The 144,179-nt window shown below is 36.2% G+C and overlaps 5 protein-coding genes across 11 annotated transcripts in view; 4 read left to right on the top strand and 1 right to left on the bottom strand.

Moving 5' to 3' along the window:
• Positions 1–1,293, top strand: part of LOC136060881 (B1 bradykinin receptor-like) — a 3,243-nt gene extending 1,950 nt beyond the window's left edge. The window contains exon 2 of the mRNA XM_065755682.1: positions 1–1,293. This exon is cut by the window's left edge and continues 544 nt beyond it. Coding sequence (XP_065611754.1) covers positions 1–554 — 554 coding nt within the window. The 3' untranslated portion in view covers positions 555–1,293.
• Positions 1,294–25,014: 23,721 nt separating this feature from the next.
• ATG2B (autophagy related 2B) lies at positions 25,015–66,320 on the bottom strand. Of its 2 annotated transcripts, XM_065750544.1 has the most exons (42): positions 66,129–66,320; positions 62,571–62,733; positions 61,680–61,832; positions 61,257–61,359; positions 60,168–60,330; positions 59,524–59,703; positions 57,585–57,685; positions 56,396–56,574; positions 55,659–55,813; positions 53,747–53,858; positions 53,341–53,602; positions 52,370–52,520; positions 51,774–51,866; positions 51,424–51,612; positions 50,580–50,853; positions 49,740–49,842; positions 48,555–48,747; positions 48,259–48,401; positions 46,990–47,147; positions 46,556–46,728; positions 46,084–46,234; positions 45,321–45,520; positions 44,381–44,461; positions 42,386–42,492; positions 41,963–42,055; positions 41,016–41,086; positions 40,180–40,256; positions 39,762–39,932; positions 39,116–39,254; positions 38,076–38,278; positions 37,062–37,288; positions 36,400–36,508; positions 34,800–34,994; positions 34,209–34,310; positions 32,576–32,654; positions 31,479–31,683; positions 30,506–30,575; positions 29,553–29,635; positions 28,942–29,063; positions 28,602–28,756; positions 27,518–27,667; positions 25,015–26,756 (listed from the first exon to the last, which is right to left on the bottom strand). In XM_065750544.1, the coding sequence occupies exons 1-42, from the start codon at positions 66,288–66,290 to the stop codon at positions 26,526–26,528; spliced, it is 6,231 nt and encodes a 2,076-aa protein (XP_065606616.1). In that variant the 5' UTR covers positions 66,291–66,320; the 3' UTR covers positions 25,015–26,525. The 2 variants fall into 2 exon arrangements, with proteins under 2 accessions (XP_065606616.1, XP_065606606.1); XM_065750534.1 differs by lacking the exons at positions 56,396–56,574; positions 57,585–57,685; positions 59,524–59,703; ... (3 more) ...; positions 62,571–62,733; positions 66,129–66,320 and having other exon boundaries at positions 36,400–36,505; positions 55,659–55,816.
• Positions 66,321–66,737: 417 nt separating this feature from the next.
• GSKIP (GSK3B interacting protein) lies at positions 66,738–70,295 on the top strand. 2 transcript variants are annotated; one of them, XM_065750615.1, is made up of 3 exons: positions 66,738–66,822; positions 67,512–67,770; positions 68,384–70,295. In XM_065750615.1, the coding sequence occupies exons 2-3, from the start codon at positions 67,513–67,515 to the stop codon at positions 68,543–68,545; spliced, it is 420 nt and encodes a 139-aa protein (XP_065606687.1). In that variant the 5' UTR covers positions 66,738–66,822; position 67,512; the 3' UTR covers positions 68,546–70,295. The 2 variants fall into 2 exon arrangements, with proteins under 2 accessions (XP_065606687.1, XP_065606695.1); XM_065750623.1 differs by having other exon boundaries at positions 66,746–66,818.
• A 961-nt stretch (positions 70,296–71,256) lies between these two features.
• On the top strand, positions 71,257–91,243 carry AK7 (adenylate kinase 7). Its single transcript, XM_065755680.1, has 18 exons — positions 71,257–71,340; positions 71,430–71,609; positions 72,430–72,538; positions 73,920–74,014; positions 74,455–74,565; positions 76,642–76,725; positions 77,281–77,369; positions 77,875–77,965; positions 78,627–78,704; positions 79,415–79,564; positions 80,740–80,868; positions 81,265–81,403; positions 82,319–82,447; positions 83,414–83,470; positions 84,905–85,102; positions 87,745–87,965; positions 89,348–89,506; positions 90,949–91,243. Exons 1-18 carry the CDS (start codon positions 71,263–71,265, stop codon positions 90,985–90,987), a joined length of 2,136 nt encoding a protein of 711 aa, XP_065611752.1. The 5' UTR covers positions 71,257–71,262; the 3' UTR covers positions 90,988–91,243.
• Positions 91,244–91,865: 622 nt separating this feature from the next.
• Positions 91,866–131,439, top strand: PAPOLA (poly(A) polymerase alpha). Of its 5 annotated transcripts, none has more exons than XM_065750580.1 (22): positions 91,867–92,153; positions 101,028–101,198; positions 101,795–101,861; positions 102,821–102,902; positions 103,389–103,498; positions 104,719–104,772; positions 107,557–107,668; positions 108,631–108,720; positions 108,817–108,955; positions 110,691–110,763; positions 112,166–112,286; positions 113,154–113,238; positions 118,007–118,060; positions 118,794–118,913; positions 120,353–120,462; positions 121,698–121,819; positions 122,593–122,735; positions 123,580–123,677; positions 124,571–124,791; positions 125,164–125,217; positions 127,751–127,822; positions 129,260–131,439. In XM_065750580.1, the coding sequence occupies exons 1-22, from the start codon at positions 92,146–92,148 to the stop codon at positions 129,353–129,355; spliced, it is 2,202 nt and encodes a 733-aa protein (XP_065606652.1). In that variant the 5' UTR covers positions 91,867–92,145; the 3' UTR covers positions 129,356–131,439. The 5 variants fall into 5 exon arrangements, with proteins under 5 accessions (XP_065606660.1, XP_065606652.1, XP_065606635.1 ...); XM_065750563.1 differs by having other exon boundaries at positions 125,161–125,217; XM_065750571.1 differs by having other exon boundaries at positions 123,577–123,677.
• The last annotated feature ends 12,740 nt before the right edge of the window (positions 131,440–144,179 follow it).

Here is a 144,179-nt window from a genome sequence, read left to right as displayed (position 1 = left end):
TGCCTGAGTGGAATATCTCTGCATGTGTTTTAGAATTCCCTACCCCATCGTGGCAAACAGGTATTCGTCTGGTATTCAACACAGTGGGGTTTTTATTGCCATCTACAGCAATCATCTTCCTCAATTTGTGTACCATTCGCTCCCTGCAAGAACACACAAGAGAACAAAGAGTATTTAGGACAAAGAGTTGCAAGGATCACAAAGACACAAAGGCCACAAGACTGATCTCCTTAGTGATACTGATTTTTCTTTTGTGCTGGACTCCTTATCATCTTGTTGTATTCCTTGATATATTATTCCGGATGGAAGTGATCAAAGGCTGTTTCTGGGAGAATTTTCTCAACTTTGGTGAACAGTTTAGTTCTACTCTGGCTATCACCAACAGTTGCATTAACCCAATAGTTTATGTCTTTGCTGGGAAATATTTCAGGCAAAAGGCTGTAGAAGTTTTTTCACAGTTTTTCTGCCGTGCGGATTTTTTGAGCCAGACATCATTCCAAGAAAAGACTTCATATTTCAACTTATTTCCAGTCAGGAGTAGTTCAACATCATAATTCTTAGTTCTATTTTGATATTACAGCTTATTTTTAATCACATTAAAAATGAAAAGCAATTGCACTGTTCTAGCATTCTCAGATTGTGTTAATTATTTATTAAATTAAGTAATTTTGCTACTTATTTGTCAATTGATTTGTTTTTTCTTTTCTGCATTAACATTCGAACATACAATATACGATATCAGAATTTTATACCAAATGTTCTAACTTGTCTCATCAATTATCGGTGACTGTAAAGAAAAGTTCTTTGACAGGGTACCAGGAATCTGGTTTCTTTAGAATGCTATAAATTGATGGAACAATTTATTTTATTGTATCTATAGTAACAGCTAATATACCACCAGTAACACTATGCAAAGAATTATAATGTATGTTACAGAGCAAATATGACTTAGCTTTCAGCTATGGCTGCATTTGAGCAATTACAGAACAGATTCAGCTATTTTTATCAGTATTTTAGATGGGTTGTATTTTCAGTGTAGTGTATAGAAAATTTCAAGAACTGTTCATTTAAAATGTATTCACTGCATGAATATTGTATATAAAATGTACCAGAAAGAAATTGTGCATGAATTGTAATAAAAGGCAAAGCAATCCAGTATCATCCTCAAAATCAGACTTTTTTTTTTATCCAGTCAAGTGTTACACAACCACTCTTCAAGTAGTCAAGGATTCTTTTCCATATATGAAATCAGTGATGACCACTGACACTCTATAATTCTGAAATATTTATCCATCTGAGGCAAATCCTCAAGTTCTTACTTACGTTTCTATGAATCAAAACCAATAAGCTGTGTAATATCCCATTTCACCATAATCTTGGTAATTTTTCCATTGTTTTATCTCTTGTCTCTTTCCTTACTCATTTGGACAGGAGGAAATGAAAGGATTTTTAATCACAGAAATATACTACTACTCTAATGTTAACTCTGCAGCAGTAATAATAATAAAAACAATAACATTCCAAGCAGAAGATAAAGAAGGAAGCTTTTCCATCACAGCCACAACAGTCAAACATGTTGATGCAACTGAGATATCTGTTTCCATAAATGTAAAAATATTTGTATGTGCAGACACTGGAAGAGAAAGAAAGGAACCATTTCAGTAGCAAAGTTGGTTCAGGCAGAAACACTGAGTGCAGAAAGGGGCACATAAGCACTCTGTTTATATAACATTTTAGTTTAGTGTAAGTTCTGTTTAGTCTTTTACTCACTGTAATGGTGTTTCCGCTTTGAATATGGAATTAATCTCTTATTAAAGAAATCTACGCATTCAACATTCCAGTAACATTAGTGCTTATTTTTAATGATTTTTCATAACTTTCTGATCTTGAATGTTGAAAGCCTTCTGGTGAGTTAAAAGTCTGTCTTCCTGCAATGATAAGTTAAAAGCCAAGAGTGGATTAGGCGATGAGAGGGGAAGAATTATTCATAACTCTATTCGCTTTTCTCCCTCTGTGACAGGCTTTTTTTCAAATAAATTTCAATTAGACATTAGTAATAACTACAGTATGTGAATTTTGGTGAGTCATCTGAACTTAATTCCATATAATCATTGATGACAGAATGGCTTGAATTGGAAGTGACCTTATAGACCATCTAGCTCCAACTTCCATGGGCAGGATTGCTACCCACAGGATCAGGCTGCCCTGGGCTCCATCCAGATTTCTTCCTAACATCTAACTTAAATCTCCTCTCTTTTAGCTTAGAGCCATTTGCTCTTATACTGTCACTAACAGACCATGTACAAAGTTGCTCTTTCCTGCTTATAAGCTCTCCTCACATACTCGAAGGCCACAGTGAGGTCTCCTGAAGCCTTTACTACTCCAATCTAAGCAAGCCCAACTCCCTCAGCCTTTCTTCATAGCAGAGGTGCTCCAGACCTCTGATCCTCTTCGTAGCTTCCTCCGGCTCTGGACCCACTCCAACAACTTCAAATCCTTCCTGTACTAGGGGCCCCAGGGCTGGACACAATACTCCAGATGAGGCCTCTCAAAGGCAAAGTAAAGGGGGACAATTCCCACCATCAACCTTCTGCCACCCCTCTTTTGACAGAGTTGAAGCACTAACCTGGCTTGACCTTGCATAGCTTCCAAGATCAGATGACGTGAGGGTGGCATGGTCAGTCTATTTTAAAATATTGTGCACATTTATTTCACAGATCTCCCTCTGAAGCTTTAAGTTCAAATAAAATCCTAAACAGGGATTTTTATTTTTTTAAACCTGAACTAATGAAAAAAGAATATAAGCAGAAGTACCATCTTCCCAACATGCACTGGAAACCTTAAAAGGGAAAAACATCTCATTGCCTCTAACTCTTGTCCATGTAAGACATCGAACAAAAATAAAAGAAACAACACAGTTCTGAAGAACTGTTTCATCTAGGGCATGAGCAAAATCCTAAACCGACAGAAAGCTTCCCATCTATTTCAATGGGAATATGACAAGGACTTTTGTCAAAGTGCTGCTTCTTTTTACACGTGCACAATCCTCAGAAAGTGTCAGAAAGTTAAACAGTGATGTAACCAGTAACTAGGTCTTGCATTTCGATGAATTTACAACAGCTTCCCTTTTTACTAATTTTGTGAGTTATATTAATAAAGCAAAATATAATTAGTGATCACAATTTACAGCACAGCAAATACAAAAACCTATATTCAAACAGAAATAGTTCACAACACAGAAATAGGCTCCAGAGTGTCCAGTACTGGAGTATCATGTCCAGTTCTGGGCTCCCCTGTACAAAAAAAAAGACAGCGATCTCCTTGAAAGAGTCCAGTGGAAGGCTACAAAGATGATAAAGAACATGGAACACCTCCCTTATGAGGAGAGCCTGAGAGACCTGGGTCAGTTCAGCCTTGAGAAAAGAAGACTCAGAGGGGATCTGACCCACATCTATAAATATCTAAGGAGCGAGAGGCAAAGGGACAAGGCTGAAGTCTTCTCTGCAGTGTGTGGAGATAGGATGAGAGGAAACAGCCACAAACTGAGGCATAGGAAGTTCTGTACAAACGTGTGTGGGAATTTCTACACAGTGCAGTGACAGAGCACTGGCACAGCTGCACAGAGAGGTGATCGAGTCTCCTTCTCTGGAGATATTCAAGACCCGCCTGGACACCTACCTGTGCAACCTGGGCTAGGGAGCTGCTTTGGCAGGGGGATTTGACTCAATGATCTCTAGAGGCTCCTCTCAACCCCTACAATTCTGTGATTCTGTGAGTGGGAGACTAACAGCAGTTGAGCTTTTCAGAATCAGCAGATTAAAAGTTTAACATGACCCAGGAGTGCCTTGTTTTTGCTTTGGAGGCATACCAACAGTTAGTGGATTTAAATTGTAGCAAGGGAGGCTGAGCATTAATAAAAAACCTTCTCCTGGTAAGGCTAGTGATGAGTCACCTTGGAGATAATGTAGCACTTCAGCAATGGTACCCTCTGACACCATCTCAGAATGGCATAGCAGGGATGATATCAGTCTATTCGGTTCTTTCCCAGCACACAGGGAATGTTTAATGGATTAAATCCCCCTATCAGCTCTTTCTCTTGTGGTCAATAAATAAAGGTTCCTTGTTTGCATTCTCAGGACTCATCATGTATTACCTTCCATTCAATACTGAAATATCAGAACTTATGGCCAGTCAATCACTACTGCCAGACTCCATTGTCTATGCATTACCTTTCAAATAACCACCCTTTTTTATCTTATTTCATGTTACTCCACACACAATAAACACTGGCATTTGTTTATCATTAAAACAATATATTTTGTAGGCAAGATCACAGCCTTCTGAGAGCTTGCAATCTTTAACTTCTCCTCATCCATCAACACTGACTTAGGATTTAATCATAATTTCTCTAGTGCAAGAACTATCTTCTATTATCTGTTCAGACCTTCTTATTCTTACTTAAAAAGATGGCTCTGCTAGCACTGGAGTAATAAAGTGGCATTTAGAATTTACTGAAATCCACATTAGAGAATAATATAGTCTGGGCTCGCATTTGCAGTATCAAAATGTTTTGACAAGTTATTTTTTTCAACTTTAAAAGCTTTAACTGTAAATGCAGACCCACACCAAAACTAGCAGATCAATTTCTAAAGGTAGTAGATATTGATTGCTAGAAATAAAGGCAGAAGCATTTTCAAAGATTTGTATCCACATAGGCCTCTAGTGTGCAAAGAGGCATTTTCTTGGGAAGAGAGCATTTGTCATCGCTCTGAAAACAATACCAAATCAAGTAAAAACTACTACTTTAGTTGGAAGAAACCTGTTTGTTGCAATACAGTCATGCTGAATGTTCCAGTTGCCTCATGATCTCATCCTCATGGAGATATTCAGACCACCCTTGCCTGTGACAGCATTGCACTAGTCAAAGGGAAAGAAGATCCACTTCCCTGCCTGTGGGTGGCTTTGAGCTGTGGACAGTAGGTGTCAAGGATGCTGCTAGCTTACAGTCCTAGGCTGTTTGAATTTTTTTTTGTGTGCCCTCTCAGCAACAGGACCAAGAGACAAAATCTGTGTCAGGCAGCAGAACAAGAGCAAGGAAATGTTTAACCTAAGACTGTCCCTGGAATCTCAGTGTGGCTTCTTTCAGTGTATGAGTTATAGTAGTCCTATATGACTAAGCTTGGACTTACCGACATTGAAACTTAGCCACTTCTGATTTAGCTCTGTGTCACTATGCCTTATATGGGAGAGAAAAAACACTCAACATAAATTAAACAGTACCCTCAAGGCACTATCATGTCTTGTATACTAAATACCACCTAGAGGATCGATCACACGTATCTTACCATGAATTTTACAGAAATAAGTCTTTGAAGATACATAAAATTGAATAATTTGTCACAGTGAAAATGTACAGAGACAAATGAGTCTACTAACCAGAACTGAAAACATTAGAAGAAATTCTAAACTAATAGGAATTAGGAAGAAAATTGTCATCAGTGTCAATGTAGGATAGAACATTCTTTGTAGGAAGTAAGATGGCTGACAAACAGTAGAAACCACTCTTGGTCACTGGCAAAGAGGATTCAGAACAATTTTGTCATAGAAGAGTAAGACAGGACTTTGGATCCATCAGGTGGGCAAAAGAATTGGAAATTCCAAAAAAAATCCTGCTGTATCAGTTTAGGACATGTAGAGCAAAGTTGTAAACACAGGCCCCCAGGCTGAACTACACAATCATAGTTTATTTTGCTGTAAGGGAATTTGAAACTTGAAAGTAAAAGAAGCCCGCTTGAGGAGCACGGTAGGACAGCCCAGTCATTCTGGTGTTTTAGCTGCTTTGTTGTTCAAATTTTCAATAGTTAATGCTAGTTGATGAGGCTGTTATTTATCACATGCCTACAAGTCAAATCCTGATTGTTTTTCACAGCCTACTAGATGACAAACCTAGCTTCTCTTTCCCAAGCACCACACAACAGAAACCCCTTTCTACTAATATGGAGAATTGTCATGGATCCATTCATTCACAGGTATTCTGTTCTCTTTGAAGCACACTGCCTTACAGATACCTATCACAGTGAGCTGCTGAAAATGTGAGCAAAGTTCTGCTTTGGGGTAAACGTGTTTTCCTTTCTTTCCTTTTTTGTTGCTGTTGCAAAAAACACATAGTCTTGCAGGATGAGTTCACTCTGCAGACACTCACAAGGAGCCAATATTTGATTATATCTATTCTTGAGTTTCGTCTTATCTACTAAGCATGAACAGATCCAACTGCCTCTCAGGATCATAAGTCCATGGGCAGCAATACTAAAACATGAAAAGTCTGCTTGAGAGCTCTGCTTTCAGGTTCAGGCAGAGCAGCAGAACCTCACCCACACAAACTACTTTGGCTATGCTGCTGCCACAGATAGAAGACGACTCTTGTGTCGCCAAGCAGTGAAATAATGAAAACCAGTATGAAGAGATCAACGAATTCAAAACTCTCTATGTTTAAGGCATAATTGAGGCCAATTGCACTGAGTAGTATAGAAAAGGAGGCAATTGATTAAGAAATCCATCTTCCATCTTGTGCATTCCAAGTTTGTTCTGGCAAAACCTTCACTGTCTGCTAACTGTATTTTCTTACAGGACCAGGGGCTTATTCTCCATCATAACTCTAATTTATAGCTACACCTTGGAGAGACATTGTCTTCTGGGAAGTAATTCACAGCTGGGAAAGTTCACATTTGGTTTCATGCATTGCTATTCATCTATATAAACTTCTGCAGAGCAAATCCCCAGCCACACATTAGGAATGAAATCAGTCACCCACAGAAGAGACAGGATAGGTCTCACATCCATCACACAAGACTGAATCAAAAGATGAGCTACAAGGTCCAGAGCCTGAAAAAACTCTTCAGATTATCACAGTACCTTCTTATCTGTAGGCAGATATGCACATCAGGTAGCTGCAAGAGGAAGAAATATTCATCCTTCAGCACTGAGAGAGGGATAAATAGCAATATTTCATTTGTAGCCCCAAACACTCCTCATCTGAGCAACAGGATCTTTTTCTATGAGAGTGGAGGTTGAAACTTCACCTAATGTACATCACAGTAAATCAAATTCAATGGAGATGTACATAATTATACCAGATAAAGGGTTAGTCCTGAACAGAGATAGTGACTCCAAGTCTCTATATCATTACACGGTTTTAAAATTACAATTATTTTTCTTTTAGTAAGAAGACAAAATATGAGGTAAAAACTCTTTCTGCATTTTATTTTTTTCTGTGATGCTTTTCAGCTATTAAGCTTCTGTCAAAGATCTCTCTCACATGACAAAACTGCTGGTGCATGCATTCTGTAGCAGTGATGTAGAATGGTGATATACTCTCTTGCATGACAGATTGAGATTCCCATTAAGATCAATTTTTAGAAAAGTGACGTGCAATGGAAACCCAAGGTTCAGTGTTAAATTCAACAAATAGAAAAGCAATGGAGATGTTTTATAAAAGGAGGAAAAGTAAGAAAACTGTAAATATCAGGTTGCCCAGTTTACGAAAACTTCAGTCCATCTTCACAAAAAACTCTGAGCTTCAGAGTGAGGTCACTTGACAATACTGCTCAGCTCTTATCTGCTGGTTGCATGCCAGCTTCCAGCATGGATGCCAGTAACTCACACACAGCAAGAACATAAAATCTGCCTGACATGTCAAGTGGCAGTCTGACAATGGGTGACAATGTGTCTGATGGGAATTAATGCCCTACAAGTATCCCACTCTACTGGAAGAACTCAAATTATTTGCTATGATGTTTAGCATAGTTTTGTCTCTTTCTTTTTTGCCTCAGAAGAGCTGCAAAGCAACACTGGTTTGGCTAAATACAGACATCTGCAACTGGAGAAAAAACTGTTTTGTGTAATGCCATAAAATACACAACCAGGGAAACTTTCTTCTAGCCAATGTTTTGAAGGAAAAGGAATATCCTGCTTTTTTTGGCAGCTACTTCACAGCTTTTAAGTAATAACGCAGCCACCGGCAGCCATCTATCACAGAGGAGGTTATCCTTACCATATTAGCAGAAGGAGGAAAGAACCATAGCAGAAGATTAATGTGATAAACTGAACAGAAGATGTATGAGAACATATGTAGAGTGCCGTTTGTCAACAGTAGCAAAATCCCTACAAGCCAGTCCTAGGGGTGCTCTTTGAGACTTGATAGTAAAAAAGAGAAATATAAATCCAAGCTAATGGGAAAATACCTACAAGAAGCAAGTTCCAGAAAAGAGAAAGTTTTTCTTTTATCAAATGACTTTTAGATGTGCATGCTAGAACTGAAGCTTTACACATCCTAAAGCTCAAGGCGATTCTTGGCTAAGTTGTCACAGCAGATCGAGAGTAACATTCAGGTGCTCACTGATGCATTAAAGACACACACTCTCCTTGTACACATGACCTTGTTCACACCACAGCTTAGTATCATTTCTCAGGCCTATCCAGTACATTCACCTTAGTGGCCCAAGGGAAGATGCCAGTGGTCTAACTACCAATTGTACAATCAGCATCTCAGCTTTTCAAAAGCCTAAAATACACATGCAGATCCCAGCTATACCCACGATGGTTTTTGGCTTATTGCAACAGCTGTATTAATGTCAGTGTGTCTCTCAAACAACTCCATGCTCAAGCCTTAGGAATCTGAGTATCTTAAATGTTCGCACAACCAGATTACTGAGAGGAAGGCTTATAGGAAATAATTTCAAATTTCAGCTCATCTACAGATCTTTGAATTCATCTGGAAGAAATCCTTAAGTTCCTTATTATGCTAATAATAAGAATCTAATAGCAGCCTTGCTGTGAGCTCTTCACACAGCCTGAATTTGCACCAGAGTCGAAGAGGTTTTGGTGCTGCTATGATCAGCACTGTACTGAGCTGGGTCAGTGCTGCCACTAGTAAGTTTGAAGTCTTAATCAATAAAATTAGGTTTAAATATTTCACAGGTGTCTCGTGATACCTAGAAATAAAACAGGCATAAAGTATTCAGATATTGAAATAACAGAAGTTACCAGGTTATTTGAGGGATGGACTAGACGATCTCTAGAGGTCCCTTCCAACCCCTACAATTCTGTGATCAGGCACTTCATATAGACTATGGAAGCCAAAACACAAACTACTGTCTATGGGCGCATAGCAAGTACGGTGTTCTTGGTGGAAGCTTCCCCACACACATCTCTCTGCCTCCCCAGAGGGGGGAGCATTGCAGTTACTGTCATCCTCATGTGCTGCATACACAGCATGTATAGGTTTATATTTATTAGTAAAATATTAGGCAAATGAAATAAGTGTTTCCATATATTTTATTGGTAAATTTGCTGTTAAAAATAACAGCCAAAAATTAGTTATTTTAAAATCAAAATGATCACAAAAAAAAAAAATCAAATACCCTTTAAGTACACAATACATTATCAAAATAATATCAAGTGCTCTAAACAGCACATGATTTCCTGAGGAACTGCACTGTATCACTGACAACATTAGAAGGGCAATCCGTGGAACGACCATGTGAGCCAACGCCTTGGTTTCACTGGGATAAAATTAGATGTGATTCTGTACCTCCACTTCTCTTCCTGCCAACTTTGTTCCCCTGAGCTTCACTTCATTTCCAGGCATTTGGCACAGCCCATCCTGTTTATTCTGATGATGTGCAGAGGGTCTGGATGAGTTATTTTGGGATAACATCCCAGAATTTAGGGATAGCGATGTGAAACAGGTCCCTTCACGCACTGGATTCTTTGGTGGTTATTATTATTATTTATTTTTTTTTTCAAATTCTAACCCTCCAGGGCTAATATTAGCAGAATGACCCTGTGCTCCAATTTGAGTGAAACATTTCCTTTTCCACTTCAATATATTCTTTTCTGGTGTGCTGGGCAATACAGTATCCAGCTGTGCTGCAGGGAACATACCTGCATTCCCTGGTCATTGTGGGAGGCAGCCTGCACTAGTAGATGATACCCTTCAGCAGTGCCCCTCAGTCCAGCCCCAAAACCTCTTTCCTATCCTGCAGTTAGAGTCCCAGGAACAGCCAGCTGTGGTGGGAACAAGGTGAGCCGCTCTGCAGCAACGTACCTAGGCTGCAGAGAGTCACAGAACCAGAACCAACTGGCCAAGAGAAATGCCATGGAACAGAAAAGCCACCTTACTTTTTGAATCATAAAATCATTAAGGTTGGAAAGACCACTAAAATAATCTAGACCAACCATCAATCCATGCACATGACTGCTCTAGATCATGTCACTCAGTGTGCGCCCATCAATCCATCCTTTCCTTGAAACCCTCCAGGATGGTGACCCCACCAGCTCCCTGAACAGCCTGTTCCAACACCTCACCAAACATGTCTTCCTAGACACTTGAGAAGGTAGGTGTGTGTGTGTGTGTGTCACAAACCAGCTGGGATATACCTTTGTTTGCCTGTGGCTATCACTTCATGAAGAGACACTTCCGTACATCTTTCAGGAACGAACAGGATAGCATGATGCATTCAGCTCTCTGAGCTCTATACAGTGCAAGGAGAAAGACTGAACAGCTCTGACACTGTTAATCCCACTTAGAGTGAGGTTAATAACACTTACTGAGAATTAGTGATAAGATCATTCCATAACTAAGTTATAGGAAAATAAAATAGCATCTATTCCGAGAAACATGAGTGCGTATTATCAGAAGCTGTGAATGAAAAATATTTATTTGTTTTATTGCACAGTGCTTTGGAGTCATATGCTTTACCTTAATAATGTGCACTACAATGAGTCAAGTAATTAAATGGCTTCCCTTTTCCCAGACTGATTTTCTTACTGGTAAAATTATATTATTTATGTGAAAGGTATTTTTGAGAGATGCATTTGAGTATGCATCTTACTCAAATTCACTTCTGAACTACCGTAGGTGAACAATCAAACTATGGCAGTAGAAGAACTTTTCTGACATACCAAGAAAATTATACCCAAAAGATACATAAACTAAAACAGAAATCAAGATATAGAACACAATAATATTGTCTATCATGCTGCTAATACACATGATCTTCTAAGTAAAGCATTTAGGAAGGGCAAATTTGATAATTACAACATATGTGAAGGGCAGAAAAAAATTCAATGTTTGGCAAATTATGTGTGCCATGAAAGGGATGGTTGTAATAAAAAATGACCCTCACATCACAAACTCAAAAAGGTTTATTCCACAGAGGAGTAAGAACAAAGGTAAAGTTAACAATAGTTCATTGCATTTGTTTGGACTCTCTGACATTGGACGTTTTGGAGCTGTATTATTTTGCCATATGTAGTTTCTGCATATTTTTACATATACACATGGAACTGAAACTATGAAACTCATTCTTCTAAAAGAAATCAGAGAGAAGCTACAGTGCAATTTAAGACAAATATTTTCTAATTCATGTGGTTTCAAGAACATTACTGTTAGCACATTAACTCTTCCTCCCTCCACAAATACTTTACAATAAATACACTAAATTTCTCTTTCAGGAAATTTGCTTGCAGTAACTTCTAGCATTACCTGGTGCAATTACTGTCTGGTAATGAGCTATAGAAAGACTGAATGGTTTCATTAGGGTTGAATTGTGTGTTTTCCCAGACATTTTGAGAAATATAGCCACTTCTTAACTCACCAGGTATCTATAGAATGAACACTTTCAAATGTTCATTGATTAAAATTATCAAGAAAATGGTATATATTGCCAGATAGTAAATGATTAATCCTCGAACTTTGTTGCCAGTCATTTCAGCTGCTTTTTTTTTTTTTTTTTTTTTCCCATGGCCAGTTCCCCACAACTCCTTTCATCTGCCCTCCACGATCTAGGAAACTGTCAGGTCCTTTGATGTGCATGCAGTCTTGAACAAGAGCAACAAGGTCACTTCTCTCAAATCACATTATAAACAAAGATGTGCTGCCTGAGATCTTGGGTGATGGTGACTAAAAAAAAAAAAAGTGGCTGCTTTTCTCCACCAAGGACCAGGCTGTGCTTACTTGGTAGCACCCCTTGAAGCTGCTCTGCCTCTGTAGTTCAGCTGAACTCTTCTGCTAGGACATGGTAAAGGCTTCATCTGCTTGGCTGCACTAATGGAACCTCTGTATTGCCACTGTGTCTACAGACATGCAAATCCATTCAGAGTTTAAAACTATTTTTACAGAAGCACAAACCAACCCAGAGGAGACCTTCCCAAGAGACTAGTAAAGAAAGTGGCAGCTGTACATGCAGTGCTACACTGCAACTCACAGCACCCTCAGCAGAGTTCTACCAGCAGCTGTTATCCTGAGCTATTACAATATTAATGCTGACGAAGGGCTTTTGAAATGCATCTTCAGTCTCAAGGAGAGGTTGTCTCATACTCTGCTCGTTGCTGTATACAGCATACTGTGCTCCTTGTCAAGCATCTCTCAGAAAGACAAATGGAGTTTACAGTGTTTCTTACGTATTTGGACACAACATTTTCATGATACGAATACCTAGAATTTGGATCAAGCCATTGGATGGCCTCCTTTAAGCAGAAAAGTAAAATATCTGCTAACAAAAACAATTGGTGAAGCAATAAGGAGCTTCACGAGTACTTGATATCTCCCTACCATTATTAATTATAGCTGTATTTTGTGTAACTATAATTATATAACTATCATTTATAACATATATAACAGAATTTCAAAATATATCACAGTAGGTCTCTTGGAGCCTGCCAAGCTCTGTAAGGAGCATTGATTCACATCAGTTTTGACCTATGTGAACTGACAGGCTAAGGACACAGTGTGTGCACAGCCACTGCGTGTATGTTCTTACTAGGAAGGCTGTGGGAGCTATGGTGTGCCTCTCCCACAGCCCAGACATCCACAATGTCAGCACTGCCCAGTGCAAGTGTTCACTGAATTAAAGCATGCAGTAATTTTGACATAGCATCCTCATCCAATCCCAGTTTCTTGCACACCTGTATACAAGGCAAAGCACACAGGCTGTCATGGTAGCAGCTCTGACAACGACACAGAGAAGGCCAGGTCACAAGCTACACATGCACTAATGAACACCATCACCAGAACTGCTTCTCCAAGCAATAAAATCACTGATACATTGTACATGGAAGATGCCATTATAGTTAATGCACTTGAAAGAAAAACCTAAGAAAATTACAGTTAAGCTGCAAAACAAAGGGATCAGAAGAAGGATTCTGTAATAGCCAGATGAAGCTGAAACTCCCTATCACATTCTAACATCAAAGCACTTTATTCTCCTTGGTTACCTGTATTAGGGAAAAACACTGAGGCATCACACAGGTCTTAACATGACTCATTTTGTTAGACAGTTCTAGTCAGAGACGTTGACAAAGCTGCTTACATGCTCATCTCTCATTTCACTTGAGGAAAGATTGAAGAGCAAGACTTTTTTCCCCAAAAGGTAAGGGTTAAAGTAAAAGATCATTTGTTGGGGATGCATAGAAGCATAACAGGGAAATACAGTACTTATATTTTTCTTTAAAAGTAGACAAAAGAAGTTAGTGTTCCTTTTCTCTGGCTATTACAGTTCCTTTCCTGTTTCAATCTATTTTGGTTGTTTTAATTGTTCTGAAGGACTTGACCTGGTAGGCCAGACAGTAAACATCTGTACTCCAACTGTGCCCACCTAAAACATTGTACATTGTTCTCTTTAATTTTCTTTCTGCTTCCTGAGAAACTTTTGGCCCACAGATGGAGAGCAGAGCTCTGTTAAAACACAGAAATAAAAACTCAAAATAGAAGGCTGTGATTCAAAGCAAGGTGTACTGCTGGTACTCACAGGTAGTTTCTTACCAGGCAATTTTTCAATTCTATGAATTGCATGTTAGGGCTTTCTCACATACTGCCCAGAAAACATACATTCCTAAGACTTGTGAATATCCAGAGATCCTCAGCATGACTGAGGATGGAAAAATGGTAATGCAATAATAGTGGGAAGGTTCAACCTCTACTGCCATACCACCAATATCTGCCTCTGATGTCACCAACTAACATAATCAAATAGGAGGCATTATGAGCAGCCCTCATAATGCTGCTCTGTGCAAACAAGGTGTTGTTTGACACAGAGCTCCAAACTAACCAACTGATGCAAGATGAGCTGAATGAATTCCAAGTAGCTGAGGATATTGTTGCCTTCCCAGGGGTGAAGTGACAATGTCAAGAACCCCTTGGAGCTGCAGCAGGATGCCCAGGAGCATGGCCCCCGAGGTTTTGAGCATCTTTAAGGATAGAGGCTCCAGAATCACTCTGGGCAGCCTGTTCTAGTGACTGACCACTCACACTAATAAATAAATATAAAAATAATAAAAATTAAAATAAAAAGTGTTTTCTTATATTCAGATGGAATTTCAAGGATTATAACTTTTTTCTGTTGCCTCTTGTTCTGCCATTGGGCACTACTACTACACTGGACCTGGATCATCTTCATTCCTTCCCATCTGGTATGTGTACACACTGACTGCATCCCCCCAGACCATCACTGCTCCGTGCTAGATGGCTCCCATCTTTATCATTCTTCCTTCATATGACACTTGCACCAGTCTATTAGTCATTTCAGAACACCTGTGCTAGACTCATTCTATTAAGTCAATTCTTTCTTGTACTGGGGAACCAGGAACTGGACACAGCACTCCACCACACTGTGCCAGTGCTGAGAAGAGAGGCAATATTGCTTCACTTGGCCTAAGACCTAAAGCAATGTGTATCCATGCACTGGATCACAAAGAAGTGAAAAAAAATAGCAAAAATGGACAAGTAGGGCATTGTAAAGAGGGGTGGCACGTTACCACCAAGTGAAACACTGCTTTACAACTGGTGGGGTTCCAAAGCCTCACCTGGGGCACGGGGACAGCACGTACACAATCAAAAGGGGGCAGGAACCCTTCAGTCAGGCTGTCTGAAATCAGGGGACACATATGAACAGCACACGAGCTGCAGCCCAGTGAGACTTTCCTTAGTAGCTGCTGAGCAGCCTCTCCTGGTAGAACTGAATTATTGCTTTTTCAGAAGGAAGGTTTGGGGTTTGGATCCTGCTCACTCACTGCACTAATGTTTTTCATCTCTATCACTGTGCACACTGCCAGAGAAAACTGTAATGGGTTTAGAAATACAGTCAAACATGAAGCTGAATGATAGTAAAGCTCTAACAGTTTCTTTTCACAATATCTTAAATCTGAGAGGATGAATCACTGTTTTTTTTTTTTTTAGGCTGACTGTATGTTACACTGCACACACCCCTGTGAATCTATTTGTACCAAATTTGAAATGTCTTTTCAAGTAAACACTTATGCACATTCTCCAGTACTATAAAAATACCTACAGTATGTGTATGACTAACCTCAGCTCACCTTTGTCTAATTGTTCTGCCGGATCTTGTTGTGATGCAGGATTACTCACTTAACAGTAATATAAGCTTTATTTTTTAACCCTGTAGAAATCGTTACAACAGATAAAATGCACTTTCAGAGTAACATCTGCTACAGGTAAAGCAAAGCTCTGCACATGTTTTAATGTCATTGAGGCTTTTCCTTGTCTATCCTTTCTATTCCTGTTAAAATCTGCCAGTCAGAGCACTTGCACTAGTATTACAAGTGGCATCAAAGCTAAACCACATCATCTCATCAATAGAGCACAGTTTCAGTTATCCCAGCACAGATGGAGATGTAGGCAACATAGAAAGCATTGCCTCCAGATGCTGAGCAGGTAGTTGGTAACAGCAAGACAGACAACAAGTGCTCATAAACAGTCTGCTTACAGGAATGTTAATTCTCTCTTATGCTCTCTGGGAGGAATTTAAGATAAATGTTACTGATCTTGCAGAGGCTAGAGTTTCCCAAATAATTTTTTAAGGGTCTCTCCCTGGCTCAGCTGAAAGTTGCTAAGTATGAATCATCCTTTTCAACCCATTACCACCACCTCCTCTGAGCATCCTCTTCAGGGAACTGAGTTTACTACTGGAAACCATGTCCTGACCTCTCCAAAGGGCACAAATGGTTTTTAGCAGCATTACACCACTTGAGAGGTAGTCATGCTACTAGAACGTACCATGCCAATACAGCCCATTAACAGACTGAAGGCTCCCTGAAGTTAACGTGACACTGCATTCTCAACATTCAAGGTATTCGACTAAATACCTTCAATTTTTTCTTATGCTTTACTATAGAAAATACACATAAGTAGTTTTAACATTGCAACACAAAGCAATTATTGTTATTCTTTGAGGGTCCATATAGATGAATGCACCTTTCTAAATGAGCTTTTAATTGCTTTCCCTGTCAAAAGAGGACCTAATGTACTGTTGGTAGTTAATGCAGTGTTTGTCATATTAAAATGCATCACTTCAGCTGCAGGTGACTTGGAGAACAGCACTGCTTAATTCTCTGTGACACTCCATGGTCTCTGTGCATGACTGTAGGTATTATCATAACGTATTATTCTCTCCCATGCCACTAACTTTTCCATTTGCAGTACTTCCTACTGATATGACTAGTTTGCTCTGAAGTCTCAACTGTATCATTTTGTTATGAAGAGCTGAAAATCTTCCCCTTCGAACATGAAAAAAACTTGGGGAAATTATTGCTAACCTTCAGGAAATATTTTCCTTAATCACTGTAGAAAGTGCAACAACTGTCAGTCTTCCACATACAATTTAACTTGCTGTGACTGTCATTTTTAAGGATGTAAACTTGCCCTGCAGAAGGTGCACATGGCAGCACTCAACACTGCATTTAGCATCAGGTATGGGTCTTGACAATGATTGTCCAGCACCTTCAGCCCTGAGCTGGTAGAGCTTTTGTGTTTTCCTCTGCACGAGCAGTTTCTATCTAAATTTGCTACCTGGGATGAAAGCTTTATTCATAGAAGACAACAGAGCTGCTGGTATTGATGCAAATGAACCATTCTGAAAATACTTTTCAATCATTTTTGCATTATAGTGGTAGTTGACATTTCTAAAAACACTGCAATGAAATTTGAGATTTGGAAACTCATCTTGAATGTGACTTATTGCTGCTTGAAATCTAGCTCTTGATCTTAAGTAGAAAGGCAGTCTGAAGAATGAAACAGCTCTGAGCAAAACAACACAGATTCAGCCATGTGGAAGTTCCCCTGCAGACTGGTTGTAGTCTGTCAAACGCTCCCAGTTCACTGTTGTACTCTAAGTGGGTTCTTCAATTTTCCAGCAGTAAAGAATTTGAAGGAGTATTCTCCTTTAGTTCTCCTCAAACTCTTTACTTTACCCTTGTTGTAAATAGGGGAAGTATTGTTTCCCCCCCCGTTTCTGCTGAGAACATAGAAGATACAAGCAGGAAGGCACATGGGGCTGTCTGCTGGCTGCCCTGCCACCTCCCTACAAGCACTGTACAGATGTGTGATTCTAAAGGCAAAACTTCTGCTCTTGAGGCCAAACCTCAGCACGCACTGTCCTGCAGGGCTATCACCAGCCTGGCTGCAGCTCCAGATCCACTGCAACACAATTGCATTCCTCCAGCATCCCTGGCCTGAGACTCCAGGATGGAAAGACATCCACAGCTTTCCTCCTCAGCTCAGGAGCCTTTGTTTGGGTAGACCAACTAGGTCTATTATCTTTTACCTATCCTATATTAACTTTGCTGCAGAAATGAGTTTTGTGCAAGCAACAGGTATGAAGAATTGACACTCAGCAACGCCAGCAGGGCTCTCTGAATATCTGTTCCTAAACTGTGCAGAAAAACAAACCAAGCATTTTCCAAATCATCAGAATAAATCTCAATAATCTGCTTTTCCTTTCTTCCATTTGCATGGCAAGCTTAAATTCAAGCAAATGCCCTTTGGTTAGCTGCTCTATTGATCAAATAACTCAGACAAAAGGGCACTTATTGGCAAAGCTCAGCATGGCAGAAATAAAAATACTGCTCATCCTCATTTATCACCATTATTGGCCTTCTCTGCATCTTCCCAAACCTCAGTTTAAACTCTGTTCTTGGGGCTCCATATTTAAAAGGAAGCAGCATCAGAAAAAAATCAGGCCGAGGACAACAAAGAAAGATGGTTATGATGAAAATCACATTTGAAAACCTTCTCTCTCAGTGTCAGAGTGGATCTTCACATTAAATGATATGAGAAGCTCCAGGCAAAAATGTAGAGGCATTAATGGTTAATGCAGTGGGACACACTCCTTCATAATTGCCTCCTGTTATTTCTGCACTGTCCCAGGGATATTTCAAAGAGACAGAGCCCTGTTTACAATCCCACGTCAACAGATCTTCTCAAACTTGGAGGTCTTTTTTTTTATTATTATTTTAATGAATTGTCAAACTACATCGTGTTAGTAAAAAATTTACATGCAGGGGCATCAACACCGATCTATGAAGAAAAAAGTTGCTATGTGGTACCAAATTGCTGCTCTTTGGAAACAGTAAAAATACAAAGCAGCCTCCTGAGATGGCAATTCTGACTGGTTTGAATGAAACTGAGCCATAATGTGGGAGGGGTCACTTCAGTGAACTTGGTATATTCTTTCCTCCCTCGCTTATGGCTGCTGAATTTGGCCTGCTGACTGTTTGAGGAAAGAAAACACTTAGAAGCAGAAGATACGTGGAAAAGAACAAAAATATGTCATAACAAGGAAGTACTAAACTAATTCTGTTTTCTCTTGGCTTTTTAGAGTCAAGAGTGTCACTAAAAGTTCTGTGCCTAAAACAAATACCTTCAGCACTCTTGAAGATATGACCAAGTACCCAGAGATATGCCATAAAAACTGTAGCATTTCATTTTATTGAGTAATTCCAGGAAACGTTTCAGATTTGTTAAACATTACTCAAGAAATAAACAGTATCAGGAACTGTATTTCCAAATAACTTGGATCTGTATAAGTAACCTGTTTATACAACTACGCACTACATTTCCCATCCTCCTGTACCACTGTTTTGCTTTCCTATTAGCCTTCTGCCCACAGTACCAAGTGTTCGTATGAACATCTGTCACAAATCCATGTTTATCTGTCATTGCCAGATCCACGTGCTGTTTAGCTTTCCACCAGCAGCAATGGATCCAGATCTGTAAATTACTGATCATACCCAAAGATAAACTTAGCAATACCCAAGGCCATTATCTTACAAATGCTCTTACGGCACACCCGGCTGTCTCCAGTTTCTCCTTTCACTGTTCAGCACCCTCTTCAGCCCACCATTCCTGCACCCTTTCAAGTCCCTTGACCTGCCATTCGCACACAAACCTCAATTGTTAGAATATGATACTGTCAAAATGCCTTATGCTCACAACTCCTTTCACTTAAAACTACAAACCTCTCTCAGACCGTGTTGTATGAGCAGTAGGAAGCATTTTCAACATGAGTAAGCAGAAGAAAAAAGCCTTATGAGATTAATGAGTTGAAGGAATCACCTGCAAGTTTTCAATATCAAAGAACTGCCAAGTGTTAAAATTAAAGCTCTCTTATTGAGACAGCTGAGATCTCCTGAGTGTTGGTGCATGTCTTACCTTTGTGCCCATGAGCGACACTGGAACAAGTCCTCATTCTGTTGAGTGCCATCATGAAGGACACAGGGCAGCCCACATCCCTAAAATCAAAGTGTTTTCTTTTCTTTCCAGGAGTCTTCTACTACTGGCCTGTAAAAGCCAAATTGAACACTGAAGCTCCTAGTAAGTCATTCTTCTAAGAATGAAATTAAAAGCAAGGCAAACAATTAGATATGCAAAAGAGTCAGGGAACATAATTACACTGCATTTAACTACTTCAGAAACCCTAAATACAAAGGACCAAGAAGCTTGAACTACTTCCTCTCCAGTTAGACAGTAAATACTTCACTGCTGATCTTCAATAAATCCTGTGTTCATCTAATCCCTCCGGCCTAGAACAAAATAGTTCTGAAATGAGAGCTGCCACAAAAAGGCAGTTTTATGCTGCTTTTATAATCCACCATAATACCACATAGTTTAAAATACCATTTGCTACAGATATAAATCAACCAAGTGTAACGCTATAATGTGATAGAAAGCACAGCAATAATAGCAGAGTAGCAAGATACTCTTACCTCCACTGCCAACCCTTCACTGAGGCCTGGGAAGGGGTGGATCCTGGCTTCACCCCTTCCGGTCAATCAGGTACATTGCATGCACCTGAGCTCTCTAGCTTGGCCCTGCCTTCCCACCAGGTGGTCAATTACTGCTTCAAGCTGTGACTCAGCATTTCCTTGATTAGCAAATAAGCAATGTAGCTCAAGGACTCCAGCTCACGTTGCTCCTGGTTGATGGCTTTCCATAAATTCTCCACTAGCTGAAGTGCCACAGGCTGTGGAGTCTTAATATCTGCTCATGGGACCAACTTTGAGATGTTAGGAGACTGCCTTTCTATCATGAAGAGAAACAGGACTTTGATACTCTCCTTGAGTTGCATTTCCATCTTGTGCTGCTCTGTGTGATCTCTCCAGAGCTCATCCAAGCAAAATGAACCCTTGTTCTGACAAGATAGATACAAGCTTCAACTACAGCAGCCTTAAATTCAAACTTTAAGTAGAAGGTTTTACATAACGGTTTTCTTACAAGTAAGAGATGAGACCTCAAAATCTTGGGAAACACTGACTGCAAATTTTTGTAACTTCATCTCTTTCGATGTATGTAAGAAATCACTGGGTACAAATGAAAGAAGAAATTCCTTTCAGTTTTCATATGCTCTTGTAATGAGTAATGACTAATTGCAAGTTTTTCCCTATTTCCCCTCAGCAAAGCATTCGTTAAAATAGCCTTGATCACTTTCATGAGCAACGTTTAGAAAAGCAGAGTGAGATAATTGTCCATTTTGTTTACAAACAGCAAAATCCCTCTCTCCTCTCCTACAAATTCCTTAAATTAAGAAAAAAAATAAGAGCTTTGTATCAATATAATAAAATTGGAGTTCACATGAAATCTTGCTTAAAAAGAGGAGTGGAAGAATGGCCTGCATGGGACAGGAGTCCATTTCCTTACTGAAGATAGTTACTCTATGACCAAATAGCCATCTAGGCTTCTTGCATTTTTATTGTTAGTTTTTAAGCTATAAAAAATGTCACAAAACACAGTAGGAACAATGCACTGCCACCAGGATTTGAGTACTTGGTCTTTCTAATTGCACATTCTAATTACACCGCTGTGTAGACAGGTAGGTTAAAAAGCTCTGGCATTAACTTTTGAGATTTGGGGAGAATTTTTGTTCCATTAGAGGTAGAGAAAACCAACTCAAGGAACAAATTAATGTATTTATTTAGGTATTGTTACAAATCTGTGGTTTTCCAACCATATTTAACAGGACCACCTGTTTGCATTCAGGTCTTTTGGCATTTTAATAAGTGAAAATATACACATTTAGTGCCATAATAATCATGGCCTAAAAATAATCATCACACAGACTGAGAGGACAAGAACTTTAAGCAAAATAATTCAAGTTGAAAGTGTCAGTTCCCTCAACAGTGGTTTCCAGCTTGTGAGACTATACCCTTTATTCTTGCAAACTATTTACAAATAATACCACAAAACTACTATAAATGCAAAAATGTAAAAAATATACACAAACAGTTGCACAAACAAGTGTTTCTGTCTGAGCAAATTCACCAATTCAGTATAAAGGCATGATATTCATTTATGTACTTACTACATAGTGTTTAATTATTTTTTTAATTGTAAACAAGATTCAGCACACACAGTAACTTATAATGGTTGTCAGAAACTTAAGGACTGAGAGCTACACACAAGTAAGGATTCAGACATGACTTCAACACCCACATCTTTTCCAAGAATGCTTGTACTACTGTGAAAATCAGGTTATTTGAAAGTATTTAACCCTTCTAAACCAATTATTCTATTTTGCCATTTCACAGGTGCTTATGTTCCAATATTTAAAGTAAAATCAGGTCTGTGTTTACAAAGATATGGATAATGTCCAGTAAAACTGTCTTGTTCATAAGCACTTAAGAGCTTCTTGGTTTACTAAGGAATAGTCCTTGCCAACTCAACTGTAAATCAAACTGACTCAGAAATGATCACACTTAATGAAAAATAAGAACAGGTGCATCCATTAAGCATATATAAATTCACCAGTGAGTGACCTAATGCTTATCACTACACAAGCAAGCACAGAGTATACTGCATTGCTAAAAACTTGTGGCATTTAGGAACTGTCAGCTGATACCTGTATGCAAACGGATGCATGGAAGTATTTGTTGCTCACAGTAACTGTTAAGACTCTTATATAGCAGGGTTTTTTTATTATTATTATTATTATTTCAAAGGATAGCTGTTTTTGAGGTCATTCCTAGGCACCCATCAAGTGACAGGATGCGTAAAAAATTCCAGTAGATACTTCTGAGCCTGAGTATCTGGCTAATTAATAGTAGTAGCAGCGTTACTTCAATATTACAGAATTTTTGTGTTAGAGAAAATGGTTTATGCCCATTTACAAACATTGAAACAATGAGAAGTGCTTGTTAGTATCTATAAATTTGATTTCAGCAGAAAGCACAAGCACATTTTCATAGATTCATGCTAACTACAGCAATGTGAGTAGGTTACTCCAAAAGTAACATCTATTTATTTCCATGGAAATGACAACAGATTAAAAAAGAGCACAATAACACCATTTGATGGAGCAAGTTCTCAGTGAGAAAACACTTATTTTCAGTGCAGTCACCATCACTGGCTATTGTATTTCTGCCAGTGATGAACAAAAGCCTGCGTGCTGCACTTGTAAAAATCTGCACCAGCAGAAGTTACCCACAGCTTCACAGCTGCTGTGATGGCATCATCGCCCATGAGTCCATCTTTAATAGCCAGATAGAAATCAGAAAGTATCAAATCAGGACCATACAGTAGGTGTGGTAGGACAGTCCAGCCAGGATTGGCAATATGCTCCAGTCTTCAAAATGGCATTGTGTTACTTTGCTGCAAGAGGAAGGTTGTCTTTTTCTCTGGCCTGACTCCGGAAGTTTGAGCCTCCAGCTTAGTCAGCATCACGATGTAGCAGTCAGAGCTGATGGCTTGTCTGGGTTCCAGAAAATTCAGAAAGATCACCCTTTCCTGTCCCTTCTATCACTTCACCCATTGAGGGCTGTACTTTTTTGATGGGGATTTCTTGTCACCTCTCTGTGGACTGCCATTTTGACTCCATCTCATGGTAGCAACATGACATCTCATCACTACAGTTAACACAATTCAGGAAACAGTCACCTGCAGCCTCATACTGGCTCCATGAGTCCTGACCAACTTGCATACGGTGTTCTTTCTGTTCCTGTGTGAGCATTCGTGGACCTAACACAAACTCTGTGATACTCCAACACTGCCACCACTGTTTCCAGCACACTGAAGCTGATGTTCAGACCAATACAGTCCTCCCTGTACACCAATTTGTGTAGATGAGACACTCTTCTCTACACAGCAGTCAAGAGGATGGCTTGTCTTTCACATTACTTTTGCCACTGCTGAAATGCACCGCTCAGCTCCTCACTGCTAATATCTGCTGCTGGTCTCTGTAAATGTTTAGCGAGAGTTAATGAATGTCAGTGGGTGCAATTTTTTCCACAAAGACACACCTTTGCTTCATCCACATTTCCATGTCAGATACCATTTTGTATCTGACTGCCCCTCTGCTGCCACCTCTCACGTAGTAATAAATTGTGATGGGATATTGTTGGGAAGGTGCAACCTCTACTGCCACACCACTACCACCTGCCCCTGACATCGTGGGCCAACAAAATAGGAAGCATTACTTTCAGATCAGCTCTAGTATCTTACAGCTGGAATTTCCAGGAAATATGTTCACTCTAACTGTATTTTGTGATTTAAATGCCTCAAAATCTTATGCACTGAGTAGAACCTCTGATTAATCCCTTTTTCATAGGCAACACATATCTCTTGATTTAAAACCAGCCTCTCCAATACACAATGTGCAGTCTGAGGAGTGCTTAGGGTTTTTGATTTTTTGAATATCCCAGTGCTACAAGATGATATTACTGAAATGAAAAACAATACAGAATATACGTTCAAAAATTAAGAGATTGTTTGTAAAAATAAAACCAAGGGGGAAAAAAAATCTTAAGTTTCACTGAAAAGGCTCAATAAAATGCAAGAAATAAATGCAAGGGTTTAAATAGTGAAACGTTTGAAGTTTAATAATTTGTACAATCTGTATTGTCAACACTCTATAAAATGTTTTACCTTGAGAGTATTCTCTTGTATAAAAATATGTTCGAACTGCATTGCTGTACAATCAGATGATGACAGAATGAAAAACGAAATGAACACCGAAATGCCAATGCTTCTTTTGTCAAAAAGGAAAACATGCAGATTTATACTGTTACAGTATACTCCCATTACCTGGATGACCTAGACCAGAAGAAACAATGCAGTAAAGAAACGGCGATTGAAAATGATTAATTGCTACTTACTTGCACTGATTCATTACCACCTCTTCAAAAGGCATTCAGGGGGTGTGACACTGCAAGCACAGAAGTCATTCCTGCGCAAAGCACTCAGCTTTGAGCTCTTACTGAAGTATTTAGCAGCATCACCGAAGAAAAATATGAACTGCAGAATTATTTTTACACAATAGAATATTTCATATATGCAGGTGTTGCATACATGCAGGTATCTGTCCTCTCAGAAGAATTTCCTTCTGCTTACAATATGTTGCAGAAGCAAAATAATCAGGTCTCAAAACACCTGGCAACTAAGAAGATTCTGGTGAATCTTCTTTGTAACACCACCTTCCACCCACATAAGAACCTGTCTGCATATGGATTTTTGTTTCATTACAAAATAATAAAAGCAGACAGTCATTCCAGCAGAGGGGATCTCTCTCACAAATCATCTTCCCTCCAGACAAATTCTTTGGTGTCCAGGAACAGCTAGTTAGTGCTTACTCATCTTAATATTATACTATTTTCCTTCTTATGCTACTTTTGTCCTGTAATACAGTTTATCAGCAAAGTTTCCGCTAACGGTAATAATTAAAAAATAAAGAGAGAGAAGACTGCCTCCTGATCACCCTTAGAGATTCAAGTCAGATGAAAAACACCTTTCAGAAGAGATTTGTTCTGCAGATATGCCATAGACAATAACAGGACTGCTAAAAACTAATGTTCCAATTAGTCACCCAAGCTATTAAGCTTCTGAAATTCAAAACAGGTAGTTTTCTATTCAAAGTAGTCTTCACTTTTCGTCCTTCAGTCTTTGCAAGTACAAGGATATAAAGGTTTATTCCTGCACAGCTAGTGTCTAGCCTTTTAATTTCCCAGAAATGGTGCATGATGAGTGGCTTAATAAAGCTCTGCAGAGACCCTGTTCCCCTAATAAAGCGTCAACAGTGTCAGAATCAACTTCCATGTAAAGTTTCTGTTTTTCACATCCTCAACTATTCCCAGCCCAAATTAAATAGCTCCAAATGCTCACTGCCAAATAACTGATGATGCACAGATTAAAAATAGCTTTTTAAAGCAGTAACTTTGCAACCTTAAATTAAAGCAGATTATTAAATTTTGATGAGAATTTTAAACCACGATGTTATAAAATGATTTGGGTTTACTTAGGATTCCTCATTTGTACAAATAACTTTTTGCTACAACAATATGTAACTGCTGTTTTTTTTGAAGAACAGTTATCGTTAGCACTGTGATTAGTGTAACAGAACACAAGAGTGTTTTTACATATAAAAAGCAGTTAAAACAAATTTAAGACACTTTCTGTAGAATCATTATCATCAGATGATGCTTTTTTCAAGAACTTGTTTAAACTTTTAACCACATAAAGGATAATGCACATTACATTTTATTCACACTATAAAAAAGCACAATGTACAGGCCATATTCTTTAAAGTGCAACACAACAGAACATTTCTGCAACATTCAGTTTCTTCAAAGACCCACAAAAGTAGGTACTTAATATTGAGAAATAAGTCCTGTTCACAGGTGTATCAACACTGAATCTAAATTCTGAATAGTTATCAAGATTGCTCAAGTGCCACACAAAAAGCAATGTTTACGACCACTAAATGGTATTATCATATCTGCTTCCACGTTACATAGCCTCCTTACTTCAAATTCAAAATGAAAGCTGTTATCTTTTAGTCAGTGAAGAGCATCTGCAGAGCCCTTTATTGAAGACAGTTTCTTGACTATGCTCAAAAACCATCCTTAAAGTAAAGTCAGTTTTATCACACAGGCTACTGCTTCTGATGTTGTCACTACCAAGAAAAATATGGTAAACGGAACAGAGCAAGCATGTCTCTGAGTTGGCAGCGCATGCTTCTTTATGTTTGGCACTATCTACCAAATGTATTGGTAACACACAGCACAAGCAAGTACCAATTTGCTTTCCACTTCATAAATATTTTTTGGTTGGATGTTTTGCTAACAATAGGCAAAAAACTTGCTTGTTCCTGAGATGAGCAAAACAAATTGAGCTTCATCTAGGGCTGCCAATGGGAAAAATCTTCTGCATTTCTAGCCTTACTAGCTGGCTGCTGAGCCTGATAAACTCAGTCTTCCCCAAGGCGCCATTTCTGAGACTCTTCCTGACGCACATCTGGCCTGATCTGGTTTCTCATTCCACCTAGAACATTTGAGGTTGCCTCTGTTGCGACAATGAAAGGTTTCACCACAGTTGGTGGAATTTGGCGGAGGACTCCTCCTACTGCTCCAGTTACCCCTCTGTTCTCATGCTCACGAGCAGCAGTCTCATAGATGGTTTGGGCTGTGTCCGTAATCCCCTTCAAAAAATTAAGAGAAATTCATTAAATCGAAAACAACAAAGCGAATTCTCCTAATTTAAAGGTCAACTTAAACTGCTCAGCGCATTTTTTTTTGTATTGTAACTGTAATACAACTACATTTAGATAAATGTGGTATAACTCTTCTAAATGAGGCTTAAAATAACACTAGCTTAACAAGCTTACAGATTAAAACAACTTAAGCAATTTCTGGTGGCCCTTCCTGTGAATAAAGGAAGAATTTCTGGGCCACTCATTGCTCTACAAAAATGACAGAAGAATTCGCTGAAAAATCCCCACCTGAGACCTAATATCCTAGACATGACATTAGGAACAATTGGAAGTAAAATAAAAGAAGTACAACTGAAAAAAAACAAAACCCAAAACAGCAGCATTCTAACTTTTAATACGTCTTCAAGGTAAGGAGACAGAGCTTTTACTTGTCTGCACACAGCATTACACAAACAACCTCAAAATTAGTGCTAAATGTTGCTTTAAAAGAAAAAAAAAAAGCCTTATATGCCTCTATACAGCAAAGTCTCAAAACTGAAGGTACTGAAGTAGGTACTCAGGCTTCTCTGTCTACTATCTTCATTTCTTTTGATTTTTTCCATTCAAGGTTTCTGTTGGTTTAGAACTACTGATAACATAGTCTTGCTCAAAACTCTGCCAGCTGTTCAGTTTAACTAACATCTAACATTTTCTTTGCTTTGTCTTCACTGATATTTAATTTTATTAAGGACAATTACATTTGCACTCACCTCTTTTACAACACTGTAAGCTTTAGCAACACCTTCCCGCAGATCTACGGGCTGATGTGCCAAACGATGGCGAGGGAATCGTTTCATCTTTTTTGTTTCAATAAAAGCTGGCCCTGGTGATACCATGTCATACGCTGTTTCTGCAGCCACCTGATGATCAGGAACAGAGCAAAATAAATAACAATTCTTATTTCAGCAACAGATCCCATGTTTAAACTACTTGTAGGGAGACATAATTGAAATAAAATTATTTTCAATACCACAAATCATAGTCATTTACATCAAAGTTTTGTACTAAAATAATTTCTACAACGGGTGCAGCTTTAACTATATATCAAATTCAAAAATGAAACAATCATTACTGAAGGTAGTTCCCTACCTACTCCCCCAACTGCTGTTGCTTCAAAAGCATCATCTAACCCATAGAAAACGTCCAAGATAAAACTAAACTAAAACATTTGAACAGTGATATGTTTTCTTACATGCACACAAGTAGACACATACTTCCATTCATGAATAATATCAGTTTTTGGCTAAGAGCATTCACACATGGGAATGTATACAATTTTTGCAAAATTAGGTGGTAAAAATGTATTATCACCATGTATTTAACATTAAGGAACATAACACTGTTACCACTTTAAACCATGAGTAGTTACTGCCCATTACATTTTCTTCCTCTTCAATGACTAAGCAGAGAAAACATTTTTTAAAAGTTTTCAGGATCTATTACTAGAGAAAACACACGTGCAAGACCTTTCTTATTATCAGAGACATTTTTAGTGCAGTTGAGCATTTTACTGGTTAATTTATGCAATGTAATACAAGGGATTCTAAGAAACATGTAACAGTCTGGGTGCTGGGCAATATTTTAACACAATTTTCTAGATGCTGCATTTGAAGTAACCATACTTACCTAGCAGACTGTCACAACCGTTGCCTAATCTCTGCTTTCCTATTTATACAGCATTTATTTATTCTTACACATTCTCCCAAGCTTAAACATAGCAATAAGATATTAGCTTAACATAAAGCACTTAGTAGTAACACTTCTCACTTATGCTTTAGATGCAATACACTATACCTGTATTGTCTGAACCATTCTGTTTGTTAGCTCCAGGGCTGCCATTGCAGTTGAAGTACCAAAAGATGCTGCTCCCCTTTGAAAGCCTCTTACAATCCGGCCATCCTTTCGGTACTGCTCAATTGGTAACCACACTAAGTCTTTCAGACCTTGAACTGAAATGAAGAAAGAACACCACTTAGTAAGTTCTCCTGGATAAGTTCACAGTATGCCTTGAGAGAAAGTACAAACAAGAGTTACTGCTGTTTTGTTATGTTTTATTAGGGGAAAAAAAAATCAAAGAAAAGAAGAAGAAAAAAAAAAACCAACAGTGCCTGAATAGAAATTAAAATTAGCTTACCTAGCTGCACTAATGAATGCATAGGTCCTACTCCTCCCAAAATTCCTGGCAGCTGGTTTTTCTTTATATCATTAAGCCATTCACTGATGGCATAGGAAAACAATTTATCGACACCTAATAAACTGAAGTAAATAAAATAATGAATATTATGAAAAAAAAATCTTCATCAAATAAATATATTATTAACTGAAGTAAGCAAAGATGTCATTTAAACAAGAGGGAAGCTAATTTCAAGCATCATCTTTTGTTATTTTTTATTTTCATGAAATAAAAGTTCAAAACTGTATAATCACATTGAGTTCAGCAGGAAGCAAATACACAAATAAAATTAAAGTACCAATAATAGCACATATATTACATAGTTTCCTGAAAACAAAAGTTGTTCTTTAACTGTCCGTTTATAAATATGTCTCAAGTTTTTGTATAATTCAAAAAGCAATTGACAAGAAATTGTTTTAGGCCTAATCAAAATTCAATACTAACTATAGATATTGAATTTTAGAAATGCATGTTTTTCAGAGAATTTGCTTATGCTTGCTGTCCTCAGTTACTCGCTGAGTAAACATATCTAATTTGGAGTACTGATGTTAACTATAATTTAATTAACTTACCCATGTCTGTAACAAAGTCTCTTCAACTTTAATTCTGAGCAGTTCAACTGTGCAAGCCCAATAAGAATCCCAGCTAGCGTTCCCTGTAAGTGAAATCTTTTGTTACCATAAGAATTCACCCACCAGCACTACCTGTACGTGAGAGACAATTTCAACATCTTAATTCTTTCTGAAGGTATTCCTGCCTATATTGATTCTCCCATCAAAACCCACATGCAACTAGTTATAGTGCTATGAACTGCACGTTCAGTTGATTTGCAAGTTAAATGAAAAAAGTTTTGCAATAAGTTAAAAACTGGCTAAATCAGCTACCCTAAGGAAAATACAAAGAGGGCTCCTTCAGAAATGCTGAGATTGAACTAATAATGAAAACATAGCTCAGGCATTACGATGTTCCAGGTATCACAAAGCTGCTATTTCATGTTACAACTTCTTTGGCAGTATTGCCAATATAAACAATAAAAACAATCTGATAACTAATACATATTTAAAAAAAACAAATATGAGCAACTTTATTTTAAATCCATACCAGGTCATGACATTGCCAATGAAGCCCACTCATTGCTACACTGCAAAGGATAGAAACCAGACGAAAAATTTACTGACATTAAAGAGAAAGAAAATGCATTATGCAATTCTGTTATCACTTTTTGAGGGCCACCACAGCCATGTAGAAGATTTCTAGCCAGTAGCTGAGCTTATAAATATGTCTTTCAAGTCTCCTTCTGCATTAATCATACCTGGAAGAGCTACTTCTCAGTTTAAGATTAAGACTGAAATGAGATCAAGATTAAGCTTTACTGAAACTGAAAGAAAAAACAGAGCTTTATGATTCTCAGCATTGCATCAACAGCGAGTGTGGGATAAAAAAAAACAAAAAAAACCAGTTCAAATCTTATGAGAATAATAAAACAAAACTTTTTTGTTCTACAGAATCAACATCATGCACAAACCTGATCCATTGACACATGTTTGCCATGGTAATCAAGCCGTATCGGAACTTCCGATGTAAAACGAAATTCCCTACAATACACAAAGGAAATTTTAGAGTTAGGAATATAAATAGGAATTAAGATTATATTTTCAAGGAGAAACCCACGGTTTCCTGCTCTCCTAGAATGTGATGCCATACCTCTTTCTGTAAACCACAAGTTCTCTAGACACCATGCTAGTTCTTAAGTATTGTAGAATAAGTGTACAAACTGCAAATTAAGCATTTCTTGGTTCATTAACATCTTGACAAAGTTAGTATTTACAGTACTTCTAAAAATCTTGCAGAAGCACTACTAATCCTAAACATGCACATCTTCCCTCAATTTTCACACCATGAATTTTACTGAAAAGGAAAATACACTGCAAATGATGAAAAATTCTTCTGTTGACACGTGATAAAACAGAACCACAGCCATTCTCTCATAATTTGGCTCTGCCGCGCTTATCAAAACAAACACCTTCACTTACAGTCTGAATACGCAATGAAAAAAAGAGCTTCTGCATAACAAGGTGCAATTTTTATAATCAGTTATCCATCAGGAACATACTCAGAGCTCCTCTTGTAGTATTTCAATCTCACCACTCTCCCAGGATTCCTTCTCTTTAAGTACTCTTATCTCTATTTATATTAGAACTAATTTACACTGTCAGACAGACTGCTCTTTTTATATATTTGCAAAATATATTACTGGCTTTGTCCACGGTACAGCTTTAACTCATTTGCTTTTCATGTGCATAGTAGTCCACAAAAGTTAGTAATAAATTTATTAGTTACTTTCCAATTATGGACACAAATACATTTGGTTTCTCTTATCAGTGAATTACCATCCACCACCAGAAGTGCACTTCACATTTCTACGTTTATCATCATGCTTCCTTAAAGTAATCAATAAAATAGCTGTGTGTCTCTGGAAATTTTTAACTAAAATTTACCTGAAAAATACTGGCTGATCACTGTATGATGTCACTTCTTGAGAGAAACGATGATCATCCCCGTTAACGACATCCATAGAATCAATGCTACCATTTTCACTTGTTTGTTTGTGTGATGAGAAAGAAATGACTGGACTTGGGTCCTTAAGGCTACTGGCGTACCTGGGCAAACTGCATGTTACTTCAGCACCAGGAGACTTTTTAACTAAGATGATAAAAGATAACGCACAGTAAATGCACTCATATTTTTCCACAGTGATTACAAAAATTACTGTATTTATACAACTTCCTTAATCTTTGTAAATCCTAATATAACATATACACATTAATTAGTAGTTACTACTAATTTCATTACAATCATACTTACAAAAGTTACTAGCAGGACATCAGTTACATTCCCCTAGATAATAACTTAACTATCATCAGAAATCATCCTAAGAAGCTTAAGTTGAGGTTTATGCATCAGTAAAAAATAATCTATCCAAACTTAATATGAACACTGCATGGTACTTCAATACTTCAGCATTTCAGTACGATGCCTCAACTGAAATAAGTATATCAGAGCTACTAACAAACTCACAGATGCGGTTAACAGGGAAAATGTGTATTTCAATATATAATTTTTTTTGCATCAGATGTTTAGTTGAAGTATTGATTTAACTTTAATTATGTACATATTACATTGTATTGCTTAACCTCTGTTTCTTCCCCTGGGGTTACACAACCTCAAGCTGTTAGACAGACTTATTAATTTATGCAAGAATTGTGAAATAATGTATTTGTTTTATCTAACAATAACTATCAATTATTATGTATACATTACTCAATTTTTTCAGAAGTTCTTATTAAATCTGCACTAACTTTAGTGAAGCATTTTATACAGCAGAACTCAAGAATGCTGAAATTCTCATTGGTGTTTACAAAACACAGACCCAAACATACCCAAAGTTTATCTTCTCTAGAAAGTTTAGTCCTAATGTTGAGTTTTGGTCAGTATCATACCTTATTTTATATGCAAAAGTTGCTTGCATATTTATAGATATGTACACACATTAATACAGAAAGAACTCATTCATGCCAGGTAGTTTGAAGTTTACCTTCAGGATCTGGAGTAACTAAGAGTTCTACTTCTGCAGAGAGGCTTGTGAAAAAGTCCTTCAGGAAAAACAAGGCATCCTGATGACAACAAAAAAAAACAACAAAGAAAAATCCCTCAATTCTCTTAAAACAACAAAAAACACAACTCATCAATTACAGGTTTTTTTTCCTTTCTCTATAAATATGAAACAAACCTCTCTTGTGTGGAGCCTGTTCCAGAACCCAAGTGTTTTAATGGCTATAAACTACTCTGATTTTCAAAAGAAGTGTATACAAATTGACTTTATATTAATTTCTACTAATGCAGCCAATGTCAGACGTATTATGGATCAGATCTCACCACTGCTTCAATAGATGGCATTAATGCCTCTACTGTTGCTTAATGCCTTGTTTGTGTCTTCATGTTATTACATTCAGTTTGCTTTTTTCAAAGATGCATCACAGTGGTGACTTGTTCATTACGTAATAAATGACATCTGGGATTCTTTTTCTTCTGGTTCTTTTTTTCAGCTTTTTTTTTTGTGCATGTGATTGGTTTTTGTTTGTTTTGTTTTTGTTTCTAACTTACTAGTACAGAACTTAAGTAACAAAAATTTCTAATTTGATTGCATGCAACTCTCTACTTCCAGGAAAGCTGCCATTTATTTTACAGAAGTCATAAAGGCAAGTTTGATCATGTTATGAAGGATAAATACCAAAGCTATTAAGAGAAAACATATTTCCTCACTGGACAGCAATACTTCCATGCATTTTTCTATACAAAATCACTACAAACCATACAGTTGATAGTTAGACTAGACTACCTTAGAGGTGTTTTAACAACCTTAAAAATTCTAAGATACACACTACATTTTTTTTTGTGAGTAAAAGGAAAATCTGCTCTTTAACTTGAACTGAACAAAGTAGGCGGGGATTCCTAGTTGTGCTCTTGGAGAAACATCTCTTTGCAGATATTCATTTAAACAAGATATTCCTCAACAAGAAGTAATAAATACACTTGAAATTTGAATGCCCAGAGATACATATCTTCCTGACTGGTACAGAAAAAAAACACACAAAAAAAAATACTTTGCACAAAGGCTTGCCAATGAATATAAAACCATTTCTCCTGTTTCTGTTCCTCACACCACAGCAGTTGATAATGATACTAAAGGATTCACAGCGTATCAGCAGTTTTCAAGTGTCAGTAAGTGTCAACTAAAATGCCATGAACAGTTTTTGGTTTAATGATTAACATTCTTCCATTAAAACCACTAAAATAACTTCATATAGCAAGCAAAGTAAGACAGCATAAGCATTATGCTTTTTAGGTATCACCACTTCAAATCATGTAGAAATCAACAGAAATCACAGAAGAGAAACTGGCAGCCTTGAGAAAACAGCCAGTTACATAGCTAGTTTCTAAATTAAAAAAATAAAAATAGAAAAAATAATAAAAAGCTAGTCATTGTAATAGCTACAGCACAAGACAAGTAACAAAATGGACATTAACAGAAACTGAGACCAGATGTGAATGACTACAATTGTAAGTTGCTAAATGTGAAATAACAACCCCATAATACCAGGTGTAAGGGTCACAAATAACTGGGGGAAGAAAGTATCAATGAATATCTTTGCATTAGCAAAACCAACCTGGTCAATATTGAGGCGAAGTGGCATTAACGAAACACGTAAACAGCATTCCTGTGGGGATCTGCCAGACTCCGGGCGGACATGCAACGCTTTAACTGTTAACTGAAAAACAACAAGGTAAATAAGAAGTAGGAACTTCCCAGTTATTAAATCTCAGAAAACTAACTAGGATAAATTATTTACTGTTACAGCTTTTAACTAATTTGATTTGTGTGCCACTTACAAACCTAGTGTTGAGTAATTAATTCAAGTTCATTTTTCAACAAAATTAATAAGAAACTGTTCATGAATTATAAAACCATTAAGACTAGAATATATCAACACTACAACTCTGTACATGTAACGAAGTCCAGGAATACACACAAAAGTAGATGCCTGTTCAGAAGAAAAATCTGAAAGCTACTACCTGCACATGTATCTACTAAAAAAAGGAAAGAAAAAAGCTAATCTGACACACTAATATTTACAATGACTTTTTAGTTAAGTTTGAATATTCACAAGGAGTCAAGAAAAATGTAGCTGTACATAACTTCCACAATGATCATTCAGCCCCCGTAGTTACAAATGGATTAAAATATTCTCTAACTGTACCATGTTTGAATGTGCTTTTCTGGGCATCTCCTTACTGCAGTAGAGATAGAGAAATTTATTCATCTGTGATGTAGCTAAGCGATCTCTGATCTCCAAATCTTGAACAATAAAGATCTGCCGTGACACTGGCTGTTCCAACAAACCAGAATCGACTTCTGCACCACTTTGGGGGTACACTTCATGCTGGAATTTCACCTTTTCAAACATGAAGAAAAACAGCATAATCAGTTTCAGTGATAAACATGTCTTAATATCATAATATTACTAAAAACAAAAACAGACTAACAAAAACATTGCCACACACAAACTCATCCTTAAGAGATCCTTAAAACTCACTCCACTATTTTAAATTTCTGTGCACCAAATAATGTAAATATTCAAATATTTCAAATCATACTTATGTACGTATTCTTATTTTAGGATGCAAATTCAAGACAGGTCAAATAGCAAGCAGCATAAAATGAAGAGTAAGTTTTGCTTTTCCTTTTAGTATGGACTCCATCCTGTTGCTTTATCTCCTCCTTCTTTCAGTGTGTTGAAGTATGTACCATGCAAACTAGCAATTCCTGAAGCCTGCACCTTCCACACCTTTACATGTTTCTTCCCTTTTAAACAGACTTCTCAAGTAGCTTCTTCCAGTTTCAGTTTCCTTTTTAATTACCTATTATCCATGTTAGTCCAGACAAATTATAATGATTTAACCCTTAAATTCAAAGTAGCTCTTGAGTTTCTTTTTCTTCACTTCTTGATGTGATTCTCAATCAAAAACCTTTGGTAACCTATAAATCATGACCTATCTTAAGTCGCATCCTTTTCTGCAATGGGACAGGCCACACATACCAAGCTGAACAGTGTTCTACTGGACACAGATTTTAAGAAATAGAGAATTAAGTGCCCTGAACTGAAGGTAAATGTAATAAACCTTGAGGTGAGATGAAAAATATAACTTGGTCATAAATACTACTAAGTAGTAAATGTCATGGTTTTCATAGTAGTTTCTTTATTTTTTGAGTTTTTTTTTTTTTTTTTTAAGTATTATGTAGCCTCATTAAAAAGTACAAACAACAAAACAAAAACAGAACCCTATGTCTGAGTACTAATATCAAATATCTAGTCATTAAATATCTGCAAACTAAGGGACATACTTCCACATGTGGAATATTATACTCTTCCTGTCTTTCCATCACAATGCCATGTTCTGTCTAGAAAATCAGTATCAAGAATTTCTAGCAAATTTTAAGTGGCAACATAATGAATTTTCAAGTTGTAGAAGCACTCACAGGTTTTAAATGGCATTCAAATTTATGAAGTACCATTCACCTTCACATAAATGTTTGAGAAAAGCTTATTTAGAAGTTTCTACTATTGATTCATTTAACATGAGATTTGTCAGTCAATAATTAAGCAATATTCTGCCAGAACAAAATAATAAATTTCTGGTAAACTAATTCTAAATCTACCACTTTCAGTGTAATTGCTTAGATGTAGACAGATGTTACTGAAAGAAAGCCTACTCAATTCAAATAGAAAGCTGAGATTAAACCATTATAGCACTGTAATGATATTTTCATAGTCATAGTAGAACATTGTTGTCATTCACCTTGCTTAATTGTATTTCCATTAGGAAGTCTGGGTTCCTTCCTCTTCCCCCACATGCTGAACCCCTTCCATGTCTTGTTGGTGTATGAGAAGGAGAACTATGGGGACTTCTGAGGGGGAAAAAAAAGAACATTTTTCTCTATGAATTTAAAACCATCTCACTGTAAACAAAAACTGGAAGTTGAGTTAATGTTAACCAAGAAAAAAACATTCTATTTCTAAGTAACACATATCGACTAGGAATGCTAGGTGTATGTTTCCCAGCAAATTGCCTTTCATAAAACTTTCATTAATCTTGTCCACAATAACATTAATTCCTCTTTAGCTTAAAAGTCATTCTACAAACTAGACCCCAGCTACTACAGCAATAGTCTCTTACACCTCGTAAGTTCCACCTGCCCAGGAAATTCAACTTTTCATATAACACTTACAAGCAAAACCATTACTCCACTCTCAAAAGAAATTAGTAAACAAAAAGCCGTAACAAAAATCCAGATTGTTCAGCTTATGACATTAGAAACATACTAATGGACAGCAATACTTCCATAAACAGAGCTAAACAGAGTTAGCTGACTTAGGGCTTATCTCACTACATAATCTCAAATCAAAGGGAAATAAAGGATTTAAAATGTACTGATGATCAGAACTATGTGAAATACTTACATGAAGCTTTTAGCTGGAGATGTTGGTGGTGCAGTCCCAAAATCCCTTCCACCATAAAGATGCCAAATAAGAGAGATTTCCTTCACAACATAGCGTACCAGAGGAACAGGAAAATGAAGGGGAGCTTTGCTCGCATCTGTTTTTTTCACAGGTTGGCTGAAATGATTTTCCTTTATGAAAATGGCATCATCAACCAGTTTTCTTATTATTGGTTCTTCTTCTTTCTCCTAAGAATGTACACAAAAATAAGTAACATTAAGGAGATAAAATATGCATTCCTTACTAAGATGTTTAATTTCTTCCTATGAAAAGAGACTGTTCTATACTGTTTTCTGAAGGTTATACAATACAGGTTTGCTTTAGAAATGATGTGTATAAAGAAAGAGAAACAAAAAGCACATCAGAATAAATGAGAAGCTGAGCATGTTAAGAATAATGAATCTGAAACTGAAAACAAAACCAAATATTCTGAGGTATGGTTGCCACATACTCCACACGAGATTACATGAAGAACATGAACACAAGCTATTTTCAAAGAGCCTGAGCACAGTTTCCCAAATCTTTTAATGCAGTGGACAGACAGTGAAGTAACACAGCTTTTCTGTGTCTCGTAGGGATCCTATGCTCAGAAGACTACTGAAAACTTGGTCTATGAGAAAACTGAATAAAATGTTAAAGGATGTGCAAAGTTATTATCTTCTAAGCATTGTATTTTTCTTACAACTTCTTTTTAAACTATGCTTTTATTGTAAGCCAAATGGCAATAATTAATCATTATAAAATGTATATAAGCTGCCAATATACTTTGGTATAATAGCTCACAGAACAACACTTTCTCAAGATAGAGAAAAACTTAATCTATTTTAAAATAGTTGCATGTACTTCCAACAATAACAACGCATGAACTTCTTTCACACAAAGATTATTTTTGTACACTTAAAACCTTCTAACTCAGTTTATATACGTCTCATACGGATTTTTTAATTGTTTTTATTAATTCACTAAACTTCTTACAGAAACAGCAGCTTTTGGTGCAAAAAGAATGCAGAAATCATCGCTTTCTGCAGGAATATCTCCCAAATTTTCATTTATCAGGTGATGAGTGAATGAAGTGTAAGTGGGACTCGGATCTTGTGAGACATTTCCACTCTCATCTGGAAACAGGAAGAGATCTGAGCAAGATGGCTCCTGAGTTTGAGATCTGTCATCCAAAACACCTGATAGCATAGAAAAAACAAGTTTCATTAGAAAGGTCATCACAAAGCATCAACAGTAATGCAACATTTAAGTGAAACTTGATACTTTAATTACATTATCAAGAGAAGCTGATAGAAATTGAAGATGCATTCTCAAAAAGTTAGTCTACTACTGATATGATTATAACATTCATAACTGGTTACTAGTAGAAATTATTTGAGAACTTAAAGATAAAAAGTTCAGGAAAATACCACATAGATACAAAAAATCTTCCCGTTCCAGTAATAAGGTGACAGTAACTTTCACTATCACACTCTCCACTGTGAAAACAAATGTTATCACTACTTGCAGTACAAAGTCCTTAGCCAAATTAAACCTGAATTTAGCTGTAATCAGGATGCAGAAGCCATAATTCTGTATTTAAATCAATTACTTTGTTCTGTCCACTAATTAAAAGATTTCCTCACAGCTCCAGGTTTTTTTTTGTGACTTGGAGGTGTACCATCCTCCTGGTCTACCTCTGCAAACAGAATAGTGGTTTCTGTTTCTTCCACACCACAGAATGCACATGAACTTACACCAGGGCTAATTTACTTTGACAATCAGGGGGCTCTGATAGAGACGTGCAAAATCTGACCTCATCCTTGCTGCTGCCTGTATTTAAGCAATTTGTACCTTAAATTACTTCTGCATTGCTGTTATTAATAGTGAGAATTTATTACTTGACAGAAGACTTCAGACATGAAAGGTATGCTCCGATTGTTTCTGCAGTATTTCAACATACAAAAAACTTGATCCTGCTTTCCGTAGAGAAAGGTTCCCCTTCATATTTAGTTATGACTCCAAAGGATTCTTACCATTAGGCTCTGACTTCACAGCAGAAGTCTGATGAGTCTCAATTTCTTCCATAGCATCACTCATCAAATCCCGCAAAATCTGTTGCTCTGATTCAGCGAGCAGTGGTCCGTGTGAAGAAGGCTGGCTAAAAGTCTCCACCTACAGGCAACAAATTATATATAGTCACATTTAAAAATAGCAGGAATATCATGCTGAACAGGATTTTGCTAGAATGTTCTGAAACACAAAGGTTAAACTGTATTAAAAGTCAAACAACTCCATAAGTAATCAACTGAGATAGAACTATGATCAACATGATTCATAAAACAAAATAAAAAAATTAAAAAACCTACCATTTGGGATATTTACATCATTAGAGCATTTAGACACCTCATATGTCCTGGAATTTCTTTTATATATATATATATAAAATATAACATGCTATATAGAATATAGTACATTAAATAAACAGCAGAAAACATAACTATTTAGTAGTGATTAGACAAAAAAACTAAACATTTTACTCTCAGACATTTTTGAGTCAGATACAAGCTAATATTTTTGCAGCATTTTTCACGTTCTTTGGAGAAAGAATGTAGATATCAAAAGTAAAACAGACTATCAAGAATTGTACAGTTACATTAATGTTATTTTGTGATTTTATACCTTCATTTTTGGCTTGTTAACTCCGCATTTAATCTCTGTTTTACTCGGAGGATGTAAATCACCATAACTTGCAATATATTGTATAAGATTCATTAGTGCAGCACATGAATCAGAGCAGGTGCGAATATGGATTACATCACTGGAACAGTGCAGCTCAAAGCGTGGTTTAGTCTGGATAATGAGAAGACACACTTAAGAGTACTATTAAAATCAATCTACAGTTCCATAAAAATAGCTTTATATACGGGTATTTTAAAATTAGTTAACTAGTCAACCAGAACTGAAAAAGAAAGTACAGAAACTTAAAAAAACAACAACAAAAAAGTAGCATACTAGATTCTAAATATAATGAAGTAATTTATAAATCACAAATCAGTCTGATTATTTTAAATTTTGTTATTTGTGGTTAAATACTTACTCTTTCCCCATTTGAATCAGATTTTACTGTTGTAATAGTTAGTTCCAGGAGTCCCATATCCATAACACGAACATAATCTGAAAGACAATGTGTAAAAAAATCGAAGGAAAATAAATAAAAAAAGTAACAAGCATCTTCCTTTTTTATATTTTTATGCTTTAACAACAAAAGAGATATTGCCAGAACTTTCTCTAGTACAGCATCTCTAGAAACACTGTGTGCAGCATAATCTATAAGAAATCCATCCTTATCCTATTCACCCAAGTGAGAGCAAGAGCCACACAGAAACTGGGTGACCAATCATCCCAGGTGCTTACTGCTGAAGTTGTAGAGACGACATTTTAATACCGTACCCATCTTTCAGTACCAAGAATACGTTACTTCATAAAACCCTGACACCTACTTTGTTGTTTAAACACCATAGGCATGCCTTTATTCTGCACTTCATTAGAGACACCTCAGCTAAACTAAATACACTGTGGACAAAGGCTTCATTACTTCTCCAATTTATTTTTTAATATTCTTTAAAGTTTCTCAATCCTACCAGTTGTTATTGTATAAAAGAGAGGAGAATAGCTGATATTTTTCTGATAGGACTATCTAGCATTCCAAGCTATTCAGCAACTCTCAAGTTCAACTACTGAGAATGTGTAACTCCTGAAATGTGCTTCTCTGACATGCTTCAGCAACTACAAATCTAAACTAGAACACTCAGAACCATCACTACTGAACTACTCACTTCACACCCAACTAGCCACTCTTCTCAGACCTTCAACAATCTTTATATATGGTCAATATTCCTCTATCAGAAATTCAACAACTGATTAAATCCTTACCTCTATGGAGGTTCACCATAACAGTATTGCACTTGTCAGACAGATGCAAAGCAGCTTCATCTAAAATTACCCTAGAATATCAGTAAAACAAAACAAAACAAACAAACAAAAACAAAACATTAGGTAAAATAAGCTCAACAAAGAAATGCTAATTCAGCAGGCATGGAAAAGAAACAATAAATAGAGAAAAAAAAAATATCCTATCTCCAAACTATTCACCCTCATCATTTAACTTCTCATAATTTCCAAATCTGTCAATTAACTCTATAGCATGAATCTAATAACTGCAAGATTCACTCACTATTGCTAATTATTTCAATCTGTACATTTGGTCCTTCCTAAAACAAACGAACAAAAAAAGCATGGCGACATGGAATTTATAGGCTAGTCTTTATTATTTATTTATTTTAAAAGTAATTAATAACAAATATTTGTTTCAAAGATCATCTAGCAGGTATTACTGACAGAAATTAGCAACCTGGCAGATGTTTCTCATCAGAACATCCATGTACTTACAGGTCCTTACATACACGTTCTGATATTATACAGAGAACACCTATTCGCATAAAGTTGCATTGTTATCAACACATTAAGGATTATCAACAATCTCTAAATATTTTGTTTATTAATACAATGTCTACATATAATAAATCTTGATGAAATCTTCAAGTGCATGTAATTAAGAAAATGCAGTTTTGTTTATTCAGCTTTCAATTTAATATTAAAAATTGCAGAATTGCCAATTGTTAATGAAAGCAATCCAACAGAAGTAGTAATGTATTCAGCCTAATAAAAAAGAATGATTACACATGAACAAAGTATATTTCAAAGATCTATTTCACCAGTGTGACCATTTACACAATGCAAATGCTTGACAGATCAAATAGCAAACAGACATTACAAGTTTCACAGAAGCTCCCATGTTTCATAAGCACTTAAATTCATACCTCAGAGTAGAATAGGATTTATCTACTGCAACACTGCTGGAAATGCTGAAAGTTTCAACAGTAAGTAGAGATCTGACTGGTAAAAAGACTGGCCTAGCAACAAACAGAAAAATATTTTTTTCTATTAAAAATTGATGCTTATTATATAAAATGTCTATTATGTAATCACATATTTCTATTGATAAAAAATTCTATTTATTATATATTCTATTCATATATTTATACATTTAGAACCAGCTAAATCTTCTGCGTCTTAGACAAGCACTTATTTTAGATTGCTCACAGTTTACCGTATTTTTAGTTAGCACTTTATCCTAACAAACATTAATAAATGTTATTAACAATAAGCAAACTAGAATGTTTTAAATGAATAAATACATTGCTGCAGTGTCAACAAATGACATAGACTTGCATTTTACTTACCTGTAATCAAGAGCACAACTCCACAGATGCACATGAAAAGTTGTAACTGTAGCTGGAGGATTATATCCCAGAACAGGCTCATCAGAAATATTCAAAAAATATAAAATCTAGAAATCATAAAGATATTATAATACTTCAGCATCTGCTCACTTAACAAACAATAATGCAATAGAAAAGAGAAAACCTGTAACAGGTATGATAATAAACCATTCCATTACTGGAAGGAACAGGTAGCAAATTAAGCTCAAATGTTTGAAAGTGTTTACCCAGTATATGAACACTGGGAGAGCACAGATTGTAAACTGGACAAAAAAATGCAACAGACTTGCAGACTTAAAAGTATGGAAGAGTCCGATCCACAGAATCCAAAGTGGCTACCTGTCTGGCTCCCACCAAACCGTTTCTAAAACATTACCCAGTTCCAGTCATCTGTCCTTGCTGCTGTTACAATGTTTGTATTTTCATTTAGATACTACAGTATCAGAAGTAATGTAGACCACCTGCACAAAATACGTTCCTAACCTCCTCTTTGACATCTCTCCAATTTCTCTCTCAAATCTGTTATGCTTTGAAGGTTTCTCTTTAAAATTGTTTCAAGCAGTGTGCAAATCAGCAGTACTAGTCTTCTAGTGATATCTCCAACTTACTCCCATGGCCCATTCCCGTTCATAGGTTCATAAGGTTGGAAAGGACCTACAAGATCATCTAGTCCAACCATCCTCCTATCACTATCCCTACCCAACTACTAAATCAAATCCCTTAGCACCTCATCTAAACGCTTCTTGAACAGCGCTAGGGATGGTGCCTCAACCACCTCCCTAGGCAGGCCATTCCAGTGCCTGACCACTCTTTCAGAAAAAAAATGTTTCCTCAGGTCTAATCTAAATCTTCCCCGGCGCAACTTGTGGCCATTCCCTCTCGTCCTGTCGTTATTTATCAGGGAGAAGAGGCCCACCCCCTCCTCACCACAACCCCCCTTCAGGAAGTGGTAGAGTGCAATAAGGTCTCCTCTGAGCCTCCTCTTCTCCAGACTAAACAATCCCAGCTCCCTCAGCCGCTCCTCATAAGACTTGTGCTCCAGGCCCCTCACCAGTTTTGTTGCCCTTCTCTGAACACGCTCCAGGGCCTCAATGTCCTTCTTGTAGTGAGGGGCCCAAAACTGAACACAGTACTCGAGGTGTGGCCGTACCAGAGTTGAGTACAGGGGGATGATCACCTCCCTGCTCCTGCTGGCTACACTATTTCTAATACAGGCCAGGATGCTGTTGGCCTTCTTGGCCATCTGGGCACACTGCTGGCTCATGTTAAGCCAAGCATCATGTTAAGCACTCCTTACAGAACAGATACCCAAGTGCACTTCAGACAAGGTTAGCTGAGCAAAAATTCACCCTGTAAATAAGCAATACTATGTAAAGCAGAGAACACACAGGAGCACCATATAGAGGAAAAAGCAGCGAAATGGCTGAGTTCAAAGCACCGAGTACAGCTCCATACAGCAGCAAAATAAACATGAACATAAAAATATGCATACTGTATTGAAGGATAAGCAGGATAAGCTTAAATGAGAAGGTTTACTATCTGTAATTCAATGTGGCGTACATGCAAATACATACATTTATTACTGCTACTCTGCTAATGGCAAGAGAGGAAACAGAAATCAGCTGCCGAGAAATAAAGTAAGCAGAGGGGAAAAAAGCAAAAATGATTTCAGAACTGCAAGTAGTAGGGGCTTTGTTGGGTTAGTTTGGGGGTCTTTTGTTTTCTTATATGATTATTTATTTAAGTAAAGGATTATTAACATAATTCCATAATGAAAAGGGCAAAGTAATGGATTAGTGATTTTTATTTTTAATTGTAAATCATCTTTTAAGAGGGTAAAAACTAAGACAAAACCTAACATAAAAAATTCTAAAGTTTAGTTTCAAATTTAAAGCAGTTGTTAAAATAATGAGATTGAAATTCAAAATGAAGTTGAGAAAATTCTAGAAATCTGACCTGTTCATACCAACTTAGACCAGATGGCAACACTCTGTGTTGAAGGGTGGCTCCTCTTAGCCCAACAGCAACTAGAAATTCCTGCATAAGAAAGCTGCACAAATTAGTTCACATGAAATACATGCACATGATTGAGATCTGAAGTGTTTACCCTTGTTCTCCTAAAACTGACTATAACCTGCCTAAACAGAATTGTCTAGAAATTGAAGGACTGGATAAGAATTAAACAAAACAAACCAATCTGTTTCCTAAAACAGAAACCTTGTTTAATACAGTCCAGTATTTGTTGCAATGGGATAGTCTGAAAATCACTTTTCTGGTGGTGGTAGGAAGGCTATTCATTTATTCCGAGATTCACCAGGAATTACAAGGAATACAAACCCAGTGGAGTCCCATATTACAGTGTGTTTAAACCTGAGTCAACTGAGCCACAGTGACATTCTGCAGTTAGGCAGATTCCTTCCCTCTCTATGTAACTCTACCAACCTGTTTGTCACCATTATGCTGGCAAACAGGTCATCTTTTAGCCATGCTAATGAATGCTACTGTTGAAGCCAACTCATTTACCAGAGGGCTGCTTCAATCAGGCAAGCAAAGGCAATGCATTAGACAACACTGTCAGTAAGCTGATCGGAATAACTTTTAACTCTCTGTATTTGTTCTGCCTGGTTAGACACCAGATTAAAACTCAACCAAGTTGAAACACAAATAGGATAATAAATATAAAATATGATCAGCAAAATAAAGTACTGGAAGAATTACTACATTGAGCTGATAGATAAGCTGCACAACTGACCCAAGAGAGTCTGATTTTAACAGAATTAAAGGAACAGCATCTCCTAAGTCATAGCTTCCTTGTCTATAACCCTTGTAAGTCTGAAATCTAAACACTCCCATGTACACTGAGATAAATAAAAGCACAAATTTAAAAAACACAAACCTTTGTATTGCTCTCTATTTTATCGGATTGGATTTTAACTGCAACAGTCAGCATATTTGGGCAGTCCACTCCCACACCATCTGAAGATGTCCTGCTAAGACCATCTTCTTCCGAAAAACAAATAGTAGGTTCTAACCAATGGGGACGTATTGTGCTGGGCAGCCGTATTTCAGATGAAGGGACAGCCCCATCCACCATACCTGCAGAGATTGTGTACTGAGTAACATTGTGATTCAAAGCTGCTGCTAATAAAGCATTAAGGAAAATCCTTTTTGTTCTTAATGTCTTTAAAATCCTTTCATTACTGAAAAATAAATTCACAAATACAAAATGCAAAAGGAAGGTTGCAAGTGATGAAATATTTAAAAACATGGCTGTAGCTAAAAACTAAGTATAGTTTTGTATGGGTATTTTTTGTTTCTTTTTGTGTCCAGTACCTTCTTCAACTAAATACCTAGTACCATATACAAGCATATACTTCCACAACAAAGAACAAATTGTACAGCTAACATATATAAAAGGACCACAAAATGTTTCAGACCAGCAGTTGACAGGAAAAGCTTGAACTAAACCCCTGCCTCATCTGCAGGAATCATTACTGCATCATCTCAGGAGCATTACCCATGAGTTACAAAGCAAGTGGTACACCATTTGAGGGAAAAAAGTGAGGGGAGGGGTGGGCATAGCAGCAGTTTCTTCTTCTAAAGAAATACAAGAATACATCCTCGCGCAGCACCCAGAGCCACCTCAATCCCAAACCTACCTTGATGATATAAATTGAGGCTGCTAGAATGGAGACAAACGTAGTGTCTATCTTCAAAACCTTCATATTTAGTCACACTGAAAAGTGAACCATTGTTGAATTCCAACCAGAATTCACCGTATTTTCCTTCTAGTGCTTTTCCATCATCCTGCTAAAGGAAGAGCAGAAATAATATGCTGAGTTGGTGCAGTTAGATCAAACTAACTTGACACATGCAACCAACAGCTATTTTTCTGCTTACATTTAGTCATTCTTATGTTGAACCAGGTTTAAAAAAAATTTTTAAATGTTTTATCATTTTACAGTCCAGTTAAATTATAGTACAGCAGTAAGAACACAGAGTTATTGTTATATATACTTGTTCCTTCATGAAGATAGGATATTTTGCATGAAAGGATCCAATGGTCAAAACAAAAGAACTTTTTACATACCATGTTTGATTTTATGGTATTTTCTAGTCTCAGTGTCTTACCTTTATATCTGTGAATACTGACACTAATCCATGTGTGACATTTAGCAGAACAGACAGAAAGCTTTGTGAGTGCTTATTCTGAGAGTCAAGTTTTTTCCTTCTGCGTGAACGATAATTTGGATCAACAGTGGAATAATATTGTAGTGTTTCCTCTTCAGATCCACTCTCGTCATCTAACAGATAAAACAGCAAATGACTAACTTTCTAGTTGACACACTTCATGCCAGTAACTCGTAACTCGTTTAACCAGAGGTGATGCAATTTAATTTCACACTTTTTTTTTACTTAATTGATAAGCAATCCACATTATTTCTTCTCTGTTTAAATATTTTCTCTTACAAATTTGCATGTTCTTTCCTGTACCATCAAAGCCACTTCAGCCAATTCCACTTTCCTATCACAATAGCTTAAGAGCTTATTAAGTTAATAATTACCATAATTAACTGCAGATTTAAATTGACTGAAGCTGTCTTTACTGAAAGTATTGATGAGCTGACTGGCCACAGATAGTCCAACACCATAAGAAAGGTTTTCAAATGTTTCTACAGGAGATGGAGCAGTTGGTTCCCACAACAACAAATCATTGCTGATTCTAGAAAGAAATATATTATTGTTATACAAAATACTATCTTCCCGATAAGTATAAGGTGAAAAAAGCATAATCTCCTACACAGATTTAATATACCAGATTTCATAAACAAAGAGGAAAATGTTCAAGAGAACAAAAAAGAATAATATATGCAGGAATAAAAGCCATAAATAATGAAAATCTTTTTTCCTCCATAATTATGGTAATAATATACCATATTCTAGCATTAATAGAGAAACAAAAAAATCTCTAGCAATTGATGCATATTGTATAAATATGCTGGGGAGGGAAAATACTATTTTTATCACATCAACTTCAAGGCAAAGTTGCAGGAAACATTACTTATTTTGATTTTACATGAGTCTGTGTCAGCTAGCGTAACAGAACTTGTACAGTCAATAACCTGAACATTCAAAGAAAGTTTAAGCATGGCAATATTGAAAGAGAAATAATGGCTAATACAGTCTAGAATAACATCATTATCTTTCTTCACCTAGGTAATAAGTAGCATAGTAGTTATTTTTCAGTTGATATCATCTATCGAGTTTGTTTTTTTCCCTTCTGCAGATAAGGAACAACTAACAGAAACAGCAACAGAAATCAGAATTTAAGTCAGGTTCACTTTTCCTGGTTAGCCTCAGTAAGACTAAGAAAAAAAAAAGTAAGAAAAAGAAAAAAAAGAGTACTGCTAGGGTTTTCCCCTGTCTTACAAACTCTTATATTTAAGAGGAAAGTCACTAAGTTAAAAGAAAAAAAACGAATTCAACAGTTTTTGAAGTATAATGACTATTTATAAAGGAGAATATTAGAGCAGAACTAAGCACTGTGAACAAAGGTCTGAATTTTTCACTGAAAGCAAAAGACTTTTTAATTCTCTTCCTTGTTCACAAAAACTGCCACATCCTTTTTCAGCAACTGACTCCTATTACACCAATCAGACATACAATAGTGTACCTGAAGTCAACTTCTAAGTGCATTTTATAAGGAACTTTATATTCTTAGAAAACAATACAAATTTCAGCTAGAGTCACTCATTTAAATGCTTTCATCAACAATTAACAGAGAATCGAAAGTACAAGCAATGATAACTACGTAAAACAATCATCATACTTGCCTATTGTAAAGTTTTTCATAAAAGCTTTTGTTTGGTAATGTTAAGTGAATGTTTGGTAACATGAGCTCCAGTACATAGTGAGAATTGTTAATTGTTTTATCCTGAAACTCAGTCATTTCAACAAGATCTCCTGGCATCACCATCTGAAAGAAAAACAAAACAAAATAAACCCCAAGATGAAAATAAAAACAAACAACTGAAGGACAGAAGATGAACAGAAGTGAGAAGATCTAAGTGTGAGAATACATTAACTTTATCCACTATAAGCACAGAGCAATAATAAAATTTCACAGTACCTCTTCATTTTCAAACATGACTCGACGAGAAGAAAAAGGAGAAGGCTCTGGTCTTCTAAAATCACAGACATCTTTCAAGGAATGAGGCCCTCCTTCTTCTTCCTCTTGAAAGTTACCATCTCCTTCTTCCTCCTCAGCTGCTATCCTTTCCAGAATGGAGTGCACAGCCAGAGGGTTTATTTTCAATACAATCCTAATGTTAGAAACATTATGAAGAACAAGCCATCAGAGGTGCCAAGAATTGTTATGTTACCGCACAGAAACGTGACATAGTTCTACTATTTAGCCAGTAAACACAAGTCGACTTAGGAAGACAAAGATCAGGGCTCTTTTATCAGTTGGAACATTTTGTTAGAGGGAGTGACAGCACAGAAGAAACACCAAACTTAAAGAACAAAGGAATACAGAAAGAATTGTAAGGCCAAAAGGTTAGCATCAGTTATTTTCAACTCTATCAAGCAACCATTAGGTGACAAAAGAAAATGCTCAAAGAAACATTTTATCATTATACCACCAATGGCTATTCAAAACAAACAAAGTAATGCTCTGCATGCTCTCTGTACATTACAAGTGCACACTGTTACAGAATGTTTTATTTGTATCATCATAAATGAAAAGCATACTGAAAAAATTTTCCATGAAGAAATACTGTCAAAAAGACACTGAAAACTGTAGCAAAAAATCGATGTGGCAAATTCTTAATTCACCTTTTTAAACAGCATTAAGCAATGGTGTTCTGTAACTGAGGCACTGTATTGCCTTACACGTTGCAATAACACTATCAAAACATAAGTACTGTTGTTACAGCTTTGTACCAACTTACTTATATTTTGAGATACATGCACAAAAAAATCAACAGTTTTTTTTTTGTTGTTCTGTATTCAGTCTTCAATATACAACTAAGAGAAGACGTAAAATGATAAATTAGACTGACAAAGTTTCAAGTCTCCTTCATGTTCACCTGACAATGAAATTTACTCAAACCCATCGAGAAAACACTATAATCAAAATGGTTTTAATGTGCAAACACATAAGTTTTATAAGTTCTTGGGGTCAACAGCTACATGTTCTTACTTCGCAATTAATTTTAATGCTGACTACTTGTGTGGTGAATGCCTTAAAATTTCAACATCAGTACTTGGAAAATACTAACAATCTACACTGCAAAACAAAACATGATTTTACCGAGGCCAATCAAAGTTGTCTGATGATGCTATATCTCCATCTACACCGCCAGACACTTGAAAAAATTTTACTGATGCTTGTGTTTTATCTTCTTCAAATGAACCTAAACAGAAAAATATAGTAGAAAAGAAGTTCATTCAGGAATGACAATAACTACAGGATGCCTGTAATAATCTGAACAGAGAAAGACAGTAGAAAAACTCGAAAAAGTAACGACAGCTGCTAGCTTGAAGTCACGTCCTCCTCAGGTGGCAGCCCAACAGGCTAACCTATCCAACCTGTTCACAAGGCAACTTCGTGCATTTTGTCTTCCTTTCCACCCAAATCTAAACATCAACTTTTAGAAACCAAACTACTTTCAAGTTGTATCTTCCTACTTTGTAAGGCATAAGAGGCATATGAGTATTACCATTTTCTCAATGGCAATTATTTAGGACACCAGTATCCACTATATTTTTAAACTAGACCTGAGATTCATCGTTTAACTGTATTGCTCCCATTTCATTTACAAAATTAAGCCTAACACAATGACAGAGATCCCTGGAATACATTAAACACATGATAAAATGACAGGAAATAAGAGAAATATTGTCTCAGGTCTCAAAAACAAAAAAGCAAGCAAGCGCTGTACCCACGTACATTATCCCCATCTCTTAGTAGTATTACTTTGACTTATGCCAATATTTAGCAATGAACTTTAAACTGCAGGAGAGATACCTGCTCCACCAAGAGGACAGAAGTCATTATTAGCTCTTAACAGAAAACTTTTGTGTCAACTGTGTAATTTCTGGTAAAAATAATAAAAAAAAAAACGTTCAAACATAATGTGAATAAACTTACCAGTTAGCTCTTTAAAAGTAAGTTCTAATTTTACTTGTTCTGGAGTTGAGCCTCCTTTAAACTCCGTTTTAAATTCTATATCTGTAAATTCAAGATGAAGAATTTCTTTCTGAAGTGACTTCTTAAACCATGGTCCTCTTTCCTGATCTGACCGCAGGTCAGGTATTGGAAAGCGAACAGACAAATTTAATGCAGGGGCAGTGACTTGAACTGAAACTCTACAGTTTGCAGGAGTATGTGAATCGTCCAGAAAAACTTCAGTAAACGCTTTATGCTAAAACAAAGTTTACAGAAAAAGTTAATATAATAATTGCACTATAGGAAATAATGCTAAAAATAACTATGAAGAAAGGTTTTTCTTTAATATCCTACAAAAAGGTTGTTTCATGTATCACACAAAATAGTTTGTGTGATCACTACAATGCAATGCATCTGTTGCCCAACACTTCTATTACCTGCAACAAAAGTGGTATGGCAAAGTAGAGGCATCTGGGCTGACTGACAACTTAAAATTTCAAAACATATTTAAAATTTTCAATAACGGTTACTGCTGCTAAAGAGCACAAAAGGACAGAGTCAAAGTAGAAATCATTCAAGATTCGCCCTTTGTGCTCAGCTGTTTGTCTTAAGCAGTGAATCTGCACTGCTTAGGAAGTAGTTATCGTAGTCTTTAGGTCTGTTATCAAGTATGTAATCACTGAATCTAGAATGAGTACCTAAATCAGATAGCTTGTGTACTTCATTAGAATTTATAAACAAAGAAATCCCAAAGGTTAGAAAACCAACCTGCCTTCCTGTGGCAAAAATTCAGCATAATTCTTAATAAATTTCATTTTTAACTTACCAGATTTATGTGTTTGTTGTAAGAAGTATACATGTGAGATGCCATCATCTCCACTGTAGTTAGTTTCTGTGGTTGAAGCAAAGAATTCAATCTGTCCACAATACTAATATCCAACTCACAGAACACTGGTCTTAATTTTATTTGTAACTCTGCTGTCTGTGGAATTGAACTAAGTCTGCCTTGACTACCCTGAAAAATAACAGAAAAATTACTAAAATTCTTAAAAACAATGTAATGAAGCAAATTATATGTGAAAGACTCAGTTGTACAAGATACCTTCTTATAAAAGTGAACAAAACTAGACAAAGGCTATTATGCAGAAATTTGGTGTTTTTAATATCCCTTCTTACCTGAGGTCCTCTGTTGTCAGAATGTTTATAATGAAGCTGAAGGCATGGCAGAGCATGAGAATCATTTTCTTCTTCAGAACGAAATGTCAGCAGCTTTAAAATAATAGTTAAGATAATTAACAGATAAAAAGAGTTGCCACAGGAGAAGATATTTATGACATTTTTATTAGAAAAGTTAGCATGTAATCCTGGATTCAAGTCAACAAACAGAGCCTTGGCCCAATCACTTACTCAATCCATTTGTTCAGTCCCTTTATTAGATGTTTCTCATTGTTAGAAGAGTTGGATATCACCTAAAGCAACTTCCCCATTCCTTAATTCCATGAGTTAATGTTTGGAAAATGCTTACTCTAATTCCCAAACTGCATTAAACATATTTGAAAGAAGTAAACTAGTGAAGATTGACTAACTAATACCACTTGTGTCAAGTACAACAGCAGCCTGGTTCACCATCTGATCTTGCAACAAATATAAGACACACTTTAAAACCACAGCATTTATAAACTTTTAACATAAAAACTGTACCTATTTTAAAATCTAACATTTTCAATTACACAATTTACATTTTCTGGGGAGATCCCAATTTTTTTTTTTACCTCTGTATAATGAGGCTGAATGGAATGAGAGTCAGTAGAGAAAAGGCATTCCAGAAACTCCACATTCCCAATGGATAAATCAGTACTAAAACTTCGAGAAGCAGACCTTTGTCTTTGTTCATAGGACACTTTGATGCCAGTACCTATAAATCTGAATTATAAAAATTATGAATTGTGGAAATTAGCATGAAATGATAAAACTAAGAACAGTCAAATTTTCAACACAGGAAAAAAGTATCAATGCAAATCTTTTAAAAATCATTAAAACTGTCATAATTTTAACTTAATGATTATTCTAGGTATCACTTTTACTAACACAGACAAAGGATTTTATGTCACATGTTCAACAACAATTTGCATACTGAAATGCACAAAGACCACTTCAGACATCTAACATAATGCATAACTCAAGTAAAGACAGGAATCTAACATCCTTATTTGGGCAAAGTCAGATGCCTACAGAAGTCTACATTAGAGCCATAAAGAAAGAAAATATATTTTCACTCTTAAATTTCTGTATCACAGACTGTGCATGGACAATTAAAACTTCTGAGGAAAAAAACGATTTGTTTCTGAACTATGACCTTAACTCTGAATTTGTATTATTTTGCACTAAATAAAAACCTAAGCTTCTCAAAACAGAATCCCTATTTTGCAATAAAGATTGTCCTAAAAATAAAGCTATTTCTGAAGAAATCATTTACTTAATGATCCAAATTCCATTGCTTCCTGCAGCAGAAACTGTACCTAGTTTAATCAATCCATAATAGAAGGGAGCTAGGCTCACTTTGCTGTTTATGCACTTTTTAAATAAAAATAATAGTCAGACAACAGGTGTAAAAATACAAGGCTATTTTAAAATGAACAGTCTAATTCAGTTAAGTGGCAAGTCCAACAGATATAAATTTTATGTATTCAAGCTTACTTAACAGATAGATATTTAATTGGTTTATTAATAAACAAAGTTATACCTAAGGTGATCATGGGAACAAGCTTCTGAAAATACTTCTCGGGAGGACAGAAAATCTTCAGTTGCAAACTTAATTGGCTCAATCTTTTCTATTCGGGCAAAGAAATCTCGAGCCATTGGTGTCAATGGGTTATGGTTCAGTGAACTTTCAGGTGGAGGTAAAGGGTCAATATGAAGTACAGACACTGAGAAAGTTCCCACTGTGAGTCTAAAAAGAAGCTCAGGTCTGGATTCATCCACAGAAACAGATCTGGATGGAATAGCTGAAATATAAAATTAAGTCTGTGTAAACAACAATTTCATAACATCACCTTACTTCTTATTTTCATTTTTTACCAAGTTGCTCAATCAAAAATTATTTTCAGTATCATCTAGGGATAAGAATGCAAAACAGCATTTTTACTTACATGTTCTCCTTAAGGGAGTCTGGTGAACCACATTGGCTGCAAGTGAAGAACCTCTTGGAGGCTGTAGTTCTTGTTTGTTACGATCAAGAAAATCACCCCAGGTTGGCTGAAGCTAAAACAAAAATAAGTATGATCTTAAGTTTACTAAAGAGATGTGTATGTATGTATATAAGCATATAAAAGGTGGCTGTCCCAAAGTAATGCGTCCTATGTGATTATGTTTATCCACAGTGTCAGAGGTGAACAACAGAAGTAAGGCAACAGAGGTTGAATCTTCCCATCAATATTTCACTACTATTTGTTGTCAAGCAACAGATGACATCAGAAGATTAATCTGACAAAATGGCATCTGACAAGAAGCAAAGGTGTGAAATTGAATTCCTCCATGAAGAAAAACTTGCCCACTGACATTCATCAATGCTTGCTGAACATGGAGACCAAATAGTGGATGTGAGCACAGAGAGAAGGTGGGTGCTGCATCTCAGCAGTGACTGACAGCAATGTGAATGATAAGCCATATTTCTGATGGCCATGCATAGTCACACCATAAAATGGAGAGTGTCTGAATCAGCTCATCCACACAAATCAGAGGATTATGAACAGGGAACTGTTACAGAGCTTAACATAGGCTTTAATGCACTGGAAATGATGGTGGCAATGTTGGAATATCACGAAGTTATCACCATGCGGGTCCCACAAATGCTGATCCAGGAACAGAAAGAACACTGTATGCAAGTCTGTCAGGACTCAGTGAACTAATGTAAGGCTGAAGGTGACAGTTTCCTGAATTGCATCATTACTAGTATGAGACACAGTGTCAACGCTACAAGACAGAGTCAAAACGGCAGTCCACAGAAAGGTGACATGAAATAACCATCAAAGAAAAAGACACAGCCCTCAGAGCATGAAGTGATACACACTGTCTTTTGGGACAGGAAAGGGGTGATTAACTGGAACTCAGACAAAATAAACAAACAAACAAACAAACTCTGACTGCTGCATCATGACGCTGACTAAGCTGAAGGCTCAAACTTCTAGGGTCAGGCCAGAGAAAAAGATAACAATAAAATCCATGTCCTATACCATTTTGAAGACTGTGGAACACATTGCCAATCCCAGCTAGGCTGTCCTGCAACATCCGTTTCACAGTCTGGATTTGGCATCTTCTAACTTCCATTTGTTTGGACTGATAATGTTGCACTAAATGGACAACATTTTCCTAGCAACGACACCAGCAGCTGTGAAACAGTGCATCACCTCTGCTGGTACACATTCTTACAAGTGTGGTATCCAGGCTCTTATGCACAGCTACTGAAAATGCACAGCTAATTATGGTGATCACACTGAAAAATAACGTTTGGCAGCCAATAGTCTCCATCAGAGTGTTATTGTGCTTTTGGATATTTTGTAGTTTCCATGGAAATAAATAGGAGGCATTACTTTCAGAGCAATCTACATCTATCTGTGCATATTGCCATTTGAGGAATTAATATAATGACTTTATGCTTTTTATTGTCATCACCCATGTAGTCCATAATAAAAGATAACCCAAATATTCAGTTACAAAAACAAAAGGATCTTTCTTAACTTCTCTATGTAAGTTTCAAGGCATTTGAGAACAAATGCATTCAATTTCCTGTCTCAGTAATCAAACAGATGAGATTCTTTCCAATACAGTTTCTGTAGCTTCCAGGGAAAACTGTCAGATTTAAACATCTTCTTGAACAATGTCTGGTGTTAGATAGGAAGCTAGGAACTCAGATAGGAACTCAGATAGGAAGCTGCTAGTCAACACACTCAATTTCCCTAATTTTGCAACAGCTCTTGATATTGTAAAGAATATTTATACAACAGGAAGAAAAAAAAATGTTGATTTCAAGATGATTTTAAATGTTGCTAATACTATACATACCACTGTTGTGCTCAGCGGGGATCCTGCTGGCGTGTTCGTGTATGTACTAGTTAAAGACAAGTCTAGATCCATAGTTGGAGGATCTCCAAGAGGTGGCAGGGAGGAAAGGCTGTGAGACATGTCCATTTCAGCCATTGAGAAGAAAATTTCTTCTTCTAATGAGAATCAGGCATATTAAATCATTACTTTCTAATGAAGAAAGTTTATTTTTAAAAGAAATGCTTTTCTGAGTTCAGAAATCCAACAGCTAGATAGAATAGTCAAATAAATCTATCCTTTACAGAAGTTCCACGTTAATAACCTTAGAAATATTAAGTCAAATATTCTGTTCTCATATTCAAGTTGGCATAATTTAAGTTCATACATTCTTTTGAAAAATCTATATATTAATTCTCAAATTAATAGTAGTAAAAGAATGCAAATAAAAATGTAAATACAAGAACAACAGAACTACGTTTCTGCATTTCATTTCCTCAACAATGTTGAAAGCATGTTACAATTCACGTTCATTTACCATGTTGCACATAGAAAACGTGCATATGAGATTACTAAATTCTTTAAAATGAAACCTAGCGTAGCCTCATTCATTTTTATTCAACAGTGCAACTAATGGCTTAGAATAATTCTACATCAAAGTTATTTTGATACTTAAAATACCAAGAATAAAAGATCAGCATCTACTTTGTATAATCTTAATGATGAGCTTTCTGCTATGCTGCATCATCTTTTATACTTGCCACGACTAGAAGGCGTTCTGGCAGTCTCCGTCTCATAGAAGCTTTGTTCAGATGAGGCTCCTGCAGATAAAGACTCTTTTCTCAAGTAACGTTTTAATTCCATCTGAATTCGATACTCATCTTCCTGCTGCATTGGCCGGTTCTTCCTATCTTTGTTGGACAATTCTATCCTGCTTAGGCTTTCTGAATTTAAAAAGAAAATTAAAGAATACAAAATGCACTGTTATTTTCTTACCGGTATCTTTAAGAAAATTCAAAACTGAACCTGAAAATTAACTAGCTTGGTGGTGGGATGCGTGTGCATATGTATTATTTAAATACATACACATATACACACACACACACACACACACATATATATATATATATATATATATATATATATCAAAAATGGTTTACTACCTCTAGCATTACTTGCAACTCTGAAGTGAGTATTTTATGGTCATATATGCATATTTTACTACTAATGAATTACAAAAATATCAGGTTTTTTGATGATACAAATGGGAATGCTTTTTCAATTAACCAAAACCCATTAACAAGACCAGTAAAAGAATATTAGTATCATCAGAAGATTATTCAGCATGTGCTATGGATATGATAAATCTTCTCATGATAAAGACTAAGGGCTCATCCAAATAGTAAGTATTGCTACATTAGGGAGACATGGAAAACAAAAAACAACAAGAACAAAACATGCTCATCTCATTACTGCAATCATCTAACTACTGCTGTTGATTACTTAGCAAATACAGACAATTTTTCTCAAGCATCATCTATTAAATTTTTTCCGTGCCTGTTTCCTAAGAACAGTACAAAGCAGAGAACAAATCAGGCAGTTAAGCTCCTCCACTCAGACAGAAGCTATAAGAAGCAAAATTGTTCTACCTTCCTGACTTTCTCCAACTATCATTTCCCCAACTCCTGTCTTCTACACTCCCCCTTTAAAAAACAACGACAACAAAAACTATTTATTTTATTGCCTACATTTTTATAACCAACGATCTGCAACTGAATATATCTTATATCACAGTACTACACAGAGCAGCTACAGAGCTTTTCGCTAAAACCAAACAGAAAGTAATGATCTACCAGCACAAACAGTTTCTCCACTAAAGAAACTTGCTTATATTGTAAATCTTCATTTTTGTCCACATAAATACACATATAGCATTTACAGAATGTCCACTTGCCTGGTCCAGCAATAGCTGCTACCATGTCCAATAGAAGATGCACTTGCCTGGGTGACAGAAATAGATGTATAGAGTCTATCTGTCCATCCACATCCAGCTAAAGGAAGGAAAAACAAAACAATGAACACTGTTTTCCTTCAAAAGTCTCAATGATTTTTATATTAGATTTTGATGCTATAAAGTTTACAGCCATTTCAGCAAAATTTTCACCTTCTACTCAGCTATAACTTCTTATTATGTGTTGCTTCCAATTTGTACATTGGCAAGATGAACACAGTTTTGCCACCAACAATTTATTTGCTTAAATATAGATCACCAAATAGGAAAATTCAAGAATGCCAGTAGTTTTGCTTGCTCAACATTTCTAAAAGCAACTAACAGTATATAGTATTATGTACAAATTAGAAAATATAGAAAATACCATCTGAAGTAGACCTTAAAAGCTGCAAAAGTTTTCCTCAGAACTTCTCTTTATTGTAGATTTAATTACTTTCTTGCAACAGAGAGAGGGAGTTTTTAAATGTCTTAACTGTTTTAACACAGCATTCAACTGAGCAGGTCACTTACCACTGAAGACCTACTCAAACTTAGTTTATCTTAAGAGCCTGTATAGATTTGTCAGTTCTAGAATCCTATATTCCTAGACATTGCTCCACTCCTAATTTTTATTCATTGTATTTCATGACAGTGACAAAGGGCTGGTAGCAGGGTATGCTGCAGGGGTGCCCTCTAGGAGAAGGGGCCAGGGTTGCCTTGTGCTGCACAGCACAGGATGTATATCAGATTCTCCTCAGGACACAGCTAAGCCCATCAGCAAAGCTTTTCACCTTTGTGAAAACATATTTAAGAAAAGGCAAAATGCCACATAGTCTGTTAGGAAAAAAAAAAAGCTGGGAGAAAAAAACTGTACAAAAACCAAGGTGAAAGAAGCAGCAGAAAAGAAGTGCTCCAAGCAATAAAGCAGAGGGGTCCCTGCAGCTCACAGAAGATAGCATGGTAAAGCATTTCCCCCAGCAATCCTGCAATTGTTAAATCATAATTTTAATATCACAGACAAAGGGTATATATTTAAACAAGTTTACTTATATACTCACACCCAAGGCTCCTATTTTCAACTGCTTTGATTTTTCTATTTTTAAGTCAAACAAAATATTAACTGGTGGCTTTTAATTTGGCACTATTATTTGATTGCTACTAATTTTAATGTAAAAATTCAAAAGTGGAAACGTTCAGAAGAGTTTTATAATTCCTCAGTGCTACAGCTTCAGTAAGCATCTAAGGACTACTCATAATTGTTGAAACAATTATATCCTTTCAAAACTCAAAATGTTTTTAATCAGTCATTTAAACATTCCACATGTACATAGGAAAAGTTGGTCATAGTGTCACAAGGAAAAAAAGAATTGATAAAGCAGTTTACGAAAACAAAACAATTTTCTCAAGAGCAATATATAAATTGTTTGTCTCCACAACACAGAAATCCACCCTTAAAAGATATCAGTGCAATGCTTGTACTTCGAAATATTATTTTAATAAGTTGTCCTGCCTTTAGTGTTCACTTAGAATTAAAGTAGCAGGAAAATACCAAAGTAGGTAATGTACCTCTCTACTTAATAAATAATAGACCTACAAACCAAAACTGGACTTACACAGTTAATTATATAAGTATAAAAAACACTTTACAAATAAGTACTTGTTAACAGAGAATATTTGCAAATTTTCTCTCTATTTTATTACAAATCCTGGGAATGTGCCAGATGACCACTGTAAAGATGTCTTATTAGACGTACTATATTAATTCTGAATGGAGAACCTAAAGCAAAACTAAAGAGATTGCTACTTGAGAGAATCTTACTGTTTTTTGTTCTTGTTATGCAGTAGAAAAAATGAAGTCTGATGTGACTATTCATTTAAAAATCAGAAAGCATGACTAACCTTAGCTCCAGGAAGTACTTCATTTTGCTTTAATGTTAGGCTCAATTCCATTCTACCAATCAGCTTACTGATCTGTACAGGGTCAGAAGGAGTAATTTCTGGCAAGTTTCTTGTTAACTGTGGATGCGGCTCATACGTGATTTTTGGGTTCCAGCTAGGTGAAAGCTTTGGTTCAGTTGCCTGAAAATGTTACATAGGGAGGAATTAGAATGTATGTAATTCCTTATCAAAAAGACTTAAACACGCATAAGCTTATCACGCAAGTAATAGTTTTAAACAAATATAAATGCGACTGTAGTATTAAAACATATTAATAACTGTTAAGAAACAATGCGTGTTGAAAACACCAGGCCTTCAAAAAAATTGGAGCAAGTTTCCACAGAATATTAACTTATAGACTATTTCCACATATTAAAACTAGCATCCAGATTCCAGTCCAATACCACCTTAAATTTTATAAAGTCCTAACGTCTCTGTTTTCTTCCCCCTTGTCAAAACTAACAGAAGAGACTATGAAAGTCATCAAGCACAGATTCAAGTAGAAGTTTAAGTTCTACATCCTCTAGAACAAATCTAATACATAAGCACAACATTATATTCTATCCTTCATCACGTGACATTTTACATATTGCATTTAATTTTACCAGCTGTGTAGCTGAACACACTGGGGAGGACTTTGTAGATGCGGGAAACTCATCCCAGAAGAAAGTGACACCTGAGAGCTGAAGTAACTTGTGAGCAAAAGCTGTGGGCTGATGTACATTAATTCCAGAGCACTCATCAGCAGTTTCATCACAGTACATAGTTCTGGGAGACAAAAGCAAGGAAATAAAGATGGTAGGAGCATGCAAATTTTTACCTTTATTGTGCCATTAAGCCTCTAAGTTTGTTTATACTCTCTGTCTCTTCAGACTATTTACAATGGCGTTGACTGTCCTGAAAGGAGAAACCGCCACTCTCTGGGAATGGGTGGAAATCTTGAATTTTCTACATGACAATTGCAGCATGCTTTCAGTGTAAGTATATCCTAGTGTATTACCCTAGTACTTATGTCTAATCTGATGATCAAGAGTCTGTGCAACACTTCTACACGAACATTTCCACTGCAACATATAATACTTGATTCAGAATCTTGACTTTTGGAAAATCTACCATATGTTTATGTTGCCTACAAACACCACCTGAAAGAAATATTCTGGAAGTTAAAAATAAACAAAATGTATTTCAAATCCATAGATTTTCTGTACAATTAAATTTCTTACATTAAAAAACTGAGATACAGCACAAACAGCAAACTCTTAAAAAAGCCTCCACATAACAGAATTTGCAGTGGAAAAATACATCTGCTTTTCCATAAACAAAATGTATTAAACATCAAAGCAACATGCTACTTATTTCTTTCAAGTGAGAGGTTGACTCATTTGCCAGTACTATGTACTGACCTCTGAACTTCTGACAAACTGTTCATTAACTGCAGAAGTGGTCATTATCTTGTCTTTTAGAAGAAAAATCTAGATCTCTTCTGATTTGATGATTAAATATTTTAGTTTAAACACGTTAAGCAGAAGTTCAGTGGAGAAACCCTTTAGTGACTTTATAAAACAGGTACTCTTAACACAGCTGCTGAAGAACTAGTGTCTAACTGCACACAAAGACATGGGGTACGGAAAGTGGCCAAAATGTCCTTTAAACAATCAAACAAAAAATTAACAGATTTTTATAATTTTCTTTACCTTTCGATTCGAATTTCAAGTGCAGTTCCACTTTTAGAATTTTCTGGCACGTGTTCAATCCGCAGAACAGTATCTAAGAAGGTAACTTTCACTCTTCGCAGTACTTAAATGAGAAAGTTAAGAGACAGGAAATTCTTAATTACTTTGCTCAACAATGACTTTTATAAGCTAAATGAAATAACACTTTAAATTGGGGAACTTCTCAATGAAAATAAATTACAAAATTTCAAGGGACAAAGTAAACTACTACTACTGCTGCTAAATGTTGAATATATACACTTATTTCGTGCAGTCAACCAACAATGCACGGATACCTGAGCAAGTGATGACTTATAACAAACGCAAAGTCATTTTATAAAATTCAGTCACAACAAAAATTGATAATCTGTGACATTCATTCAGACCCCAATAACTCATTCATACCTGTTTCAATAGTTTCTGCAAATTTTTCAAGTCCTTCAAAAGGCTGGGACCCTTCTCCTTGTTCATCTGTCAATTTTTGGCTTAGACACTCTTTTGCAAGTTGCATACTACTGGTCATAAAACTTGACCAGTACATAGGTTCAGAGCCAGATGCTGTAAAGTAAGAGAAATAATTAATAAATTCAGCTGTAAAAATTTTGAAACAATGAAAACGAAATGAAGTAAATTATAAATTTGGCACAACAACAAAAAATTTTCATCAGCTTAGTAAGACATGGCGATTGTATTTATGGGATGTACTACTTCTAAATGCATATTTAATCCATTTAGACTGCATTGGTATGATTTTCTGGTAGTTGAAAATTCAATACAAACAAGATAAAACCAGAGTTAAGAGTAACCAATATTCAACACGTGTTTAAGTGAATAACTTCAGTTAAATTTTATTGTATTGGTATGACTCTGCAGGCATAATCACAAAATTAAATCAAAAGAGATGATTCTCTTAACTAATTATTTTGCAGTTTCCTACTCTACTTGAAACATATCCTAGTTGGAGACAGAAACTCCTATCGGCTAATGCCAACCACAAATACAAACATGGTAAGCAGACAAAATATTCCATCTTAGAATTCAGGATAAAACTTGCATGATATCTTTTCTGCTGTGTTACAACGTACTCTGCATCAAATGTAACTAAATGAATGCACGTTAATAAATAAAGCTTTCTCCTAACATTACCACTCCTTGAAAGCAATAATTTTACATCAGAAAATATGATTGCTAAAAATTTCCAGTTAAACAAACAAGAATCAAATGTGGAGCACAAATAAGTAAGTTACTTGAAATACCTTGCAAAATAGGGGGAAATGAAATAAATAAAAAGCCTACCAAGCCTTGGTCTTGGCCTGAAGACCATCTCTAATCCTTTTAATTCTAATGCACAGTTATCCTGTAGCAATGACCCCCATGGAACAGATAAAGAAATTGACTGGATAAAACCATCTGTGACTTCCAGAGGTGCATCTGCAGATTCCAGGATCTCATTCAGACACTAGAAGAAACAAAAATATTCAGAAGAGGAACCACATAATTTTCAGTAGATTAACAACAAAATATAATGCATATGTATATTAAACACGTGTATATAAAACATACACTAAATACTGGCTATTTTCAAGTATTTTGATTCCATCATTATTTGTTTTCCACTTAGCTTCCACTCAACTTTCAGCATAATACAGTGTTACCCCTGAGTAGCTGTATAACCTGTATTTTTACAAAGCATCAATAAATTCTACTATGACACTAACACAGTCGACTCATTTTCTGGGAATACTTAAACACAGTGAAAAACAGGCTAAGAGCAAAACTACCACAGGCTTCTGCAACAACACTGTTTCATAAGACTAATTTCAATGCATAACCTCTTTTACTTTTCTCTGTGACAATATAACTTCAAAACCAAATAATCATTCCTTGCTACATGCTATTGTGCCATTTCTAGATGATATTTTAACATGTTCTAAGTTATGCTCAGCACTGATTTAAAATTCTGAGAATCAAAACTCAGCTGACAGACCAATAATCTATAGCAACTACTCCACTGCCATTAATCATATCCGTTATAGCGACATTATAACGAAAGCTACAATCACACTGACCTAAGTAACACAGAGAATATTACTGACGAATGAAACTGATTACAAACATGGAAGCAGTTCTGAAGATGTAATTCAGGATGTTGATAATGTCCCAAATCCTCAGAAAATACTGTTTTACATTATAGCTTTCACTGCAACCACTGAGTCCAAAGAGCCAACTTTAAAACCCAGTATATTCCTGTCAATACACATACACACACACAAAAGGAACCCCCCTTCTTTGTGCTCTGATTCAGAAGTTCAAGACTTTCCATTTTAATTAAATAAGAACTATCAAGGCTAATAAATTAAATAAAATCTACGTCATATACCGAATTTTGTGAGTGTAACTTCCTACACAAGACCTTACATAAGATGTGGTTGCACTATTTAGATACAGTATAAAAAAGTGGTTTTGACTTTCCTATCATGAAGAAACCACTGATTTTAAGTCAAGAAACTAAATTTATGATTAACACAAAAAGAAGGATTTAAAAGATGCTTTCCTGTCTTAAAATGGTATTCTATAGGCTCATTTAAGTATGAAAAATGAACCAAAAAACTTCAGAAAACATTATCTTCCATTATTAAGTCTTCAGTTCTACTTGTCACAAGAATTTGCTGCTCTGCCATATGTTATTATTCTTAGTATCATTGCTTCTTAAATTTTGTTTACTTTTCCAGTTTCTGTTCCAAAGTTTACTCAAGTAGAAAGACATCCAGTTTTTTAAAAAAACAGGGCCTGAAACAGTTGTTAGAAACGTTAAGACAAAGAAGTAGCAAAGATTCAGTGACATAAAGATGTTATTTTCAATTAAACACATTAATTATAAATATGATAGTAACTTATAAAAAATAATTATCTAGCATGAAAGCCTTATTTTAAATAAAATAATTTAAATTACTCAGACCTTTATAAATAAATTTGCTATAGAAGGAAGTAAACTATTTATTGAAACTAATTTCAAATATATCTGACCTCTGAAATCTTTTTGCTACACTGCAAGAAAAATGTTTAAGTATGTTCCTTATTACTTTTAAATAAAAATCTACAATTTTAAAGGATTTACATATATATAAGTGAAGTATTTCTATATCAATTGTTCCTGCAAAGAAGAAATTAGATCACTCTTAAGAGAATTTTTAAAACTGAATTTTACAACTTTCCATCAGGACTTGTTCCCATATGTGACTGAATGCACAGAGCTGGAATCACAGCCATACCACTAGCTAAAGCACAATTCAGCGTATAGTACAATTCAACCAAAAATAATGTCGGTTACATTCCAACTTTTCTAAACAGCCCAGGAGACAACAAAGTTACAGCAGCAGCCACAAGCATTCCCATTATCTCTGTAAGCTATAAACACATGTACAATATTGGCTAAAATATATTAAGATGAGTATAAGTATCCACACAAATGGGTAAGATAACGAGCAAACCACACTCATCTTGATGATTCATCGAGAAGCACTTTATGATGACTATGGGAAAAAAGAGCTGCAGTACTTCCACAACATCTGTTTTGCAATCTGTCATACATGAGAGTCACGTGCAAAGAACCTTAAACGTGTCATGCATTGTTTACAAGTCAGAAAGACAAATGCTAATCTGTAAATGGGAAAGATAACTTGAATATCAGCATGTATACATTTAATCACTCTGCATATGTAATTAACTTGTTAATTTGTTTAGTACTGTCTGTAACTGCTACAGTTTCAAAGTATTTATATTTTAAATAATGTCACTTCGACAAATGAAGACTGCTGTGACACCCACTAGAGGGCATAACATTTCAATTAAAGCCTGACGGAAAACAAGCTATAGGCATAAGACAGGAAAGTAAGAAAAAAAAAAGAAAAAAAAAGGAAAAAAACAATAACAACAACAAAAAAAGACTACACTGAAACACTGGTCATGCTGAGCATTTCCACAAAAATCTGTCTTCTGCCACATACTTGATATAAAAATTGGAAAAGCTTTATTTGAAAACCTCAGGCATTCACAAGCATTTCAAAATAACGCAGTATAGTAAAACGTGTTTTGAAAGCAGCGTGTAAAGCACTAAGCCTGTGCACTTAATCATATATGCTACCTTGAAAGTCAATGAGTGACGCGCGTTAAGTGCTTAAGGCTGCTCATGACAGTCACCGGACTTGCAGGCAGAACTAAGTAACATGGGTAATTAACCCCAGAAACTTTACAAAACACTACAAAGAGGAACACAGAACTTCGTATTGCTACAGTAGACTGGAAGTATGTATATATGCGCGTATGTACAGGTGTATATATGCATATATACGGTTATAAATACACACACCGGGACTGAATAAGGCTTCTGTTGGTTTAAGCATGGCAGCCCACCCGCTGAGCACGCGCAGCTGAAAGCAGCTTTCCATTTCCTGTCAACACAGACCTCCAGCATTTCGAGCCCAGGCTATACAGATGTCTAAAAACAGCCCCGAGTTAAGCACAACAGTGTCAGTAAGAGCTAAGCTGCATCCAAGCTGAAGACAAATCGCGGTTAAGGGCAGGGAACGCTGTTTGTGTCATCTCTGCTAGCAGCCAGTACACAAGATCCTAGCAGTCACAGAGCAACTGCAGGTAGCCTGGGTAATATTAGCTCCTCCTCCTCCCTGCCACCAACTATCGCCTTTAGTTACACTGTCAACGCTGTTCTCCCTTTCTGTCCTATCATGAAAAATAACAAAACCAGGACGCGGGGATAGAGCACCGGCTGCAGACGGGGACAGCGACCAGCGGGGTCCTTCGGTCGCAAAGGACCTTACCCACTTCGTCTCTTACCCACTTGTCCAGAGGGACCTGCGTCAGAGAGCCGGTGCCCTGGTAGAGATCCACGCTGAGCTGTTCCAGACTGAGCTTCTCCTGCAGGAAGTGGCCCAGGTACCTCTGCAGCAGGTACCTGCAGGCCCTCTTCTTGATGGACTCCGAGAACGGCCACGGCATGGTGGCTGCGGGGCTGCTGTCGGGAAGGGGCCGGAGCAGCCGCTCGAAGATGGGGTGCCAGGCTCGACACGGGGCACGCTACCCGCGGCCGGGCTCCTTCAGCGCCACTCGCACGGCCGCTGTGGCGGCACCGCCTGCCCTCAGGCGCACACAGGTAGCTCCATCCTCACTCGGCCACAGCCGCCGCCATCTTCCCGGCGCCCCGCGAGTGCGGAGGGGACGGCGGCGCCGCACGGTTCGAACCGTACTGCGGCGGGAAGGGGCTGGGAAGCGGCCGGGGCTCCCCCGTGCCAGCTCCCACCGCTGGCACGGCCGGGTCGGAGCGACGCGAAGCGCACACCGCCTCGCTCCGCGCGCCTCCCCCTCCTCGCTGAGCGCCGCCACCGGCAGCGTGACGCACGGCGGAAGTGACGTCTCCGAGCGGGGCAGGCTGGGGCGGAAGTGGCGGCGGGAGGCGCGGGGTGGCGGCCGTAGCCGAGAGGGACGGGAGCGGTCCCGGGGCGAGTCGGGCGGCTCAAGCCGGGGCGGGTAGGTGGGCTGCCTGGGGGCGCGAAGGGAGGGAGGCTTACGGTCCCGCAGTTCCCTGACGAGTAAAGCTCGGCAGCTCCGCGAGCAGCCCTCCCGCTGGTGAGAGTTGGCCGCCAAGCCTGGCCCTGGCTGACCTCTTCTGGGCTGTCGTTGTGCGAGGGGACGTTCTTTAGTAAGGCTGAATGGGAAACTGCTGCTCTTATTCTGCCCTCGTAATCGCTGATAACTCATGTACTTCACAGGCCCTCGTTAAGTCTTGCTTAAACTCACGGATAAATAGGTCGTTACTTTCAGCAGCCATCATAGCTTTTTCAATTCCCTTGAATTTCCCGGTGCATATAGGGTCAGCAAAGTGTTGAAGTAGTTATTGCTGAATCATACTGGAGTCTTATCCAGTACAGTGTGAGCTGCCTGCATAGGAGGCAGCAACTCCTTCAGTAATGCTTCTCTGTGCTGATGTAACCTAAAGGTTCTCAGGAGCTTTGTTTTGAGTTTTCTGGACTGCTGCAGAATTCAGTAGGGTTTGTTTGTTTTGCTGTTGTTTTTTTTTTGTTTGCTTTGTTTTTTGGTTTTTTTTTGGGGGGGGGTTTGTAATGGTTAATGCACCTACTTAAAATGTTGCTTTAGCAATGTAAATGTTCTGTGTTGACTGTGGAGGGATGATGAATTTAAAACAAATGCTTCCACATGCAGAATGGAAACTGACTGCAGTCCTATGGAGTTGACCAATAACACAGAGTCTGAAGAGGATTCTGATTATAGAGACTTCGAAGAAGCTGATGTAAAAGATATGAGACTAGAAGCCGAAGCTGTAGTGAATGATGTTCTGTTTGCTGTCAGCAACATGTTTGTTTCAAAAACTCTTCCATGTGCAGAGGATGTGGCGTATATCAACGTGGAAACCAGGGAAAGGGGGAGATACTGTGTGGAGCTCACTGACTCAGGACTGAGGGTAAATTAACTTGTTTATAATTTTTAATTATCTTCACTCTGAATTATGATCCTGTTCAGAAGGTGCCTAGAAATCAGTGATGCCAGAGCTGTGTACATATACTCTTGTACCTTTATGAATGCCAGTTCTGTGTGTTCCCCTGCAAAGTGCCACTTTTGCTAATGCAAACAGAGGAAGAAGGGATGTTGTTTGGAAAATAGGCATTTGTTTGGGACACTTGCAAAATGATGAGGACTGAAGCAGTTAATGGACAAATGTATTATAAGCATGTCAGTCTTCTCAAGTACCTCAAAAAAGTTAGTAACGCAGTGTGTGTGTAAATCCATTTTGCACCATTCATACTGTTTGTGAAGATGTGTAGAAGGCTTCCTTCACAGGTGGCAGTGATGGATTTTACAACCGTTCTGAGTTTGAGAATAAAGTATTTGAAACAGTCTAAACACTGTGTTACCAGCAAGTCCCCCAGTAGAAAGCACAGACTTCAATTCAGATCAACTTTTTGTTTTCATACTGCTGCACAACCTGAGTGGCAAAGTTAAACTTTGTGATACCTGTTTCACTTTGCAGTGTGATCCTAATCGCAGAAGATTAACCAGTGCTTTCTTTGTTGCAGGTAGTAGCTTATGATTTTGATCAGACTGATGACAGTTTGCAAAACCCGTACCATGAAACTGTCTACTCCCTATTGGACACTCTCAGCCCTGCGTATCGGGAGGTCTTTGGAAATGCATTGCTACAAAGACTGGAAGCTTTGAAGAGAGAGAGTCAATCATGATTTGCCCTGGAGGGATGAAGATTTAATACTGGAAAGAATTCTTTGTATGAGGCACTGAGATCTTTCTTACAAGTACAGCTGCAAACTTGTAAAGATTCATTTCTTGCATTGATATCTAATTACATGCCAGTACTGTTCTATACTATGTTGCTGCAGAGGATGTATGTATATCACAGTGCTATCCACTTGGATGGTCTGTAAAACTAATCAATGTTTTCTTTTTTATAGGTGAGCAAATAGCTTGCTTCTTTAAAAACAGTAAAAAATATTTGGTCTCTTTTCAGAGTGTTACTATCTGAAGTTCTTGAAAAAATCTAGAGACTGAATGTTATACAGGTAAATAATGACCATTTTTGTGCTTACTGATTATTACCATATCTGTTTTTTTACATGGGAGTTAACTACCTAATTCCTATATATTAAATAAAATTGATAGTAAAAACAAGCAGTTAACTTCTTTTTCAAACTGAGAAATAGATTTTTCACAGTGGTTTGCTGTACTGTTCAGAAGTCTGAAAGTTATGAGCTTTGATAACAAGAAAGATAACTCTTAAGCAGCTGAGTGATGCTTATATAATGACAGTATCTGAGTTAAAATGAAAGTTCATAATTACTTGATCTGTCCTTGACTACAGCATGGAACAAACTCAGAAGAGTAAATGAGGTACCGTTACTATATGAATGTATTGTGTGAATTGCAAATGAATTAAGCACAGAATAAGTTAGGATGTAACAGGCTACATTCCTTAAAGATGATGTTATATCTGGTATGTATGTATGTATGCTATATTGTAACTTTTTGGGAGGCTTGGAAGACATTTTAGCTTGTTTACTATTCTGAATGTGTGTTTACATAGTGTGTAGGGTGTGTGTATATATTTACCCAGAATATTTTTGCTTCAGCCTTTACTTTCTACAATATGGTAATTTGGTACTCCAGTTTTTCAACTTTTCTTCCTCAATTTTACAGTATCCTCTCCTACTGAATACTAAGTATGCATTGTAATATTGATTGCATTGTATTGGTTTGGAACCAAAGGTTGTATGAAATTTGTTAGGACTAACACAAACCAGAAGACATAACTTGTATTTTCTACTTAAAAACTGGTACACATCTCTTTATAATGTTTAACTTTTCAAGTATGTATTGAATGGGAGACTTTTTTAAAAAACAATACTGTTGTCTAGAAATACTGGAACTTCTGAAGAAGCATTCTATGACCATGATGCTTCTTGTATTCTTACATTATTCAGTATTTGTGCATCTTTATTTATTCTGTCATGCTATTGTGCTAAGTATATGCAGTATGTTTCTTAGAGCCATGGTTAGGTACGTATCAGTCCTCGTGAACTCACAAATTCTAGTTACTTCAGTAGAGCTGTTTTGACTTACACCTGTTGAGGAGTAGCCCTATTGACTGGAGAAGTCAGAGTTTTTAGGAGTATTTGGCTATTTGTTATAACTGTGGCTGGTGAGGCAACCACAGTCAGTTTTTCCATTTTCTAGAGCTTAATTTCATGTTTAATTGTCTTGTTAGGTTGACACTCCTAGTGTTAATCTTTTGGTCCTGGGTATGTCCTATGCTCTAAAATTTGTTCATAGGCTGTCTTTTGCACACAGATCTGTGGACCGTGGTTAGTCCTCTGTGAGGAGAATGTACTTTACCAAATTTATATTTGAATATTTTTCCCTTGCAGTTAATTTCCTTGTTCAATTTAAATGACTAAAGCATTAAATGAATGCACCAGTATGTTTGTGTGTTTTGTTTCATTTTGTTTCTTATGGGGAAGGAAGAGAGGGGAATCAAGAATCAAAGCTATTCTTTCCATGAACACATTTTAATAACAGATTATTTGCAAGTATTTCAAAGGTACCTTTGGCTGTAAACTTATACCCTCTGAAAGCGTACTGGAAAAATACAGCAGATAACTGTAAAGAGGATCTTGGAAAGGAAGTATGAGAAGTGGAAAAAATGCCAAAATTAATGCCAGGTTTTTTTTCCTTAGACATCTTTAAAATGCTTTGTCGTTTCAAATTCTTATTATAAACCTAAGCTGAGAACTACTTACATAATATACAGTTCGTAGATGTTTCTGGAAGAATTTTCTGCTATTTCTTACTACTGGAGTATCAAAAAAAGAGAGAGCTGTGTCATTCCACTGTGTTTTTTGTTTGGCTGTGGGTTTAAGAAGAAAACACTTTACATTCCTAACATTTGTAATTGGTACCTACGTGGAGCTGCTCTGAAGCACTAACAACGGATGATTTCAATAGCTATCCTTAGACTGATTTGTTCCTATTTTTGAAAGCTGAATGAATGCTGCCTGGGCTCGTGCAGCTGTAAATCTGTGAACTGCACTTTTCGGGAAGATTTAACGTGAGGGGGGTGGAGGTTGGACTATGATCTCCAGAGGTCACTTCCACCCCCTATAATTTTGTGATTCTGTGATCAGAACGCACTATTCCTTACTACGAATTACCAGAGACGGGCCACCTCAAAGCCTCCCTGCTGTAGGACCGCCAAATAACAAAGCCTTACAAATTGGTTTCTGTCAGCAGCACTAGGTTTTGCCCTGACCGGTGTCCGGAAGTCAGGAACAAAGTTCCCCCCGCAGGGCTCTCAGCAGCAGGAGACGAGCGCACGGCCGAGGCCGCGCAGCCCCCGCCCAGCGCTGCCCGCCCTTAGCAACGCGCCGCGTCGCCCCACACTGCGGCCATGGCGGCGGGCGCTGCGCGGAGCCGCAGGATCTTCCTCAACCACCTCGATACCTACTGCGGCCGCAACATCGGCGAGGTTCGGGCACGGGCTGCCTGCGGGGCGGGCAGAGCAGCGGGGACCCGAGCCGGGCGGGTGTGTGCGAACGTGCGTCTTGTATGTTGCAGTATTTATCCGGTTGTGTTGTTGGAGCGTCGCTAGAAAGCGTGGGAGAAGAGGAGGAGGAAAATGAGAGCCACTCGGAGGCTGAAGTTTCCAGGAGGCCGAAGGAGGGACTCTTCCAGATAGTGGGGACTCTGTCTACGCCAGAGAATACCAAACCACGTTTTGCAGAGGAAATATGCGCAGTAAGTCGTAACCTTATTTCAGGTCATTGTTAGACAACATAGAAATATTGCAAGTCACATCAATGACCCTCATTAATAAATCACCCACAGATCACTTTTTCCCTCAAAACACACTCCTGTGTCTTCTATCACCGTAGAGGCGCTGTAACCAGAGCATCTTCCCTTCTCAGCACTTCACTGAAATCACAGCTGTCACTAGCAGCTAGCTGTTCCAAATACCCACTTCTTTCTATGTACATCCAAAGTTCAGTTAACTGAAGGAGACTTGCTTGTTGTTTCCCGAAACCAAAATTGTTTGTAACCATCAAGTTGATTATCCAGAATCTCTTCAAAAATGTGAACATTTTGATCTGAAATTCTATACAGATGAGCATTTTAATAATAATTTAAAACAAAGGTAACTATGTAAACTCAAACACTGTATTCTAAGGAAACTTGCTTTTTCTGTCTTTCCCTTTTGCCACCTGATTCTTGCTCAAAATACCTGCAAAAGCCATAATATTTTGTGATATTAACATATGCTTAACTGAAAATACAAATCCTAAAATCACTTAAAATTTTATGTCTATATCAATGTGCATTTAAATCAGAAGTTTCAGCAATTAATTTGCATTGTATTGCTTTACTTTTCATGACAAATAGTTTGACGTGAGTCTTGTAAGTTATCCAAGCATCCTTTTCAGAAATCTATGTGTGAGAAAACTACGTTCTACCAGTAAGTTAAATCTGAAAAGGAATTTTGGATAGTGTTTTTTTTTTTATTCTTTTTCTTTCATTTTTTTTTTTTAACCAACAAATTTTAACTATTCTTTTCCCTCAGGCCTCCTCTCGGAAAGAGCTCTTAAGTTATTTGCTTGAATGTGACATCATTTTATATAATATCACTGAGGATGAAAACCAAATTGAGGAAGCAACATGGGCTGCTTCTGGTTAGTACTGCCATCAACTGAAGACTGCTAAACAGCTACAGAAGTTTATTATAGATATCTAATGAATTAACCTGAGATTTATAATTTACTATAATATAAAACAGGGTTACTTGATGGGAAAATCTTCATTTAAGTCAAATGCATTTCATCGTCCCTTGCTTACATTCCTAAACTAGAGAAACTGTCATAGGATGATCCAACACTTGAAGTGACATACCTGTGTAGACAGCTATTTCCATAAAAAACTATCCACTATCATCAACTTGTATTTGCTCACAGGAGGAAATTTTTATCCACCTTAAATGTTTCTGTGTTTTATATAATTATCTTAATTGTTTGAAAGGGTCCAGAGGAGGGCCATGAAATGATCAGTGGGCTGGAGCACCTCCCCTACAAAGACAGGCTGAAGGAGCTGGGGTTGTTCAGCCTGGAGAAGGCAACAAGGAGACGTCATTGCAGCTTTCCAGTATTTAAAAGTTGATTATAAAAAGCAGGGGAATCAACTTTTTACTTGGGTAGATAGTGGTAGGACAAGTGGGAATGGTTTTCAGCTCAAGAAGCAAAGGTTTAGACTGGATTTCAGGGGGAAGTTCTTCACAGGGAGGGTAGTGATGTACTGGAACAAGGTGCCCTGAGAAGCTGTGGATGCTCTGTGCTCTGTCCCAGGTTGGATGGGGCCCTGGGCAACCTGGTCTAATACCAGATCTGGAAGTTGGTGTCCCTGCCTGTGGCAGGGGGGTTGGAACCTGATGATCCTTGAGGTCCCTTCAAACCCAAGCCATTCTATGATTCTGTGACCTCAAGGTTTTTTTTTTATTTTTTTTTTACTTAAATCTGTTATTAAAATTATTACTAGCAGTCAACACATACAGCTTTGTGTATCGCTATATAATCGCTATATGCAAAATCTGTTGGGTGTCGGGAATCATTTTACGGTGACAGTGCAATATTGCTCTTTATAATATAGTTAAACTAAACTGTGGTTTTCTGTTTACTGTTTAATAATTTTGCTGTAAATTAAAGAAACTTCCCTTGAATTTTGTAGATGTTCTGTTTCAGTTACAACAAACTCATTTATTCCTGTCCCTCAGCAGTCAATAAAGGTGAACCACTTTCTAGTATAAATTGTTTCTTTATTCTTTTTCTGTGATATGCATCTCTGTGTAGGTTATGTTAATGACTGATCTTGTGGTTTGACAATATTTTTCTGTTCGTTTTCTTATTTATCATTGATTAATTTCTATTTTATGCCAAGAAAAATAAAGCTATTTCCTTCAAAACACTGAACACAGAACATTATATCATAAACAGGGCCAAAATCAAATATACCGTTTATGTAATACAGTTTACAATAGGTAAATTCTTTGCTTTCATTCAACAGCCCTACGTATGGAAATAGAGCATTTTGCAACACCAAAAATGTTCATCCTCATTTCAACAGTAATGAGCTGGGCAAAAACCATACCCCCTGACTCAGTAAGTAATATGAGAGAACACTCTTCTTTTACTGATTATTTCCATTTAATGGAAAATAAATGAATAAATATTTCCATTTGCTTTATTTGTTAACTTCAATTAAAGTACTGAAGTATGTACTTTGATAACACTAACTTCATCTGCTATTATTCAGTATATATATTTTTAATGGTCTTTTCACTTCAACCCCCACTTACTGCTGGATTTGTTAAATGTATTCCAATAAGTAGACAAGTATAGGCAGTGAAATACTGTGATGGGCAGACATTAGGACTGCTTGGACATACTTTCTCAACTACTGGCTTTAGAAGTTTTGAAAATATCAAATGAAAGCAGAACAGATTTTTAAAAATATGTTAACAACCTGTTTTAAAAATATGGGCTTTAAAAAACTATTCAGTTTTAAGACGAGTATAACATCTGACTTTTTTTCTTCCTAGGAGGATTCTGAGATTCCTTTTACTGAGGAAGATTATCGTAGAAGAAAATCTCATCCTAACTTTGTGGATCACTTAAATGCTGAAAAACTTGTTCTCAAACTTGGAAAAATTGTATGTATATGTTTGTTTCTTTGCTTTTAAATAAGCTTTAAAAAAAAAAAAACACTGAAAAATGGATTGGTCATCCTAGAGCATTATCTAGTAGTATTATAGTAGTGTATTATATCTTTTATAGATGTGAATATCACCCTTTTTAATAAAATGCTAAGTACAGAGGAGGCTGTGTTTTAGAATTAATACATAAGTTATATTTAACGTACATAGTTCATAATACAGATCCCAAATTCCTTTTTTCAGTATCTACTAAGTAAATCATGCTTATCTCATTTAAAAATGAAAAAACATGTTATTATGTTGTTTGTACAAGAGAGAATTAAAGCTGGAGCTTGTGTGGGGACACCTCAAGGGAAAAAAAGATGGACTTAAAGATTTTTACCTTTATCTTTATAGCAAAATATTAGGGCCGTGTAGCTTTTCTGAGAGAAGAGCTGCCTCCCAGCTCTATTCTCAATGGCCACCCAGTTCCCAAGTCTATGAATTTAAAGCTATTCCCACTTAAAACTTTTAACTAGAATGAAATGCACAAACAAAACAACCAAGCTCAGAACTAATTATAATAGCTGAAATGTGACATCTAGTGGTTTTAATGAATATTACACAGTAACTTGAATGTCCTTAAATACACTGTGTGTAACTGGAGCTTACCAAATAATTGCTTCATTTTATTCATGTTGTATGTCCAGTTATCTCAATTAGTAACTTCACAGGTGACTCGTGACACTAAATAGATTTGTGTGTGTGTGTACGAGGATTTGGGTCTGTTTTACTGGTTTGTGTTTCACTGGGTAATGAACTGTGGTTTGTGTTCTGTAAGTGGCACAGAACCTACTGTGAAATAAGTGGTAAAATATCCTACTAGCTACCTGCTTTTTAGGGTAGATGAGAAATGGCCCATCCTGTGCTTTCACAGAAAGGTCAGATTTTTCTTGCTGTGAGACAGAAATCAGTGTACCTTCTCCTGGAGCACATGTGCAGTCTGTGCAGAACAAACCTGACAGCTGCTGTTCTTAGGTTATACATAATTTCTGTCTTAGTACTACTCAAGAAAACTTAATGGGGAGAATATGTGCTATCTATAATATCCTCTGACTGTAATATTACATGTGATTAATAACAAGTTGATTAATAACTCAGCTGAATAACTGAGTTGAAGTAATTTTTATTACAAAGATTTATTTTGTAGCAGAAAGATGTAAATGCATTACACAAACACAGTGTATACAGTTGTACTCTCTGTAGATGAAAAAAAAATTGACCTCAAATCTAAATGTTTGTTCTCTCTCTTGGTAAATGCAGGTTTGATATATTTAGAAAACCAGAATTATTTAACAATCTTGTTTCAACTTAAAAATAACTAAGTGGTTCTGCATTAAAAGACTTGCTAGAAATGTCTCTCCATAGGGTGATTCACAAATTATTTCTCCTGTGTATATAACCATTCTCACAGATGATTGAAGCAGCATCATTTTCCATAAACCGTCAACCAGAACAGACAAATTCATGACCAGGTATATTGGTCATGGTATATTGTACAGCAAAAAATACAAGAGTTGACCATGATGTATGGTTAGGAAAACAATTTATAGGCTACTGATTTTGTTTGAAACTTTATATCAAAATGAAAGCAAAGTGATTACAAAAGTATTGGGCTCTTATTTTCCACTTGTCGGCAATCAAATACAAATATAATACCAGTGGGAAAGAAAGCTCCCACAAATTTCAGAGTGATATCTCTTGGAAAAAGGAAATAGAAGCATATTACCCTGATAACTTTACTGATACGCCTAACTTCTGATTTCTTAACTTTTAGGAATGTTTTAGAATTTTATCTCAAATGCAGATACACCAATCCTGATTTTTTTAATATATTTTTTAAAGGAATAAATATTACCAATAAGAACAACAAAACTAGCAGTTATGCAACAATTGATCTTGCTCCAAATTTTAAGAGAGCTATTATTAACAATTTGTACATTTGGTATAAAAGTTCTCAAGTTTCAGTACAAGCTAGTATTCCATTAGCAATACCATATTATTACGAAAACTCTTGCTGATTTTATTTCACAGAACAAGCATGTATTTTCAACATATGTTGTTGCTTCAGGACTTCAGTATGGAGCCGGGGAAGGAGTCTTACACTACTTTTTTAAGGTAGATATCCAAGTATTTTTGATGGTTTGTTTAATATTTAAGGTGAATTTGCTTTAGAATTAAATACACATGTAATAGATTTGGTATCGTAGGCTTAATGTTCTTGTGAACAGAAATTATCAGTTGATCCCTTTGATATGAGTTTTAGCTACAATTGAAGTGATTTTCACCCTTTTGGCTGTGTATGTTTTTTAGCTTCTCCATAATATTTTAACAGTTTCCCCATTTGCAGTCTTCAATCAGAACATATCCATCACATCAATGCAACGAGGAAAAATGTCTTTTCAACATTACATTGTTCTTGTCTGTATTAGAGTTACAAGGTACTAAAAATAACATTTGGAAGGACCAAAGATATTTCTTTAAAGAAGTTTATTGATGGTTGTTTGTTTGTTTTTTGTAGGCTGCTGGTATTTCTCAGAATTGTTTACTGCAGTTTCAAAAATGGTTCAATACATTGAATTTTAAAGTCTTGAATAGATAAGGTAGCCAGTGCACAAATACACCTAGTTAAAAATGTAATTTTCTAACTTAATTATCCATTTTTAATTTCAGATAGGTTGGCTTAGTGAGGCTACTGCAATACCTGTTTTTGGACATGGAAACAATTATATTCCAACCATTCATGTTCATGATTTAGCAGCGTAAGTAAATAAAGTTTCTCTTGGATAGTCACTGATAACAAGCTAGGTAACAATTCTGAACCTACTAAGAAAGTACTCAGACTTTTAAATTGGAGTAGAGTGGATTTAAGAATGCTATTAATCTCTTGTTATTGAGGCATACATAGGCTTCAGTTTCTTCAGTCCTAAATATGCCTTCTGGAAACCTTTCGTGTCTGTTGCACAGATGCTATTAAGAATGCACAGATGCACTTAAGTAATTACTGGCTGTGCTGTGTGTAGAGCATAGTATCAGTTAACTGGCACAGAACTGAAAATGGAACATGGACTCTACAGCTTAAGTTATTTTGTACAGGCATTGCTTTTTATCCTTTGGGCTTCCTTAGAAAGAAAGTACCTATCTGTACTTTTTTATTGAGGAAAACATACATGAAAACAACTTTGTATTAGGATTGCTTCTGAAATGCATCTCACGTGGAAAGGTGTATATGCTTCTCTGGCCTTGATTGTATTTCCTATGTTCCAGCGTGTTACAAAATGTAGCAGACCACAGGCCAAGGTTTCACTACATACTTGCAGTAGATGAGTCTATGCACACCTGTCAAGAATTAATAAAGGTAAGGAATTTCTGCTTTTCAGGTGTCTACAGAATTATTAAAAGTAGACATTTTTACTGATGTAGAAGTCTCTAAGCTTCTGTGAATTACCTTGTGTTAAAAAAATAAACAAAATGATTCAAAATCCTCCAAGAGTTCTGTCCTTTGAACAAAACGCAGAATTAACTTCAACAGTTGTTCCAGATTCTTGATGACACTGGGCACAGTATTTGCAGGTTGACCAATAATTGCATACAAAAAGAAGAGCTGAACTCACTCAACTGGTGAAGGGATTCTCTCTGACTATGCGATATTCCTTCCCAGGAGGCAACCTATGTCAAATGGATACCCTCCCTTCAGTGGCTGACCCTTACTTGATCTCAGTGTGGCTCCACTCTGAGTTCACCCCTTCTGGCCATATGGGGAACACAGGTACAAACAATTTGCCTGTGCTTTCTAGGCAAGCCACGCCCTTCACCAGGTGCTCCAGCTCAAGCTGAGACATAACAGTTCCCCTACAACAGTCACATCATTAACTTAAACAGAAACATTACTTAAAAAAACATAACACTTAAAGGATGTATTTTATCTCTAGAAATCCTGTTGTTGTTTTTTTTTTGTTTATTTTTTTTCTTCCTAAGAATCTGATCGAATACATGTACTACTATTTTTTTCTTTACAGTGTATCAGTAAACATGTTGGACCAGGAAAAATTGAGAAGCTTCCAAAAGAAAATGCATTCTTGACTAAAGAGTTAACTGTTAGTATTTCTTTCCTTTTTTTACATAATGAAAGAATGTAAACTTATGTGTATCATAAAATATACTTTTTTTTTTATATCAGTGGAAAAGTGTAACTCTAAAATATGGCTAAAAATAAGCATAGAAAATAGGCAAATTAAAACCTAATTTTCAAACAAACATTTTTTTGAGGAATTATAGATTGATCTAGAAAAGTAGATAAGCAGTGATGTTGCTGATATGCTAAGAGTACTGGAGCATGCTGACAAAACCTGTAGAAAATCATAATAAATTAGTAAATAAAGTGAGGTACTATGAAGGCTAATGTACGCAGCATATATAAATTAAGATGTCTTCATCTACGTTTCTGGAATAAACTGTTCATATGTGAAATAAATATATTAGAACCTTGCTGTTTTTAAGACAGTGCTTAATGAATTTCCAAAATAATGTTTTTCCTGTGAACAGTATGAGACCTCTTCATAGCACTGAATAATTGTTCAGTGGTTTGTATTGTAATAATTCTTGAGAATATGTAACCATATGTGGAAAACATGTTTTAAAAAAACAACAAAAAAAAACCTTAAGAGCATTTGCACATAAACCTGTTTTCCCTGTGCTTAAATTCTTTCTGTTTTCTACCCTCAGTTCTAGTATCTAGTTGAAACTAACTGTTCTTTTAACACAGAGAAATTACATGTTTTAATTAAATGTTGTTTTGCTCCTTCAGCAAGCACATGTGGATATGTTGCTTGTGAACCTGCGAATTGAAGCTATGTTTCTGAAAGAGACTTTCAACATAAAGTGGGTTGCTCAGACAGGGCTGGTGGAGAACATTGAACAGGTTGTTGAGGAATACAAGCAAAGTCGAGGACTTCTGGTAATGGTTTGGTGTATGCTATTCTCAAGTGCTCTGTTTTTCAAGTGGAAATGGTTATATAAATGTGAGCTTTCATTTCATTTAGTAAAAATGCATAAAATATTGATAGTGACCTAAAATAAGTGAACATTATTGAAAGTTGAATTAAATGCTAATTAAAATGATCATCTAATATTTCCTGTTATGTCTAAAATTTAAACCTTGTAGGTGAAAACAAACTTCTTGATGGAAAACTGCTTCTTTGAAACTAGTTTGCAATATATGTAATTTCAGATATATTTGGCTCCAAGAAAGCAGTAACTGTATAATATATATGTATATATTTTAATTTATTTTATTTTAGAGTCAGTAGTTAGGTGAACATTTTGCATGCTTCATTATACTTACTGGGTGAGGGTATTAATTACAATGTAGCTTTCTTTTTACCCTGCTCGATTGTATAATATAACAAACAATTCTTCTGTTTCCTATGTTAGCTAAATATTTAGAACTTCTGTATTCAAGTATAAGGAAGTAGTTACTTAAAGATTTAAATAGTGTAAACCACCAGATTTTCTGAATTAGGATATGAGATTAAAGATGTATGATTTGGAGTTTATATTTATTGTTATTCCAGATTCTCAATTATAATTATTCAACCATTGGTAAGATAGGATGTAACAACTAACTGTTGTTGGACTGTGATGGAATGTGAAATTTTTGAGATCAAAATAACTATGGTGATGACAAGGCTCCCTCAGATGTGAAATAGTTGCATTTACATACTAGAATATCTGTCATCTAATTCTAGAATTCACTGCATCCTATATATGGGGTTATGTTTAGTCTCTCTTGACTGTTCAACTTCTAGTAGTGCCACTATAAGTTAGTCAGTGAGTCTGTTCAACAGAAATGTGACTTTTTTTTTCAGTTACTGAAGTTGTACTATTAAATTAACCGTTATTCAAAGGCAGCAGATGATATAGATGATGCTCATTAGAAAGATAGATACTTAATGCAAATTAATCAAATTTATGCAAATTTAATGATAAGTAACATTTATTATTAGTTATAGGGAAAAATGTTTATTTTAAATATATATATACAGATATGTGTGTGTGTGTGTGTGTGTGTGTGTGTGTGTATATATATAAAATTAGAATTATGTTACATCTCCATCTTTTTTTTTTTTCCAGCCTCTCAGAGTTTACATTCATGGTCCTCCAGGGGTTGGCAAATCTACCATTGCTGAAGAGATCTGTAAACACTACAAGCTGCATCATATTAAGATCAAAGATGTGATTTCTGAATCAATAGCAGAACTGGTGTGTGACTTTTATGGAGTTTAAATTCATTTTTATTCATCTATTTAAAAATGACTAAAGACAATAATAATATTCCAACAAAACATTTTGAGAAATAAGAATATACAGATGAGTGTTGACATTATTCACTTCCTTATATTTTTCAGATCAGAAAAGTAGGCATTATTAAAATAAGTTCAGTTTTTAGAATAGATATATTTTTGATATACTGATGATCCTTGGGGATGCATTGAACTGTTAGACTTAAAATTCCTTTTGAAGACAGAAAGTTACTCAGTATCTCGCTTTCCAAGAGTATATGTGATTTTTTTCTTTTTCTTTTTCTACATCCATGTACGTAAGAAAATCTGGCCATAGAATTTCTGAGCCAATTCATGTTTCTTATCTTGCCTTCAGGAGAAAATTGTGGCTCCTAAAGAAGTGGAATCTGACAGTATGGAACAAGACGGAGAGGATGATGAAGAAGAGGGTGCAAATGCAGAAGAAGCAAATGAGTTGTTAGCTGGAATTAAAGAAAGCATGGAGCAGAATGCAGGTAGGAAATATTAAGTAATGAAGTGGGACTATCCTTCTACTTCCTTATATCTTTTACATAATTATTTTCTACTCCCTAAGTTTATATATATATGTGTATTAATATCTCTATATACAGTATCTTTAGATTCTTAGCCAGTAGTTGTTTTTTTAATCATGTGTTTTCTCATCAGAGCAGAGTAAGTAGTTTCAATAATAGAAAGTAAAAGATGAAGTATGTCAATCAAATTTGCAAAGTAAAAATTTGGCAACATTTAGTCTGCATGCCTTATTTTGTTGTTAAAATGGTAATGTCTTTTAAGATGTAACATATTTTAAAGATAACTTAAGTTTATAATATTTAAGACTGCTAATAGCTGCAACAAAACAAAATAGGGAACTAGAGGCAAGAGGATGAAAATTAGGTAAAAACAAACTTTTTTACTATGGTGTATTTTCCCAATAATGTAGTTCAGTGTAATAAGTTACTTTGTCTTTTTATCTGTAAGTAGAACTTGCAAAATCTATTTTGCATTCTTTTGTCTTGCTTTAAGTCTTACTGTTAATTGTAAAAATAAAATATTTGGTTTATCACATGCTTTTTTTCTATTGTTTCTTTATTCTTCATATCAAACCTCACTGAATTATTCAAGAACATCTAAATTCATGTTTTGTATCCTTAATGTTCCAATATTTATATGATTGTAGTTTTGTTTCATAGCTACATACATAGCTTTATACTCTATAAATACAAAGGCTATCTATATATAGATTTATATTCTATAAACCTTTTACAGCATGCAGAGACTTTAAAAACCCATATTTTTTGGAGAACAAAAATTGCCTCTTATAAATGAATAAAACTGTTAGTAAAATAATTTCAGATACTCATTTTTTTCCATAAACTAGGTACTTAATAAACTTCTTTTTGTTTTAGGGCGTCTAGATGATCATTATGTTATTAAACTCTTTAAAGACAAGCTCAAATCTATGCCTTGTAGGAATCAAGGGTATGTTTTAGATGGCTTTCCAAAGACCTATGACCAGGCAAGAGATCTTTTTAACTGTAAGTGCTGCTGCTTTTGATTTTATGGCTGCTAATAGTGTCATAACTTTTATTTTTCTCAGTTTCCTATTAGTTTATCAACACTGTTTTGACTGCAGAGCAGAACACAAAGCAGTTGTTTTCACATGATGCTTTAAATTAAATTTAAGGATTGTAATGGATTGTAAAATATACTCAGCAAGACGTTACTGAGATGATTTTGGCTGTCAACCTACTAAATAAATACACAAATAAGAATGATGTTGAACTGCACTGCACGAGAAAGCTGTAAGACAGATTTTGTTCATAACATACAAAATTTACTTTGGAAGGGGATTGAGCCAATTCATGTTCTGTGAGTTAGAGTGGGTGTATTAGATGAGCTTCAAAAGGATGCAACTTTAGCGAAATTCTACAGTATGCATTTCAAATTGTTAGCCAGCACTGACTATGCATGAAAAGCAAGAATCAACTGCATAGATTAGAGGACAGCATTTTAAGGAAAACAAAACCTTAATCTCAACACAAACTTCATCTTAATGTGGTGGGTTATAAATCTTCTTGCTCAGCTGATACTCGTCAAACAGTTGAGTCAACTAGTGGAGAAGATCAGATGACATCAGAAAGCATTTTAACCACACTGTTCCAGGCTGTTTCTACACACTGTTCCAAGCTGTCTCTTTTTTTGTGCTGGAGAGGCCAGGGACAGAGATATAATATGGACATATTTTATGACTATATATGAAAAAGAATGTTTTGCTGAATAGCTAAACAGCTATTAGTATCCCATGGTAAATCTGTGGTGGCTGAAAGCATGGATTCCATATCAACTCTCTCTAAACTGGTGGATAGTTTTGATTAATTCCCAACAATTAGGATAAATTGAATATTTTTTTGAAAGTATTTGTATAGGAGAAGTTATTAGCAAATATAATGGTTTTGTTACTTCAAATGATAATCTGAACAACGTATTGCTTTTGTTTTAAGTGGAGGAGGAAGAAATTACAGGCAAGATACCAAACTATGATAAATTAATAACACCTGGTAAGTTTGATTTATATATATATACACACACACACACAAAAAAACCCATAAAAAACAGAGTTTTCAAATCTTGCTGCCACCAACAAGAAGTCCAAAATATCACTCCATCTGTTCATATTTCTTTTAAGGCAAACAAAACATCTAATTTGTAAAACATGGTTGCCATAATATTTGAAAGTGAGTAATTATTCAAAATGAGGGGTTTGACTTGCTTTTTTTGTTGTTGTTGTTGTTGTTTTTCCCTTAGTTTTTGTGAAAATATCATCAACTGAAGGTTTATAATGTCTGATATGATTACAGCAGCTACTAGTGGAATAAACATGAGCTGCTGAACATGGCACATTAAAACCCCATGATGTTTCTTTTCCCCTTTGTGGAATTATTTCTGCTGCTTAGCATGGTATTTTGGAAGATGTTACCAAATTCATTTTGTTGCATTATTAAAGCTGTGAATTAAGAGTGATTTTCGCCTTTGCAAAAAAGGCTGTATGGTGGTGGTTATGCTCTTACTTTATTGCTTCAGTTTGGAATATTTTATGTTACAGTTGCACAGTCAGTATAAATGTTGAATACCTTAAATGCATAATCTGGGTGGTTTGGTTTTTTTCCTGCGTGAGAGCTTACTGGCTGCTGTGAGAGTTAAGGATATTTAGAAAGATCTGAAAAATCTCTCTGTTCTTGCACTTCCTTGAATGGGACCAAGGTTTAATTTTAAAAATTGGACTTCTACCTGGTTTCACTTAGGAACGGCTGATTTCTGAAATAGTTTCTGTTATTCACAAAGAAAGTACTTTTTGTCACCATTTCAAAAGAATAAATGTAAATGAATTACAATGGGTTGGAGAAATGCCACCCCATCAAAGGTGTTTGAAGGTGATTGAAATGTGTGAATTGTGATGGTCTGAAGAAGTACCGCGTTCTCCCTGAAAGCAAGGACTTCAGTCACTGGATGTTTTTTAAAGAAAAAAACAACAACTTATCAACTCTGTGAAAATTTGTTTTGGAAAAAACAATGATCCAAAAATGTTTTTGATGGTCTTGGAAGGTTTGTGTGAATATTTTTTTATTTGTTGTTGTTGTTTTTAGGGTGGAGTGGGTGGTGGGCTTTATTTATTTAATGGGGAGGCTGTGGGTGGAGTTCTGTTCTTAAGGTTATTTTGCTTTTTATTACAAGAACTGTCTTGTTGATTAGTGCTAAGAAAGAACTTGGCCAAATTGAAACATGAAGCTTCTTTACAGGCATATATCTCCTTTACATTTTGCTAGATTACTCTATCTGGGAAAGTTGAACGTCAGCGTTTCAGAACTAAATTATGTATAAGGAAATATTTATGTTATGTATCTTTTGTGTTCACTTGTGATTTAAAATTGATTATTAAAAGAAGATAGATATGAAAGAGGAAAAAGTCAAGGATAATGTGTTCTTCTTTACAGAATTTGTTATATCTTTGACTGCATCGGATGAATTTCTTAAAAATAGAATAATAAATCTGCCAGAAAGTGTTGTTGTTGGAACTCATTATACTCAGGACCGGTTTCTGCAGTCTTTGAATAACTTCAGAGAGAAAAATGCAGAAGATGAGACTGTTCTCAACTATTTCGATGAACTTGAAATACATCCTCAGTTTATTGGTATGAAATAATAAAATTCTTAGCTAAGTGCGAATAAAAATTCCTATTGTCATGAAATTAAATTTTTAAAGGAAGTACATAAATATATGTATATAAATAATCAGTATGCAACAAGTATTTAATACCTGCATAAATATCCTTATGTTCATAAAGATTCTGAGTGAATCTGATTAGATTCTGTGGGTAACATTTTGAAGATGAGGTTTTGCTTTAATCATTCAGTTTTGCAGTCCAAATGACCAAAATCGTTACAACTTATGGACCTCTGCTCTTGCCATTTTCTGGGCTGGTATAATAGTATATTTTCATGAACTTTATGGTTGCTTATATATTTTTTTTCTTTAAATTTATCCTCTGATGCCATGACAATGAATGGATGTTCTATAAGGATGAAGTTACTAAACACTGAAGGTGCAAGATTAGTAGTGCATCATTTTATACCTGTATGTGAGATAATTTTTCCTCTCTACACATTATCCAGAGAGTCGCTATCATTAGAAAATCTTGAGAAGATGGTTATAATCTGATTATTCAGAAAGTGAGAATGGGATAACATTCTATAAGCAAACTGCCTTTCAACTGTGAAAGGGAGAGAGGAAGAAAAGAGAAGAAATGAAAGATCAAGAGAAAATTCTGCAACTAGATTAAAGTTGGTGATGTTCAGAATGTACATTTGTGATGGGATATAGAATCACATGTTTGTAGAATCGCAGTTGATTATTGAACAGTCAAAAAAATTAAGAAATTAATTGACTAATCTTGGAGTCTATATTTTGAATAAGACAGTAATTAAATTATTAGGAAATGTGGTGGAACAAAATGGCATGTGATTATTTTTACATTTAGTATGATTTCTGAGTTATCCTTCCATCTTTTAGTTTCTAAGTATCCAGGTTCTGAATGATTTTTGTGTTATTTACTGGCTACTTTCTCATGCAGTTTAGCACTAAAATCTTATTTCCCATCTTCCAATTCATAAAAGTAAGGAGGTGATAAGATGGAGATACACTTGGTTTTCTTGTCTTCAGCTGATGCTGCTGTTTTTGTTATTGGATCCAAACAGTAAAAATGATTGTCTAGAGGCCTGGGAGGTCTGGAATGCAGGTTAGTTAGCACCTTCATTCAGATACAACTGAAGCAACTTCGTTGCAGAGAGTAAATTTTAGAAATACAAAATATTGAGGTCTGATGTCATTAATTGGGCATAATTTAAATTACAGACTTCCAGATATGAAAGTAAGTAGCACTATCCAAGACATTGTTTTATTTTCATGAGAACTATGAAGCATTTGCTCTACGACAGAATATTGTATTTTTTGTGCTGAAATTTACGTCCCAAAATTATTCTAAAACTCTAGTTAATTCCAAATAAGGATACTCAGTGGTCCACTAGCCTTACCTATTGAGGTATCACAGCTATGACATTCAGTAACTTCCAGATGTTTTTCACATTCACTTTGTAATATTGATTTCCATCTTAAAAGCAGCAGCATCTTTAGATCCTGTTCATCTCTGAATTACTTTCCCTATATTCACATGATTCACTGATTGCTATATTCACCATATATATATATATAATATTTATAAAGGATATAATATATACATTTATAAAGAATAATGTATATATATATTGCTATATTCACCATATATATAGCACTGATTGCTATATACTTTCCCTATATTCACATGATTCACATGATTGCTGCCCACTGAGCTATGCAAGCATATAGTTTCATGTAAAGACTGATTGCGAAGATAATTTCTATGAGAAAACTTCAACTCTGTGAACAGCTCTCCATTCTGGCTGATGTTGCAGTTGGGTTATCAGAAGCACTGAATCAATATCATCAGATTTAACCAGATTACTGATTTATGTCAGTCAGACTCTGAAGGAAATTGTCTGTCTTTACTGGCCTTACTGGAGAATTATTGAAGAATTGTGCTTGATTCATGAAATACTGAATGAGATTAGTCAAGTGTTTCTTCCACCATAATTTTAGAATATCTTAACATATGGCCTTGTGAATTGCTTTATAAGGTTTTATTTATTTATTTATTTCCTGACCCTGAAATACGATTAGTACATAAGAAGTAGGCTTCAAGATTCTGGAAACCATATTTTACTACAATGACTCACTTCATGAATTCTGCAAATCAGTTATCTTTGTGCACTGTTATTTTCATCAGCAAACTGGAGATGGCACATGCATGTTAGATGACTTACAAAAAGGAATATTAAAGTTATAACAGTAGATTCCTTTGATGACCTTAATTTACGAGGACTTTGGTGATCTTTCCTCTCTTAGAATCAAAGTTTTTAATATATTTTAAATAGATTAAAAAAAAATTAGTAGACATGCCTTTAATTCTGACTGTTTTAATATCTGTGTTGCAATCTTGCTTGGTCATCTGAGAGAAGGCTGTATTCTTTAAGCCTTCAAATTCAGTGCCAAGAATGTTCTTAGCAGTACTTTAAATGACTAAAGAGTTGTCTTGAACTGTAGTTTTTATGTCCAGCTGCATATGATAATTGGAAATTCAAACAGCATGAACACTATATGTAATTAGGTCTTGCAGTTACTCATTACTGGCTTGATAACTGAGGACAGCAATGAAAAGTTTTCTCTTGTATTGTTTTAAAGATGTAGCCAAATATGAAGATTCTGAGAACAGATTTATAGTTAAACAGATCATCAAAGAAATTGGGGAACCACGAAACTATGGTTTGACAGATGAAGAAAAGGAGAGTTTGGAACGTAAAGCAGCTGAGGAATGCCTTGCCAGAGAAGCTGAAGAAAAAGCTGAACGGGAGCGTAGAGAAGCTGAGGAAAGAGCTGAAAGGATAGCAAATTGGGAAAAGTGGGTAAGTTAACATGTTTTTGGGGAAGACGTTACTTCTGTGATTTAAGAAGTAGAAGCAATGGGGCTTCTGGCAACACTAATGTAAGTATACATGGAAAGGTTGGCATAAATTCTCTAATTCTTTATAAAGTATTTTAGATCTGGCTAGTACTGCTCAATTCAATATTCCAGGCCTTGTTGAAAAGGACTACCTGAAGCAGGCTGAAGAATGCTTCAGCTTCACAGGATTTGCATATGATCCTTTTTCCTTCTTTACTTTGCCACTCCTAATGATATTTTAGCCAAATAACATGAAATGCATATTATAAGAGATTTCTTGTTCGTACCTGAATCCATGGTGGTTTGTTTTTTTCTTCCCACCAGGAAGCTGTCTCCTGTTATAGCTATTTAAAAGTAAACTGACCATTCTACAGAAAAAATAATTTTCTTACATTTGTATGCCTGTATGTACATATGGGAAACTATAACCTGAAATTGTTCACCTTTAAGGAAGATTTAATATTGCTCTGATGTTGACTTGTAAGACTTTTCTGTACTTCCATGCTTGGTTTTCAGTTTCAATCAGGAGTGAATAGCATTCTGCACTGTCCAAAACTTGCCTAAGAGATTAGCAAAGGTTCTTAACATATCTTAAACATTTTAACTTTCAAGAAAGTGACTGCATTATGCAGAGCTAAAGTAGGTATTAAAATAATATCTACACTTAACTTTACCCTTTTAAATAGACAGGTGCTCAAGAAATCTATGCAATTACTCATTTGCCCATGAGATTGTATGTTAGCTGCAATCTGAGTAAAGTGATGTAAAATCACTTGAAGAAGTTATTTGGTAGCACTTCTGAATTCAGTTAAACAGGAAAATGTATTTTTCAAATAATAATCTATCAGTTTTATCTGAATTGTTGCTTTTGTGCTAGGCCTTAGATATGCAAAAGCAGTCTTCAAAGTATCTTCCACTTGCTGTATCTATATATGACTTAAGGCTACTAATGAATAAAATAAGGAGAGCAGAAAATAAACATATTTTTTTAATTATCTTTTGGCTAAAACTACTGCAGTGTTTTCTAGCCCATTTCCCAAATATCTAATTGAAATAGGAGCATCTGAAAACCTCAGAATACATGTCCTTTTAGGTGTTAAGAAGAGAGAAATAACCTCCCCAGCAAAATCATATTTTCATCATGCTCTCTTTGTTGTCCTTGGTACATTATGTTCTCTAAATTAGCAGTCCAAATTTTTTCTCATGTGAGTTTTAAAGTTTTACCCGTGGCTTTTAAGACTACTTTTTTTTTTTTTTCCCCTCTAGGTAGCCTTTGCTATTCAGTCAACTATTTGGTAGCTCTTACTAATGTTATATTTTGTTGCTTTGTAAATTTATTTGTAGAATAAACAACTGGAGGAAGTTAAAAAACAAGAACAAGAATTATTGGAAGCCCAGTCCATTCCACTACGAAACTATTTAATGAGGCATGTTATGCCAACGCTTATGCAAGGCTTAAATGAATGCTGTAAGATCAGGCCAGATGATCCAGTTGATTTTCTGGTAAGGTGATTACTTATTATTATTGTATGTTTCAAAAACTCTAGTGAATATATTCACATAGATAAGACTGTTAATTTTAGCACTTCAACTATCTTCTGCATACCTTCATTATAACAATTATCTGCAATACAGGTGAGCAGAAATTATTGTGTAAGTTAATGAACCTGTAACTATATGAGACCATTTGAAACTGTGGATCAATCCCATTTTGCTACAGAGTAACTGAAGAAGTTACTCAGTTTTGTGTTAGTGCTTGGGCTCTTCAGATTTTCTGAGGTACCCTGCCAATTCTGCTGTATTCCTGAGGTGTACAGAAAGAGAAGCATCATTCTACTCTGTTTATACCCCTCTAGATAGAACCATACTATTTGAATGATAGTCTTCAATAATCCTCTTTACGATACACAGATAAATTAATAAGTGAATTTAGTAAGAGTCACACAGAACAATTCCAGTTGCATGGGACCTCAAGAAGTTCTTGGTTCAGCTTTCTGCTGAAAGTAGGGTCAGCACTGAATTCTCACAAGGATTCAGGTGCTGTAGATCTGTCACTGTAAGGCTGTTCTCATTCTCTTCCCTGGAAAGTTGTTAGCAAGCAATCACTTTTTAACGAAGAGAAGCTTTCAACTAATGAAAAGCTTAGAATGAACATTAGCTGTAGGAGAAAGAGGTCTTTCCTACTAACTGCTTAACTTCGTAAGAACTATTTACTCTTTTGGGTCCACACATCAGACCCTAAAGTACTTCCTACAATTTTCTGTGGAATAACCAATACTGCCATGCAGATGGGGCGAAGAGGTAAAATTTGGTGGGCGTATTTTTATGAAGCTAATTTTAGGTATCTAACAGAGATGACATTTTAGACACATTTAATACTTTCTGCAAGTATTTTTTTTTTTTAAATCCAGTATATCACTGTTGTTTTGTGTTCATTTTAAAATCAGGGACTTGAAAGTGACTTGTGGAATCAAAAGTTAGGTTACAAAGCAGGTATGTTTATTTGGCACTACTCTCACACGCTGGGTGTGAGGGGGGGGTAGCCCTGCCTAACTTGCACACCAAAGAGAGAAGCAACTATGTATTTAAAAGCATAAAGCATGCATACATTTCTGAGAACCGGATGTATTATTACAATTAATTCCAAGAAGTTTTCTATAAGGCCTGCCTTGAATTCCTTGGGATGGGCATGCACTGTGCCTCCTGGTGGTCGTGGGTCGCGGTCCTGAAGATGAAAGCCATAGGTCTTCCTTGCTGTACACATTTCACCTCACTGCAGTTGGAGGTGCTGATCCATTTCCATCTGTTTGTTGACCTGTTGTGGCTTTGCAGTTTCAGCTTGCTTCATTGTGATGGTCTTATCTGTGTATCCTGTCCTCTTGCTCAGTTCTTATGTTTAACTCATTCCTGTCTCAAAAGTAACTTTGAAAATCTTCTGTTTGCAGGCAGAATATCTCTTCAAGAACAATCCTGATGTCAAATGACAGCATTAAGTCCTAACAGCTGTGCTAAACAGAAAAGGAGAATGTTCCCAACGTGATTTACAGTAAAAATTCTTAGTGTTTGAACAAATCTAAGCCTGTCTTATTAACCTCATTTTATTTATTTATTTTTACACTGTACTAGTATGTGGCGACAAGATTTTAATAGTCCTTCTATAAAACTACTGCGCATTGATTAATATGTAAATGTATCTGTATTTCATGCTTCTTATTATGAACCTTAAGAATCTGTTTTTTCTCCTGGATTTTTTTCAGTTACATGTTGTATATAAACAATGTATCCCTGTGTGATGTAAGCAGGGAGCCTGAGGAAAGTATTTTCTTTAGATTTTTTTTGTGTGCGTTTTGTGCGTTACCTCTGGAGGCAATTAAAGATGAAATAAACAGTTATTTTAGAAAAATGAGTAGTTTTAGATGGTATATTTTTTAAAGGGTGAAAATAAAGACACTGACACTTAATTGTGTGTGTGGAATTTCTGTAATACATGTAGTTTTCTAAGTAATTTTTGAGCACCTTGTGCAACGTATAATTCTGTTTTCGTTTGAAGTGTTCAGGACTTGATCCTCACGGCTCATCTGCAACTCGGGCTACTCTGATTCTACAGATGTAGCGCGATGCCGGCGCCAGGGCGGTACCCCCCTCAGAGCTTCGCCGTAGCGCCGAGGTGACGCCCTGCGCATGCGCAGCCTCCCGGCCGTTGGAGCTTTGTTTTCAAAGCCCGGCGCGTTGACCCCGCCCGCACTACAGCTCCCAGGATACCCGCTGGCTCCGCCGCTGACTGCGCATGCGCGGATGAGCTAGCGTGCTGTCCGTGCGGGGGTGGCCGCGCGGCGTCATAATGCTCACCCGTTCTGGAACGTTACTGTGGTAGAGCCCGGGCGCCATGTTAGAAGGCCGGAGGGGAAGGGGAAAGTGAAGCGGCCGTGGCCGGGCCCAACGAAGGGTTTTCTTCTCCCTCCGAGCCCTCACCCCGGCCCCTGCCATGGTCACGGCTCCCGCTTTCCGGCGGGGCGAGTGACCGGTTCGGAGGCGGCAGCGGTGGGGGAGGACGAAGAAGAGGAGGAGGGAGAAGAGGAAGACGCGGCGGCGACGGCGGTGGTGGCGGCGGCGGCGGAGGAGGAGGAGGAGCCAGAAAGACGATGCCGTTGTAAGTTGGAAGCCTCGCAGAGCAACTTCGGGGCCGGCGCTCGGCTCTCGCCCTTCCCTGTGTGCCCTTTCGGTGCCGCAGTGTGAGGGTAGCGGGCCCGGTCCGCCCCGCTCCTGCGGCCTTTGCTTTACTGCCTCTGTCTCTTCGCGGGCGGAGAGCGAAGGGGCTTCCGCAGAACGCCGGCTCGGGCGGCCTCAAGCGGGAGGGCTGCCCATGTTTATATCCCGCCGCCGAACGCGAAGCTTCCCTTCACGAGTGCCGACAGGAGGCCTCTCCCTCAGCCCCAGAGCGAACGTTTTTCCGTTGCTACGCGGGCGGACGCGCTCCCGGCCCATCCCCTGTCCTTGCGGAACTGCCCCGGCCCGCGGTGATTCCGGCACGCCGCAGCCGTGCGGCGTTGCGGGGCACAGCGACCCCTTGCGGCCCTCCCGCCGCCACGCGGGGTCGGGACCGTCTCCTGCACGCAGCCTCGTGTGTGGGGCCTGGAGGGCCTAAGGGAGACGCGGCTTTGCTCTTGTTACCTCACCGCTTCTGTTTATTTCCCTTCCCCCCCCCCCCCCCCCCCTTTTTTTCTTTCTTTCTTTCTTTCTTTCTTTTTTTTTTTCCCCCTCATTTCGCTGTCGGCACGTGGTGGAGACGAGAAAACCCTTTTGTTCCCAGTCTTAATGTTAATAGATTGCTCATCCTGAATAAACCGAGTGGTGGGTAAGGTGGTCAGGTGACTTCCTGGAACAGCTTACACGTAGATTTGAGAGATGGCGGGACGTTGAATTCCTAATAATTTCGAATTACTGGATCGCTGTTGTTGCTGTACGTGTGTAGAGTTCACATGCTCGGTTTGCCTGTTTTTAGTGAGTCTAAAGTACTGTATTCATTACGGTGCAGACAGTTTGGAACAAAAGTTTGTGGCAGAACAAATACAGTAGGTGAAGTTAGGGAAAATGGTCATCCCAAATAGTTTCTGAGGTGTGTACAATGAGAGCACAGTGTGTTCATAGGTAAGTTTTGCACTTGTTCATTATGGTAATGAAACGTTGCCAGAAACTTTAAACTTCAGTATGCTTTTTTTTTTCCCTTTAATTGATTGGCTGGTTTTTTTTCGTTTGTTTCTTCAAGAAAATAGGGAAGTGTTTGTTCTGTCTGCTTTCATTCGTAGTTCATTTTGATGTGAGTGTAAATTTCAAGCGTTTCATAACAACATTCAAAGTTTTGTGTTACTTCTAATGAATTAGTTGTAAAACTAATGATTTTTAACTTTGAAAGGTGTGGAAGTTCTTGCTTGTTTTTCTTAAAGTCAAGGTTCGATACTGTAACTACAAGTTCTTAGGTATCATTCCATAGTTAGAGCTGTTTTTATGTCAGAAGTGTTACTTTGAAGTACCTCATATGCTGCACGCTTGTTGAGAACTTAAATTGTAAGAGAGCAAACTCTGGTTCCATTGGTGTCATTAGCTGGTATTTTTGCAAAAGCCTTTTCATTGTTAATAAAACCATAAAATTTATCCTAGTGATTTAGGAGTGTTCACCATGATTCTCATTAATCCTTTGAGTAAAACAGGAGTTTTCCTTTATGCAGCTAACTTTGTCAATTAGGTTTGTTTTTTTTAAGGGACTTGCTGGACACAAAAGCAAAAGTGAGTACTTGTTGGTGAGCAGTATCTAGAGCATGAGATGGTAGGGAGAACTGAAGCTCACTGAGCTTCATATATTTTAGAAAGGACACGATTTTATGGAGAAAAGTTTTGGAGTCAATTAAGTGGTTGCTCTGTTTCTGTAAACTGATGGTAACAGTCTGTTACCAACTGTAAACAGCCTCTTCATGTAACTTGGGCCTCTCTGACTCCCAGATGGATAAATAGCACTGTAAATCTGTTTCTTGTTAATCTACTGATATTACTGCACAGAATCTACTGATATTATTCTCTTCGGAACTTATGCATCTGCTGAAGCCTTTGCAAAAAACTTTTTTCTTTAACTGTAAGTGGAAAAAATACATTGAAACAGCACTCTGAACACTTAAGTGTCAGGAGTGCTATGAAAGTTGGTACTGCTACTTTGGTCTCAGAACTTGGGATGTGGGTAGTGCTTTGTTTCTTTTCAATTCTACTGTAGAAAGTCAAGTTTATAAAAAGTGTTACTTCATGGGTGAGAATGTTTTCACTGATCGTTGGTTTAGATACCTACAAAATAATTGTTTTCTTGGCTTGTTAATTACTTACTGTTAATTTTATGCCACAGGAAATATGAGACTGTATCGAAAATGGCTTGCCCAATTGGGAGTAGATAACTTGTGTTTCTGAACAGAGCTCTGGTTTTTGTAGACTGAATTTTGGAAGGAATTAGATTCTTCCCGATTCCAGAAAGCACCAGACATACTTCAGAAGAACAATTGCCCTAAAGCTCTGATAGTCATGGGGAAACTCCAGCAAAAATTAGCTGGAGATGAATTTGTTGGATGTAGTACAGTAGGAACAGCACGGCAAATTGGTGCTTTTGCAATAACTTTCAGTGTTCTACTATCAGTTCAGAAAAAAAATAGTCCGAGTTTGGTACCTGTAAACATTTAGAGGTACCACAAAGGACGTGGGATTGCAGTTATTTAGGGCTGGGCAAATTTCACCTTGGAGGCAAGTTAATCTCTTAACATTGAATCATTTAATCTGATTCCTATCTTTGTTTGCTGCATCCTGATATCTTTTGAGAAATTCTGTAAGGTTGAATCAGAATAACTGCCTTGAGTGTTCTGTCTCCAGAATAGCAATAAATCTTGGGGTGGTTTTTTTTTGTTCAGTTGCTTCCTGCAAAGTCCAGTAAAAGTTTCTGCTGTGTAAAGTAGAGGAACATCTGAAACTGTTGTTAGTAAGAATGTCATGGGCGGGTGTGTGTCTGGACATGCTGTTTTTGCTATTCTTCTGTACAAAGACTGTCCTAGACAGATGAGCCAGACGGACCTTGAGAATGATTGCCATAGCTGAATCTCTTCTTCCATACTTCTGTTGTTTGTCACTGCATCTGTTTTAGAGACCTTGAACTTACCATAATGGCAATTTACACTTTTTTTTATATAATTTCAAAACCTTTTGCTCAGGAAGGGCAGCTGGATTGTTTTAAGTTAAAATGCATGTTTTCCTGTGATGAGTTTATGCAGACTTCATTGAAATTTTTCCTGTATTTCCGAAGTGTTCTGTGTAGTGGTTAAAACACTAGCATTAAGCCAAAAACTTTAATCTGAATTTGACACGGTCAGTCACTAATAGAGAAATCTAAAGTTAACAGAACTGATTAAGACATTTTGTAACATCTAAAATACTGGAACTAGAGCTTTGTGAATCTAGCCCCACTTAATTGATCGAATGTTGTGTTGACCAGCATTGCTTCAGGAGTCTAACTTAGGTGTCAATATTTAAGGCAGACTGGATTTTACTGATAAAGTCAGTAGAGGCAAATAGTGAGGACAGCTATTGAGAATGCTTATGGTACATATTCATATCTGGAGGTGAGACTAAGCCAGAATTCCTGACCAAATCTAATCTAATGTTAACTTTCTTTGGGTTTTTGGTACTATTTTAGGAGAACCTGTGTTTTTTGTTTCATCAGTGTTTTCTATATACGTCTGGACATGATAACGCAGTAACTTATTTTTTTTCTCCCACTTCTGCACTGTTGTTGGCACTATTAACCTGGACTTGCTCTTTGTGATTCAGTATTTATTGATAATTGTATTTAAAGGTATGACCCATTTTGGTTTCTGAATGAAAAAAGGTATCTTAGCTACGTTTCTGTAAGCTTTGTATAGACCAGAACCTCGTGTGTATGAAGGGAGGCTAGCGGGGGAAAAACTACATTGCAGGTTCATTTTGCTGACAGTTTGAGATGAATGCTTCAGTATGAGCTATTGCACCTTTTGAAATTAAACCATTGTAGCTGTGGTCCAGTTTGCTGATGGTGTAAACTACTTAAAGAGCATATGCTCCTTAAATGTTCAGATCAAAATGAAGTAAGAGCCACAGCGTCTTTAAATTTAAGTCTACATTTCTTTATTTTTCCCTACATCTTTTTGTTCTATGATATTGGCAAGTATTTTATATTCATAGTAGTGCAAGAGCCACATCACTGTGTAGCTGTGTGGTTGACTAGGAACAAAATCAGCCTCAAACAGAATTGTAAGCTTAATGATCTTAAAAGTTCAGTCTCATTAAAATGAGTAAGTAAATAAGCATGATTTAAGTTGTCTGCTGGCCCTCTGATAGGGCCCACCAAATCCACCCCTTTTGTTAAGATGGAATGGTTAGGTTAGGACTTTCTGTTTTACCTTATTGCTCTTTGTTTTCTGTTAATGCTTAACTTCAGTGACAAGCAGACTTGACTAGCCTTCCCACCCCCAATCCTAGGGACTTAACTTCTCTAATCCTCTCAGCTAGAATGTTAGTGTTGATGCTTGCCTGACCCTTCCGTGTAAATTTGGTACAGGTCTAGTACTGTAAATATTTTCTGACTAGAATGTAACAATTCAACACAACATTGAAAATAAGCACAGGATGTTAAATTATATTTTTAAATTGTAATTTATTTTCAATTTATAGAGCTATGAGCTATTAGTAATCTGTGGTTGTTTTTTTTTTTTTTTTTCCATCAGAGATAGAACAAAAAGATATTCTTTTAATTGTGATATCACGATTTCAAAGATTTGGTGTCACTTAAATGGATGAATGCAAGTTGCATAGAACCTGATTAGATTCCTGCATCCTGAAATGAGTTTTACACAGTTTCTGTGCTGAATACTATTTATTCTGTACTTTGTTGATACTTTTTGATATGCTGTTGAACTGAGGGCAGTCTTCTAAGTAATGCTTGTTTTGGCACCAGAAGTCCAGTTCGATATGTGAGCACCATGATTACAAATTCTGTAGTATTGCACTGCCTGTTTTGTCTAGCAGTGATTGGTGAGCTAGCTCATGACTCCATTATTAATCTAGCGGTGTTCTAACCACATGAGCTTTGATTGATTCATCTCTGGAAGAATTTTGGCTGTGCCCACACAGAAGTCACATGACATGTTGAGTGAATGGTGCAGTTTATTAGCAATGGATTACAGGTTCTTTAAGATTGCTGGTGAGAACTTGCTATCTGAAGAGTGTGTGAGGTTAACCAAGAATAATGGAAAAGTGCATGCAAAGAACTAAGAGTAATACAGCTTGGTTCCAAGTGTGCTAAATTATAAAATAAGCTCGACAGATTACTAAGTTTCCTGGCAAAGCTCTCAGCATTGTTGAGTGTGTGAGCCTTTTCCAGCAGTTGTCAGAGTAGAGGAAGGCAAGATCAGCTTGTTGACTGATTCCATCAGCCAGTGATGTCCTCTCTTGTCTGCAGTGGTACCCTCTCCCATATTCTCTCTCTTGTAAGCTACTTTATATTATTTCTTATTCTACAAGTGAAGCTTGAGTCATGCTAGTCATTATGTACTTTTATTCTGATGGATATTAAGTTCTCATGCCTTACTTTTAAAGGTATAGGATAAAAAAAATTATGCATGCTCTGCAAAGAGTGATCATGCCTTTGAAATGGTAGCTTTTGGGATGGAGGAGTGTTTTGATATTATGAGTGAATTCACTGAAGGATGGCGTTTTATCAAAAAAGTGACAGGCTTTTGGCTGGGGTAGCAGGTAAGCAGGTTGGTGCCAGCAAGTCCTCATCCCAGCATTGTTCATAGAGACAGTACGTCAGGTTCTCCTATGTTGTGGGTACCTAAGGTTACCTAGGGATCTATTGTGGATCACTGAACTTGGTCATGGAGTCTCAGTTTTGCTCCAACTTCCATGCCATGGTGTATTTGTTACACTCTGCTCTTATAACATAACTGCTGTCTTATGCAGTTACTTAAACATATGTGAAGGAATTTGTAGAATGGCCTTAACTTCTGTAGATGTCAATAGAGAACTCAGTCAGCATTACTGACTTACCTTTAGGAGTCTGTTTTATTGTTTCTGTGTCAGAAAAAAGCTGTTTGGTTTTTGTTTGTTTTTTGTTGTTTTCTTCAGTATAGAAACAGTTTCTGCCAATCTGGGTTTAGTCTGACTGTTCAATGAAGTGTAGTAGCTGTTGGATTGCATATAGTTATGGATGAGTGAAGCTTATTAAATCCATGGGGGAAAAGTGATGCAAATAAAACTAAAATATTGTTTTAGCCTTCTGGTTTAAAAACGTGTAAAAATAAACTGTAACATTTGAAAAGAAGTTAATTAGGAAAAAAAAGTTGGTATATATATATATATATGTATATATTATACCTATCAGCTTTGTGATATAACTGAAAATGTTCATGACATGCAAGAGATGTTTATGTATTGAAAGCTTGTGATTTATGAGAGTGGTCAGGCACTGGAACAGCCTTCCCAGGGCAGTGGTCATGGCACCAAGTTTGTTGGAGTTCTAGAAGTCTCTGGACAATGCTCTCAGACGTTGGTCTGATTTTTGGGTGGTCCTGTGCAGAGCCAGGACTTGGACTTGATTTCCCTTACGAGTCCTTTCCAACGTGGGTTATTGTATGATTCTTTGAAGCGGTTGAAAGTACTGTTTCTGTTGACATCTAAGAAGATTCTCTTTAAAGACAGAAATCTTTTAGTAACTTACTTTATCCTCAACTTGAGTTACTGCTTTATATAATTCATCTGAACATTGTTTTGTTCCAAAGTGGATTTAATTCACAAAAAGTCATAACATCTATGTGGATGCTTCAGCTGTTACCAAATTATTCACAAGGCAATTAAAACCTGTTAGTTGGAGGCAGACATTCTCAAAGATGATTACTTAAAATTGATTTTGATTTACTGTTTTTAGTATTTTTTTTCCCGCTTTGCTTCCTTTTTTCTAATTGGCAGCTGTACCAGGACAATTATGCTAGGGCTTGCTTAGTGGAAAAGCTTAACATGCAGTAAAACAAATAATATGGCTCAAAATCACTTTTAAATCAGTTTAACTTGAGGAAAGTTATGTTTGGTTTTGTTGATTTTGGTCAGTTTAGGGTTAATATGCTTTTATTAATATTCAGTCTTCATGAAAAATGAGGAATTAAATCCTGAGTAGGTGATAACCAGAAATTATGGAAGTGAAAATGAAGTTGTACTTTATTTGTTGTGCTTTTCTTAGGAGTGTATTTAGTATTTAGGCTGAAAATGTTATGCTTTTTTTTCCTTTTTTTTTTAATTTTGGTGGTGGTTTTTTATTTTTATTTTTTAATTTTTTTGATAGTAAAGTAAAACATGAAGGGATAATAATGTGATAATACAGTAATACACAGGGGTATGTACATTTTCTAGGAATGAGTCCTTTTTTGATGTGGTTAGTCTGAATATCTTACACAGAGAAATTACTTTATAGATTTTATGAAAACTGAAGGAGACCACCTTGATAAGAAAGCCTTTTCCCTTGTATGAATAGTTGAGTTCAGGAAAAAAGACGTATTGATGTCTTATCTGAGCCAAATGTAGTAAAATACTATGTGCCTCTGGTGTTAAATGCTAACATTGCATTATAGTGTTGAAGAAGTAAGGTTGTGCAGCAGGAGTGTAACACTGAATATTAAACATATTTATACAAACCCTGCTTTAATGTTCAGATATGCTTTGGTTGTTGGAAAAGCTTTTTGAAACAGCTATTTATATAATGGCTACTTTTCTTGATAACTGTTTTAATGAGGGATTATAATGCTAGTTTTGTAAGAGCTGACTAACAAGCTTAGTTCATATTTTACTGAAAATGTTCTTTTTGATATACTTAGTGATTTGTCACTTCCAAGTATAAAACGTAGGAGAATAGTGTACATAACTTAGAGGGAAGTTGTTGCTATAGCCATATAAAACTAGTTTTTAATGCTGCAAGTAACATTTAGGGCTACTTCAATACAGATTTAAATAGGGTAGTTTTTATATCTCTGAAGCATATAAGCAGCAAGGGTACTAAGTTGTTAACAGTTTAAAATTTTGCTATCATACTTGTTAAAAATATTTCTATAATCTGGAGTAAGTCTAAGGGTTTTTAACTTTTTGTTAGTTCGATTAAGTTTTAACTGTATGAGTATAGTATGCAGCAGTCATGGAATCCAGACACTTGTATGTTTCATAGGAGCACATTTAGTTTTGAAATTCTCAGGATTAGTAGCCTTAGTGTCAACTGCTCTGAAAATGAAGATGTTGCTGAAACACGAATCTCCTGAATACATACTGATCATGAAAAATTACATAGCTGTTCACATACCCGACATGCTGATCTAAGAAGGCTGTTACTGATTTCATAATATTGTTATACTTCCACCTCTGTGTTTTTTGTGAAACTTTTTCTTGCTTGTCTGTCAAACAAATTGAAATAAACAAACTTGAAATATGGGGAATTGACTCAAGTACTGTCCTTGTGCTTGAAGTTTGACTGGTAACTGTTTAGTTTGAAAAGATGATCTTGAATTGTTAATTTCAACCTAAAACACATAGCCTTAATTCACAGAATCATAGTACTTTTGACAACAAAAATTGGGCTGTCATTGTTCCTGTAAATGATCCTGTATTGGTAGCCAGAAGAGAAGTCATAAAAGTAACTATATAATGCTGTTGAGCTTAGAATGTGCTAAAGCTTCCTTACTTAGGTGGATATTCTGTGTGAAGCCGGCTGATGTAGATGATGATGCCTCATAGCAATTTGTAACAGTGCAGGTGGAAAGTAATTCTCCTGCTATCTGCAATAACACATATTTAAAACAAGTTGGTCTGGGATGTGACTATCAGGAGGCTTAAATGTTTTTTTCCTTGTCATGTTTGCTACTTAGATAAGAATAAAATATATGTATTGTTTCTGTCAGTAACATTGTCTAATTGTCTTTATTAGTCCTGTTACAACCCAGGGATCACAAACACAGCAACTACAGAAGCATTATGGTATTACCTCACCTATCAGTTTAGCTGCCCCCAAGGAGTTTGACTGCATGCTTACCCAGAAATTGATTGAAACCCTTAAACCCTACGGTGTATTTGAAGAGGAAGAAGAACTGCAGCGTAGGTGAGTAAACAGAATTGCAGCAGTGTTCTCTTATCTCAGTGTTCACATGGTTAACAACTGAACCCCAAGCATGTTTGCATTCTTTCAGATGCTTTTTTTAAAAGCTTCCCAAAATACTGAATTTATTTTCTACCCTTATGAGGAGTGTCTTAGAGCATAGAAATTAAAATAACCATTGAATTTAGGAGGCTGGTTTGCATTTCTTTTTTTCCCTTAACTGTTTTGTTTAGTAGCTCATCTTCTTTATTTGTTCCTTGTTATTAAGCTTGTTAATTTTTTTTCCCACTGTTCTTTAAGAGTCACGTGGTTAAATCGGTTTTGGTTTGGAAGTGAATAGAATCCATTTACCTATAATGTGTGTAGACCTTGCATGCTTGCATTTCCTCAGAACTTAAAATTACTCATATCTTTAAGGAGGAATAAGTAGTGTGGGTATTCTAAGAGTGACTTTGTTTCAGTGTATTTTAGAGATGATATCTGTGATTAGATCTGCCATATTACTCCAGTCAATGCATCGTACGATGATAATCAATGTCTTAAAAAATATTACTTTGCTCTTACATTCATTATCTGTGATTCTGTTGTTTTATCGATAGGATTTTAATTTTGGGAAAACTAAATAACCTGGTAAAAGAATGGATACGGGAAATCAGTGAAAGCAAGGTATGGATGTATTTTACTTGAAATGATTCAGTCTATGACTGCTGTAGAAAGCTACTTTCAATATATTCCCAGTTTAAAAATGATGCATCATAGGAGAGATTCTAGATTTTTTTTTTTTAAGCTCCTCTTGTTTAGAGTGTATGTAGGGTTGTATTCATTCTGGGCATTTAGGCAAGTACAAGGTTATTAAAAAAAAAAAAGGACATGATGAAAGAACAAAGCACATTATGTACAAATTCTTCCTTGGGAACAAAACAGAATGGATCTTGACTGGTGTAAGATCTGAAACTACTTGAAGTTCATCCAACATACATTATTAAATAATGCTTTCAATTTCTTCTTATCTTCTGCTGTGTGACTACCAGTGAGTTGTGGCATAACACATTCTGTTCTGAAATGATAACTGTCTGTTGCCATTGTGAAGCTGTGGCTTCAAGAGTACTTTAAACATACAGATCTAGGAACTTTAATATCTTTATGATAGTAAATGTAACTAAACAATGTTATTGCAAAATAAACAATTCTCACAAACACAGACTTAAAGAATTTAATCTTGATGTCTCTGAGTGAAAGTAACTTAATAAATGTTGATATTGTAAATAATATATTTCTCTTGCTTTAAAATAAAATGTCATAATTTTTAAGTCAGTTTAAAGTGCATGAACATTAAGAAAGGAGAGTTGAGCATCCATAATATTTTAAAGCTCCTTAAGTGTAGAACTGTTAAAACAATTACGAGGACTGAAGTGGTAATGTTTAGCATAGTTGTACATAGTTGCACATAGTTGTACAAGTGCAAATTGTACAGCATATTTATGTAAGGAGTGAACTGCTACTCAAAATAATGTTAATCCATAATAACGTTATTTTATGGTTTTTTTTTATTTTTTACTTTTATGGTATGTCTGCCATTATAATTTGCTAAAATAAAAATAACCACTTTTATTTGTTCCGTTTAGAATCTTCCACAGTCTGTAATAGAAAATGTTGGAGGAAAAATTTTTACATTTGGATCCTATAGATTAGGGGTCCATACAAAAGGTAAAATTTGCATTTATTATAAAAACTGTTTTATGTCTGAGATAATGACATGCTAAAGTGTTGATAGATTTTTGTCAGTCACTTCTAGTTTTCATTGTACTTCAAAAATCCATTAAAAATCCATTATTAATCGATTAAAAATCCATCTATCCATGTACTTGTTGTGGCTTGGAAAGAAGATGGGTGGGAGGACAAATTTGAAATTGCTCAGAAAACCCAGAAGGTTGCATACTTGGCTTCTGATGGCTTGTTCTTTGAAAATTATTGCAAATATGGCAGAATAGAAGGGTGTATTGTGTGTTTCATGGCATCAACTTTTTTTTTTTTTTTTTTTTTTTTAAGTAATTCTCAGTCAACTCTTTAACTTTTCTTTGGGAGCAGCTATAGAAAAACTAAATTCTGTTTTGTTCAAGAAAAATCTGACTACTGTTGACATTTCATTTGTGTGAAGCATGAGTAACCTGCTTGATTAATAAACACTTACAGGTGCTGATATTGATGCCCTGTGTGTTGCACCAAGACATGTTGAAAGAAGTGATTTTTTCACATCGTTTTATGAAAAACTGAAACAGCAAGAAGAAGTAAAAGATTTGAGGGTATGTGATGTGCTTAACACAGCTGGCTGAAGTGATAATGTTGGAAAGTTAAAAGTGCAAGATGATTCCTTAAGTAATTTATTTTGCAAATTTATTATTAGAGCTTGCAGTGGATTTTTAGTTAAACTGTAGTAAAACCTATCAACATATGTGAAATATTTAGAGATTCTTGCGATTTCTTTTTGGGTTCATTTACTAGATACAGTAGTATGTAGAATGATCTCCTGGCACTGTGTTGTAAGATTTCTATTTGAGTTCTTTTACAGAAGGCAAATGTAAAACTATTCGGTCCTGATTATACCTCTATTATACCTGAACGACAAACCTCCCTAGGTCAGCTAGTGGGTTTTTCTTACTGTGAGGTCAGAGTTAAATTTCACAGCTTCAGTTCTTTCTCCTTAGATGAAGATAATTGCTGGCAAATGTTAAATGTTCTTTAGTTTAGTCTCACTCTGTCCTAATAAACTTGACTGTCTCTGCAGTATTCTCTCTTTCTATGCATCCCATAGTTAGTAACTCTGTACATGTAGTGCAGACATCTGGTGGTAATGCTGCGTACCCTGAAACTACTGAATGCTTTGTCATCTGAACAGTTTTTAATAATCTGGCTTTCAGAATTGAGTTTTAATTTATTTAGTTGTGATTCAAGTTCATACAGAAATAGTATGCTGTGCATCTAGTCAGACTCAGTTCAGGAAGGTGGTGTTCCTAGCAGTTGGCAGAGTAGACACCATATTCCTTATTTTTATCAGAGATGTGATTTGTTTGATTATCTTGTTAATGACCCCATTTAGAAAAAATACGACACCTTTTTCAGGTGAATGCAATGTCTTTTTATTGTTTCTCCGATTACGGAAACAGTAGAAAATAAGATGCTTGTTAAAATAAAAATCTCCATAGGTTGTCTTAGAATATTTAGGGGAGAAAAGCTTGATCATGAATTACAATGTAGTAATGAAAAAAAAGTTGGACCTAGAGGTAGCATCGTCTGGGGTGGCTGGTATGAATTTGGGTTGTAAGTTAAATCAAGGCACCTGTACTGCATAGTAGATCAATGTTTTATTCTTCATTGGGGAAGAAAAATGTAGGTAACAAAACTGGAAGCAGAGGAATGCATCTGTATAAATAATTTTTCATCGTGATTGTTCAGATCTACTAGCTATCGCTTGGAAGTGTTTTTTCCATACTGAAAATAAAACAAAACTTTTTTTTTCCCTTAGGCTGTTGAAGAAGCTTTTGTCCCAGTTATTAAACTATGTTTTGATGGAATAGAGGTAAAGACTTTACATTTTATTCTAGTAGAACGTGGTTTAAGCAAAGATATCAGCATTTCCTTAAGTAACATTGATGAACACTAACTATATTAAAGTGAATGTACTAAACTCATATTCAGTCAATTGACAACAGTCCTTGGTTGTGAAACTTTAAAGTGAACCTTTATTAACTGCTTAAGAACTTGTGTGAATGTCTCCCTGTTCTTTACTTTTTTTTTCTACTCTTACCCATTGGTATTGATTAGTTACTGACCTATAGGTTACCAGTATTAGCATTATTGAAGAATTAAAATTGAATAGAAACTAGTTTATAAATTTCTTCAGTGACTTTTTACTATTAGTTATTAGTTGCTGAAACCTCAAATTCAGATTTGCTTTAATACCTTATATTCCAGGAAGATCTTAAAAATGTGTTGCTGAAGGGAGTTGCATAGCCTCTTCTCCCATAACTCCTCATGCTTTTGTTAAGGTGACTGAAATTATCGCTTCTGTCCATTTTGTCTGTAGCCTCTCAGGTCAGTTCTTTTGGAGTGATAAACTTGGGTAACCTTATTTTCATAATTCTGAGAGCTGAAGAAAACATTTCTGTTTTCCTAGCAAAAGATGCTATAAATCTTCTCAGACCATCTTACAACCTATCACTCATTCTTGATGACAAGACAGAAGTATATAATATACACTTTCATGTACACAGTTCCTCAAGACTTGTACCTGAATAAACCTTTAAATAGTGGGTGCAAGAAGGATATTTTACAGTGAGGAAAAAAATTCCCATGCTAATTATCTGACATATTACTCAGTTTGAAGGGAAACCATACTTTGGTGTATCACTGTATGCAAGAACTCATTTTCTCCCAGTGTCATTTGGATCTCTTCTTTGCAATTATAACAGTCCTTAGGGTACTGTCAGTTTCTGATTCTCATGAAGATGATGAATCATCTCACAATTCCAGTGAGATACACAGTTTGTATTTTTACTGACATTTATGTAAGTTGGTACTTAGCTGGAGGGATGTACTTATTCCAAATTAGAGAGATGCACAGAGATACGTGATACTGTGTGGTAAGCTAGGATGTGATTTCTCATTTATTTTGGACAGTTTATTACTGTCTGTACAGTTGGACACTAGGAACGTTATTCTGAGTGACTTCTTTTGTTTACTTAGCTTATATATTCATAGTATATATTGAAACTTGTCATAGGTATTGTTGGTTATTTGTATTCTTTTTTCCTGCCCATGTTCTAACCAGAGTTTACTCACTCTCCCTCTGTAAAATTTAAAAATGAAAACAGGGAAGTAAAAGGTCATCTGCTCTAAGTGTAGTACTCTTTAGCTACCAGTATTTCTGACAGTGCATTAAATAGTTCTCTCGTCTTGAACAAACTTACGATAAGAAGCCTTTTTATGTGCAAGTGGTGTTGGGCTGTAGTTTCTGATGGTTGTGTCAAGTGCATAGGTTTTAGAAAATGTCTCTAGTTTTTTTTTTTTTTAATAGTAAAGGCTGAAGGTGCCATGAGTTACTTTCTCTTCCATGAAGAAAACATTAGCTTTGAGAGAAAGGGCTGTAGTTATGTAGGGATCTTATCTGTTAGATTTTCTGAAAGTTGTGTTTTACTCTTTATTCTTGTTTAAAATATGCAAGAATATTCTTGACTTCTGCTTCTTCCTGTAGATAAATGATTTTTTTCTGGACACAAAATGATATGGAATGGGCTGTTTGTTTCTTGATTTGGAAAATCTTTTTATTTAGAAGAAGGAACTTTAGAGCTGCTTGGCCTTCTAGTGGTTATAGAAGTTCTTTTTGAACTTAACTTTCAAAGAGAAGTATGATAGCTGTTCTGAAATTAATGCCTCCTATTTTATTATCTTTGCACATAATATCAGAGGCGGATGGTGGTATGGTAGTAGAAGCTGAAACTTCTCAAGAATATTCAGTTATGTTTTGTTGCCGTGTGACAGATGGCAGCAGAGGGGCAGCCTGAAAAAATTGCTTTTGATGTAGTAGCACTCAAGAAGCAAAGGTGCGGAATTGAATTCTTCCATGCAGGGAAAAAGGTGACACCCATTAACATTCATTGACACTTAACAAAAGTTTATGGAGACCAAACAGTGACCTGGTGAATGCTACATTTCAGTAGTGGCAGCAGTAATGTGAATGACAAGCCACGTTCTGCATGAACATGCACATTTTTCTGAATGTGGTGTGCAGGGTCTTGTTCATCATTAGTGAAAATATGTAGTTGTGTAATGACCGTGTTGAAAAATGTTTTGTAACTGAGAGTATTTTTTATCAAGTAATGTTATGTTCTTCATAGCTATTGTAGTTTCCATGGAAATAAATAGGAGGCATTACTTTCGGGGCAACAAACATAGTGTTTACAACTTAAAAAGAAACTAATACTTTTTCTGTAATTTGGTGACCGTGTCAACTGTTTAAGTTAATGCTGGTTTACCTTTTCACAATTCATAAAATTCTACTATGCCAGAGTATTCTGGACCTAGAAGTGGTGTTTATCCCTAAAGGATTTTTACATTAACGATGGACATAATTTTTATGCACTGCTCTTAATATGTATTTTCCCTCTTGGAAAAGGAGTCATAAAATAGTCAAAACATCTAAAAGTGGTTCATGTAATGTTTGTGAGGGGTGTTACTGTATGTTGTTTAAATGATCAGATACACTAGAAGGAGTGTTGTACTTACTGCTAGTCAACTTTATGAAAACAGATTACAGAAGAGAAAAAGAGTTATCTAATGTCTCTCTTTTTTTTTTTATTTAAAGATTGATATTTTGTTTGCAAGATTAGCACTGCAAACTATTCCTGAGGACTTAGACCTCCGAGATGATAGCCTACTTAAAAATTTAGACATTAGATGCATACGAAGTCTTAATGGTATGTATATATACATTTTATGCAGACGTTTTCAAATCTTTTTATAATTATCCTAGATTGTTCGATTTATTAGATGAGTTGCAGACTTGACTAAAAATGCAGGAACTCCATATTGGAGCTGATATGGAGAGTTGTTTTTTGTTGGCCAGATTTTTTAGGAAGCTTTTCCTTTCATTTGGAGAAATGGTGTCCTATAGACACTAATAAGACTGCATGGTGTTAATGTGCAGTGCTACCTATTTCTGTAAATAAAGATGTATTTAGGTAGGGGAGGATTGGGGCTCCATCTACTATGCAGCTGGGCACGTGAGGAAGAGGAGCATGTAATGTATTGCTGGTTTCTATACAGTCTTAACATTTGATGTTATCAAGTGAAAATTGTTTTTTTTTTTTTGCAGTGGGGTGCTAGGATTATCACATTTCCCATTGGTTTGTGAAATTCATCCTTGTGCAGTTTCTCAAATTCATGGTTGCCTTTTCACATTTTTCTCCCATTCCTTTTGTTCCTTAGGAGAATAGATACATACATATATATTTTGCAACTGTTTCTCTCAAACTATTTATTTATTTATTTTTTAACATGAAGCAAGTAATATAAACACATACAGTGCTATTTTTAAGCCTGAAAATATCTAGTAATGATACAGTGTGAATATGTTGGAAAGCTGTTCTCTTTAGCTTGTTTTTGTCATAACTTCCTGAAAGCTTTGACTTAAAGCATCCAGGTTTTCTGTACTGCTGTAAAACAAGATGAAAATTATCAGATGATAAAAGAACCACGTTTTCAGATTCAGAACAACAGTCTTCAAAGTACCAAATGAGCTTGTAGCATGCTGATCTGAAGTTTGGTAGCTTTTAAGGTGTGAGAGCAGAAGAAAGCAAAAAAAACCAAAACCAAAAACAAAAAACAAAAAAAAAAACACCTTGAAGCAGCAAATGTAACAGATTCTTTCTGTTGGCAGGTTGCCGGGTAACCGATGAAATTCTGCATCTAGTACCAAACATTGACAACTTCAGGTTAACACTGAGAGCTATCAAGCTGTGGGCAAAACGTAAGCAGTTTTATTCCAAAACTTGTGAAGTTTTCATTAACTCTTAAGGTTGCTGATAACTGTCTCCTTTTTGTCTCTTTCCTTCTCAATTTACAGGCCACAACATCTATTCCAATATACTAGGTTTCCTTGGCGGTGTTTCCTGGGCTATGCTAGTAGCAAGAACTTGCCAGCTTTATCCAAATGCAATAGCATCAACTCTTGTACATAAATTTTTCTTGGTATTTTCTAAATGGTATGTTATTCTTGTTGTTGTTTTTCAAATTTAGTTTACACTAAAATAAAATTGTTTTGTAGACACTAAATTTTAGTCCTGTTTTTATGGTATCTTTTTCAGCTGCTACCAGATTAAGTTGATAGTGGTAAGCATTGTTCTTGCTGCCTGAAAGTTGTTAGCTTTGGTTTTTCAATAAAAGTCATCCAAGAGGTCTTGTTCTTAAAGTAACTGAAAGAAAAATACTTATCAAAACTTAAGAAATTAAAAAAAATATTACTCAACATTACACTTTATCCTTATATAAGGCTAAGATCCTTATATAGGGCTGAATAAGAACAGGCACCAAGAATGTGAAGTCTTTTGATGTTTGGATAGTAAGATGATGGTAAAAGGTGTATCAGTAACTGATCTAGGCATATAGCTTAAATACAGTACAAGAGAACCAGCTGCAAAAGTTTGTGGTTTTCTATTTTTATTTTTTACTTTTGTGACTGTGGAGATGTAGGTGTTTGGTTTCATATTACTGAGCTAGTTATCTTAGAAAGCTGGTTTGTGTAACTTATGGGAACAGTGGGAGAGTTAACAAGTAATTTAAAGTGAACTGGACATAAGTATACTTTCCAGGTTACAAACACCGATTCTCCTCAAAGAACATCTCTGGAGACCTGTGTTCTTCATGAGATGTGTGTAGATGTTTAGAATCATGGCACTAAATTGTACCTTTATTTCAAGCATAGTGACTTTTTCATAGTCCTGAAGTTTTGCTGTTTTGAATCAATTTTTGAAGCCTCTTTGATGTTAAAATATATTGAGGCTGATACTGAGAAACTGGTTCCAGGCTCTGTTTATGTTCCTTATACTACTGTAAATTTTATATGTGCATTCCACAGGAGTATTAGTTTACAAATACCAATTACCTGATATCTGCTGTTTATAAGGAAGATTAGTTGTGTTTGTGACAGTAGGGACATCTTGAACATAAGTGTTCTCTTTGTTTTAGTGTTTATTTCAGTATGGTTTCTTTTTGCAATTTGGATTGGAAAATTCTTTCCTATTTAATTATGTATTCTTCTAATGATCCTACAAAGCAGTTATCATGCTAGCTGTTTTTGTATTTTGTATATGGAAGGGCTAGCTTGAAGATTAATTCAGTATGAGTTTTCATTGAGGAATTTGTCCCCTTTTAGGTTTTTTTTTCCAAAGGGGAATTTACAGTAGTTTACTTCAGTTAGCTAAATTTCTTGTTAAAAAGTTCTGCAACAGTAGGAATTAGTTATTTTTATAATTAGTTATTTTTATAATTAGTTATTTTTATAATTAGTTATTTTTATAATTAGTTATTTTTATAATTAGTTATTTTTATAATTAGTTATTTTTATAATTAGTTATTTTTATAATTAGTTATTTTTATAATTAGTTATTTTTATAATTAGTTATTTTTATAATTAGTTATTTTTATAATTAGTTATTTTTATAATTAGTTATTTTTATAATTAGTTATTTTTATAATTAGTTATTTTTATAATTAGTTATTTTTATAATTAGTTATTTTTATGTTCTGGAGAAGATAATTACAGCTATGATGTAGTTCAACACTATAAGTTATATATATAAGTACATTTAGGCCAGCTTTGTCTTGAGAAAATAATACTTGAGAAGGGAGTTAAGAGGAGTTACATAAGAAAGTATTGTTTGTTGAACATACATGATTTTATCCAATAGTCTTATTCAGTGCTACAATCTTTTTGAACAGGGAATGGCCAAATCCAGTGCTATTGAAACAGCCAGAAGAATGCAATCTTAATTTGCCTGTATGGGACCCAAGGGTTAGTGTATTATTTTTTCCCCTATAAGTCATAATGTACAAAAAATTTAGTTGCTTAAAGAATATTAGATGAACTTCATTCTAAAATTAATGAAATTAATATTTAGGTATGTCTTCTTCATAGTAGCTACTGATTCTCCTGAATATGGAAAAGTTTTAATTTTGTAAACTTACCACTTGAAGGACACTTGCTGAACAATGTATACTTTTGCAATAGATGTTCTTAAGCATCCATTTTGAAAAATTACTTATCTTAATACTGTTCTCTGTCAGACTTAAGGTCTGTTAATTTTTGCAGTTATAATGAATTCACTTCAGTACAACAGTGACAGTTGGGTGCATTCAATTGTAATGGTATATGTAAAAGTCTCTTCATCTTGAACCAAGGAAGATCATATCTTGATGTGTGAAGTTGTTTATACTACTTATAATCTTTGTAAGCACCCATCTTAAGAGCTTTGGACATAAATATCCTACAGGTAGTCAAAGAAGTGGCTTTCCACAGACACGTAGCTCATCTGCAGAGGTTTCAGTGAGGAATAGTGTGGATGTATTTAGAGTTGTTTTGCTAGTTTTAAATTGCTTAATGTTCAATTCATCGTTTTTGGGGAAATAGTGTAAGCACCAGAGGTTAATCTGTTAGACTGTTCATCTTTTAAATCTGTTTATCTGACTGACAGATGTCTACTTTTAAACACTGTGAGACAAAGAATAAAAACTGCTCTCAACTGTTATTACTGGGACAGTGGGTTTGAGATCAGTAGGTGATACTACAAAATTGTTTGTGCAGAGAGTCATAGTGGGACAAGTTATTGACAGGGCTTTATCTTTACTGCCTACAAGATTGCTACCCTAATGCCATTTTAATGTATCTGTATGTGTGTGTGTGTGGTCCCTCCTTTTTTGTTTCCCCATGTATTGTTCAATAAAAGACATATTAATGCAAATGTTGCTTCTCTCAGGATACCTAGAGCCTCATTTTTTTAGGCTGGCTCTTTGTTTTCCTTAATTCAAGAAATAAAGTATAAATATTTTTCACAGTGTCTGAAAACAATCATTCCTATGAAGATGCTCATGTGGTGATGGAAGTATCCTTGTTTTGATGTGATAACAAGCTAGTTTCTATTAAAGGGAGTGAATTGGTTCTGTTCAGTTGGTATTTCTGGATTTCTGCATTAATGTGCTGACAGGTTATGGTCCTCCCACATCACTGGTTCAGAATAGTGTCCTTTGTCAAAGCATTGTCCTTGTATTCTAAACTTTTTTTGAACTATTTGTAAATTTACTTGGTCAGCAGATCAAGGTCTTTTAGAACTTGACTCAGTTTTAGCAAAGGGAGAAATCCAAATTTGTTAACTCATCTGTATGCTTGAAGAAAACTGATTGGCTGTTGTTATATATAGGTAAACCCCAGTGATAGGTACCATCTTATGCCTATAATTACACCAGCATACCCACAGCAGAACTCTACCTACAATGTGTCCGTTTCCACACGGATGGTCATGGTTGAGGAATTTAAACAAGGTAAGTATTTATCTTATGCTCTCTATATAAATGTATTAAAAAAGATTATAAATAGTTTCATTTTGGGTATACTTGGAGGTAGGGGAGGAAGATACTAAGTAACTTTGTAACGTGAGAATCTTTTTTGGGAGGTAAAGCTAGCCTGTTAGACCTTGGTGGCTTTAAGTACTAAATTCAGTAAGGAATTCTGCAGTTAAGAATTCTTTATGAGCTGAGGGCAATTAATTTGAGCCTTATGCTCTGAAAATCATATATCTTTGATTTTTAGGTTTATGTTTGTGGCTTTAAGTCTTGTCCTGCCGCATAGATTAGTAACTACCATCAGGTAGATAACATAAGGCAGTGTGCTTTCTCAAAATCCACTAGTTTATTCTAGTATTCTACTTCAGTAATCATAGTAGCTAAAAGACGAAGTATTCAAAGCAAGAAGTTGGCTTGGTACAGAGGGCAACCACTGATAGGTGTCATTGGGCAGTAACTCATTTTCTTATTGTTCCTTTGCCCTGTCATTATAGAAGAACTTGCACAATAGATGATTGAAGGAATTTGAGACATCTCTCATTGAATGGTTACTCTGTGGTGAACATGAAAGATAAAATTGAGCTGTGTATATTACGAAGAAAAAGTTGTGTAATCATCATTCAGAATTAATTTAAACTTGAGTGTATTGTTTCAGTTGTTTTGAAAAATTATCTGTGTAAATAACTAAGATCTGAATGGTACATAAAGCTCTTCAATAGATTCCTTTTGACTATGAAGGGGGAAAGTTACCTGTAATAACATCTGGAAAGTTAATAAGCTATTTTTCTCTGGATATAAGATTGTCTTAAAAAAAATAAAAAGCTTAAATGTTTTTCTATAATTTAGGTCTTGCTATCACAGATGAAATTTTGCTGAGTAAGGCAGAGTGGTCCAAACTTTTTGAAGCTCCAAACTTCTTTCAAAAGTACAAGTATGTATTTTATGGCATGGCAGAATATTTAAGTTTTATCAGTTAAAATACTTAATGATGCTCTGTAGTGCAGGATTTTAAATATATTTGATGTCCAATAAGTATTTTCTTAGGGTATTTCTACATAGGGGAAAATACATAGGTTCATAGGTTCATTAGGTTGGAAAGGACCTACAAGATCATCTAGTCCAACCATCCTCCTGTCACTATTCCTAGCCAACTACTAAATCAAATACACTATTACTCTCTCTTAGAAAATGAGCCATTTCATCAGATACCCTTTTTGTCTTTAGCATGTAATTCAGAAGCCTGTTAGTTTGTGACCCAGTGATTAGAATTTCACTATTTAATTATAGAATCGGTATGTTGACAATAAAATTGAAGATAAATCAGCTGGTTTGACTAGTGTAAAAGTTACCTGTTAGTTTCCGTAAGCATTCTAAAAATGGGTCTTGCCTCTCAAGAGAAGCAAGTTATTAAAATAACTAAGTATGGAGGTCAGTGTTGCAGATGAATACATACTTGAAACTCTGTGTTTTCTTTTGTCAATACAGACAACATTTCATTCTGATAATAAAGGGTTTTTGCAATTGTGTTGACTAACTACCAGATGTACTAGTTACTGCTGGACTTTTTTTCATTAAAACTTTAGACTTTTGGCTCTTTCACATCTAGCTTCTCTAATCTTGTGATGTTTCTACAATAAGAGGAAAATTGAAGTTCACACAACATTTTTTAGGGTTCTAGTAATATATTAAAGGGGCAGAAGCTTGTTAAATGTGTATTGACTTGATGAAAGTTGTATTTTTATAATAAATATGGATTATTAAAATATGGACTATATCTTCTTTGCCCTCAATTGAAATTGGAGACCCATTTTTCTTGAAATCAAATATATTTTACAGCTGTTTCTGTGCTGGGTGGTTGGTTGGTTATGTACTAATCTAAACAAGATTGAAATATACAGTTCCCCCATTAAAAGAGACTGATGACCTTCATAATGTGTCTGTGTTTTGTTTCTGTACCTTTTGCATGATAAAAGCTTCAAAGCATTGGATGGCTTTTATGTTGTGACTTAGAGGGTAAAACTTGAAAATGCTCAAAGTTGTTATTTTTTGTAGTTAGAAATGGGCTGCAGATAAGTCAGATAATGCTCCTTCTAATATGTTCCCTGTAATATTTTTCCTATTTTTGAAAGAAACATTAAATGTTATTTGAAATCTCAATTTCATCAGGTATTTTTTTGTGTATATCAGCTGTACCAAATTTTTCAGTGCCACAGAAGTTGCTTTTGCCTGCACTGAATATCCAGATTTTGTATGTTTTGAACACAATTTTTGCTTTTTTCTCTTTTTAACTCTGGATGGTATTATTGAGCATGTTTTAATTTAAATTACGCGCTGTTATATCTTAGTAAGTTAATTTAAAACTTTGTTTAGTAGCTGTTAGAAAACAAATACAATCGTGAACATGTAACAAATATGGTTTTATTGGTCAGATCTCCATCTGAAAACTAGGTATCTATTTTACTGCCCCCCTTCATCCTCTCTTCTTACTTAAATTGTGTGTGTCATTCACTTCTTCCTGCTGAAGCTCAAAGCTTTGTATAGTGTTCTTCTATATAATGGTAAATCTTATCCTTGCTCTAAAACATACCTTTTAAAAGCATTTCTTCCCTTAAAGCATAGTGTTAGTAGTCTTAGTTAGAAGTAGTCTTAGTTAGAGTGAGAATCTCCAGTAGAAATTGCTAAACATTTAATTTGATCCTAATCACTTTTGCCTTATTAGCCTTGTTTAAAATAAGCAGATTTCAAGGATGTGTGTGACAAAAGAAATCTGGAGGGTAATGCATACCTGCATGGCAAGAGTAGAGATTGGGAAAACGTGGAAATCTTCTATTTATTTATTTATTTAAAAAAACCAACAGCAATTACACAGAGTGAGAGAGTCGTATCATGTGCTTTCTCCCCTTTGTACAGTTCTAAATTCAGAGATAGTGGAAAAACAGTAATGAATTATACTTGCTGGCTGTAATAATTTGCCAGGAGATGACAGGGTTAATTTCAGGTGGATGTAATGTCACTATGAACTGTTTCATGAGAATGAAATGATTAGAAATGTTAAACCAAGGAGGGCAGTGTGGTGATGAGAAAAATTAAATACATTTGAAGAGCTCTGTGTTTTAATTTGTTACTGAGATACATCCTGCTAAATAGATAAATTTGAGCAGAATTTTAAAAAGCTTTTTAGCCTTGATAGGGCTTTAAAGCAGTGGGTAGTTTTAAGTGTAAATCCTGGAAATCTTAGTACAGATAAACGCAAATGAACAAGTTGGTGTGCTCTTAGGTTTTTCAGGAAGTATTACAGTTTTTAAAAGTACTTCACTTTTTTGTGTGTATACAAGACAGTTCCATAATGTCTGCATTCAGTTATTCGTATGAGAAATTAATGCTGACAGGGAGATGATGAGAAAGAAGCAGCACAAATTCCTTTTCAAAATAAGTACTTCCTACTAATATGTGCATCTTGAGTGAGCACTATTGGGAGGTAGTAACTTCTTTTTTTTTTTTGTCTCTTATTGTAAAGTAACAGATACTTTCTTTTTTGCCACGAAATGAGAAAAGTACAGATAACTAAGTGACTTTCTAAAGTTTAGCAGTGAGAACTTGAACCCTTAAGCCAAGTATATCTTCATCAGTACAAGCTGTTTGTTAACTAAGTCGTTGTGAAAATGGCTATAGAGGTTTTATTGTGATTAATTCCATCTCAGCACAACTGATGCATGTATTTGCTGGAATGGAGGGGGCAATTTTGCAATTTTTGTATTTTCTCATTTTTCAATTAAATGTAGCTAGCACTACCCTGGCAAAAATAGCATTCTCATAAAGAAGGGGTTTTTTCTTTTTTTTTCTTCTTGTTTACCAGCTTAGTTGAGACTTGTGAGTGTGAAATCCACATTTTTTATGTCTGTTTTTATAGTAATTACCAAGAAACATGAGTTTCTTCAAATGCTTGCAGTTTTGTCTCTGATTCAGTTCATATGTGATTGAAAACATCAAAAAGATTAGGATGTCATTTCCATTAAATGAAATCTATTAGTATATGTATGTATGTGATAGGTAGCAATGTAGAAATCTTATGTATGATAGTATATCTAGTGCTCCTTAGAAGAAATGCATATTTGAAATGCCTAATAAAGACTTATATTCCATATAAGAATGACTAATGGAATTTGAGAAATGGACTGTAATTCTATTCTGTGGTGTTTGTTTGATTTTGATTTTTAAATATTTTTAGTTTTCTTATATTCGCTTTTTTAAGGTTCATGCATCATGACTAAATTCCAGTTGAGATGGCAGTGTGTGCTCTCAGATTTTATGTTTTGGAAAAATCTGTTAAGCATCTCCCTCGCTTTTTTTGCCCTAAGCAATAATTCTGAGATTTTAAGAATAAAAATCATAATAGTAGTGGTATCCTAACAAGGAGCTGAAAGGAAAATGTCTTCAGTAAAACACCATGCAAAACTCCTTAATGTTTTTTGTATGAGGAGGTTAATACTGCCAAAATGCAAAAATAAGTTGATAAAACACGCTGCTTAAAAGGGGAAACAGTTTCTTTGAATCTCATTTTGAATCAGTGTAATTCAGTGATACTTGCTGACTGAATTTTAAGACCCATGGCATTCATCAGGGACTCTTTTTCCTCTTTCTGTTGTATCCTATCTATATGAGTAAATAGTAAATGTGTAGTTACCAGTTTGGTTTATTGATTTTGATCTAATGCTGCAGTTTGAAGGTGTGTAGCATCAGATTACTCTTTGCACCATGGTTTTTCCAACAGCGTTGACTTCACTTTTCTCTTTCTGACATAGAAGTGCCAAGTGTATAAACCCTCATTTTACCTTTAAATCCTGCTTGGGGAATACCTAAGTAGACTATATCAGTATAGTGAGTAAAGGCAATCTGGTGATTTAGCTGGGAGTCTGCTTGAGCATCCTAAGCTTCAGAAAAGCCTGATTGTAGACAAGTAAGGTTGTCACCTGCTCCACAATTTTAACCTCACGTTAAAAGAAAGGGTTTTTTGTTTTGTTGCTATTGAAGTTATGGTAATTGTCTTCTTTTTTACCATCGTAGGTGGCTTTGTTTAAGTATTTTATTGTATTTTGTTTCTTCAAAACTTGATTACAGTGGGCAAATACTAACTATCCTGGAATATAATCTGGTGTTTACGAATTTGTCACCAGAGGAAGCATTTTTCTGCTTGTAGAATTCCAGATAAGCATGTTTAGACAGTTCTAAAATGAGGATATTGAACTTTTGTAAACTGTAATTCAGTGCTACTTCTAACTTTGAATGAATATGTAGTAACCTCTCATTGAAATACTCAGATACAATGTTAAAAGGCAACCAGTGTACGTAGAGATAGTTGAACAATTTTTACTTGCAAGGACTCACTAGTAACTGAATCCCCATTCTCATTATGTTTTGAAGCGCTTCTGTGCTGTTTTTCAATTGGTGCTATGTTCCTAGCCTTTTATTAAGGTTATTCAAGTGTTACTGCAGCTATTCCTAAAACTTGAATACTTTGAGAAATTCTGTAGTCACGTGCTAGGGGAACATAGCTCCTCTGTCCACTTTAAATACGCTGTAGTAAAATTAAGCTAATAATCTATAGTTTGTAATGTAGATCTTACAAATGTTAATATTAAACTTTGACTGTCTAGTTTTAGAAGCATAATTAGAATAGCATATTGTCTTTATCTCCCAAGGCATTATATTGTACTTCTAGCAAGTGCACCGACAGAAAAACAACGACTAGAATGGTGAGTACAATGCTTATTATTATTCAAAATAAAACCAAAAAGATTAAAGATTGTTAACCTTGAATTCATGGAGATACGTGGTATATTTTTAATGGAACAGTTTGAAACTTTCAAAATAGTATTTTTCAGTTTTAAAATTTGACAGTGGTGATGATGTGTTTCCGAAAAACAATAAAAATGAGGGATTAGGGCAGGAGAACTATTGGCCCAATTATGCTTCTTTTCAGTACTGCCACGTTCACTTCACTAATCTTATTTTCTTTAGCCTTATATGCTTTAACAGACAGTTGTGAGTCGGTCTGTGTTCAATCTCTAGAAATATTGTTTATCAAATTAAAAATCTCTCTCCCCATTTTTTTATTAAAGAACTAAGCTTGTCAGGTTTTGGAAACTTACTTTTAAAATTCTGCATATGAAGTTAAAAGAAAACTGTAGAAATAAATGAGAGTTCATTTTCTTTTTGCTTATTACTTATGTTTAGTGGGTTGCTATTTAAATCCACCTGTAAAAGATGATCACAGTGCTTCAGGGCATCCTTCATTTCAGAGCTTGCTGTGTGCAACTTTTTGCAAGACGCATACTCTGCTTATTGATGTGAATTTGTCATGTATAGAACATTAGTTCATTTGTTAACTTGTGTAAGCAAAATGCTAAGGACTGCTGCCTGTTATGAAACAGAAGTATCGAACTTTACATATTAATGAGAACTTGCTAATGAATGACATTTATGCAGGGTGGGTTTGGTGGAATCAAAAATCCGTATTCTGGTTGGAAACCTGGAGAAGAATGAGTTCATTACACTGGCTCATGTGAATCCCCAGTCATTCCCAGCACCCAAGGAGAATCCTGACAAGTAAGCAAAAATACATTAATCGATAAGCTAAGATTTTTTTCAGAATCTGAGGTCAGTTTTTCATGACAAAGTCTAAAGGCTAAAATTTTAAGTTGTTCATAAGTTCGTAAAATCAGATGCTCTTTGTTCTATTTAAGAATGTGTCCAAGCCAGAATTGAGTTGAACATCAAACACAGTAGAAGTGAATCTTGAATAACTTAAGTAGATGGGATGCTATAAGATTTAGCAGCAGTGTTGCATATCATTTAAAATTGGTAGGAGCTGATGCTAGAATTCTTAGAGATTGTAAACAGTGGAGGGAATGCCAAGCACTTAGTGCTGTCCAGTACTGTATGTGTTTTTTTGCTTTCACTTCCTGTCTTCTACCACTCAAAACAATGATTGGAACTGTGAGGGCTAAAAGCTCTCTTTTTAAGACTTCGGTTTCTGTCTACATATTGTTGGAATTGCCTTCATAAAGAATTGTAATTTTTGTGAACTATGAGAATGGAAAATAGGGAATTTGTGAAAAACCTTGTTTACGTTTCATACTGTGTTTTCCCAGACATCAACTGCTTGGAATGACAGTAAGCTTTAGAAAGTTAAATACAGGTGTTATATTTGTTCCAAGAGAAAAATGAATAAAAGAAGGCTTAAAACTTAGCACCATTTTAGTGGGTAAACGTATAGAACTTCATGGATAATCGTGGTCTGATTTGCTCTCATTTCAGAAGATTTAATGTGGCTAAGCTATTAGGAAAGGCTTTTCGAAGGTTTTCTAATGCCAATAAAGTGTGGTTCTCCACCTGCTTTTTAAAAATATTTGTTCAGTAATTGATGGGAAAGTGGAATTGTTCTCAAAGAGTCTTACAAGTAGAATACGTGGAATTAAAACATCAAGTGCCTTGAGGTGTTCTGATACATTCTGTAAAATAATGTTAGTTCATTTTCAGCGTATAATAATTGAAAGTAAGCCATCAAAATGAACAGTTTCTTACCAGAAAACTGCACTGTGCTGTCAGTTAGAGCTAAGAAATTTGAGAGTTGAAAACAAACTTAGATGGCAAAATTGAAATTGTTTAGTCAGGGAATATGTTAATATTTTGACTTCAAGGTCACATGCTGAAAAGCTCCTGTCTCCTATTTCTTGTGTGATTGCAGTGACTAGTCATAACTCTTATATAAATGAGAGAATCTTTGCAGAAACACAGTTAGTTAAATATGCTCTTTACTGATAATTTTAGTTTAAATTTGATGGAGATGATCTGTTTCATGTCTTCTTTGTATTGGAAATGAAGCAGCAATGTCACCAAACCAGCTTTTGGCTTTTGCTTTTCTATGTATGCATGTCTCCCCAGTGCTAGTGGAATTAAAACAGAAAATGAGCTATTGCAGCAAAGAACTTGATATCGCTGTTGGCAGATGATGTCAAAAATAACTTTTATGTAACATTTTGCAGGGAAGAATACCGTACAATGTGGGTGATTGGGTTGGTGTTCAAGAAAACTGAAAATTCTGAGAATTTGAGTGTTGATCTTACTTACGACATCCAGTCATTTACAGATACAGGTGAGTTTTGTATACAGATGTTCAGGTATGAAACTGGGTGAGTGATGCTACTTGTCTTTTTATTCCCATAATCTATTCTTTCTTTAGTAGAACTGTACCTAGAAATAGAAAGATTCAGGTAAGGAGTTAGTGTTATTTAGTGAAAAACAGTTTTAGTGATATGTAATGCTTCTAGAAGCTACTGATTAACAAATGTTTGATTATTACTGATTGAAGTGATGAACAGAGATCTTTCTGATGTCATTAAAATGCTAAAGTATATTCTGAGAATTCAGGAACGGTGTAATGGCTAGTCTGATTCTCAAAGCAGCGTCCGAAAGCCATGAGCTTTTTAATGAATACTGCTCACTGTTAAAATCCTTACATCTTCGGGCTTCAACAAAGTATTAATGGATCTCAGAACGAAACAATTTGGTGAATGCTACAAGTCTTGCCTACTTTATTTTTCTTTGCCTTAGAGCAGATATTTAAATGCTACTTATGAACATGAGAAAACTGATGCTTTCCAGCATGCTATGGAACAGGATAGAAACATGCTTTTATGGATCCTTTACTTCTGTGCGTGCTAACTGGCTAGTTGTTCATCTAGATTACACTTTCAGAGATTCAGATTTTGAGTCTAAAGTTAACTTTAGTTTGGGATTTTTCACAAGTACTTTGTTCTTTGTTTTTCTCTGAAGGAAAGATTTTTTTTTCTGTACCTTATAAATACTTAAATCAGCTTCTGATTGTTATTTCTATTAATGCTTAGTTGTTGTTACATGACTCCAGCTCTTTCTAAAAGAGGAAACTGGTAGTTGAGCATTTCCTTTACTCATGACTTATATTATCTGGACATTCTAAGATGTATACAATGTAGAATACACTTTTTGAGGCATTTTCTTATGGAACTATCTGGGTTTTCTTTACTTTATACTTAACTGGATATTTCCGTCAACTGCTGGAAAAGAGTTACTTCAGTCTTCTATAGAAGTTTCGTAGTGTGAGGTTTTTTTCATCTCTTCTCTTAGGGTAACTTCTGAATTTATACTTAGTGGAATAATTTGAATTTTGATGCAGTTTAAACAGTAAAATTAGCAAATAGTGTGACGTTTGTATTGCCAGTGTTGGTATAGTAGAACGCTTTTTTTCTACAGAGGGTGTTCTTGAGGGTGGCAAATATTCTGTAATACAAATCATTTCTACCTGGGCAAGTAAGTGGACTGATACATATTAATGTTATTCTAATTGTGTAGTTTATAGGCAAGCAATAAACAGCAAGATGTTTGAGATGGATATGAAGATTGCAGCAAGGCATGTGAAACGTAAGCAACTTCACCAACTGCTACCTAATCACGTGCTTCAGAAAAAGAAAAAGGTAAACTGTTTTTACTATAGGTGCTTTGTATTGAACACTTTTTAAAATATAGAAGATGCTTTATTACAAACAGACTTATGCTTGATTTCAGTACATTTCAGAGAACAATGCAAATATTAAGTAATGCATCTTTTTAAATAGTAACATGTCATAGTAGGGTTTTTGTCCTCCACTGATACTCAGCAGTGATACTTATGCTGTTCAGGTTGGTCTTTTAAGTTCTTTGTATTCATTTTGGTCTCTCAAAAAATGTAAATTTTGTTTTACATCACCATTAATTTTGTAAAAGCAGTATCTATAAGCTGTGAAGAATAAAGAAACATGAAATAAAGCCAAAGCCAAAATGACAATCACTAAATGCAGTAGCAGTTTATCCTCTGTTTTTAAACATCATTGAATCTTTAGTAGATTTTTGAATATGGGAAACATAAATGTTTATAGTGACATGATAGTAGCTTATTTACATGTAAAAAGATTAGAAAACTGTCCATTCATGTTTTATAGTTTACATTGGTCCTATTATCAGATTTCTTCTTAAAATAACTATATTTAAGGCACATGTATGTGCTTAGCTTGGCATACGTTCATACTCAGCTCTGGATGAAAGCTTATCACTGTTAGATCACTCATTTATTTTCTTCACAGATGTAATGGCTAATAGTTTGCATGACTGAAATACTGTCTTTTGAATCTCAGGCTTTTTTTGCTTTTTGCTGTTTTTTTTAAAGCCCTTTACTAAGACTAATAACTTTCTTTTATGTTGTGGATGGTAGCATTCAACTGAAGGAGTCAGATTGGCAGCTCTGAATGACAGCAGCTTAGACTTGTCTATGGACAGTGATAACAGCACGTCTGTGCCTTCGCCTACTAGTGCTATGAAGACGAGCCCATTGAACAGTTCTGGAAGTTCTCAGGGGTAATGAAGACTTTCACTCTTGAGGCCACTTTCTGTTCCTGTGTTGTGTTTAAGTATGGCAAGTACTGCATTCAGAAGATAGTACCATTATGTCAGGGTGTAAATATTTCAGACTGGAACTTGAACACATCTGTAGTTCTAGTTAGAACGCTGGAGCAGGACTGTGTTTGTGGGATGGCGAGCAGCAGAGCATTGGACTTAAGACAAGGAGTTATAAGATTGGATACGAGAGTATAGAAAAGGTGAAATAAAAACTTGGTTATAGTAGTAGAACTGTGAGAAATGATAAACAGGGAGTTGAGGAGTGAGAATGGAGAGTTTTGGGGCAAGCCTGGTATCTAGCATGTCACGATTGAAGTATAACTTTCCTAGTATTATTTTTAAACATGCACTGCTTCCGTAGTTCATGAGAAAGAATGGGAAGGAAATTTTGTTGTGTAAAATCCCAGGTTTTGCTCAGGAGATCCAGGCAGAAATTAATAGTTGTAGTGGTGCGAGCAGATTGAAAAGAGGATTTCTTTCCCAGTCCTTGTATATCATCCTTGTTCTGTCCCATGGGAAAATAATTGCTTTACTCCCACTGCATCTCATCTGATCAGACTTGCCTGAGTTTTTGCCTTTTATTTTAAAGAAAACTTCTTGCCACTCTAAAAAGCTGTCATTGCTCAAGTTTTGTTAGATGGCTAGTGCTCAAATTTTTCATCACACTATGGCATAAAACTACATGTTGTGCTCTGTAATACAGGTTGTTTCACCTGTAATGTCCACACATACGATGGTGGATAACACCATAGGCATGCTTTACTCACGTTAAGCATTTTTTTTCATTTTTCTCTTTTAGCAGAACCAGTCCTGCGCCAGCTGTAACAGCAGCATCTGTGACCAACATACAGGCTTCTGAAGTCACTGTGCCACAAACAAATTCCAGTGAAAGCTCAGGGGGTAAGGAAAATGGTGTAATAAACTGCTCCTATTGATTCTGTAAAGTGCATGATATACAGATTAACTTATATTTTTAGACTTGGGAAATCATGGCAAAACATTTGTGCAGCAGTGTCTGATTATTCTTTTGTTTGCTCATGTACACTTTAGCTGTATATATGAAGCAAGGCAGATGCAAAAGGGTCTGCAACTGGTTATCCTTTCCAAAAGGATCAGTCTCAGAAATGTAGAATGGTGGAGTCATATGATTGTAATTTCTTTTATTGTGTCACAAGTGCGTTAATATGAGTAGGTGTGTAATTTTTTCTCATCCTGGAATAGAGGAAAAACATACATATATATATGCTTATTGTTTTGAGATAGGCAGCTGGTGAGGTATTACTTTGTCAAGTGGAACATTTTTCAAAATGATGTAGAGAATGTCAGGTGGTTATCTTGCTCTCTCTGACTTCATAGTACTCTGGGCCTGAGCAGTGATAAACTCAGGGCTTCTGTGAAAAAAGGAGTATCAGATTTGCCTTAGATTTGATTTAAGGCATTCATAGGCAACGTATATGTGGCTGAGTATGGAAGCAGTAACACTTCAGGTACCAAGAACATTATAGATATATGAGGGCAGAGCTTCACCTGGCTAGTAATAATCTGCTGTTTAGCAGGGCTAATTAGGCCTAGCAGAGTGTCACTGGTATCACTACCTTGTGTCTGATATGTGAATTTTCTTTTTAGAATGAGCTTGAAACTAAACATTTGCTCTTACAAATGAATGCTTTTACCACCAACTTCTCCACTTCCTTGAAGCCTGTTTGATTAATGATAGTATAGACTAGTGACTGGAAACTGAAATGTTTGTCTGAAGTAATCTTGCTGAAGCTCTTAAAATTATTTGCTTGTAGGTTCTTCAAATGAAAGCATTCCTCAAACTGCCACACAACCAGCCATTTCTCCACCACCAAAGCCTACCATCTCTAGAATTGCTTCCTCGGTACATCTATTAAATCCACCACCCAGAATTTCAGGAAATGTTGCAACAAAAACACCTAGCCCTGTCACAGCAGTGAAAAGGGCATCTTCTACCCATAACGAAGATTCTCCCAAGAAAATGAAAATTGAAGAGGTATTTGAGATTTTGAGATTGTAGCATTGGAGGGTCCAAAACTAATAATAGGGAATATTAATTTCTGCTGAGTACTGATTCTCATATTCCAGATTTCGAATACTTTGTTAGCTTGCATATTTCCTACTCTGATTTCATCGTCTTTATGTATTCAACTTACTAAGGTGTTACTGTTCTGTATTATGCTGATACTCATCACGTGGCAAAAAAAGCTGCATCAACAAAAATACTTAGATTCTGAATTCTAATCTTCAAAGCAATTTATAATATGTTACACCTTGCAGTTAATTCTGTTTCCATGTATTTTCTTGTTTTATTAACTAACTTTTTCATTATTGTTAACAATTTCTGGTTTTCTGTGCATTTCAGCAGGATGAAATAAGTGAAAATACTAGCTGTATAGATGTGAACGAGCCTGAAACAAAGGTATTTATCTCTGCTCTATATAATTTTGTCTGCGTTAATTGCAGCTCTTATGAAATATCAGTGTTTTTTTTTCCCTAGAAGTGACTGGTAGTACTTGTATATGCAGTATAGACACTCCATTAAAGACATCAAATTCATATATATGTTGTTCTTCAAAAGTTTTGTTAACAAATTGCAGTATGTTACCTCATATTAGGTTACCTTCACCCCATGCATTGACTCGTAGGACAGTAGATAGTGATTTTTTATTTTTATTTTTTTGCTGGTTGTTCACACTTCATTATGCATAGCATATAAAAATCTGGTTGCTTACTTGCCCATGCTTTAGGCTGTGGGGAAATGAATGGTGCTATATAAAGTCTTCTTGATAGCTGAAGTACTTTATGCAGTTGTAGCAAGGCCTCTGGGGACTTTCAAAGATCCAGGCGTGCCCCTACATTGTCTTGTTAATTGCCAGGATATATTGTTGCTTACTGCAAGTAGCAAGGGTGACAGTATGTCCTTAGCTTTGTGGTAACCACTTACGTGTGCAACAAAAAAAACAGTACCTTGTTAGCCTTGGAATACTGTGGAAAATATTCCTAGAAATTAAAATAACTAATAGTGCGTTAATACGTGGGTTTAATTTCCACACCCTTCAGTGAAAAATCTTATTTAGTCACCTTGAAATCGCTTTAAACTCGAGACAGGTGAAGGCAGAAATGGCTGTAAGCATTTAATCCTAATGTCGAAAACAGATCCTCTGGATACACATCATTATACAAGTTGTAGGTAATCCTGTTAGGCTTTATTGTAGTCTTCTCTAAATCTTATGTCCTTAATTTGTATGGTAGGACATGGGGGAATGAACTTCTCAACTAACATAGGCTTCTTTTTTTCTGCTTTGAAATGCACCTGTTTTAGTAGGGTGTGGCTTGTTATTTCATACAGTTTTAAATTACAGGCTTTCATTAAAAGGAGAATGTCCCACTGATCTGTTATTAGTCATTCAGTCCTGCTGAATGTCCCACTGAAAAAGTGACTCTGACATTCATGTGATCATACAAAAAACTGATTTAATCTACTAAAGTAGCAGGAAAACTATTCTGGTGGAATGGTGAATTTAGACTTATACTCACCATCAATTTGCATGGTAACAAATCTGTGTAAATGTGAATTTAAAAACATGGTATTTATTTGTAACCTTTGTACAAGTGAGCTTAATGAATTTAACCTTTCTGGCTTCTTTTTCAACAAACAATTCTTAAAATATCTTCAGTCTCCTAGTTTTGAAAACTGTAGTGGGGCAAGAAGATGAGGTTATATGTAGGGATTTAGGTTAATTTGGCCTGTAGTGATAAGTGTAGAGGGGCTGCTAAAAAACATTACTGAGTGATGAAATTGATGTTCTGTTCTTGAAACAGTTTCTGAACTGTTTGCATCAGAAGTTAGTCCTGATCTTCAGCTGTTCATGAACTGAATTCAGTGACTTCAGCTTAGTTGTATAGCTCTGAAGGAACTTACTCAATTTATAATAGTGGAAAAGCAGTCAAATTTGTAAGAAGTACATTCATCTTATTAATCTGATACTGCACTTTCTCTTTAATAAATTGAGTGGCATACAATATTTTCCTATAAAATTCTGCTTAAAAGTTACGGGTGGTTTAACAAGGGACAAATGAGAAGTGAAGTGGCTTGTTTTGCTGTCAGATTCCTAGTGGGCATAACATTCTTTCATGTACTGGTCAAACTGAAGAGCAAGAGGAAAATGCAGAAGCAGTGGAAGCATGGATAAGTAACTTGGGAGGAGTATAGGGATGCTGCTAGGCTGTAGAGATGAGGTCAAGATAACCAGGACCCTGCTGGAACTGGACTTGTCAGGGGGCACAAAGAAAGCTAAGGAAGGCTTCTATAGGTATATCAACTAGAAGAGCAAAGTGCAGGTGGATGTGTCCCCCGCAGTGAGCAATGCAGTCCGGCTAGTAACAACAGAAAAGGAGAAGGCTGAGGTTCTCTGCAACTTTTTTGCCCCAGTCTTCGCTAGTGACTGTCACACAGAACCTTTGAGTGGATGGTTGAGAAGGTGAGAGGTGGGGAGTGATGCCTGTCCTGCTGTAAATAAAGATCAGGCTCGAGGAACTTCAACATTCTATGGGTCCCAACGAGATGCATTCCAGAGTCCTGAGGGAACTGGCTGATGTACTTGCCAAGCCACCCTCAGTGATATTTGAAAAATTACGGTGATCAGGTGAAATCCCTGGACAGCAGAACAAAGGCAGTGTCGCTCGTTTTAAGAAAAGTAGAAAGGATGATCCATGACCTGTCAGCCACATCTCTGTGCCGGCTGAGTTCACGGAGTAGGTCCTTCTGGAAGAAAAGATACCTGGAAGAGAGGGAGCTGATCTGGGAAAACAGTATGACTTCATCAAAACCAGGTCTTGCCTGACCTGCCTTGTTGCTTTTTAACTCTGGTAGTGGACAAGCGAAGATGCACTGTTATCATCTGTTCTGGACTTCAGCAAGGCCAGATGATTCCTCTTCTGTTTATTTTTAGGAGCTAATGGAGACAGAATTGAATATTAATTCCCAAATGGAACATCTTCAGACAACTTTGCAAGCTCCTCAGGTACTGACTTTGGAAACAATGGATTTCTATTTCTAGTTGTTGGTCTGTGTTGAAAATATCAAAATGAAAATAAAGTTGCCTGTTGTTACTGTCACAATTATTGTGTTTTAGATGATCATTGATCTTATTTAATACGCATTGTAGCTAAATATGTATGGCTTGCCATACAAACTGACCGAAGCTGGATTCGCTCTTCTGAATTGTGCCTTCAAAGCAAGGGGCTCAGTTTATTCCTTTGTGCTTTGCACATCAAAGAATAATCATTTCAAACAAGAAAAAAAAGCTTTAAATAGCTGCTCATCAAAGATGTCCTGGTAGAGTTTGAAAGTGTGAGAAATGTAGCTTCGGATTCTGATATTTGGTATGAGGGGAGAGAGAGTATCTGATCTGATAGTTCATTAACCAGCTATCTCACTTCACTGTGGTGAAGGAGTGTAAGGAGCTATTGTGTTGTGAATCTTTGTGAGATTGTGTTTTGCTTTCGTGTCAGTCAGTGTAGTCTGCTGATTCACTTTAATGAAGCAACAGTTCAGAGTAGTCACTTTAATGCAGTTTTTCCCATGTGTGAAATGTGTTTTATACTAATTTTGGACATTCAGAATATAAGAAAACATTTTCTGTTAAATTATGTGAAGTAATAAATAACAACTGGATTATTGTGATGTCAAGTAAAATATGTAGAAGTGGAAGAAAAAAAAAAGATACCAGCTTAAAAATAGAGGCTTCTTAAGCATATAAGAAATTAATTTATTGTATGGAATATTGAGTGTTTGCTTTCTGCATTTTCCTTTATTTGGCTTCATAAACAACTTTGGCGAACAGGATTTAATTCTCTTAAGGGAAACAAAAGTGTTCAGATTATTTTCAGTGTGGGATTCTTTTCCTAGTCAGTAGCAGTGTTTTATCATACCTTTTCCATGTTAATCTATTTTAATTCATTTTGGAAATTTGGCCTATAAGTATACTTAGACAATCTGAAGCATAAATGTACAGACACAAATTGCATAGGGGACAGCTATCTCATCATCAATCTGGAAGAGTGTTACAGAGTTACTGAGTTATTCATAGCAATCTTGAAATATTAAACATCTTCATGTGATAGTAGATGTCTACCTTATGACGTGGATATTATGTCTTTATTATGATACGGATTCTTATTAGACTGAGCTTTCTCTGCAGCACCTCCTAATTTCTTGCAGTTGAGGAAAAAGGAAATGTGTGCTTCAAAAGAGAAAGTTGCACAGATTTTTGTTAAAAATGGCGTTGTAGCCAAAGGGAATATCTGTTTCTGTATTTATAGTTTGTAATTATCCTAATCTTGGTATATTTTGAATTACTCCTGAAGATTTGATTTGTTGTTGAACGTTGGTGCCAATTTCTACAATATTCCTGTAATTTACAGTTAAAATACAACGAAACTTCTTCTTTTCTTTTCAGAAAACACCCAGTACAGATCTTTCAGATATCCCTGCTCTCCCTGCAAATCCTATTCCTGTTATCAAGAATTCGATAAAATTGAGATTGAACCGGTAAAAACAACCTCAGGGGTCCATAAACAATATCTGCCAACTCAACCTGTTGTCTTCTAATACTAGGAAAAAAAAAAAAAAGGAGGACAGAGAGTGCAAGAGTAGAACGTGATTGGAAATGGATTTAGGTATATTTTGTGCACTTCCCTTTCTGGACTAAAGTCACCACTTGATTGGAAGTCCAGGTTAGTTTGTGAAGCCAGGAGTACTATTAATGTGTTAGCAACAGTTGCATTAAAGATTTCAAAGGATTACTGCCTTTAAAAACATGAACACTATTTGTATCCATCTTTGACATACTGATTGAATTTGTTTGATGCATTGTTTCAAAGTTGAGATAAAACTGGCATAAGAATCCCTTAAATGCACTTTTATGTACTTTTTTTTTATTGGAGTATGACTAATCTTAGATCTTCAGCTGATGCGTTTTCATTTTATTGAAGAATCTCCAGTAGTGATCTGCAAATGGGATGATGATCTATGACCTGCTATACATTGAAGACAAAGTGTATAGTATATCTAGTTCAACTGCCATCAAACAGCAGTAAGCCTTTCAAGTGGAATGTCCAATCCTGGGGTAATGAGACATATGCTGAGGAAGTAATTGGGAAGTTTTTGGTATTGGTGGGACTTAAGATGTTGTCTACTTTTATTTATAGGATTGTTTTAAGGTGCATACAGTTCAGCAGTCAAACAGCAAATAAACTTTCCTTTGAACTAATCAAACTTATTTCCTTTTTGAGCTCTTTATTGTATTTCTTGGGAAAAGCTTTTGCATTTAGTGTTGGGGTTTTTATTGCAGCTTGTATGCACCGTATAGGACAATAGTTATACAAAATAAAAACAAGCCAGACCATAATATTGTTTTTTGTTTTTTGTTTCCCCTTATGTAATCATAATGCCTTGTGGCCTGTAGGCACAAATTCAAAAGTTTGTCCCATCACTGAAGTGTTTAAGTAAATATGTGTGCCTGTGAAATGTAACACCTGTCTTGATGGCCTTTGAATCACTAAAATATGAGATGATTTTTGTACACTCCATGAAAGTTCTGTATGCATTTAAAAGGTTCAGATTTTAAATAAAGGAGAAAAGATTTTTCCCCAAGAATTTTAAAGGTTTTGTTTTTAGATGGCTAATCAGAAATAGTTTTACATATACTGAACAACATTGAATTTTTAAAAATCATATTCCTAGTAAGCACTTGACATCTACTAAACTCTCTTACTCCTATTTTTTTGTTCTGCAGTCCTATAAAAAAGATAAGTAACAACTGTTTCTTTTGAAAGAACTGAATCTCTCATGGCAAAGAACAGCAGTATTGAGGAGTATGAGGGATATCAGTGGTAATAACAAATGTAGATAACAAACTTCATGTTACTGTTACTTAGTCTGAAATACGTGGGATATCAAATCATATTCCCATACTTTGATTAGCATGTTTTATGAACTCTCTTCTCCCATTGTGCTCCATCCTCTTTACACATGCATCTTTCATGTTAAAATTAAATTACTTACACTCTTCCCCTTATCCTTCTAAATTAATTCTCCAAAGTCAGAGTGTAGCTTATCTTCTACTTAGGCTGTGCAGTAACTGAAGGTTTTCTTTTGCCATTTGTCTAAGAAGTCTAGTATACAAATCTTCACTTTTCCTTGCCCTGTGCAGCCTGCTGTTGTCCACCTCCCAAAGAAGGTTATATTAACAGTTGAAGTGTACAAGGTGTCTGTGTATTTTGTGTAGCTATGGAATTTAGATCGAAATTGCCAGGCACAATTTTAGTCTTGTCATTTTGTTTACACATCAAAAAAAAATCTTTTTCATTTTATTAAACGTTTCATGTAACTGCACCCAAGTTTTGCCAAGCTGGGAACTTGGAACTTTTCTGTATAGTGACTTTTTAATTCTAGTTTTCATAACCTGGAGATCAGACTGTTGCTTTCGCATGATGTACGTAGTGTCTCATGACTGGAGTTTGCTTTGTTTTATAGTATCTGTACTCCTTGTATTTTTCAAGAGCTATTTTGTAAACAGATGATGTATTTCTCCATTGAAAACACAATAAAAAACAGCACAATCCCATAGTTGCCTCATTTTTCTGAATGTAAAGAAGTGGATTTACTCTGAGTTCATACTTGGCTCCTGACTTTTCTGCTAATACAAATACATGGTCTAAAAAATACAGCATAAATCAGCATTTTGTAAGTAAGCATGTTGTATGTAGAAAGTAACACTTAACAGGATGTTGGGTTGTAGTCTGTGAAAGGGAGAGGCTGTGGATTGTGCAGTGGGCTTGAGGATGGAGCTGCGATTTGCCAGAACATTTTAAGAACTTCCTCATCTTCTGATTAGGATTAGACAATACTGGAAGAAATGTGCTTAAACACTCTGGGGATGCACTTTCTTTAGAAGTTGGAACTAATTTTATTAAGGCAAAAGTAACGGTGTTGATGTCTTTACTTGCTTTTCCTGCTACTACTTCTTTTGTCAGCAGATGGCACTGTTTCTTGTCAAACAGTATAAGCTTGCCTTGAAATAAAAGTACAAATTGCAGATAACTGTGCATCGCTTGATTGATCTTTGTATCAGCATGAGCCCGATCCTCCAAATGCTTGATGTGAGTAACTTTAAGTAGCCTCCCTTTGACTAAAATTTCTTTAACTGCTAAAACCACTGATGATTATGGTCTTCATATTATAATTACCCTGCCTAAAACAATGGACCTTTGTGTTGTATATATTTTTCACAGCATGCAATTGCTTGTCTTATTTAGAAGAGATTCATCATCTTTATATCTTGCCCATCCCTTCTCCCTTTCATCACAGCTGATGTTATTTATGGCTTTAATTCCTCTTCTGTTCTCTGCAACCAATAAAAATCTGCAAGTAGATCTGCAGATTTCTTTTCAGTGCTTCTCATCCTACCGGCCATAGGCTTCAGTAGGTTTGTTCTGAGTTACGTGTCGTGAACCTCCACAAGGAAGTTCATGAACTCTCAAGGATCTGCAAAGATGACATGGAAAATTACTGTTATAGCCAGAATAATTAATGCTAATAAGCTGTGGTTCTAACAGATAGCTTTAGGCATGCTGATTTGAATCAGACTTCTGAATTGATAGATTTTAGCTAAAATTGTTTCCTTACTGTAGGTAGTGTGCAAGCCTTGTTTTGGTGTGTTTTTAACTACAATATATTGACACTAGTAGTCACGTGTACTGAGAAGTAGAGAGTATCAAGTGATAGTATGTGTATCATAGCGAGAGAACCAATTTTAACAAACAGTAAAAGGTGAGTACTTCAACTAGAATAATGAAAAGAAGACTGTATGGCAAGAGTGTGCTAGATGTTACTGAAGCCAGAATCTAAACTTCAGTGCTAGAAAAAATGCTAGAGAAACCATTGGCTGTATACAGCGTGTTTTTATTGCATATGCTGTTACAAAAGGCATTTCACATGTTTAAATTGAGTCTGGTGTGCCTTATGTGAATTTGTAAATACACTGGTCAAGTACATTAATCTCTTCTTGACATCATAGTTGCTGAATAATACCAAATTTTTATCATGTAAAGAAGTGCATATCTTGATAGTACACTTCTGTCTGTACACAGTACATTAACTTTGTACTTGATAGGTTCACTTTGTAAAGATTTCAGTGGTCATAATGCAAGAACATCACTGAAAACTATTTTCTATTTTACTTTAATCATCCTAGTAGAATTAAGGATCTGTTTAATAGAAATAAAGCATCTTGGGTTTGTTGATAGAGGCAGATGCAGTTAGATACGTCTACAAAGTTCAAACTAATAATTTGAAATATCTACAAACATCAAACATCTGCTGCTGTCATCACCAAAGGAATGCGAACTTTGATATCAGACTTCAGAGGGCACATTTTATTATGAAAAATATAATACAACGATCCACTGCTGAATGTCCCATCTGTTTTTTTGGATATTTAAGCTTTAATGGTTTTCTATTAAAATTTAGGCACAGATAATTTGTAGTGCTCTGATTAAATTCTGGGATGCTGTCTTTAGGTGTGGGTTGGGGTGGTTTTTTTGTTTTAGTGGTTTTCCCCTCTCCCCCCCCCCCCCCCCCTTCCTTCCACACAGTAACTATGATCTGGTTAATTCATTATTCAGCATGTCTTTTTAATTTTTGTAATGACCTTAATTCTGTGACTCCTGTTTTCTAGTGGAATGTTCAAATACACTAAGAATATGACACACTTTGCTTAATCTTTACCTTATAAGCTTGCGAGGTATTGAATTACACAATTTAAATGTAGCTTCCTAATAGTTCCTAGTGTATGCAGATATTATAATGTTTGGTTTTGCAGTAAATTTCTATCTTTAAATAATAACTTGAATCCAGACAAGTAATAGGAGAGGATAAAGAGGAAATTTACTTTTGACGTATGGTTATAAAAACTTCAACCTGCTGGCTAAGTAAAGCTGCATTTATTTGTTTAAACTTGAGAAAATAGCCAATGCATTTAAACTGCCCAATAACTATGGCCCGCACAGATACTGGACAGCTTGCAAGTGCAAATGTCTTTTTTTTCTGCCTTGCTTGCAAGCTAGCACATCTATTTTATGACTGCATTTTATGTTCATCTTTTGAAAAGTAAATTTCTTCAATAAGGCTACTTAAGTAAATGTTTTGCATGCTTAAATTCTACACTTGAAAGTTTTCGATTAATCTGAGATTATTTCTGTGTTCTGCTTTACTTAATGATAATATGCTAACCTAAAGCAGCTACAGTTATTGGAGTTGAACAGAATGTTTGGTCGTGTTCTCTTAATTGACAGTACATTTCATACGGTGTTAAAACTGGATTGGGGGGGGGGGGTGTTAATGTTTGGAGAACACTTTTTTATCTTTTCCATCCTCCTTACCTTTCCCAGCAGAGTAAGTTGGGTTTGTTTCATTTTCCTTTTCTGAATTGAATGCAGGTTGCTCCTCAAAACAGCATGTGAGAATTTTGAGTTGCAGCTTCTGGTTTGGATTTACTGAAACCTTGCCCTGCATGGTGTCTGGTGCTGTGTGCCTTCCAGAAATCTGGCATGCGCATTGTCCTTGTTTGTGTTCTCAGTCTGCAGCGGAGCTGTTAATAAAGAGATTGATGATAAAGTTGTCGAAAAGAGACAGTTGGACAGGACTACTCGCCATGAGTGACAGAGGGCACGCTCTGCCTTCACAGCCAAGAACGTTGCCCCCAGCAGAGAGCTGGCCATGCCTGGACGCTGTGCCAAGACTGTTCAGTGTGTGGGGAGAGAGGAGTCTGCAGCTTCCATGAAGAATTTCTATTAGATTTTTAACTTGTAATCTTAAAGTAAAATTTTCTTTATTTTGGGTAATCCTGTTTAAAAAAAAAAGAGAAATTATTGTATCTTGAGAACCAATACTGTTTTAAACAGTGATATAAAGGTTAGTGCAGATACATTTTGAAATTTTTGTTAATGATCTGGTGATTTTGAAATATTTCACAGTGGATTGGTTCAATGAAGTGAAATGCAGATGCCTTGTCCTCAAAATCAACCTTTTTTAATTTTTTTAATGGGGAATAAATGCATTATTCATGTATTCAGTCTAGATATTAGCTTCTGTAGGAATGTCCCTGCCAAGATGTCATAAACTTGATTCAACTCAATCACATGATTGGAATAAGAGAAGACCAGAGTGATGGATGGAAGCATTCATTGTTTCAGTGACAGTTTATCATGTATAATTTTTATCCATCACCACGTAAGAAACAGAAAGACTGATAAAGCATTTGATAGTTTGTGCCATCTGCTCGTGCAGGATATTAGAGTTATTAGTGATTATTCTTACTGTTTCTTATCTTCATCCAGAACAGTGTGTGTGGATTTTCTCTACCCTAATGATCCCTCTGACCACTAAAGGCAGTATCTCATCTAGGGGTACTGTTTTTCTCTGTGTAGTAGTGTACTTTCTGTCTAAATAGTGAAAAAGGGATTCTTACAACCTTAAACAGAAACAAGCACTTAGAAGCAGTCTCAGTAGCCTGTTTTACTGTTGTGCTTTTGAATGCATTTACAGGAGAAAGATTATTCCTTTCCATCTGACCACATTTTAAGTCATGCTAGGTCATTTTCTGTGGACAAATTGTACAAATGCTATCATTAAATTTTTCTGGGGCTATTCCCTTAGGACAATCTGTTAACTGATTTTTTTTTAAACTGAGTTGAAATATGTAGTAGTTCACCAACAAATCCACAAATTAATGCTCTATATAGATTCTTTGTCCTTAATTAAAACAGAGCAAAACACAACAAAAGTCTCCTGTGAGCTTTTAGGTTGTGCATGTTAAAACTTTGAGTCATTTGGTGAATAACCAAAAATTGAATTGATACAGTTTATGTATTTCCAGTTGTTGATATAAGCACAATAAATTTCTTCAAGCCTTGACAGGCTTTCTTTCTCTTTAAATCACAAATTTCATTGTATGAAAATGCAGTTTTAATTCTGGAGAATCTCCACTCTGACCATTTTTATTTTTTTAATGCAGTGATATAACCTAAGTTGCATTTGTTTGTTCTGAAGGTGTAGGAATTGGTTTGTAGTCTCTGTAGTGTTGTTCTGAATAAGACCTGTCTAGCCAGAAGCACACCAGATGTTCTGTCTTTGCAGATAAAGTCAAACCAATAAGCTTGATCTTGTACTGTTAGGACTTTCCTTTTTCTTTTTTTCTTTTTTTTTTTTTTTTAATTTTTTTTAAGCATTAAGAATACATTTACATTTGATTTTCTTGGACTTTCAATTGCCAAAAATAGTTGCTTTTCGTTTCTGGACCATTAATTTTTCAAAGATAATATGAACATCCATCATTGGCTTCTACTTTTATTTGTAATGGGGATAAATTAACCTTTTGTTACTTTTGATGTTTGAATATGATAAATATTTAGATTACCTCAAATTAATCATTTGTTACTTGCAGTTACTTGAGCTGCGTAAAACAATCCAGCATCGCTGGCCTTAATGAAAACCAAACCATTTCAAACAATTGTGAGAGTCATCTGTTCCTGTGCAGCTTATGTTGGCTTTACAGGATGCTTCCTGTTTTTATGAAATAGTTGTTTACTGCCCTTCAGAATTAGAGGCAGTCATTTCAAAGTTGCTATGACTGTCTAAGAAAAAAATCTATAATGCGTTAAAAAACAAAACCACTGTAACTTGATACTGTGATATGGAGCAGTTTGTTGGAAAGATTGGCTCCCAGCAAAGTCATATCTGAATTCTAATCTTGAATTGTATGCAGCTACACAACCTTGACTGGGCTACATTGACTCTTTGCTTCAACCTTGTGTATGAAATGATAGTAGTGATTATTGGACATTTCATGAATACTGCTTGTTACCGTTCGAGAATGTTTTGTAATTCTGACATAGAAGATAAGTTAAAATTGTTCCACTGGATTTTACTTTAAGTATGAACCACGCTTCTCTTTGAACTCATACACTAGCTTTCCCATCTTGGTTTTGTATCACATACATTTGTATTGTCTTTGCATCTTGCTGTAAATTAATTCTCAGGATAGCATGTGAAAGATGAAGTCACATGTACGTGCTGTTTGAATACTCTTCCAGAAGAGGAAAACAATAGTAATGGTCAATTTGGTACAGTTTTTATTAGAAGCATACTACATCTTATTTTGTCTTTTGAAAATATATGCACGTAGTGGTTATTCCCCAGGAAAAATACAGATCTTAAAAGATCTTAGAAGCTCTAAGCCTTTTTGCTATTCTGACTATCAGCTGTTTGATCCTGTCTTCATCTTTCCATTTACTTATATATGGTCTACAAGCTTCATAGTTTACTAACACACTGGTGTGTACAATGTACAATGCTTTTTCTTTTTTTTTTTTTTTGGTGTGGTATTTTAATTATAGCATATCTGAAAATAAATTCAGAGTGTACTACTTCTCAACTTCTGGCCCTGCGAACTAATGATGCAGATGTATGGTCCATCCAGCCTGTAAACAAGGATAGGGAATGCAATGATGGGATTGATTTCTTTTTTTTTTTTTTTTGTTTCCAACTTCCAATTTTTTTCTGGTTGTCGAAGCTCCAATTGTTTTCACATGGAATGTTGTCTAAAAATTAGGGAAGACACTATTTGCATGAGTGAGGCTGTTGCATGACTTGCATTTGGGTTCTTTGTAACAATAAGGTTGAAGGATTTTAATTTTTAATGGAAAAAACATTTTTAAAGCTCAGTTTCCACAGTAAATGAAAAAAAAAACCTTCTTGTTTCCTTTTGATGGAAAAAGAAATATAATTGTCTTTGTGTAGGATATCCTACAACTTCAGATGAAAGAGAAGCATGTTAGTCTTGCAAAGTAGCAGAAGGCAGTGTGTTGTTCCTCCCCAGCATATAGCATTGCACTGAAGTGCTACTTTGATTTATAGAAGATAGGTAATCTAAGCACAGAGCAGAATCCAAATTCACTGCCTTTTGAGAGCTGGCTCTTATGCAACAAAGTGAAATAAAAACCTGGAGGTTGCATAGACCTTGGTAACTGATCATGAAAAGTACTTCCAGATTGATTTCTGTAATAGAAAAATAAGTATTTATACTTGTACTATGGAATAGGATGTGTCCTATGGTGATCCCATTCCCTGTCAGATCTTCTCAATAGCTTTCTAAATAATCCTGTTATAAGATAGCTCAACCTACTTTCTTCTCACGTGGAGTACTGAACTGAGGAAGCAAAATCAAAACTTAAGTGGGACAAGGTTATGTTAATATCTGCCATGCTGTATGCTCTCCACATCTCTTATCCAGGCCCCTCTCAAAGGCTCCTCAGAGTACCCAGGTCTTTGCCTCCTATCTTCTGGTTTAGCTGCATTTCTCTTGGACAGGATCAACAGGTTCAGCATTTTCCCTTCCCACATCAGCATGCTTAAAACTGTTGTCTCTGAGAGGCAGGTTGTGATTGAAGACCATGAATACAAAAGGCGTGCTAGGATTTTGGCACGGGTGGGAGTAGATATTATATGGTACTGAGCAAACCTATCCTGAGTTGACTGGGTCCTGTCTGAGGTAGGACAGGAGCTGAGAAGAATAGTTGTGCTGCAGTATCTTTAGGTTGCTTCCATATGCTCATCACCAGATCACAAAGAAAATGAGAACAGGCTCTTTAGATGGGGATCCCATCAGCCAAGAAATAGAGTTTACTGGGGATTCTGGAGTTATTCCTCAATGAAGAACTGTGACCTAGGTGCTATAGCATTAGGATAGCAGTGGAGTGGAAATCTTAGTTATTTAGGCAGTGGTGTAGTTTGGACTTAGGTAAGTACATTTCACCTGATTATCTTAAAGCCTTTTGCAAATTAATTAACAAATTAATTGCAAATATTGTCTTGATGACCCGTAGGCTAAATAAATAGAATAGGTGCATTCCAGATGGGTGAATGAAGATCCAGAGTGGCTGTCTTGCTGAGGTTACTTAGGAATTCAACAATTAAGAGAAAGACCTCCAAGTTACAAGTTAAATTCTTCAGGAAGAGTGATGTTCTATGTGTGCTATACTGGTCCACGAATAAACAACTCTTGTTCTGATACCTGATGGAAATGACAAAGTGCTCTGTGCCAAGCCCTTGGTGGGCTGCTGCAGGACGATGAAGCCAAATGGGTGAATACAGCTCAGTTCAGCAGCAGTTTTGCTTCTCAGCTGAGGTTTTCTTATTTGTTCTGCTTACTGCTGATGTAGGAAAAAGTGCACACTTAATTCTGAAGCTGGGCAATGGAAGAAAGATGGTTACATTTTCGATAAATTAAATTAAAAAAAAAGTTTTGCCTTTTTTAAGGTTTGATTAGAATGTACAAATAATACTGTACACATACACATTCTTTCATATCTGTATCGTAACTATTGCTTTTCATTCAGCAAATATGGAGGATGATACTCCATTAAATATGTCTCTTTCCAGTATGATGTTCAGATGGAACATGAAACTCAGCACAGTAATGCTAGGAAACCATGACAACAATAACATCCTGTTTAAATGAGGTCTGACTTGACCTCGCTATACCTTGCTTACCTCAGAAGTGCGTACTGAGGTTGTGGTACCCTTCTTTAGTTGGGAAAAATAATCCAAATCAGAACCAGAAAGCACATTCCAGTACAATCTTTCAGAACACAGAAAAGTTGAATAAGCTGAATGAAGGAATATTGTAACACATTTTTAATCAACTTCTGTCAACAGCTGAATTTCTAATTCTTTGCTTTGTGTTAAACCATGTAAAAATAAGTCTTAGGTCTAAATAATTTTCCAGATGAGTCCAATTTTAAAAATTCCCGTTTGACATTCAAAGTCTGCACAAATGTTTGTGAAGTGTATCTTTATCTCTTTTAGACTTTTTATCATTATAACTATGTGTGTAGACAGCACTACATGTCTCGTGTAATTATATTTCTGAGGGGAGAATCCCCTAAAAGGGATGAGTTTTGCATCATGTTCTGAAGTTCTGTCAGTCCTGGTTGGCAAACAAAGCAACTTGTTAAGATGATGAATGGCTGCAACAGCCGGCCTCCTACTTAGACCACTGAGAGGGGGCACACCTTCTTAACAAATCCCACCACTTAAAACTTGCCAGGGTACTGTTAATTACTGGCTGAGTGCTCTGACAGCCGCACTAAGCCTGAACTTTGAGGAACACTGGGAATGAGCAGAAGCTTTGCTAGTTACATCTGCAGCAGTACTATGTGGACTGAGTGGTGTATGTATTATACTGGGTTAGGTCTATTCCTGGGGATAGGACCAAGATGTGTGCGATGCACTTGAGTGTATGTATCCTTCTTTGTAACAGCTCCGTTCACAGATAGTATAGTGTGGACGGGATGCATACTCCCTCCTTCAGCATGTTGCATCTCATTAGCAGTCTCTTTCCGTGGAGTGTAAGAAACTCCTTTTGACCGGGGCATGTTGTTTACTTCCAAACCTGTGTACAGCTGGCATAAATCCCTCCAGGCTGTGGTCAGAGCTGGAAGCTGGCCATTAATACAGGCTTCTTCTTTGTCACGGTATAGACTTAAAGAAAGGAAAGCAGGTGCCCTCCTGGCATTTTATAAAGAGTCATTCATGAATACAAGATACTGCATTTTGCATATTAGTGTGAGTGCCAATATAAACCCAGCTGTGTGCAAAATAAAGTGAAATATGTATTTCAAAAACTAGGCCACAGCTTTTCTATGGCGCAATCTGAAAGCATTTGAATCAACTTTGCATATGCATAGCCTTTTCTTTTAAAATTATATTTTACCTTTTTTTTTTTTTTTAATGTGATTTTATAACACTTTTCCTAAGGTGATAAGACAATACCACAAGCACAAGCTGGGGAAAACACAGGCAGATGCTACAAAATGCATCTTAAAAACGTACCTCTACAACAAGTTTCTATCTTCATTTCTGGCTCCAGCCTGGAGACCTGTTCTTTCTTCGAGCTGGTATTCTCTTCTATGTGCTGATGGATCGTAGAATTCTGTTGGGGGGGACCTCAAAGCTGCTCCGCACCAGGTCAGGCTGCTCAGAGCCCCATCCAACCTTGAGCTGGTCTCCAGGGATGGGATACCCACTGTTTCTATGGGCACCCTTGGCAGCACCTCACTGCCTTCTGAGTGAAAAATGTCTTCCTAACATCTAACCTACATCTCTCTTCACATGGAGAAGATTGTCAGTAATTTTGTTTGGAATTTTGGTACACCCCAGACTGATCTCTGCCAAGCTATAAATTTTTTAGTACTATTTTTCGATTGCATGGGTCTAAGTTAAGGTGGATTTGAGAAAGAAGGAAGGATGTGGGCATTGGTGCCAAAGAAAAGAACCCTCAGGGTTCTCTACTTCAGCACAGCAGCCACTAGGCCTGTAACATAAGGGGTCTTCTTCATGCCTGGGCCAGGGCCTAGCTTGCCCCTCCTTGATCCCTCTATGCAGATAGTAGACCACTTGGAAAAAATACTTGTGTGGAAATATTACAGATGTCTTCTTTTGGCCCAGGGAACTGGAAGAGACCTTGTTTGTAGAGGCTTGGTGCCTGCTGCCCAGCATCTTCTGTAGGACCTGCCGGGCTTCATTGAGCTGCAGGTGGCTCTAAGTGTGCTGAGGAGTGGCTGTGACCTCAAGTCTCTCTCAGGAAAGCCAGCTGAGAGGTGAAATGGGCATTCCTTCATCTCTTCCCACCTGTACCCTGCTTTCTCCTCCACACAGGACACAGGAGTGTGCAGTTGTTGCTGAAGAGCAGGTAGGCCGATCCTTCCCTCAGAACCTGCCTGGGAGCAAAATGAAAACAAACTCTCTCAGCTCCCACGTGAAGATATTCAGGGGTGTGAGACTATGTATCAGGATCACAAAGGCAATTGTGCAGCAGGAACCTTTGCTGTCCTTCCCAGTTTTGTCATCTAACCAGCAGGTGACACTGCCTTCTTTTTTGTGCTCTCCTCTGAAGTCCCATAATGGATCCGTCAGCATCTACACGCAGTTAAAAAGTCCGATCTGGCGACGACTCACTTTTCTGCAGCAAATCGTAAGTGACCGCCTGTGGCACTGACACAGCAGAGGACTTAAAAACCACCTATGCACCTGTGAAAGGAAGACTTGGGGATTAAGGTTGCACTGATAATAGATTTGAACCCAAGTAGAACTATTATCTGATTTCATTTGATCTAGTGTGAACAGTGTTTTGTTTTGCCAGGATTCTTTGTTTGCCTCTTGTTTTCTTTTGCTAACAGGTGCTTGGCTTTAGCAATATTCCTTTGCTGTTTGGTTCTGGTAGATTTAATAGTGTAGTTGCTAAATTGAGTTTAGATAGCTTATCCTGTGTATATTTAGAGATAAGAAGTTCATTTAGGGATTAGAGAATGCTTCTTGTCTATGCACCATTAAGCATAGCACATCTGCTACTCAACTAGCAATCAGCAGAATATTGACAAAAGTTATAAAGAAATCTTTTTGTTCACTTGAACACATGTCTATATGTGGGGTTCTAGGAGCTTACCTGACTGAAGAAGTAGCCTTGAGAGTCATAAAGGAGATCCAAATTCATGCTGTGCTTGGATGAAATGAGTACAGGTTCTGGTTAGAATCTGTTTTGTAAGTGTCTCAAAAGAATTAATGATAAAAGGAAAAAAAAAAAAAAAAAAGCATCTTACAGGAAAGTAGCAGTTTTACCTTTCAGTTTGTTTTCTGCTTTTGAAAGAGAACTTCTGGCATATGGAAAGAAGCTGAATAAACAGTGTGTTGTGAGAAACACGAAAAACTAAAGTAGAGATTTTCATACATAATTTTAACTGGAGAGTCAGGCCTCCAAAAGTGGCCCTCAGATTACTAATCTGAACACATTTTCTTAAAATAACAAACCTGAGAAATTATGGCCTTTAAATTATGAGGAAAAAAGAATAATTCCTGTGCTGCCTGGGCAAGAAGAGGTGCAGTGCCCACATTACTGCCCCTCACCAGCTGGTAACCAAACCAAGGAGGGAGCGGTGAGAGCAAAGGGGAGACATCAAGCCAGTCCAGTTATCCGGCCCTTATTCATATCAAATGTAACAGTTTATATTGCAATTAACAGAAAAGTGATTAAATCTTTGAAATGTGGAGATGAGCTTTCCAGACACAAACATGCAGGTGGTTCTTCTGCAGTGTCTGCTCGTGGAGGAGAGATCTGCGTGTATGTGAGCGATGGGCAGCGAGACTCCAGCCGAGCAGCTCAGGGAAGATTTTCCAGGCTATTTATGTACTTCATGGCAGGCTGTTTGCTTTATACGAGGAAAAGCTGATTCATGCTGGTGTGGAGGCTGATTGTGCTGCCAAGGGGAGAGGCAAATTCTGGGTACGCGAAGATAATTAAGCAGGAGATATGTATGGCTGTAACAACACGATTCAAAAATAGGGATGTATTTTTCTAAATCGAGATGTTTGCGTGCTAGTGTGCAGAGCCCAACTGCAGGTGTCACTCTTACATTTAGAATAGCGGTTTGCTTCTCTACTACAGCGATCACAATAGGCTCCTCGTTTCTAGGAGCGCTGCACTTGTGAAAGTAACATGAAATCCGGAAAATGTATAGTAAATCATAATCAGCTCCAGCTATGTGCTCGTGAATCTGCGTGTGCACGTGTGCTTAGGTGTGTGCTGAAGGTGCATGTATATGTGTATCTGTGCACGCGTGTCCCCTGCTGAGAACCAACACAGCAGCTTCACGATAAACTCAAGCACCTCCACAGATTAGGCTTACGACTTGTACTCTTAAGCGTTTCGGAATCCCCACTTGGCTATGGGATGGGTATTTAACTCCCACTGACCCTTAGCAAAGACACGGTGCAATGTTTGATACAGCTGTAGAAAACACAAGCATTAACAGAAGGATTTGATAGTGAGTATCTGAGATTGTTTCCAATGATTTGCATTTGCACAGTAATTCCTTTCCGCTCTCTGTAAATGACTTTGCCTGGTTTTTGTTTTGTTTTGCTGTTTTTTGTTGTTGTTCTGTTGTTTCTAAATAGTCTCTTGGTTTTCACACAGGCGAACAGCCCTGATTTTTTCACTGTAGTTATTCAGATGGGTGAAGTGCTGCAAGTTTACTCTATCTTTGCTTTATATTTTATTCCCTTCTTTTTATCTTTTTCTTTCTTTCTTTGAAAGAGCTTTGAAAGAAAGGTAGAGGAGATGAGAAAGAACTGCAAATGGGATTTAAAACATCTCAGAAAAAAATTTCCCCTGCGCTTAATTCGGAACTCTAACACACTGTTTAGCAAGTGGAGAAAAAAAAAGATTCTGAGTGTGTTTTGGAGAAGCTCCTCAACAGCTTTTT

The sequence above is a fragment of the Cyrtonyx montezumae genome, unplaced genomic scaffold, assembly GCF_038088225.1.
Source record: "Cyrtonyx montezumae isolate F1298 unplaced genomic scaffold, pur_monq_1.0 scaffold_10, whole genome shotgun sequence".
NCBI lineage: Eukaryota > Metazoa > Chordata > Aves > Galliformes > Odontophoridae > Cyrtonyx > Cyrtonyx montezumae.
This window is presented reverse-complemented; position numbering and strand designations above follow the sequence as displayed.

Bases quoted from the DNA above. Each gene is read 5' to 3' on its own strand.
- ATG2B (XM_065750544.1), bottom strand. From the start codon at position 66,290: ATGCCGTGGCCGTTCTCGGAGTCCATCAAGAAGAGGGCCTGCAGGTAC. The intron at 57,686-59,523 runs GTTAGTCATGCT...TCCTTCCTTTAG, and splicing joins AAGTACTTCCTGGAGCTAAG to CTGGATGTGGATGGACAGAT. The intron at 30,576-31,478 runs GTAAATTTTAGT...TGTGTATTGTAG, and splicing joins GATCAGCCAGTATTTTTCAG to GGAATTTCGTTTTACATCGG.
- GSKIP (XM_065750615.1), top strand. From the start codon at position 67,513: ATGGAAACTGACTGCAGTCCTATGGAGTTGACCAATAACACAGAGTCT. The intron at 67,771-68,383 runs GTAAATTAACTT...TCTTTGTTGCAG, and splicing joins TCACTGACTCAGGACTGAGG to GTAGTAGCTTATGATTTTGA.
- AK7 (XM_065755680.1), top strand. From the start codon at position 71,263: ATGGCGGCGGGCGCTGCGCGGAGCCGCAGGATCTTCCTCAACCACCTC. The intron at 74,015-74,454 runs GTAAGTAATATG...TTTTCTTCCTAG, and splicing joins AAACCATACCCCCTGACTCA to GAGGATTCTGAGATTCCTTT. The intron at 76,726-77,280 runs GTAGATATCCAA...TTTTAATTTCAG, and splicing joins TCTTACACTACTTTTTTAAG to ATAGGTTGGCTTAGTGAGGC.
- PAPOLA (XM_065750555.1), top strand. The intron at 104,773-107,556 runs GTAAAGACTTTA...TTTTATTTAAAG, and splicing joins TATGTTTTGATGGAATAGAG to ATTGATATTTTGTTTGCAAG. The intron at 118,914-120,352 runs GTAAGCAAAAAT...AACATTTTGCAG, and splicing joins CCCAAGGAGAATCCTGACAA to GGAAGAATACCGTACAATGT.